At 34.8% G+C, this 144,179-nt stretch overlaps 1 protein-coding gene across 1 annotated transcript; it reads left to right on the top strand.

Moving 5' to 3' along the window:
* The first annotated feature begins 49,362 nt into the window (after positions 1-49,362).
* On the top strand, positions 49,363-123,255 carry NSF (AAA-type ATPase family protein). Its single transcript, XM_089787603.1, has 21 exons — positions 49,363-49,770; positions 52,813-52,908; positions 53,085-53,169; positions 53,251-53,301; positions 55,098-55,268; positions 55,427-55,581; positions 55,717-55,825; positions 58,782-58,881; positions 59,138-59,193; positions 59,945-60,010; positions 60,206-60,288; positions 60,408-60,541; positions 90,101-90,311; positions 90,529-90,660; positions 121,204-121,264; positions 121,364-121,423; positions 121,531-121,589; positions 121,796-121,883; positions 122,021-122,143; positions 122,390-122,455; positions 122,630-123,255. The coding sequence occupies exons 1-21, from the start codon at positions 49,571-49,573 to the stop codon at positions 122,783-122,785; spliced, it is 2,262 nt and encodes a 753-aa protein (XP_089643729.1). The 5' UTR covers positions 49,363-49,570; the 3' UTR covers positions 122,786-123,255.
* Positions 123,256-144,179: the final 20,924 nt, after the last annotated feature.

The raw sequence follows: 144,179 nt of genomic DNA, 5'->3' as shown, positions 1-144,179 counted from the left end.
CTCTAGTAGTAAGAACAAGAAAGGATCCAAGATGTTGGTTAGAGGAGTCGATTAGAAGGCACCAAACTTCAAGTTCAATGATTGCGAAAATGCTTGATCCAACTGAAGCTCAATCATAGATTCCACCAAAGGTACTACTAGTTTATGATATTCGCTCACATTTTTGTTGTTTGATTCAAGATATTGGAACCCTAGGGATGGATGAAACTCTAGAAAAATTATGTGTGAATGGTGTGTTGAAACCCGAGCATCAATACTTGGAGATTAAGCATTTAACCCACATTCCACATATGCCCCAAGACTTCTTGATAAAATAGATAAGGTTCATAGCCTGTGGTTGAAGTAGCCTATTTTAATAATGAAGAAAATGATTCATCGAATCATAGTACTCCTAATGTTGACCAAGGCTAAAACTAACAAAACCCTTAAGTTAGGTAGAACTAGAAAGCAAACTTCTTTCCGAATGGGATGGAAGAAGTGTGAAGATTAATTTTGTAACTGACATGGAGCTAAAATTTGGAATCCATGTGATAGTACATAAAATCTATAGCTCTAGTTGTCTCAACAATGTATCATGTGAGGCAGTTGATCTGGCTCTCAAGGTGGTGAAGAACAACATGTCCTTTGACCTTTACAAGCTTATGTTAAACCAATTCAACAAAAACATGGAGAGCATCAGGACTTCAAAGAATAACCTGTGTAAGTTTGGTTCACCCTCAACCTATTTATTCTTCTTTGTGCAAAAGTTTTTTTCCCTCAAAAGGTTCAGTCATATGGAGAAAAGGTGTACCAATAATGTACCAGATCAATGAGTATATAGCAGAGATGGGTGAAAATTATTTCAGTATCATCGATAATTATTTAGATTCATTCAAAGAAAAGATGAATAATATATTTAGAATTCCCAATAAACTTGTAGAAGATTGCAAGGATAATTATTATATTATGGTATACTGTGACAAGGTATACATTCAAGCTGTCAAACCTAGAGTGGTGTGGGTTAAATCTCTAAGCTATGAGGTTAACATTGATGACACCGAGGACAGCATTGAGGCACTATTGAATGAACTTGTGGATCCCAAGGTTAAATATTTTGGTACATATGATGAAGCCAAAGCCAAAATAGAACTTGAAATAAAGCTTCCTCAAGCATTCAGTAAAGGAAAGAAGAGGATAGAAAAACTGAGGCAAGCAAGTTCTACTCCCCTACTGACAGAAGGTAAAGGAGATGATGTTAGAGAAGATGATGCAAAAGATGAGGTAGAAGAAACTAAAATAGAAGAAGAAGAGCCAATCAAGAAGAAAGGTAAGGTTATCATAACTAGACCTACCAAGTCATCTACTACAGTATTAACTCGAGAAGAGCATCCAGATCAAGAAAGAAGGTAAAATTAGGTGAAGAAGAAGCAAATGATGTTATTTTCAAACAACCTTCACCTTCATTTAAATGGAAGCTAAAAGAGATTGATTCAGGAGCTGCCATGGCAAACTTTAAATTATTGAGATGTGAGACTGGGAATGCAGAAGAGAAGAAGCAAGTTGAAGACATGATTATGTCCAAGTTAGGTAAATGGAAATATTCACCTAATTAACTTGTGTAGAAAATTCCCAATGAACTGATGGAAAGAATCAAACCTAGATGGGAGCACGCAAAGAAGACTGCAAAGGATATATTTAAACAGACTTCGAGGCAACTCATGCAGAGTCTTAATGATAAGAAGTGAAAGAATCCATCAAGAAGAAAGAAGAAAAAATCACTCTAAAATTCAACACTTGCTTGATATTGGTTGATGACATAGAACATGTTGTGAAGACTACCACTACTACTTGGAGGAATATCTACAATCTTCATCAGAACAGTGATTTTGTTATTCATGTCAGTGATAAAGATGATGATAAAGATGATAAGGAAGAAAAGTAAAATGATGATGAAGAAGAAATAGATGATGTTAATCAGGATGATGAGGAGCAGGAACAAGAAGCTACTGAGGAGAATCTCCCTAAGATCCAAAGTATTGAGGAAACTGACCATAAGAAGATTGCAATAGCAGTTATAGCCTCATTTCCTCATTCTCCGAGCAAAGCTTTAAAGCCATCAAGCTCACACAAAGCTTATACAAAGTTGGTTGTGGCAACCACTACAATTCCATGTACCAAACCAATATTTGCACCTATTCAGTTAAGTACTAAATTAACTGAAGTAAACAGTACTTCATCTACTGAGCAGTTAGTACTTCCTCCTTCATCAAATTTGGCTATATAGAAACTAGATATTTCTTTAGTCAGTGCAATATCTACTTTTTTTGCTAGCCCTTCTATTTCTACTGTTGTTACAATCCCCAGTATACATATAGTTAGTACAAAGATAATTGAGAGCAAGCCTTGTACCAAGGTTTCTAGCAAGGTAAAATATAAAGAAGAAGACATTGATCTTGATGAGGATATAGTTATCCTAAATTGGGATATCTCTACTCTGAATCCCAATCAAGTGCACATAGTAGGTGAGCTATTACAAAAGAAAGCTAAGCAACAAAGGCTTATAGAGGAGAAAAATAGAGAAAACCAAGTGCTAGAAGATGCAAAGAACATACTGTTGAGCTATCATTTTGCACAATGCTTAATGACAAAATCCTTTCGAACTCCTCCCTTGAAAAGTTAATCTAGGATTAACTCCAAGGTTCCAAGTGATCTTGCAACCTACTAGAATTCGCTTCATTGAAGATAAATGTATTTGTTCATAGGGAGGCCTTTTCTAGTTCAAACAACTCAAATAAGATGTAGAATCTACTTGCTATTTCAAAAGAATAAAACACACAAAAATAAATATATTTTTGTATTTTTGTATTTTTAATGACTACAATCTAATAATGCAACTATATGAATTCCTCAATTAACCAAGTTTTTGTAAAATCAAATAATGCAGATAGGGTAACAATAAGTTTAAGCAAATAACTTGAAAAAACAAATTCCTAATGGACATAAACTACGAAAATGACATGTCTGCGAATTAAGCCTTTGAAAAGATCGGTAGGTAACCAATGAAAATGGGAGAAGCACTTCCTTAATTCCATTGATGCAAGCGTCAATGGGAATTCAGTAACCATAAGATGTTTCACTTTTCATGAAATCGCAAGGCCTTGGAAAGTACGCTCATGTGAGACAAAAAGCTATGCAGGAACAATATAGATGATCTCTTCTCGAACTAAGTATGTTAGTGGAATTTGTAGAATCATAGCAAACACTAGAATTAAAAGATTGCACAATTAGAACAATGCAATAAAACTATTGGCTCAATTAAATTCCATGAACATAAATCCACAAAATATAACACACTTAGGCAAGAATCACTAGACTCCAAATGTGAGCACCAATAACATATATTATTGCATCAAAATGATGGTAGCCTAGAATACATATTACATTCCTCAATTTATAAGAAATATTCTCCTCAATTTGTTGCGAGTGAGAGATATCTTTATGTAAACATATGCTTCTAAACTAATAAAACAAATCTATTAATGTACAAACTGACTCTCTACCTGGTGCTTAATAGGACTCCATCCATATTTATATCATTAAATGGATGCATGAGCCTTTACATGTCTTAAAACAAAGAAAGCATGAGAAAATTAGAAGAAGAAAGCCTTTATATGATGTAGGAGTGTCTAGAGGTGCAAAAAATAGAAGCTCCCTCTTCACTAGGTGTCTGTAGGAGTTAAACTGCCGTCATAATGCATTTTTGATGCATGGAAAGCTCTAAATTTAGAATTGGCAATTAATTGTCAACGCACCTCTAACTTCTTTAAAAACTTCTAGTGCACCTCTAAAAAAAGTGCACCTTAGAAGTAGTGCACTTGCACACCTAGCGCATCTAGCACACCTGCACACCTTGGAAGCAGGTTCAAAAAAATGCAAAATTTTCACCAAGTGTCAAAACTAAAATTCCAGCTTCTAGGTTTTGTTCCCCTTCATACTAGAGCTATGCCTGGGTTTTTTCTCTTGAATTTCTCAATAATCTCAGTGACTTGAGTTGCATCTGGAAAATATAAAGCTTCATATTTGTCCTTCACTTTCTGCCTATAGTTGCCCATCTCGATGCGAATAAAATCTCCTAATATCACATCCAAGTCTAATAATGCTTATTTAGTTTTGAATGCTTGTCTAATATCATCATCATTAGAAGCTTCTTCAAAGTCTTCTGAAACTATTCAACAACTACTTCTGTCGTCATCAATTTTTCCCTTGCATCATCCGCAAAAATATCTAAGCATGCATCACAATAATGCTTCTCTACCTCCAAAATTTTCTCTTGGGTTTGATCCTTGAGCTTATGAATCTTCACATGTAATGTCTCCATTACTTTATTGACATCTACAATGTTCTCTATCCAATCATGAATTTTATCTAACTCTTCTGCTGTGTATACCTCCATGAACAATCTGATACCTTTGGCCTTTGATCAACTTTAATACTTGCAAATCCTTGCCCCAAGTATGTACTTCATCCATCAAACCAAAATCCTAATTCTAAATGACCACTAGCTTAGCTGCATTATCCTGCATATGGTGTAGCAACTTATGATTTCCCTATATAATCTGCACACCTTTCTCTTCAAAACTTTCTCAGCATTGCTGACAAGCTCTCAAAAAAGAATCAAGTTGCACTGTCTCTCTATCCCTTTTCTCTAGTGTTGCATTCAAAGTCTCTTTGGGATTTTTAGGATCTAAGGGACCAACAACTTCATTTAGATATCCTTTTAGGATCTCATTATATTTCTGAGGTGTTATTAATTCTGTGTCATCTTGTTCTAAGTACCTAAACACTTCTTTAATCCCAATTGTCACCATCAACTTAGTAGTGTCCAATGTGGGTTTCCCGAGCATAACCTCCTTGATTTGATAATCCTTCGGATTTAATTCTTCAACATCTATATATGGAGGAGAGATAGCAACATGAGCAAATAAATACCGATTTTGATTACTCATAATGAAGGCCAATGCTCGTGCATCTTTTGGTGGTGACTCAAGTTTTTTGAGAACTTCAATCAATTCTCTCATATCCTCCTCCTCAATGGAGTCTTATGGCCTCTTGTTTCTAATCACCTCTTTCCTCAACCATCTTGGAACATGTTCCTTTGGAGATTTTCCTTTTGAAGATGGAGTTTGCTCTGCTATGCTCTTCCCCTTATCACTCCTCTCTGGAGTCTTCTCCTTTTGTGAGAAATTCATATGGGGAGTTTCTGTGTGTTGGGAAGTCTACTAAGGGTACTCACATATTTTCCCTTCCTCTAACACTTCATTGGCGGGTATTTTTTGTGGCTCTTCCTCTTGTTCCACTTGGACTTGTTCTTCTTCATTTCTTGGAGGGAGAGAAGTAGCAGAACCTTTATCCACATAAAATATAATCTAATTTAGTGATGGTGGAGCTACTTCAGGTCCTTGTGGCTCAGGTGGAAACTAACTCCAATCCTCTTGTTGAGGTTGATTAGTTGGAGTATCTCTTATTTTGTCTCCCACTATTTAGTGCCAACTGGCATAAAATCAAAATCTGACATTTGAAAGACATCAATCCCTTTGCCCTTCTGCTCATTAATCCATTGTTGTAGTTCATCTTATGATGTAGTAGATGGAATAGGTTGCTCAGGAATAGATGGTGGTGTAATTATGGAGCTTCTTCTCCATTCCAACTCTGTAGCTCTGGCAAGATGAGTCCTCTGATTCAAAGGAAGGTTATCTTCTTTGTCCTCATCATCCATTTCTTCCTCTCCTTCTAAGATAACTCGTGGGATTGATGGGAAAGGAATAACTCTCCTAATCACCTTTTGTTTCCTCTTGACCAAAGTCTTAATTTTTCTTCTCTTAGGAGTAGATGGGGAGGCTTGTACCTTAGGTGGAGACGCTTCTTGTACTTATGTTTCAGCTTCTCCTTTCCCTTGCTCAGCTGGTGGCACTTGAGGATTATCCTAGGTTTGTGTAGCTTCAACATTCTTTGACCCTTGTATATTTTCTGCCCCTGGTTATAGAGGTGCTTGAGTTCATTCCTCTTCTGGTTCGACTTGTTGGGGAGAAGTTATCTTCCTCTTGCCTTTACCTTTCTAAGCCCTATAATATCCAACTTCTTTATCAAGTTGGTGCACTGTTTCTAGCCTCGCTGGGGACTGAGCTATAAAAGTGGGTACTATTACCTTATCTCCTCAACCTCTTGCTAGGTGGGCTATAGAGTGAAATACTACCATTTCAGGAATTGGATTCAATTTGAAAGGTCTCTTGATCCAAGCCTTGGTTGGTTTGATGACATGCCTAGCCCTATGATTAATATATGAGCTTTCTGCCTTATCAATCTCAACATTCATAATAGTTCAATCACCAATCTTGTCTCTATTGAACAATGGATCAATGACATCCTCAATATCCTATTGTGTAATCTTCAAAGGAATCTTTATCTTCAAGGCATTGCTCACCAGATAGAGAGTCATCCTACAATAATCCCTTATATGAAGATTATAGTCATATACTATGTTCATCTAGTGGTCCTTAATTGCTTCTTCATGTTGAAATGTCTTGCCAGCCAAATACTACACCCTTCCAATGTTATCAAAATAAGGGCAAGGAGAGTTATATTCCTCCAAGGGATACTAATCCCACTTAGGCTCAAAAGATGGAATATATTGTCCCCAAACTACACTAAATGGTCCTATAGTAATAGGTCATACCCAAGTTATTTTATATTGCTTCCTTACTCTATCATAGGCAGACAAGAGTTGTGAAGCGATCTCCAACAATATAAGTCTATCACTTGAATACCTAGGGAGCTTCTTGGGATTGATTGCCATACCCACTACCCTCAAATAAGTGAGTATTTGATATTGGATGTAGTAGGCTCTAACTTCTAAAATCTTTGCCACTACCTCCTCTAACATCCTCTTTGCATAATCCCCTTCAATGAACCAGATAATTGCAAATATAAAAGCATCATTCACTATCATGTATTCCTTGTTGTGCCCGGGAAGCTTTTCCTTCACCAACTAGGGATATACTATATATGGCCATGCATTTTCATCTTGCATGCTTCCCTTTTTGAAGAGCCCCAAATAATCTGTCACCCTTGCAGCTAACAAGTACACCAAATATGATGTCATGTAAAACTTACGGTTATTCTTAACTGTCACCAACTGTTCATCTAAGTTCTCACTAAGAATAGAAGCCCAATCAATTGGCATCTTTGATGTCTTGATAGCCTTAATAAAGTGCACCATCTATATGTTGAGGTGTCCCAATGCTGGCAACCCCATGACTCTACTCAAGAGTATTATAGAATACCCAATATCTTCTTTCATGTAACCTCTCGTCATGTCCACTTTGCCTACTTTACACCCTAGAGGACTCTTCTCAATGAGCTATAAAGAGTGGATGATTTTGGATGCTTCCTCTACATGTTCCCTGTATCATCTTTCTACTTGGTGATAGGTTAATCTAATGAACTGATCTGCTCTTAGAAGATGGAACACCTTCTCTATGTTCTTAGGTTAGAGATCTGGGATGATCTCTCTAGTTATACTCTTCACGACCCTTTCTTCAGAAACATAGTTTTCTACTAGTGCCATAATCAATTTTGAAGATTATACCAATACTAGATGTGATGTTGTGTTGACTAGTCCCAATTGGATCAGAGAAAATATCAATGGGGACCTCTTTATAGACTTGTTGCATAACACCGGGAACACATTCTAGTATGTATAACCAAGTTTAGTATCCCGGATCTCTGAATAATCATTTTGGAAATGTGACTTTGTTAGAACACCTTGAAACTTGAACACCATTGGTGTCAAGACCATCTTTGTAGCAAGGGAGGATGGTAAAGAAGCCATTGAATCTACACAAAAATTAAATTTATTAGTTTAGAGTTGAAGAAAAATCAATTAATACCAACCTTAATAATGATACAAAAAAAACTAGAAAACCCTAAATGTTAAAAAACATTTTAAAAAACCAAAAGTTAACCCTGACATGTAATAAAGGGTGCACCTGGCGCACTTGGAGGTGCGCTAGGTGCGCCTACCTTGAAAAAATTAGGGTGTGCATGTAGCACACCTCTGAGGTATGCCAAGTGCACACCTTGATATTAAGATAAGTTATAAGAAGAGTGCACATTTGGCACACCTTTTGGGGTGTACCAAATGTGCACCCTTTAGCCCTCTAAAGGATGTTTACTTTTATAAAGGCACACAGCAACGCACCTTTATTAGGTGTTTATGTCTTAAGTTTTTAAAAGTTTTTTAGGATTTTTAAAGAAATAGGTGCACAACAACACATCAAGATAGGTGCGTTATTGCACACCTACTTTTGGTGTTTAAAATTTTATGTCATGCATGGTGAGTGGGGAAGGATGGGTGGAGATGTGCACCTCAAAAGGTGTAGTGATGTGGGTAAACAAAGCAAGAGGGAGAGAATAAGGTAAGGAGGGTGGTCTAGGGTTTTATAGACCCAGGACCCAACATACCCCTTAGTATGCACAACTACGTTGTTGTGCATTACTAAGGGGAAATGCCTTCCTTGAGTGTTTTGGCGCACTAGTGAACCTGGTGAGGTGTGCTAGGTGCACCATTTTTTCTTGCAAAAAGTGACTTACCCCCTCAAATGTTGATTTTCAAAATCTAGCTTTTTAAATCGAGACCTAGATTAACCAAAGACACTAGGAAAAACCCTAGAAAAGACTCAGACCCCATACTAGGGATCTAGAAAACTAAAAATATAAGGTAGAGGGTCCCCATTTCTAAGCAAAATAGGGTGTGTGTTGTGAAACCATGACACATACTTATAGATGCACTTAGTACCAAGGTTGATACTACTCAACCTATTTTGGATCAGTTAGTAGAAGTTGTTTAGAAATTTAGTGAAGATCTGAATGGGCAAGAATAGTTGTTGCAAAGAGCAGAGAAGAAATTTGAAAACAAAGTATTGGAGCTAGTTGCATAGAAAATTGCAATATATCAAGTAGACTTGTCTACCATTCTCGACTCATTGGAAACCTCTGCCAATAATGTTACTTCATTATTTAGTAAGTTATGTGATACATCTATCTTTACTCAGGAAATCAGAGATAAACTCTCCAAGATAGATGATGACTTGAAGGCAAGTGCACACCAGTTGTCACTTGACCTGAGCTACAGTTCTACTCATTACTCAAAAATTAGATTTCTAAATGATATGCAAGTAGAATTATTAAGGAAAGAAGCCACAATCAGGGTCATGCTTGTAGACATTCAAGGCATGATTCTTTTCAACATGGATGCATTGTAGAAACACATTGCACATGCCAAAACTCTTATCCATGAAAATAACTTCTCCATAGCTGATCACACGATGGAGTTATCAATAGAAGTGCAGATTGCATTGCATACAACTAAGGTGTTACAAGAAAATTGAGACAAGACGATGTCACTAATTTTAAAGGTGCATTCTAACTTCTTGTCATATTTTGGCATCACCGTGTAGCATACACCTTTGGTATTTGTGTCAAAAGGGGGAGAATATGTGAAGATGCAATAAAGGGGAAGAAGATGAGAAGAGAAAATGTAATATAAGAGACATGAGATATATTTATATATCAAGTAAAATATGATGTATATATGTGTGGGGAAGCATGATCATAATATTATACATATATATGTATAGATGATTAGAAAACATCTCTTACAAAAGCAATTTTGAAAAATCTCAAAAATAGAGTATGTTATCAAGTTGAAGACATAGGATGGAGACTAAAGATTGTTTTTGAGCTTAAATTTTTTTTAGAATTCAATTTTGATAAGTTTTTTTGTCAATAATCCAAAGGGGGTGATTATTGACATTACAGTAAAGTTTGTTTAATAGTCTCACACACACACACACACTTAATCAAATGGTTAGCAACTACCGATCTTATCTTGTAGTTTATAGTGTTAACCAAGTAATTCAGGCTCTATTGAGTTCTATAGTTATTACTAAGTTCCAGAAATAGTATTCAGTTTGCACCAAGCAGTATCTACGAAGTTGCTGATTATCAGTGTAAAGTGAGCTTCATAGTGTTTACCAATTTTTTGAGTGCAAACTAATTTCTCCAATATTTACTAAGTTCATAGCACCAGTGATGTAAATCTAGTGTTGACTGAGCCAGGATGTGCCAACCAAGTAATTTAGTTTATACCAAGCTTGCAGTAATAGTGTTGAACAAGCTTTGCAATATCAACCAAGTTATTTAGTTTATATGTCGAGTTTCATAGTATTCATTGAGTCAATAGTGCAGACTGAGTTTAGACTACTTGGAAGTGATTAGTATGAACCAAGCTTCTACATCTATCGAGTTCATGATGATTTTGAGTAGTGACAATGGTTGCCAAGTATCTGAACATCACTGAGTTTGTCTTCAAAACTCGAGTACCATTAGTTGGGCTGACTTTGTGTATTTTTGTAAAATTTGTATTGCAGCCAACTTTGATGAATTGTAATTTGGATTAGTATATATGTAATGTATTGTATCACATCCAAAATATATGAAGAAAAAATAAAAAGAAGTAATAGAAGAAGTAAGAAGTAAGAAGGCTACAAGCAGTATAAAGAGTAGCAAAGATTTATCTATCACAATAAGGTGATCATTACCTACAAAAGAATCTCATTCAAAAAATCAAAGTTGTTGATCAAAGATCAGCCACTGGTTCATCCTAACAGGTGGAATAGTTAAATCCTTTCACAAGGTAGACTTAACAGTCTTTTGTAAATCTTTTTACTAAGTGCATACTTCATTTTATGTTTTATAAATCCTTTTACAAGGTGGATCTAGTAGTCCTTATTGCTCCTAATAGGGAAAATCATCAGAAGTGATCATTGTAAGCCTTAACAGGCCAACTTTACACTATAGTACTAAAGCTTGTGGGTATCATCCCCACCCCAAATTTACTTTCTATTTGGAAGGTTTCTAGGTCATCATATTGTGTGTCAAAGTGTTATGAACCTTTTAATGTTTTTATGCATGCAATTAGATTAGAATACCTATAAAGGATTAATTGGTGAAATAAGAATAAGTTTTTTTGGTTCCTGATTCACCCCTCCCCTCTTAGAAACCTAGCCTGTCTTATACTTCCAACACATAGTCATGGGACAATTTCCATCCTCTAGAAGTCATGTGTTGGAAATATTGATCCTTGTCTTGTTCTAATGCCTCAAGCACGAGTCTTTGAAGACAACATTTTTTTTGGAACCTAATAAGGTCTTCACTAGTCACAATAGTGTCTACTTCAATCCCATGTTGTGAAGGTTCAACATGAGATCTTGGAGTCCTTGGAGGGGTAATATTGTCATTGTTTCCAAAGCTTGCATGGTTTGCAAAGGGATTGCTATAGGTAGCATTAGCATTTTGATTCTCAAAAGTCTATGTGTGATGATTCCCAAAGCCATGGGCATTGTTATTGTGAGCATCATTTTCATCATAAATGTGTGCAGTCACTTTAGAAGTTATTTGTCTTACTTGTTCATCTTGTTAAGCTTTCTTTCCTCTCTCCTATATGAAAATAAGTTATCTAAGCGATGATTTCTCTCTTCTAAAATTCATGATGAAAGACACATTGGTTTTGCAAGTAAAGATTCCTCTCACATATAAAAGTATACCCCTTTTATTATATTTTTTAAAATAGGAAATGCTTTTTATGTGCAGACTTAGGATAAGTGGGATTTGAAGATTTTTATTTAATTAAAAGGGAGAAAGTTCTTTCAATTAAATTAAAAACTTAGGATAAAGTGGTCAAACCATAGGTTATAATCAAATAAAATAGAAAAGTGATGATTTGATAAAGAATAAACAATAGATAAATTAAGAAAAAACACTAGGAAGGGGGCTCATGGTCTACATGACCATTTTTGAGTGATTACAATATCAACTTGTTTTCCAATTTGTGTACCCTTAAGAATACTACACAATGCATATCTCGTTACATTATATTAGGATTAGAGTTATATAAACATGTATCTACCATGAGAAGTCATCTTCAAAATATGAAAATCGATTCTTTCACATTGTAAATAATAATGATCATTTCAAAATAAACTTTAAACACAATGTACTCTGTATCTTTTTAAGTATTACGTAACTATATTTTACTATTTATGTAACCTTTGTACTCCATTTTGATACAAAAGTTAGTATATATAAACACACCTTGCTACACCTTTCCTTTATCTTGGAATTTGTACAAATTGTAAAGAAGAGCAAGAGCTATGTTACAGCTAGAGTCCCTCCCATATGGAAAAATAGAAGATTTCCAAAAGTTGAAATTATGTCTAATCAAATCTATTGTATGCTCAAATAGAAGATTAGATCTATGATGAAGATGCAGAGAAGCATACAAGCATCAAAGAGAAAGATGAAACAATGATAAACATATTAGGACTTAGCTCTCCAAATGTTGCTCCACATTGTTCCTTCTTGATCATTCCTTGGAGATTTGTGTTCAAACTCAACAAATAAAGGATAGAAAATCTCATCACACGAGGCCATGCCAAATTATCTAAGATCTAAGTGAATATTAAGGAGGATAATGTTGTCATTGAAACAAGTAGTAATTTTGGAAGGTTGGGAATTGGATTTGGGTCATTATTTTCACTGAAGACATTACGAAGAGTCTCTTCATTAATTATGTTAGATTAAGGTATGATGATATAATTTTGGGGCATAATTTATCTAAATAGAATAATTAAGGATAAAAGATACTACTAATAACCACACAATCTTTACCAAAATGCAATGACCTACTCTAGAGGGAACATGACCCATCATATGAGAATTAGAACATACATCTGCAATAATTAAATATGGCTTATTGTAGTAATTTGACCACCCACCAAAAAATAATTTAGTAAACTCAAGTTTTCATGAACAAACATAACACTAGTAGCTATATATATATATATAACGACCCAAATACCCACACAAATCTTTTATAACGACTAAGTTTTTCAAGCTACCATTTAGTTGTAATTGAAATCTAATTGTAGTCTATCCGTGATTGATTTTAGAATCTAATTGTGTTATCTCTCAATGGTGATATACTAATTCCTTAAATTCTCCTTTTAAAACTTCTTAACTTACTAACTCAAACTATTTATTCTAGTTGTTTATATTTTAGCTTATTTTATATTGTTGTTCTAGTTAATTTGTGGTAACCATCTCAAGATTACTTTTTTCTATTGCTTCACATTGGTTGGTCATGAATATAAAAACTATTAGTTCCAAAATATTTCATTAATATTTGAAATATTGTAACAAAATATATAAAAATTAAGTAAAATAGTATTAAAATATACAACAAACAAAAAAAGGCTAATATACAACTTAGAAATTAAAAAAATATTTCTTCTTTGTTATTTAAAATCTTATTAATTAATATTAAAAACTTCTTACAAATGTTAATAACCATAGTGTTAAATTTAGAACTATTTTTCTAAGATTAGGTAGAAACTTTTTATTTATAAATTTCATATAATAAGTTTTGTAATAGACAATATGAACTATGAGGATAATACTACTTATTTTTAAAATATTACGTATATATTTAAATAATAAATATCCAGATATAAAAAATAGTAAGAAAATTAAAATAACTTAAAAAAATTCCCCACTTTCTATTTTTTAATTAGGACAAAGACTTGTTATACACATGTTTGTTTGTTTATTATTAAAGCATAATTTTAATTTGGCATATCATTGTCATAAAAATGTATCTATTTAATGAATTCAACATAAAGTTTCAATTTTTTGACAATTGAATGTTATATTTAAAATATCTAAATATAGTATTACTTTCTAATCTTTTTATATTTATATATTTTTTATTTATAATTTAAAAAATAAATTTAAATTATATTTAAATGACTGCATATTTTTATTTCTTATTTTGTTTAAATGAACATATATTCAATAACTACAATATTTTTTAGATATTAATAATTAAATATATAATTATTAATAATTAAAATATTAAATTAAATTATTATTTTTGGATAGGTGTAATGTCCCTATTTTTGGTAGGTCTACATAGTTGATGGAGTTATCTCATCATAGCGACCCTCGTGAGATGACAGGGTGTTTTGGGGGTCCTAACTATAGATTTACTATTTTGAGTAGGTCAATTTTTGACAATTACTAATTCTGACAATGCAATGGGCGGCTTCAGCAATTGGTCATCACCTATGGTAAATTAAGTTAATAATTGCATGAGCTCTTATTTATTATTAAGTCGTATTATTATAATTGTTGGAATTACAAGTGGGAATAAAGTAAACTTCTGGAGGGGTGAATGAGGAGTTTAAACTTGAACCTATAAAACTGTCACCATTCATACATCATATGCATTAACATACTAAAATAATATGTAAAACATATGCATCAATCATGTAAACATGTAATCAAACACACACATAACACCAAATATGATTACCTAGAAACCCTCCAAGTGAGAAGGTAAAACTGGAATGGGGATGACACCCACAAATCTTTACTATTGTAGCAGTAAAGTGTAGCTAATTAAAGTTACAATGGTTTGACCATGAATCATGGTCTGCCCTATGAAAGGCCTACCCTATTAAAGGCTTACAAAGACTGTTAAGTCCCACCTTGTTAGAGGATTTCAACACCCTGTTAGAAGTGTGCCTAATTAGAGGACTTTAACTTACAATTAAGTAAGCACCCTATTGAAGGATTTAATACAACCTGTTAGGACTACTCTATTAAGAGATTTAGCTTAAATCACTTGTTAGAATGTCTCAGCGTAGATCTTGCGATTGGCACTTACTTTCCTGATAATAGATCACCTCTGCACAATTTATAATTGATCCTTCACGATCTGATGTATCGACGTTGAACCCTTCTCTATCCTTTATTCTTCTCTAATTGATTCTACAATACACTATTATTTCTAAGTCACCTTGAATGTTCTACAAACTTATCTTGTTCACTCCTTCAATTCTGTCTGTCACCCCTTGTTACACCATAAAAAGTTTAGGGCTTCGTCCTCCTTAAGAAGACTCTGGTGACTTAGGGTTAGGTATGAATCTATGGTTGAGATTCATCCATATTGTCACTTAAACCTTCCTATTTTCTAATTGACTACATACACTTACATAGGGAATTCAAATATAGATTTGTCCTAATCTCCAAGAGATCAAAATCTATCCTTAAGTCAACTTAGAAATGGTTTACATAGTTGTTTGTGCAATTACAAATAAATATGTCAAAACTATGTCACTCGACATATGAAGTCACTGATGTTCAGCATGCACTATATTTCTACTTTTGACTTGGCACATGCATTACTCAGCACCACTATTTACCTAACATTTGAATCACTCAGCATGGTCTATCTGCTCGGCACCTGACTGATTTGGCACATGAGTGACTTGAGACTCATTGCAACTCAGCATGGTCTCATATTTACATGTTGTTCTTGGCATGTATTACTAGTTCGACATGAACAGAGTAAATGTCTGAAGTGTGTTGACACTCACTTGTCAAAACCAATCTGATCTGAGATCAACAATCTCCCCCAAGGATTTAATACAGCCTGTTAAGATTGCTCTGTTAAGAGATTTAACTGAAATCACCTGTTAGAATGTCTCAACATAGATCATATGATTGGCACTTGCTTTCCTGATAATGGATCACCTCTGCACAATCTATGATTGATCCTTCATGATCTGATGTATCAATGTTGTATCCTTCTCTATACATTGTTCTTGTCTAACTGATTCTACAATACACTCTTATTTCTAAGTCACCTTGAATGTTCTGCAAATTTATCTTGTTTGCTCCTTCAATTTTGTCTTTCTCCCTTGTTATACCATAAAAAGTTTAGGACTTCATCCTCCTTAAGAAGACTCTAGTGACTTAGGGTTAGGTATGAATCTACGGCTGAGATTCATCCATATTGCCACTTAAACCTTCCTATTTTCTGATTGGTTGCATGCAATTACATAGGGAATTCAAATATAGATTCATCCTTATCTCCAAAAGATCAAAATCTATCCTTAAGTCAGCTTAGAAGTGGTTTACATGGTTGTTTGTGCAATTACAAATAAATATGTCAAAACTATGTCACACAACATATGAAGTCACTGATGCTTGGCATGCACTGTATTTCTACTTCTGACTCAGCACTTGTTAATCTCAGATTGGTTTTGACAATTGAGTGTCAACACACTCACATTTAATATATTTACTAAATTCATGTTGAGCTAGAAATATATGCCGAATATAATATGTATAGATACCAAGTTGCAATGAGTGTTGAGTCACTCATGTGCTAAGAAAGTTCAAGTGCCGAGTGAACAATAGATATCGAGTAAGTTCAAGTGCCAAGTGAATAGTTGATGCCAAGCAAGTTCAAGTGTCGAGTCAAATAGAATTACAGTAAGTGTTGAGTAACACAGAATGGACCTAGTTGTTGATAATGGCACAAACAACTATGTAAACCATTTTATGCTGACTTATGGATAGATCTCGAAGCTTAGAAGATAAGATCAAAGCTATTTGGTTTTCCTATGCAATCAACATGCAAGCAATTAGAAAATTGGAATGGTTAAGTGACAAAAAGGATGAATATCAGCCATAGATTCATACCTAACCCTAAGTCACAAAAATCTTTATAAGGAAGATGAAGTCCCATAATTTAGTAGGTGTTGAGATTGATGCGAGTGAAGAATAGACGGGAGAAAAGGGGTGAATTGATTTAAATGTATTCAAGGTGACTTTAAAGAAGGAAAAAATTGCAGAATAGAAGATAAATGATACAATATTTTCATATTAGATTAGAAAGGATCAATATGAATAGAATCGAGATCTAAAATTAGCAATACAAGATTGTAAGTTGTCAGATCAAAACATTATACTATTACTTTATAACAACTATATCAACAAGACAAAATCCTTTGGACTAAGGTTGACTTAACAGTCATTAAGAAATCCTTTAACAAGGTGACATTCCAAGTGAATGTTCAGAAGTCCTTTAACCGAGCACACTTCTAATAGGGTGTTAAAAATCCTTTAACAAGGTAGGATCTAACAGTCCTTTGTAAGCCTTTAACAGGGTAGACCTTTCACAGGGAAGATCATGAGAATGGTCAACACTTTGTAACCTTAACAAGTTACATTTTATTGCTATAGTAGTAAAAAGTTGTCAGTGTCATCCCCACCCTAGTTTTACCTTCTCATTTAGAGGGTTTATGGGTAATCATATTTGGTGTCAAGTGTTTGTGTGGATGCATTTACTTTACATGTTGTTTCATTGTGCCAATGCATGTATTGTTTGAAGTTAAAAGTTTTATTGGTTAAAGATTAGGACTTCTAATTCACCCCCCAGAAGTGTATGTTTCCCATTTGTAATTCCAATAATTGGTATCAGAGCTAAGTTCTCATTAGGTGAAGCCTTACAACTTAGAGAAAAGATCTTGGAAAAGATCATAGAGAATCAAGGAATTGAGATCCAACTCATTTTGCATTCACTAGATGAAGCTAGAGAAGAATTCAGGAAATTCTTAAAGAGAAGAAAGGAGATTGCCATTGCAGAAAATACACATAATACAAAGAAATTAACACCACCAAGTTCTTTGCTAGTGGAGAATTAAATGAGTTTGATGCAACAATAGAAGATCTAATGGAGAAGAACAAAGCTGAGGTAGAAGAGATCAGAAATCTCAAGATTAAGCAAGAATCACAAGCTATTGTGCTATGTGAAGTGACTGAACAAAAGAAGAGAGCCATTGAAGAAAAGGTCATGATAGAAGAAGACAAGAGACACCTAGCCAATAGACTGGAAGAGAAGTCAACTGAGCTTGCCAGAATCTCCAACATGCAATTGGATACCCTAAGCCAAATGATGAATGCTCGTTATGAGTTGAATGTCAAAGACATTGAGATCACCACACTGAAGCTGCAGAATGAACAACTGCAAAGTGATTTGAGAGAGAGAGAGAGAGAGAGAGAGAGAGAGAGAGAGAGAGAGAGAGAGAGAGAGAGAGAGAGAGAGAGAGTTGAAAGTTGAATGAAGCCATAAAGTACTTTATAAAACTATTGAAATCTCCAAGATCCAACAATGATACATCAGGACTAGGCTATACCAACACTGAAGAAGGGGAATCATCCAAGACTGCTAAAGAAATGAATGACAAATGTAAGAACTCCAAACCCACTTGTCATTTTTGTGGTAAGAAAGGACATACTACTAATTTGTGCAGGAGCAAGAATGTAAATCAACATGACAAACTTAAAAACATGGGTCACTATCATAAGTGCAAAAAGCAAGGTCATCAGGTACATGAATGCAAGACAGGAACCATGCATGCACCAAGATTTGAAGGTATTGCTACAACTGTCAAAAGTATGGACATAGAGCCTTCAAGTACAGATCTAAGCCCATGTGGTCACCAAACAAACTAGCAAAGTCAAGAAGTCATGGACACTTCTATAATTGGGACTACAACACTAGGCAAAGCTATCACCATTGTTAAGAGTATGGACACATCCCTGAGAATTGCATAAGAACACACTTTAGTGATAACTACAATAGATGGTTGAGTCAAGCCACATGCTTTAGTTGTTTGAAAACTGGTCATATCAGCAAGCATTGTCCAACAAGGTCAAAGGCACCCAATTCTAAGCTCAACAAAGGAAAAGGAAAAGTAGATGTTGAACACATTAGAGGAGAGATGAACAAGACATGGAAGAAAAGAGATGGAAGTAGCACATCAAATGGAGGGATCACTTCACCTAATAGGTCAAGTGGTCACAGCTCATCAAACTAAGAAAAAGGAGGTATGTGGAACTGATATTTAAATGCTTTATTATACATCAATTCCATGATAAGTTAGTACTGAAAAGGATAAATTAGCATAAATAAAAGATGCAAGTAAACAAGGAAAATCCAAGTTTTCTCATAACTGCCAAGTGTAAAAAGTCCTCTTCAGATGCTAAGTAAATGCTAGTATGTGCCAAGTTGTCAGCCAAAGCCTATTGGAGCTGAGTGAGTAGTGACTGTCAAGTAAAGATAAGATTAATAGTTGTCGAGTGAAGGAAAATCTCTATGGATGCCGAGTAAAACAGAAATTGTATTAGAGCCAAGTTTACAGTTATACATGCACCATGCAATAAATGCAATGTTTTGAGAGGTATAAGGTCAATTTTTGCCCTTTTTTCATCATTTCAAATTTAGAGCACGAGTGAACAGAGCGAAGAAGTGATCTATGAACCAATTCAAAATATTTGCAAGGATCACAACAAAGATCAAGCGTCAGTTTGTCAATTTTAAAGGTATTCTTTGTGTGCCGAGTTACGAAGTTTCATTTTGATAAAACCCTAGTTCACAAAATGGCCTCTAGTTCAAAAAATGTGAAGGACAAAGAGAATTTTGAGGTCCAATTGGTTAGTAATGAAGTTAAACAACCTAATTTCAAGGCAATACCAAAGATTGCTTACAAGCAAGACCCTTCAAGCACATTGTCTATGATTTTGCCTAAGGTCCTAATGGTGCAAGACGTAAGGAAATGCTATAACTACAAGGTAGGAGGTATTGGAGACATGGAAATACATCAGGCGTATGAAAAATTATGTAAAAATGGGGTATTAAAGGAAGAATTCAAAATTGTGGAAAGAAAGGGCTTAACCCATGCCCTAGAATTCCCCACCGTATTCAAGATAGAGTGGATCAAAATAGTTCTTAGTAGAATACATGATGGATGCCTATGGTTAGAGGGTGGACCCATCAAAATCACATAGAAAATTGTACATAGGGTTACTGGTTACCCAACCCTAGATCAGCCCAAGACCCTAAGGACCCACTCTAAAGAGGTGATTGAGAAAAACACGAGGGCGAAATGGAACAAGCATGGAATGACCATTGAAACTGTCACAGACCCTCTTCTTGACTTTTCCATTGGGGTCATTTCACATAAATTCTATCAGTCACGCAAACTTAATAGTATTCCATGCATAGCAGTAGATGTGAGCTACAAGATTATTAAGAAAGGTCACACTTATGATCTTGCAGAACTTCAAATGCTACAGATAATGGAGAACCTAGGAGCAATAAGAAAGTCTAAAAGTGCTCAATGCAAATTTGGTTCAATATTGACATTGACTACTCTTACATTCATGTTGCAGTGCCTACAGTCAAATGGTTAAGGCCTCTAGGATATGAAATTAATATTGATGAAGCATCAACGGCTATCACCACACTTCTTGTAGAAGAAATAGACAAAAGTGCAAAAAAATTTGCTAACTATGATGTTGTAAAATCTAAGGTTGAAATGGAACTAAAAACAACCTCAACTTTGAAAAGGAAAGATAAAATGGTGAGGAAGCTAAAAGCTAGGTCCAGAGAAGGTGCTAGAGACAATGATGAAGATGATGATGAAGAAGAATATGAAGAGGAAGAAGAGGTACAAGGACAAGAACCTCTTGCTTTAACCCAAGGCATGGGTGAAGATCAGGAAGAAGAAGGTGCCAAGGAAGAAGAAGCTGAGGAAGCACTAGCCAAACTAGAACCAAAGAAAATAAAGGCTAAGACACAACCTACTGCACAACCAAAGGGAAAAAAAATTGCAATACCAAGCTCAACAAAGCCTATAGCTCTAGCAACAAGAGCCAGTACAAGGGCAACCACTCAAAAAGCCAAAGAGCAGGCAAGGGAGAAGAAAAAGGCTACTGAATAGAAAGGTCCTATGCATTGCACAACTAGAGACTGATGATGAGAAGATAGAGTCAAAAGACTCAAGTCAGTTTAGAGTGATAAGTCATGCTCCAAAATTTGATCTTGAAAACATTTGTAATAATGTTAAGGATAATGCAGATTTAATAGGATTTAGAAACATTGATTTTTGAAAATTTGGTAGAGAAAACCAAAATATTATAGAAGAATTAGTATATACCATGATGGAAAGATTCAAGAACACTCCTATTGAATTGGATAATACAATGTCTAAGGAATTATATACAATTGTTGAGAATAAGTGGCATTACTACCTAAAACTGGAGAAAGAAATAAGGGAATCAACCCTAGGACAAGTGATGCCAGATTTGACAAGGGGGCAAATCACCAAGGCAAATAAGAAACATGGCAATAAATTTACACCAAAATATAGGGCATTCAACATTTTGCAAAACAACATCGAGGATGTTGTCAAGAAATCCACTCAAATGTGGAAGTTATTATATGGATTAACAACTATTAAAGAAGGAGAAGAGGATCCCTTTGAGGGAAGGAATAATGGAGAAGAAGAGGATGATGAAAAGGAAGAAGAAAAAGAAAAAGAAAAGGAAAATACAACTATGGAGGAAGCACAACAGAAGAAGGATGAAATGGCAACAACTGATGAGCAACAAACAAAACAAAGTGTGCAAGACACACAACTGCCAACATTAAGCCCTTCACATGACACAAACACACTTGCAAACACCATAACAGTGAAAGATGTTCCTGATAGCTTAGCTCAGAACATTAATCCATTAACTACAGAAGATCTAAAGAAGATCTGTGACCAATCCATACTGCAAGCTAGATTGTGTGATAATCCTGTATTGGTCAGTGTGGATGAACTACAAAAAGTAGTAGCTGACATTACCAGGGATAAGGTGAACACACATGAACCACCTTCTGCCATCCCTATAGCTACTAGTGGTCAACCTTTAGTGGAAACATCAAATGATACATCTGCAAAGGTTGACACTACAGTAAAATTGTCATGGTTGAACAACAGACACAGACTACAGAGGTAAAGGAGCCTACAAATGAACAAGTAGGATAGACACATGTTTCTATACCTGATGCACAAATTCAAGGTACAACTCAAATAATTGTGATTGATCAAGGTAGATTTGATGAAGACAAGGACATACCAAAGGAGAAGGAGCAAGAAGCCATACAAACATTGGTAAATTTACCAACAACTGGCACTCCTACCAAAGTCCTTCAGAAGCCGAGCGCTGATGCAATATCACTTCAATTTTTTGCACCAAGCTCGAGCTCATCAAAGGTTGTAAAGGTACTTCACTATGTTGATGCACTTTTAGATGAAGAAATAGTGATACCAAAATATGACTATGCAACCATGACCTTAGAACATATAAATATAATGCAAGAGGCATTGGAGAGAAAGAAGAATCAAGAAATACTCAGGAAAGAGTATAAACCAAGACAAGCACTACATGAGATCAAAGACATCTTTTTAGATTCCTTTAGCTTGCAAACACCTGATGAATCTAAGCCCATATTAGAACAACTATTAGAAATTGTGGAACATGTGACTAACAAAGACCAGGATACAGATGTTAAACTCATGGAATGGTTTGAAAATAAAATTCAAGGAAAAGTTAATGAGAAGATATCAAGTGAAATAGCACTATCACAAGTGAAATTGGCTAGAAAAATTGAAAAAGTGAAGAAGGTACTTGAGAATATATTCTCATTGTACACAAAATTTTGTGATCCCACACTCTTCACACAAGAAACGAGCCATATGATTATGACTCTAGAAAGAAACCCTACGATATCAAGCATGCAGTTGCCACAAAACCCAGCTCAAAGTGAGAAGCATTTCCATATAGTGCTTCATACATAAAAGGAACTAGTTGTGTTAATAGCATAAGAGGCTAACATAAGAGCCAAGTTGCTTAATATTCAAGCTTCCCTTACCCCACACATGGACATACTCAAAAAGAACTAGCCTATGTTGAAACAGTATTAAAGAAATATCCTAATCTTTCAACTTTGGATGGCCTAGTTCACCTTGCAGCAGAGACAACCATCCACATCAAATCCTTAGATGTTGCAATAGACAACTAGGATGCTGCTCTAAAGATTATAATGGAATTTAACAAGAATTTTTTGGACAAGTACACAATCATTGTATAGACCCTTTGACATAAGTGTCAAAAAGAGGGAGAAAAATATGTAAGGGGGAGAAAAAATATGAAAGGGGGAGATAAATATGAGAGAGGGAGATAACCCAAAAAGGGAAGAGAAAACAAAGGGGGATCAAATAGAAAAGAGAGTAAAAACAAAGTATATCAGATATATAAAGAGTATCAGTATTTCTGAAGACAAAGAGTATCAACAAGAGACAAATATACTCACAAGAGCAGAGATTTTGGATACAAAAAGGCACATAAACTCAGGGGGAGTTACAAAATTTTGAGGCATATAGTCTATTATAGAATTTTGAAACATTTTGAAGTTTTGTATATATGTCAAACTGTAAATATATTATACTCGAGAAAATTAATTTTTTTATGTATAGTTAAGTGTTTTTGACACTCATGTCAAAGGGGGAGATTGTTGATCTTAGATTGGTTTTCACAATTCAGTGTCAACACATTTAAGATATTTACTAAGTTCATGCCAAGCTAGTGATATATGCCAAGTATAATATGTATAGATGCTGAGTTTCAATGAGTGTCGAGTCACTCATGTGTCAAGCAATTTCAAGTGTCGAGTGAACAATAGATGTCGAGCAAGTTCAAGTGCCAAGTGAACCATTGATGCCAAGCAAGTTCAAGTACTGAGTCAAACAAAATTACAGTAAGTGTCGAGCATTAGTATTATCAAGTGATGAGTAACATAGAATGGACCTAGTTGTTTGTAATGGCACAAACAACTATGTAAACCATTTTTATGCAAACTTATGGATAGATCTCAAAGATTAGAAGATAAGAATGGATCTATTTGGTTTTCCTATGTAATCAACATACAACTAATTAAAAAAATTGGAATGATTAATCGACAAATAGGATGAATCTCAATCGTAGATTCATACCTAACCCTAAGTCACAAAAGTCTTTATAAGGAAGACAAAGTTTGCTAATTCAGTAGGTATTGAGATTGATGCGAGCGAAGAATAGAAGGAAGAAAAGGGGTGAATTTATTTAAAGGAATTCAAGGTGACTTAGAAGAAGGAAAGAATTTCATAATCAGTTTGCAAAATAGAGGATTAGCGATACAACATTTTCATATCAGATCAGAAAGGATCAAGATGGACTGAATCGACATCTGAAATCAACAATACAAGATTGTAAGTTGTCAAATCAAAACATTTTACTATTACTTTCTAACAATTGTATCAACAGGATGAAATCCTTTGGACTAAGGTTGACTTAACAGTCATTAAGAATTCCTTTAACAGGGTGACATTCCAAGTGAATGTTCAGAAGTCTTTTAATCAGGCACACTTCTAACAGAGTGTTAAAAACCCTTTAATAGGGTAGGATCTAACAGTCCTTTGTAAGCCTTTAAAAGGGAAGGCCTTTCACAGGGCAGATCATGAGAATGGTCAACACTTTGTAACCTTAACAAGTTACATTTTATTACTGCAGTAGTAAAAAGTTGTGGGTGTCATTCCCACCCCAATTGAGGGTTTCTAGGTAATCATATTTGGTGTCAAGTGTTTGTGTGGATGCATTTACTTTACATGTTATTTCATTATGTCAATGCATGTATTGTTTGCAGTTAAATGTTTTATTGGTTAAATATTAGGACTTCTGATTCATCCCTCCACCTCTCAGAAGTGTATGTTTCCCATTTGTAATTCCAACAACACTTGCATTACTTGGCATCCAATGTTTACTTGACACTTGAATCACTTACCATGGTCTATCTGTTTAGCACTTGAGTTACTTGACACTCATTGCAACTTGGCATGGTCTCATATTTACATGTTGTGCTCGACGTGTATTACTAGTTTGACATGAATTGAGTAAATGTCTTAAGTGTGTTGACACTCATTTGTTAAAACCAATATGAGATCAACAATAATAATGTTTATATTATAATAATAATGACATTAAGTGAAATTTCTAAAAAGTGTGTTTGAAAGTTTCTAGGGTTGAGTTCTTTTGGGAAACTTCCATAATTTTTGAAGTGGAGTTTTTAAGGAAACTTTGGCCCAATAAAAGATTATAAATGAGAGCTCATTTCATGGGGAAAAGCACACTTGAAAATATAGTTGTTTTTGTGCCTTTGTGGCTTTATCCTGAGTCTAAATTGTGAACCCTTGCTGAAGTATAAGGGTCTTTGAGTTTTTAATGTTTGAAGTTAGTGCTAAAGTATAGTGGTTTCACTAGTCAAATCTCCTATTTGTCATTATTTGTGTCTGGGAGATTGACATTGTAATTCTAAGATTCATTATTGACAGTTGTACTGAGGTAAACAATTATCAGAATTCTCCAATTATATTCCCCGTGGCTAGGAGAATCTATTAGTAATTTATTCCTGAAGTATGGAGATGTATGTTTCTTGTTGAAAATCTACATTGGAGGTCGAACTAATATTAGGAAGTCTGCAAATTGTCTGAATACTAGCCGCCAAGGTTGAAACATATGCAAATTTCATTAAAGGGGTTGGACAATAGCAACATCTATTCCTAGATATTGCTCTTAGCCCTATGTTGAAGTGAGATGATTGATTAGAAGTCAACATATCATTTATTGGAGCCTGCCTCACAACTAGCAACCCAAACCAAGGGGTTTGAGAGACATGTCATTGCTCTAACTCCCTTGCTTGGCATTTTCATACAACAATCAACATTTCTATGAGCAAGTAAAGGTCAATTTTCTTCTACGGCTAGGCTTGGCATTGAGGAGCCATCATGAATAATAAGGAAACACTTGGTATCATGGCTTAACAAACTGAATTTATAGTCCAAGTGCCATTTTAATAATATGTAATTTTGATTTATGATTTCCCAAAATAAAGTGTTAATGAAGTTTGTCTAGTTATTGTCTGATTTTAATATTGTCATTTCAATTTCCTTAAAATTCTTGGTTTATATTTGCATAGAAAATAAAGAAAAATTAGAAAACTATTAATAGTGAAAAGATAATAAATTGTGCATCAATATTCGAGTTGGGAGCCAGTTCAGTTCTTTTAGACTTAGGAAAAAGCCACACAGGCACAAAAGCAAATATATTTTCAACCGTCCTTTTCCCCATGAAATGAGGTCTCATTTATAATCTTTCATTGGCCCAAAGTTTCCTAAAAAAATCCACTTCAAAAATTGTGGAATTTTCCCAAAAGAACTCAACACTAGAAACTTTCCAACACACTTTATAAAAATATCACTTAATGTCATTATTATAATAATATAAACTTTAAGATCTATTAGATTTCCACAATCCATGAGAATGAGATATGCTTTCTGATTTGATTGTGTAGAGTTTTTTATCATCAACGTTTCGGATCATACTACATGATCCATCATCAGGATGCAGGAGAAGAACACAAAATGATAAATTGCAAATCTAGCACACCACAAAAAATAACAAAGGTGGAGGGGGGCTGAGGAGAGAGAAAAGAAGGTACAAGGGTGACAAGACCGGACACCAACCTGAACAAGAAACAAATAAATACCAGCTTATAAACAAATTTAATAAAATAAAATAATAATATTAATAACAAATAATTAATAATTAAACAATAAAAATAATAGGACAATAAAACAATAAAAAGAAGAAGACCATAAAGAATTGAATGTCTACAAAAAATAAAAACAACACGAGTATATTAATGAAATCTAAAAATATGAACTTATGTAGATAAGAGTTATACAAAATAAAAATGCAAAATACAAAATAAACAAACTAAATAAATTAATTAATTAAATAAAAATGTGTATCTATATAAATAGAAAGACTCACACACAAGAAAAAATAAAAATAAATAAATACATAAATAAAGAAACTAACAAAAAGAAAGAAAAAGAAAATAGAGAAAGATAAATAAATAAACTAAAATAAATATTATATATATATATATATATATATATATATATATATATATATATATATATATATATATATATATATATATATATATATATATATATATATATATATATATATATATATATATATATATATATATATATATATATATATATATATATAATGAAACCTATGAAAACAGGAGTTATTAAAATAAACATACAAAATACAAAATAAATTAATTAATTAATTAAATAAAAATGTGAATCTATATAAATAGAATTTTTTTAAAAAAAAGATAAATAATTTTTTTAAAAAAAAGGAATAAGAGAGAAAGATAAATAAATAAACTAAAATAAACGATTAAATATATATATATATATACATATATATATTAAAATCAAATAAATAATAATAATAAAATAATGATAATAGTAATAATAATTAAAAACAAAAGAGAGGAATAGTAATAATATAGAAATAGAGACAAGCACAAAGAAATTAAAACCCAACATAAAAATAAATAAATTAAAAAATAGATAAAAAAGACGAGAGTGAAACTACACACAAGAAGAGCCTGAAAAAGCAGAAACGCCCACAAGAGAATACAAAAACAAACATAAATTGACCGCTTATATATACTTGTATATATGTATAAATGCACATATATATGTATATGTAAGATGTTATCCAAACTCAAATAATTCAAAATTGAAAAATAAATAAAAAGAAAGAAAGAAAGAAAGAAATAACAAAATGATAATAATAATAATATTATTATACAAGAAAAGGAAAATAATGGACAAAAAAGCGAGGAGAGAGTACAAGAAAAGGTAATGGGAAGACGTGAGAGCCATGAAGAAAACGCACACCGAGCTAAGAGCTATGGGGGGGGGGGGGGGGGGGGGACAAATCCTAAGATGCGAAGAGAGAAGAGAGAGGACTAGCACAACAAAAAGAAGGAGACAGGGGGGGGGGGGGCGACCACGAACCAACTGTAGTTGTTCCCTCTTTTAGGGTTTCTCTCCCCCCTCTCCAACCTCTTGCTACCCCTCTTGTGGCTCGAGTTCTCTTCTCCCTCTCCCTCGTTGCTTGGTTGGTTCGTGGTCGCGACCCCCCCCCCCCCCCCCTTTTTGTTGTGCTAGTCCTCTCTCTTCTCTCTTTGTATCTTAGGCTTTATTCCCCCCCGCCCCCCCCATAGCTCTTAGCTTGATGTGCTTTTCTTCATGGCTCTCACGTCTTCCCGTTACCCTTTCTTGTACTCTCTCCTCGCTTTTTTGTCCATTATTTTCCTTTTCCTGTATATTATTATTATTATTATCATTTTGTTATTTATTTATTTATTTATATTTATTTTTCAATTTCGAGTTATTTGAGTTTGGATAACGTCTTACATATACATATATATGTGCATTTATACATACATACAAGTATATATAAGTGGTCAGTTTATGTTTGTTTTTGTGTTCTCTCGTGGGTGTTTCTGCTTTTTAGGCTCTTCTTGTGTGTAGTTTCATTCTTGTCTTTTTTGTCTATTTGTTTATTTATTTATTTTTATGTTGGGTTTTCATTTCTTTATGCTTGTCTCTATTTCTATATTATTACTATTCCTCTCTTTTGTTTATTATTATTACTATTATCATTATTTTATTATAATTATTATTATTTATTTGATTTGATTTTAATATATATATGTATATGTATAATCCTTTATTTTAGTTTATTTATTTATCTTTCTCTCTTATTCTTTTAAAAAAATATTTATTTATTTATTTATCTATTTATTTATTTATTTATTTTATTTATATAGATTCACATTTTTATGTAATTTATTAATTAATTTATCAATTAATTTATTTAGTTTGTTTATTTTGTATTTTGTATGTTTATTTTTATAACTCTTGTTTTCATAGGTTTCATTAAGTGTGTGTGTCTGTGTCTATATATATGTATATATATATACATATATATATATATGTATATATATATACATATATACATATATACATATATATATATATATATACATATATATACATATATACATATACATATATACATATATATATATATACATATATATATATATACATATATATATATACATATATATATATATATACATATACATATATATATATATACATATATACATATACATATATATACATATATATACATATATACATATACATATATATACATATGTATATATATATATATCTATATATGTATATGTATATATGTATATATATGTATATGTATATATGTATATATATGTATATGTATATATGTATATATATATATATATTCGTTTATTTTAGTTTATTTATTTATCTTTCTCTCTTTTTCTTTTTCTTTCTTTTTGTTAGTTTCTTTATTTATGTATTTATTTATTTTTATTTTTTCTTGCATGTGAGTCTTTCTATTTATATAGATACACATTTGTATTTAATTAATTAATTAATTTATTAATTTATTTAGTTTGTTTATTTTGTATTTTGTATTTTTATTTTTTATAACTCTTATCTACATAAGTTCCTATTTTTAGATTTCATTAATAGACTCGTGTTATTTTTATTTTTTGTAGACATTCAATTCTTTATGGTTTTCTTCTTTTTATTGTTTTATTGTCCTATTATTTTTATTGTTTAATTATTTATTATTTGTTATTAATATTATTATTTTATTTTATTAAATTTGTTTATAAGCTGGTATTTATCTGTTTCTTGTTCAGGTTGGTGTCTGGTCTTGTCACTCTTGTACCTTCTTTTCTCTCTACTCAACCCCTCCCCATTTGTTATTTTTTGTGGTGTGCTAGATCTGCAATCTATCATTTTGTGTTCTTCTCCTACATCCTGATGATGGATCATGTAGTATGATCTAAAATATTGATGATAAAAAACTCTACACAATCAAATCCAGAAAGCATATCTCAATATAAACTTTATTATAATGATGCAATTTAATAATAAATAAGAGGTCATGCAATTATTAACTTAATTTATCACAGGTGACAACCAACTATCGAAGCCACCCATAACACTACCAAAATTAGCAACTTCCAAAAATTGACCTCTAAAAATAATAAATATATAGATGGGAACCCCAAACCACCCTGTTATCTCAAGAGGGTTGCTATGATGAGATAACTCCATCAATTGTGTAGACCTACCAAAAATGGGGACTTTACAATAGGTATGTTGAAAATATAAGGTAGGCTAGGTTACTAAGAGGGGAGGGGTGAATCAGGAAACAGTAAAACTTTAACTCAATTCACCAATTAATCCTTCATATATTGTTCTAATATAATTGCATGCATGAAAGAATGAAAGGAATAAAACATTCATAACACTTTGATACAAGATATGGTGACCTAGAAATATTCCAAATAGAAAGTAAAACTAGTTTGGGAATGATACCCACAAGGTTTAGTATTGCAGTCAATTTACCACTTCTAGTGATCTACTCTATTAAGAGAAATAAGGATTGTTAGGTCCACCTTGTTAAAGGATTTACAAACATACAATGAAGTATGCACTCTATTAGGAGATTTAGCAAAAGACTATTATTCCACCTAGTTAAAGGATTTGACTGATACACCTGCTAGGATGAATTAATGGCTGATCTCTGATTTGCAACTTTGATTTTCTGAATGACATTCCTTAAATTGCAATGATCACCTAACTGTAATAGATAAGTCTCTATTATACCATATACGGCTTGTAGCCTTCTTCAACTCGCACTCATATGCTTCTTATTCATTACTTAATTATTTACTTAAATTGGATATGATATAATAAATTACATATATATACCAATCCTCTTGATTACATTCTGGAGTCAGCTACAATACCAAATTCATCTTAATTCACAAAGTAGGCCCATTTTTGTAAGTTGGGTTCAAAAGATAAACTCAACGATGTTCTAACACTTGGCAAACACTGTCAACACTCAACATACTCTGGCACTCAGTTGACATGAAAGCTTGGTCCATACTGATCACTTTAAGTAGCATGAACTCGATCAACACTACATGACTCGGTCAACATTGAGAAACACGATAGATACTGAATCACTTGGTTGACATTGCATGACTCGATCAATACTAAATTCACTTTGTTTAACATTGTGAGCTTGACAGACATTGATGTACTTGGTTAACACTACAAAGCTTGGTTAACATTAAGATCTTCATCACTTCTACTAGATAGCTTGGTAGACATTGATACGCTCAGGTGATACTATAAATTGTCTCAGATGCTCGATAGACACTGTGAAACTTGGCATGAACTGCAATCTAACTCTTTAGCTCAGTAGCAAATGAAACATTTGATTAATATTGCTAAACGAATGATAAGCTTTGTAGCAACTGTGGAGCTCAGTAGCAATGTAACCAACTAAGTGTTAAGTCACTAATAGACAAATCGACCTTAATGTCAACAATCTCCCCCTTTGGCATTAGTGATAAAAATAATTATCATACCAAAAATCTGAATTCTCAAAATTACAAGTCAAAACCTTCCTTTATCAACATTTTGTGTCTTAAATTCCATTTTGACATATTGCTATTGTAGCTCAGTACATTACTTTGTTTTTAAAAATTTTTAAAATTGTTTTTGTAAACATATTTTTTGCTTATCTTTACATCTACTTCATATTACTACTCCCCCATACATATATCTCTCCCCTATACATATATCTGGAGTATGATAATCTTCTTTGTATAGATAATTTTCTTCTCCCCTTTATCAATAATATTCTCCCCTTTTTGACGTAAATGCCAAAGGTGAAAAATATTTACAAGTTGATACCAAAATGTAACAAGAAATTAGTGTGTACCTTCAAAATGATTGTCATGGTCTTGTCCCAATTCTCTTGCAATACCTTGGATGCATGCAAGTCTATCTATACCTTTGTTGACAGTTCCATCATATGGTCAGCTATGGAGAAGTTACTATCATGGATGAGTGTTTTTGCATGTGAAATGTGTTTTTGTAGTGCATCCATGTTTGGAAGAACCATGCCTTGAATTTTTGCAAGTGTAGCCCTAATTTTGGCTTCTTCCCTCAACAAATCTACTTGTAGATCTGTTAAGTATCTGATCTTTGTAAAGTGTGTAGAGATGCAACTAGGATCAAGTGACAGATGATGTGCACTTGCCTTTATATCCTCATCTATCTTGGATAGTTTATCCTTGATTTCCTTTGTAAAGATAGATGTGTCACTCAACTTGACAAATAAAGAAACTACATTATTTATAGATATTTCCAGTGTAGCAATAATAGTAGACAATTCTACTTCATCAATAGCAATCTTCTATGCTACTTGCTTCAAAACTTTATTTTCAAAATCTCTCTCTACTCTCTGCAATAGTTTTCCTTGTCCATTCAGTTCTTCATTGTACTTGTGGACAATAACTGATCCAGAATAGGTTGTTTCTCATTAATATCAATGCTCAGAACATCTACAAATATGCTCTTGATATCCTCAAGGACTTGATTTTTCTTTTCCCTCTCTTCTCTAAGATTCTGTTGCTTAGCTTTCTTCTTCCAAAGTTCTCCAAGGATATCCATTTGATCGGGTGTCAAATTAGAAAGATCCCAATTTGGTATTACAATATCTTTGTCTAGATCAATCTCATCCTTAAAGGTTTGACCCTTATCCTTAGGAAAAATAATTTCTTTTCCCTTATTCAAAATTTTAGTACTTGTTTGAGACTGTGTCTCAACTGTCATTACACTAGCCATGGTGGAAACAATAGTTGAAAAAGTAGGAATAACAACAAATATACTAAGAGTAGAAATAACATTAACAACATAAATACCTTGTTGTTGCTCAATCAAGCCTGATGTTGGAAAGACTTGCTGCTTGGCAGATGAAGTGTTAGACACTTTAATCATTGAAACACTTAGTAGAGTAATCCCAGAGATTTGTTGGGTGATAGGTGGTCTAGTTGTAACCACAACCAACTGAGTAGAAACCTTCTCTGAGCCTGATTACACTAAGGCTTTTCTTGGAGAATGAGGAAAGGAAGTCATAACTTCTGGTGCAATATTTTCTGCATCAAATTCCTCAATACTTTGAATTTCTAGAAGACTTCCTCCAATGGCTTCTTGTTCTTCTTCCTCATCAACATCATCAAGATCTACATTGTCTATTTCATCATCTCTGATTTCTACTTCCTCTTCCAAATCATCTTCTTCAACATCTTTGTCATCTACTTGCATAACATGGTCACTAGGCTTGTACAACCCATATATATTTTTCCATGTGGTATTATTGGATTCACCATAGATTTAATGTCCTTTAGCAATATTAGACATGTTGAATTTAGGTGTAAGCTTCTGCTCATTCTTTTTCAATGATTCCTTCACCTCTTTTTCACTGAGACTCGACATAAGTTGTCTCAAGGTTTGTTCACTGATGTCTTTAGCAACTTTCAATGCATTATCCCATTAAGGTTTGACTACTTTCAGAATTACATTAGGAACTTGTTGTGTTAACTCATCAGGTGAGTACTTCCACTTACCTAATTCTGCCACTAGGGCATCCTCAATTTGTTTTTTCTCCTCTTGACTCCTAGTTTCATACTTAAGAGACTTATAATATGTCATACATGCTCCCAATTCTAATTTATTCAATTTTTCTTGAAGGGTAGGGGCATACCTTTGAAATATAATTTGTTCAACTTCATCTTCTTCACCCAACTTTAGTTTCCTCTTAGATTGGTAGATGTTGTGAACACAACAGGGGAAGACTTTACAAGTTTGGTTATTATAACCTTTCATTTCTTCTTGGGAGGTTCCTCTTCCTTAGGTTCTGCTTCCTCTCATTCTCCTCTTCATCTTCATCTTCATCTTCATCTTCAACTAAGTCATCTCCCTTACCTTTAGTAAGCATGAGAGGAGAGCTTGATTTCTTAGTGTTCTTCATTATTTTCTCTATCCTTTTTCTTCCTTTGTTTACTGCCTGGGGTAACATAATCTCAAGCTCAATTCTAGCCTTAGCATCTTCATATGTTCCAAAATATGTTGTCTTACGATCCACATGCTCATTCAATAAAACTTTAATGATGTCCTTGGTATCATCTATGTTAACCTTATATTCTAGAGGTTTAACCAATGCCACTCTAGGTCTGACTGCTTGAATATAAACCTTATCACAATCAACCAAAAAACAAATATCTTGCTCATAATCTTCTACTAGTTTCCTTGGTATCCTATATCTACTTTGCATTTTCTCCTTGAATGTCTCAAAATAATTATCCATAATACTGTCAAAGTTTTCTCCCATCTCTGCTATAAATTCATTATTTTGATAAAATATTATAGTATCTTTCTTCCATACTACAGTTCCTTTTGAAGGGAAATTTTTTTGAATATAGAATAATAAACATGTCAAGAGAGAACCAAACTTATGCAGAATGTTCTTTGATACTCAGATGTTATCCATGTTCTTGCTCAATTGATTTAGCAGCAACTCAACAAGGTCAAAGAATAAATTGTTCTTTACCACCTTGTCCTCCAGGACAAATGCTTCATATTATATGCTATTCAATCAACTTGATCTATAGATTTTGTGTGCTATCACATGGATGCCAATCTTCAATTCCATGTCAATTACTCCACTTAGTTTCATGTCTCTTTCATCCCATTTGGCAAGAGTTTATTTTTCCAATTCAACCCAACCTAGGGTTTTGTGGTCTTTGCTTTTGCTCAACATGGGCAATCCAGTAATCCCATGTATCATCTTCTTGGTTATCAAAATAGGGTGATTCAACCATACCTTCATATTATGAACATGACTCAAGATGAATCTGATCTATTTTACTTGGAATTCCCTTGGCATATGTAAAATATGCATCAAACCCTTTGTCTCCAAATGTTTGTGCTTGGGTTTTAAAGAACTGTCCACACAAAGTTCATTGAATGCCACATTCATCTCTAGGGTTTGAAACTCTTGAACAACACAATGATAAAATGATTGAATGTCATGAACAAGGAGTACCTTGTGTGGAACTCAGGATTGTGCTTCAACAGGGTCAAGGGCCTTTCCAATTGTTGGACACAATTTGAACAAGGAAGACTTACAATTAGCTCCATGAACCAACATCTCATAACCTTTCTTAATCTTGCTGCTAGAAGATGCCATCGCTCGGTAGGGTTTCGAACATGCGAGAACAACATCTACTTAAATCAATTAGGGTCTCTGAATTTTCTCTTTGCTCTATGCTTTGAAAATTCACGATGAAATAATACATTTGATTTCCTTCTTTTAATGAATTTAAGTTTTCATGATCGCCATTAATTCTTCACACACATATTCACTCGATGATAGGCTATCCTCCACTCAGTTTGGTCTTTATTGCTCAAAAGATAACTTCAACTCAATAAGGTCTGCTAACTCGGTAGGAACTACCAACATAAATAGAACTTTGAACTTGGCAAGGTTACCATCGCTTGGTCTAAACTTAGTACTTGGTAGAGTCACCAAGTCAGCTTCTACATCTAGAAAAAGATTTGCAACCTGACCTTGCTCGGTAAGGTCTTGTGACCCGACCTTGCTTGGTAAGGTCTTGAACTTCCATCATCACTCGGTGATCCTCGTGCATCTTAAATGTTCGTATGGATCTTTCTGCTTGCTAATGGGAACTGATGCAAGATGACTTCTTCTGAATCATAGTTCTAGTGATCTCCATAAGGAACTAAGTTGAAATGGTTGAGTCGCCCAACTCATTGCCTTGGGTGTTAACAACTTCATGACTTGGCTTGCATTCTCTGAGGATTTCTACACCCATTGTTGCCTCATTTTATTTTTTTGATGTTGTTAAATTTGGCTTTCTTTCCATCTTCAATTCTTCCTTGGTTCATACAATTCTTGGCAAGATGTCCAAGTTTTGTACAAATAAAACATCTCTTTGTAGTGTCTCTTTTCCTCATGTGATGTTTTACACAATTTGCTCCAATGCACCCAAACTCACCACAGTAGTGACATCTACACCATGTGTTGTAATCCCAACCAAATATTGCTTTCACAATTTGTTCTGCTTGGTTCCATTTCTTTGTTTTGCACTTTGAAGATTTGTGTCCTTATTTGTTGTAATTTGACACTTTCCTTCAAACTTAGGTTTATCTATGCATTCACTTGCTCTATGATCATGCTTATTGCAATTGTAACACTTTCCATTGAATTTTTCTTTACCATTACTCCAACACTTATTTGATGTATGACCTATCTTACCAAAATGATTGCAAGTTGGTCTTTTGTTCTTTTGAGCTCCTTGCTAAGATGATTCACCTTCATCTGTATGTCCTAATATGGATTTTCCTTTGTGTCTATATTGACTTTGTTCATTCAATTGATTCATGATTTCTTGAGATTTCATCATTCTCTCATTGGTTTGCTTTTCCATGCTGAGATGATTTTGTAATCTTTCATTCTCTATCCTCAGATTGATAAGCTCTTGATTTGCATCATTGAGTTGATCAATAAATTCTGTTTGTTGAAGGAATAGTTGTCGAATTTCATTGTCCTTTTCTTCTATCTCTTCTTTGGCTTTGTTCGTTTGTTCCATGACTTCACACATTCTAACTGATTAGATTTCTTGCTCTATTTTAAGCTTTTGGACTTCTTCTTGAAGGATGAGATTCTTCTCAAGTAGGTCTTTGATTGTCGTATCTGTTTCATCTGAATTTCTTTCTAGACATAAGTCATCAATTGTTTTTTCAATGTAGAGATTGTCATCATTTTGTGCTGCAAGATCTTTCCTTCTTTGCAAGGATTGAGAGAGTTAATCCTTTGCTTTCTTGAGTTGTCCAATACCAATTCCAAATCCAACTTTTCATTCTCAATAGCCTTTTCTAGGCTATATACCTCAATTGCCTCTGATCTTGTCTTAAGCTATTAAACTTCTGATGTGAGAACTAGGAGCTCTGATACCAATTGTTGGAAATATATGGTAGGCTAGGTTACTAAGAGGGTAGGGGTGAATCAGGAACCAAGAAAACTTTAACTCACTTCACCAATTAATCCTTCATATATTATTCTGATCTAATTTCATCCATGAAAGAATAAAAGCAATAAATTATTCATAACACTTTGACACAATATATGGTGACCCAGAAACCTTCCAAATAAAAATAAAACTGGGGTAAGAATGATACCCACAGGCTTTAGTACTGTACTAAAAAGTTATCTTGTTAAGGTTTACAATTGACCACTTCTGGTGATCTGCCTTGTTGAAAGAAATAATTACTAATAGGTCCACCTTGTTAAAGGATTTACAAACAGACAGTGAAGTATGCATTATGTTAAGAGATTTAGCAAAAGAATGTTAAGTCCAACTAGTTAAAGGATTTGACTAATGCACCTGCTAGGATGAATCGGTGGTTGATCTCTGATCTGTAGCTTTGATTTGTCAAATGAGATTCCTTGAACTACAATGATCACCTTACTGTGATAGATAAGTCTTTGTTATACCATATACTGCTTGTAACCTTCTTCAACTCACACTCATCTTCTTTTTATTCATTACTTAATTACTTACTTACATTGGATACGATATAATACATTACATATATATACCAATCCAATTGATTACATTCTAGAGTCAGCTACAATACCAAATTCATCTTAATTCACAAAGTTGACCCATTGTTGTAACTTCGATTGAAAAGACAAACTCGGTAATGTTCTAACACTCGACAAACATTATCAACACTTGACATACTCTAGCACTCGGTTGACATTGAAGCTCGGTCCATACTGATCACTTTGAGTACCATGAACTTGATCATTACTGTATGACTCAGTAAACACTGACACTACATGACTTGGTCAACACTGAATTCAGTTTGTTAACATTGTGAGCTTAATAGACACCGATATACTTGGTTAACACTATAGAGCTTAGCTAACATTAAGATCTTCATCACTTCTACTAGATAGATCAATAGACTCTGCTATGTTCGGGCATACTATAAATTGTCTCAGATGCTTGGTACATGCTATGAAGCTTGGCAAAATTGCAATCTAACTCTTTAGCTCAGTAGCAATTGAAACACTTAATTAATACTGCTAGATGAATGATAAGCTTGGTAGAAATGTAACCAACTAACTAAGTGTTAGTCACTAATAGACCAATTGACCTTAATGTCAATAAGGTAATGGAGCAGAGCTCCCACATGAGAAGCTCACAATTTATTGTGTTGTAGACTCTTGTCTTGAAATATTAAATTATTGATATCAACAAAATTTTAGAAAAAAAATATAAAAAATTCTCAATAAACTAAATTAATATAATAATTTAATAAGAATTAAAAATCTTTAAAATATTTTTATATACTTTTCAAATTAGTTACATGTTAATATTTATGTTTAAAAAATCAATTTACTTTTAGGAATCCCAACTTCCATGACTCTCTATGGACCTAAATTAGCCAAAAGGGCCCTAATCCAAGAATAATACACATATTTTAGAAAATTATTTTTTTCTCTCATCGAATAAAACACATATTTTAGAAAAAAAAATTTCTATCACTCAATGTCGACCCTCATAAATGCCCCTCCATAAACCAAGATTAAACATTAGCAAAAATAATTCTCTTAGGCTCGTGGTGATGGTTAAGACATTTTTTTCTATAAAATTTAATAGGAAAATTAAATAAACCCAAAAATATTGAATCGATGTAACTCCCCGCTTGAGAACCTAAGAGAAATAAACCTAACATGTTACAATGTTTTCTGAACTTTAAAAAAGAAGAAGGTTTGAACAACATCAAGATAACATTAATGCGAAAGCAATATAATCATGCACATCAAATACACATGCAATTATAGATACAATTTCAATTCCTCAAGGGTTCCTTTACGTTGAGTCATGTTTAATAATTTAAAATTAATTAGTTTAAGTTTCAAGTACAATGTCACATGATCATAAAGAAATAACAGATACATCATCACATAAGCAAAGCAAAGTATAACTAATACAATGAAAGTACATCCAATTAATAACATTCACTGCACATGTCAAAGGGTATGTGCGAATAGATACAATACATTAGAATACACGATAGCATTATTACATCATCTAAAAAGAAGTCTCTAAGATAAGAAATAAGAATGATAAAGGTACATCTTCTGCAATGAACATCCAACAGCTGGCAAAGTGAGGGGAACCCAAATGGTAAGAAGACACTACCTCCCGACCGCGTGGTTACCTAGTCAAGCTTCCACTCCCACCATGCAGGGAAGATAATGAATGATCCTCATATGGCTAATCAAACATAAAACGTTCCTAGGCAAGGAATTCCTAATAGCCAAACTACCTCAAAGGTAACACATACTACTCAAAAAGATAAAATAATCCAAAAGTAAGAACACTCAAACCAATACCAATACCTCATAACCAAACATCATACATGAACAAAGTATAAATCGAATACCAATATCATAAGATAAAGTCAATGAAAGATAATCACCTCAAGTCAAAAGCCACATGTTAAAAGTACATCATCCATGAATCACCAATCATCATCAATGAAAGTAAATAACCACAATAAACACATCCAACAATAAGTACACCACTAGAGGTACACAAAATCTACAGAGGAGACTCAAGCTACATACTAGGGAGTGTCATCACATGGTCAAACTACTTGAGTTACCGTGGACTGATCTATCAATAGACCTCGGACCCTCAAGCATTGAGTTACCTTGGACTAGTTACTCTAAACCTCGAACCCTCAACATGACACATGCGGAACCAGAAATCCCTCTCAAGAAGATGAGGCAACCAGTTATACTATCATCCCATTCCCTTCCTTAGTCTATACAAGCACTCAAGGCATGGGTGGATCAAATATCTCTAACTTATCTTTTTAGTGTGTTTTCCCCCCCAAAATATTAGTTACTAGATTATCACTTATTACATAACTTACAATATTGTTTAATCCAATTAAAAATATTAAATTAATAAAATTAATACAATATATTAATCCTTATTATTCATCTATTAATTATACATCAATTTAATATGTATTACTAAAATTTATTAATAAAATTAATAATTAATAATTTTAATTAATTATAATTCATTTAATAACATTGATAGTTAATCATTTAAACTAAATACAATTTAAATTTAATAATACTAATATTTAATAAAGTATATTAAATATAATTTAATTTTAATAAACTTAATAATTAAAAATTATAATTTAAAAAAACTTTAATTCATTTTTTTATTAAACAAATAAACTCAAAACCCCCCCTCCAATAAATTCCAATTTTAAAAAAAAAAAATTTAATTTATAAAAAATCATTTTTAGACAATTCCCCCTCCATGATCACATTAAAAATGTATATATATATATATGTATATATATATATATATATATATATATACATATACATATACATATATATATATATACATATATATATATATATATATACATATACATATATATATATATATACATATATATATATATATATATATATATATATATATATATATATATATATATGTATATGTATATATATATATATGTATATGTATATATATATATATATGTATATGTATATATATATATATATATATATATGATTGAAATTTTAGTCTAATAGGAAAGATAAGTTGAACCATTCAGATTTTCAATCTAGGATTTCCATTTCCAAAATCAAACCCTTTCCAAATTTAAATTTCTCACTTCCATTTTAATTCAAACCCAAATCTTGATTTAATACTAATTTCTTTCAAATGTAGAACAAGGTTTCCTAGATAGTTGTTTCAATCCGGATTCACAGATGAAATCGAAGAGCAAAAGATTTAGAACAAAGGGTGGCAAGATTCATACAACAAAATTTGAGAAACAATTTTCAACAAGCACGAAGAAGACAGAGATCCAAAAGTATTTCTACAATGGTTCACAAACCCTACCTTGATCTAATGCTAACAATTTGGTGAAACCCTTGCTAGTCCAAACCCTTCAAAGCTTCCAAAGATTTCTTTGTTCCCCTTCCAAAAGTGTGTTCCTTCAAACCTATGTGTGTAATAATGACCCGAAAACCCTCTAATATAAACTTTAATTACCTTTTAGAGTTTCTATCTCCACAACTCTAGAATTATAATTATTTTATTTTATTATTTCCTTCATGCACAATTAGTTTACTTTTGAATTAAAATATTATTTTATTATTCCTTTCATGAATGTCAAATGAATTATTATATCAATTTATTTAATTTTCCACTTGACTCCTCTTTTATTTAATTTATTAACTTTTAAATCTCATGCACGCATCATGTGAACTTAAATCTTTTCATAAATTAATATATTTTCACTTCTTAATTTGTTTTTGAACGTTTAATTTGATAAATATTTATTAACTTAAATAACAATAATATTTAACATTTATTTAAAAATGAACTCTAAATATATTATTATTAAATTAAATAAATATTATCACGTTCTAAATTTATTCTTATAACTTTTATCTTCGAATTTAATTCTTTTTATTTAATTAATTTCTCAATTAGTTAAATATTAAAATGTCATAATAATTTTTTATTAAATTAAATCATTAATTTAATCTTTTAATTAGACATAATTAATAGAAAATTCATCAAAGAGTCATAAAACAACATACACACAAAAGACTCACGGGTTTTAAAAAAGGTAGACAATCTATTACGAGTCCTCCTTGCAGGACAAGTATTTTAGGCTATGGCTAGGATTGGACCTGATCATTATCTTCCCATTCTCACCATTTGAGTATTTGTAATTGGGCACACTCATCCTGGCAATTTAGGGAAGTCGATGCCCAGTACCTGCATCCTGCATAAAAGACGAGCATGTACATGTATATAATATATATCTAAACTAAACAAGCAATGGCGGGGAGTGGTTCATCATGTAGATCCCGACTAGTAGGTGACTACGACTCCCTCCCTTAGCCACATCAAACACATCAAACAGAAAGATAAAATAAACACACACACACCATACACATGCAAGTGTGGGGTAAGTATCATAAAAATCACAAGTCTAACATCAAATGCGTACATATAATAATACATCTCTATCAATACAAACATAATCATCATTAAAGACATCACGTTAGCATTGTTATGAAAGAAACCACATTTACTAATTAGGAATCATCGAGACATCATTAACAACACATGAAATGAAATCAACTAAGCAATTATAATTGATATATTTGTAATCCAAGTAATGAAATAATATCATAATATTGTAAATCCAGTATCTCTAAAACTAAACAATGCATAGAATCGGCCTAAGAGAATTTGACAATCAGAACATAAAAGCAAACTACAGGTGGGCATTACAATCGATGCCCGTTAATGGGACTTTAAGGATTAATCCTCGAAAAAGGAAGGAAAGATGTTTTTGGCAGTCATCAAAGGAAGGCTGAATCAAAATTAATTTTGATGGGGTTGCTTGAGGTAACTTGAGCATATCTAGATGTAGATGTATTGCACAAGATCATGGAGGCAATGTTATCCCTTTTCTTGCAGAAAGACTAAGGGATGGGACTACTAATGTGGTAGACTGTGAAGTAGCAAAAGAGGCCATTTTGTTAGGAGTTAAGTTGGGCATCAAGTGATTGCACTTGGAAGGAGACTCAGAAATTATCATCAATGGGATCAAAAAAAGGCAAACTGGAGTCTTGGCATCTGGACAAACACATTAACTAGATTAAGTGCCTTTTAATGGAATTTGAGGACTCCAGAGTTTCCCATGTCTACAAAGAGACAAATGTGGTGGCTAAAAAATTGGTCAACCTTGGAGTGAATGTCCCCTTTGGGGAACATAATGATTTTTTTGAAGATTTTGGTTTTCTCAAACTTGATTGAAGATGGTGTGTCTTTAGTGGCATCATGTCCATCCACCTCCTTTTAAAGGAGCAATTTATAATTATTAACCCCCGATCAAGGACACTTATGAACAAGTGCTCCAATATGCATGACAAAGGATCCACATGTAGGAGGTTTTTGGAATGTGTTCTTCCAGATCCTTTGTGGGAGCATTTTTAAGCAAGAGAAGGGCCTCATTTTCTGCAAGCATTTGAGCAGAGATTTCTAAAATAGAGACCAATTTCACCTTGGAGTCAGATAATCAAATGCATGTTAATGAAGGATAATTATTGGTGCGGTGCCTGAAGAACATCCTCCTCATTACGGACTAGGATTTCATAAGTTGTGTTACGGAGATTCTTGACCTGGAGTACTTGGATTCATATTGGAGAAGGAGGATCAATCTAGACCTAATCTTACTCTTTGTTGCTCTAGCTTTGCTCATTGGTGAGATAAAAGAGGAGGTTTGATGGGTCATAGCTATGTGCATTGACCCACAGTGGCTCTTGGGAGTTGACGAAATCATTGATAAGGCTGAGCTGAGGAAAGGATTGGATAAGGGGTAGGAACCTTGGGGACAGGTTGGAGGAGTAGACTCTTCATTACAACCTCTAGTTATGTGGTCGATTGCAAATCCCCATGAGGTGCATGTACTGAAAGAGGCTAAAGGATGATGGAAACTAGTTAATTTTATGTAGGAAAAGATTTAGGTCTTGGAGGAAGGGAAATAGGGTTTTATGAAGACCACTCCATGCAAGAGTGTGAAGCCATTAGGTGAATCGTTGCATTACCAGTTGGGTAAAGCAAGATGGGAGGTTGGTGGGGCATCGACAAGAGCTGGGATGTGGGTTGACGTGTCACTCATGGGGGAGGCAGAAACAAGTGGCTTTGACAGACAACAATGCTCGATGGAGGACAATCGCTTCATCCCAAACTTCACCAAGGAGGAAGTTGCAAACTGGTTTAAGGTTTGAATGGAATTGACAAGGTAGTTTATGGTATGTATGGTGGCTCTATCAGTTTTTTGTTTGTTCAATGTAAGGGTCAGGTGTAGTTTGAAGGTGTTAATGCATTTTTCAATTAGGACACATTTAACTTTTTGTTGTTAATGGGGGTTAAATTGAGGGGTTGTTATAGTGTCCTCTTCATACCATGACACTATTGTAAGAATCATCATTTGAAATTAATACAATATGAAATGTTGCATATAAAAAAAAAACATTTGAATCGACCAATCATAAATATGAGAAAAAATCTATAAATTAGATATAAAAAAAAATGGTTGTGAACTATAGAATAAAGCCAAGTATATTTATTCAGTGGGTTGTAGAGGCACAATTAATTACTTTTTGGTTAAAGCATTCTGACTTTAGCAAGTAAACCGACAATTTATTTTTTTCCATCTACTATGAAGATAGATAGATAGATAGATTTTTAACGTCCATGAGGCTAAGAATAGCCTATGGGACAACCTTCTGACTAAACCAATTTTAGTAATTTAGATCCTTTTTTGTGCAAGCTAATGATGAGCCCCCCTAACTTCTCATTGAATAAGTTGTACCAAGAGCTTCAAAATATAATATCCATAAATTTGAACTTGATGTCCTTGTACGCATCACATTCTAACACAAAGGGTTGTTCTGTTTCCACCTTTCTAGAGTTGCAAAATGTGTAAATTCTCTCTTCCCAATACTCTTTTGGCCTCTTCCATTGACTGGTCTCACATCAGAGTTGATGAGAGTTGGTTCTGAGCTATGCAATGAGACTTTTAGCTCTCCAAGAAATGTTGGACCCTATGTATGACTTTTGGAGTTGGTCACATTTGGGGTTGAACTCGTTGATATAATAAGATTTTTTCCTTCCAAATCCATGACCCCAAATTTTCTTATAAAATTTCTCCCTAACAAAGAGCTTTATTTCTTTATTATTAGTGGGACACATATTGAAATGGATATTCCATTTACACATCCACTTGATGTTTTATTGCATCCATGTCTTTTAATGTTTGCACATTGTATCATTAAAGACCATTTTAGGCCATCTATCTTCACACATTTTTTCAATTCTGTTTAGGTAGCTAATGAGATGAACCATATCAATTGTCTCAATAGGTGCATCCCCCACTTTGCTTAACATAATATCATATGAGATGATGTTCTTGATTTTAAACTTGTTTGTGATCCAACGCTTCTGAATCCTCTCAATTTGTTTCCACTGTAAGGCTGAAGTGCTACTGGCCCATATTTCACATCCATAAAGAACAATTGGTAACACAAGAAGACCAAACAAAGTTTGACTAGTTTTATGATGCCAAACCTCTTCCTCCCGACACCTATTTTGAAGCACATAAAATATCTTCCACCCACCCAATAATCTTTTCTTTCTATAACCTTCCCAAATTAGATTTTTGTTGAAGTCTATTCCAAGGTATATATTTTTTGCAACCTCCTCAAGTATGTTGCCTTCAAAATAGAACTTACGTTGATGTTGTTCTCTATTTTTTGAAAAAATCATGATTTTAGTCTTGTTGATATTGACTTGCATCCCTACCATTTTGCAAAAGTCTTAAAGAGAAAGTAGATGTTCTTGTAAACCACAAGCATATTTCACAACCAAAATGAGATCGTCTACATAAAGGATCAACCTTATTAAAAGTTCACCTAATTGGATACCCTTGCCATTTTGCATGTCTAACCATTCCTCAAGTTTGTCAATATATAGACCAAACAAAATGGGAGATAATGGATAGCACTGTAAGACCCCTGTAGCACTCCTAAAACACTCTGAAATGCCATACGACGTTCTAATTTTGACTTTTACCTCTTCATACATTCTATAAATAGCAGCTCTGAGATTCATAGGGATCCCCAATTTTTCCATCCTGAGCCAAATCTTGTCCCTAGAGACAGTGTCAAAAGCCCTTTTAAAATCAACAAAGCAACAAAACACCTCGCCCTTTCTTTCCCACACTTTTTTGATGATATGACTCAAGGTGATATAATGATCAATTATTGAGTGCTTTGGCCTAAAACCAACTTGCCCTTTTGCTCATTTATAATTTTCCTTAGCCCATTTGTTGATTCTATTTTCTAGCATGCTAACAAAAAGTTTTACAAGCAGGGGGTTGATCATCATGGTTTTGTAATTGGAGGGATTATTAAAATCACCTCTTTTGAAAAGGGGTATAGCAAGGCTAATCGTCCAATCTCTAGGAAATTCGCGTTGGCTAATATTATTGAATATTTCTATAATGTGTAGTGCAATAGTTTTCATGTCCCACTTAAAATACTCTACTTGAGGTTCAACCAAGTCTTTTGCCTTACCTACACCTCACTTCTTAATTCTCAACTCAACCTCTTGCAAAGTGAAAAGATTTGTCTTGTTGTTGATCAAGGGTTGCAGATCTACCTCAACCTCTTTTTCATAAAGTTTCTTAGCATACTTGAACCATTGATTGGCTGTAATAATATTTTAAGTTTCTTTCTTTCTTGGTTGTAATTATCTCCAAAAAAGTTTGGGGTTATTTTTACCAAGAGATAGTAGCTCTTCTCTCCTTGTGAACATAAAGTTAGTTTTTTTCTTCTTTAGGATATGCTTGTACACTTTAATGTTGAGGCTTGTTTTGTTAGACTCTCTTAGCTTTCTCCTGGCTAATTTGCAACCTTTATCAAACCACGCATTGGCTAGAAAATAGTTTGTTTCAAATTTTCTTTGTTTTAATATTTTGCACTTAGAAATAGCCATGTGAATGAGATTTGCTAATACATGGCTATTAACATCATGTTCATGCATGTCCTTGCTCTTATATATTCTCTCAAGTGTGGTTCTAAAGATGTCACTATTTTCTGGAGTCAAAATAATTCTACCCTGTGACAAAGATTGTTGAGGACATTGGCCTTTTGCCCTAAGCTACCAATTCTTTGCCCCCAACAATTTTATGTGCAGCAGTTTATGATTTGATTTAAGTTCCCATTTGTGTTCCCCAATCATAGCTTCCGCAATTTTATCATATAAGTTGTGTGAGCATAATGCATAATCAATGACACTTGCATCATTGTAGGTGTTGCAAGTGAAATTGCCTGATTTTGCCCATCTAGTCACACCATCACTAATAATTAAATCAAAAGAACCACATAAGATGATTAATTCTTCCCCAAAATGATTGTAACCTTTAGCATCATTTAATATTCTTTCATACTAGTGTTTACTCTTTTCTGTGAGCCAAATAGGAGTATCATTTGCTTTGTCATTGAAAATTCTAGCTTGACCATTTGTTGTTCTAGTATTGAAATCTCCAACAAGAATAACATTTCTCCACTTTGAAAATATAGTAACATCTTTCTTTAGAGCTGCATAAGGCTCTTTGTGATCTAAACCACACTTCTTATATATTTTGGAGACTTGTGGAGCAAAGTAATATGCTGCGATCCTAAGAAGAATGTTATTTTCCTTGATTTTAAACCATATGAACTGCTTGTTAGTATCTTCCCTTTCTAGATGGATGACACAACCTTCCTTTTCTTTTACAAGAACCATTGTGCCTCCATGCCCCTTAACATTACTCACTACCTCAGTCCACATTGCTACCTTCCAAATTGCCTTCAAATAATGAAGTATTGCATCCCTCATGTCCATGTGTTTCCACTAGACAAATAATGTCATTGCCTTCTACAATAGAATCCAACCCAGGCCCACACCTCCAAGGATAACCCTTACAATTCCAACAAACTATACTTAGAGAGGCATGGGATGAACTTTATTGCTATTTATTTTGATGTGGTGTACTTGAAGTTGGGTTTCTATCCCTCGACATGAATGCTAGTCTTGATGCATAGTTGTTTAGTGAGGAGTTTTCTACTAATTCTTTGCTGCCCACTTGTTGTTTTAGATTGGAAGAGTGGCCATATTGAGCAACAATTGCCTTTCCCTTGAACAACCACACTCTTTTGCCTTCATCTCTAGCTACTTTGATTTTTGCTACTTCCACCTTTCTTTCTTTCTACTGTCTCAAAGTTATGTCCTCCTCTAAAAAGAAACAAGAACCCATCAAGAGTTGTTTTTTGCGTAAAAGATTATGTTGTCATGAATATTAGGCATAACCACTTTAGCGGGCCTATCTCTCTTGTCAGATATCTTTCCAACTCTCCAAGCTTGATAGATTTGACCTTGCCAAAGTGACACTTCTATTAAGAATCCTCTCATTAACTCCAGAGTGTGTTCCCATTCACCATAGTCTTTTACTCCTTTGATGACTATATTAGGTGCCTTGATTTGTCTTTCCTTGACTTCCTTATCATGTGCACTATTCATGTGGTTATTTGCTTCTGAATCCATTCGAGCCAGATATTTGTTGTTTTTATCCCATGTATTGGTAACATTTGAGAAACTATTTTTGCCTTCTTCAACCTCCTTGTTTCTCACCAAACTATTATGATATAACAACTTCTCCTTGCTATGAGATGTCTCAGTATCTGCTATAGCTTTGTTTGCTGTCTATTTGCTCTAGTTTTGTTTGCTGCCAATGTATCTGTTGTATCTTATGTGTCTTTGTTTGCTACCAATGAAACTTTCAAACTTTTCCATTCTTCTTTCATTTTTTTTCCATTCATCCTTCATGTTCTGCCATTCAAGTGTACCAACCAAGAGTGTTTCTTGTAACACTAACACTTGGTCTTTTAGAACATTGTTAATGTTCATTAGAGACTTATTTGCTGCCATCAAAACATGTATTTTGAGGTCTCTCTCTTGCATTTTGACATCTAAACGTTAAGTCTCTCCTTGGCCATCAATAGTTCTTGCACATATAGATCCGGGCACCAAATGAGAGGAGTTGATGTAGGGTTGTACATAATAGGCTCCACAAAATTACTGCTACCACACAATAGATTAATATCACCTATATGAGAAGTAGCATGTTTTTTACAACTCCTTTTTTCACTTATCCCCTACTTGACCACCTTCTGACACTATTGTTTTTTCCTTTCTCGTGACCATTTCATGTGGGCCAGTCTCCGTTTTAGAATCCCTTTAAATTATTTGACATTGACTCAAATATATTTTCTTATGTTGCCTAGTGAGGCAATTTTTACTTGCCCTAGATGGTTGGTTTCAATGTGGACAGGGATGTTGTGACCATTTTTTGTTAGCAATAATGTTTGTTGTTCCCTTTCATGTTTTTCCATTGTAAATTTATCCATTGTAGAAGATGAACCAAAAGAGACAAAAGCAAAGACAAGGAATGAGCAAAGAAAAGAGAGATGACACCTCGAAACTTCCTAAAACAACCAAAAAGTGTATTAAAAAGAATTTCAGTAAAATCTGTCACTGCAGTTAACTGTCTCTCTTCTTTGAAAGGTTGGAGTGTGGGACCTGCACGCACATCCTTATTTTAAAAAGGCTGAAAAGCAAGGTCATGTCTATGCCAACATCGAAACGACAATTTTAAAAGAAATTTTAATTTGAAATATAATTTTTAAATAATTTTTAATTTCATCAAAATGACAAATTTTAAATAAATTTTAATTTAAGATACAATTTTAAAATAATTTTTAATTTAATTTTTAAAAACGGTAAAATACGGATGCCGGCATAGACATTGCCGAAAAGCAGGGCCCTTGGTGCTCTTTTGAAAGGTGAATGTTTGTTTACTTTCATGACTTCTAGATGTTTAGGATATCTATATACATATGAGATGCACCTCTCTTCCGTTCGAATGTGCAGGAAATGTTTTCAAAGTTGAATAGTTCCGTTTCTGCATTCTTAGTCCGGAAGCAAACGTGGCAAATAAGTTCCATGTACTGATCTACACCGGTGAAGATCGACCTCGAACAGCAGTGCATTTCAACATTCCGAACCCTCACAGTCTTTAAGCAGGGCATAACTATCTTGAAATTAATTTGTAGAGTGTTTAGAGGAGCCATGGCTGGATATGGCAGATCGGCGTTCAATGCCAAGGAATCGGGAGGCGAAATTTTAATGATCGTGACGAACACTCCTTCAACTGATTTAGCCCTCACGAATTGTGCTTATTGCTCGTTAGCTGATTACAAAAAGTTTTATGTCCAACCTCTCCGTCAGGCCTTGGCATCTTTTGGAACCTCCATGGTTCTCACCTTGCAATATCCTTTAAATTTCGATACAATTTTTGCAAAATCTGTTTTTAATTTTAAGGTATTTTTGTTTTTCGAGTGGAGTATCACTGTCGGATATTGTAGATCAATGCAAGTAGTGATTATATGTAGTTATTAAGATCAAATTTCTTTGGTCGAATTAATCTCCGCTCCCATCTTTTGTCTCCACTAGGTGATTTCAATAGAGAACTTCAATCCTCGCCTTTTGTTCGTTGCATAGTTTGATTTAGTAGTCCCATTTGTACAAGCTATGAAGTTGACTATATCCGCACATAAATTAGGGGCGCTTGATATCTTTAAATGGATTGCTTTTGTAAATTCGAATTCGAATTTTATGTTTACAGTATTTTTTAGATACATATGACTGCTCGTATGATCCGTAATGGCTAAGCACAGAGAGAGGCTTTTGTTGTCCACTTTCAAGCTGTTTAGGATCATTGAACAAAATTCTTGGATGAAATCTTGTATAAATTTTTATTTCCGGAATAATATTTCACTACAAAATGATTTTAGTAGAGGGAGAAATCTATTATCTCCGAGATAAAAGACGCATTTCTTTTAGTTTTGAGGCCTTTGTAGGAAGACTTTGATCGTAAAGATACGTATTACTTGCAATTATGAGGTTCTTGTATCTATAATCAAACATTCTGCTGCCCATACTTCTTGATCTCTACGAAAGACTTTCCCCATCCTCTTAGCTGAAACCATCATGGGTTCTCCGCTAGAAAGGCCATTTAGTACCATCTTATTCCCTTGAACTTGTACGCTAATGTTAACTCTGTTCATATTTGCCAAGCGAGTCCAACAATTGGACTCTTAATACCAACTCTGTATCACCCATGCAGATAACACAGGAATCATCTGTCATATTGTATTCCCCTAAAGTCAACTCTATTTGTTGAATCTTTTTTTGTTACGAGGAAGAGTTCTTCTTCTTGCAACTGTAAGATTAAACCCCTCAAAATCTTGTCTTCAACCCGTTCTAGTCACTAGCCCCTCCTCAATGTAATTGTGAGTAGCTCTGATATCAATAAGAACTGTCACCTTTTGTCCTTGCAAGGCCTCTCTAATATGAAAGTTATTATATCTAGGTGCCTGTGATAGTGCTGCAAGTGTACCTGTTGGCCGCTCCCCTTCTTGGTGCTCATGCTCAACCTCTATTTCTCTGGCTTAGGCTCCTCATTCTCTATATCTTCATCGAAGACTGCCTCTATATATTGTGTTTGTCCTTTCCCTAAACACCTATGTCCTGGCTGCAATGGATCTCTGCGGGTGAAACTTAGCTTCTTCCTCCGGAGTTTGTTCTTAGACATCTCTATTTGGTTTAGCTTAGGAGTTAATATCTTGGAAGGTGGTGTGCTCTTTTGTAAAGGTCTCTTTTGCTAAAGAGGAGATACTTTCTTGGAATATAATCTATCCTTAGACACCAAATCGTCCAAGTTTAGAGCTCTCTTGATGTTTTCTTGGAATGAGCTTGGATCAAATGCCTTTATGTGATGTCCCTTTTTTGGGATTGCCATAATTTTCCCCTAGAATCACAAATTATATTAAAATAAGAATTGCGAATTAGTTAGATATATAACTTTACCACTTAAAATGTCTTTTAACAAGGCAAACCCTGATTTAGGTTTTGTAATCACCCAATAAGGAACAAGTGCACACATACACACTCAAACTTGAGCTTTATAATTTGATAATACAAAAAGTAATACAATCCCAACCTAGGGATTAGGGAACAATATAATACATATTTAGGTTTATGAAAGAAACATACATTGCCTTGAGCTTTATAATTTGATAATACAAAGAGTAATACTATCCCAACCTAGGGATTAGGGAATAATATAATACATATTTAGGTTTATGAAAGAAACATACTTATATCACTTAGCTTCCATGATCTTAACCATATTGAGGAATGAGATAGAAAGACATAATCAGATGCCCTCATTGTCTCTACCCTAGGCTCAAGAGCGGAAACTTTGGCTCCCTTGGCCCTATGCTTCATGGGGTTGGTGTACCTAGCATAACCTTATTACACTGTTCCCTTCCACCACTCTATCTTATTCACCGCATATGGTTAAAGATCCTTTCCTTGGCCATTGCAAATTACAATAACTCTCCAATATGCGATGGTGGAAGGATTACAATAGGGTGCCCTCAAGTCAACCCTAGGCCCAAGAGCGAAAACTTTGTCTTTATGCAGTTGGCATGCATGGTGAGGCCTCATCGTTGCCCATTATTGCAATTACTTTTCATCTATATGGATTGTCATTTGCAAATAGTGTCTTTGTACGATGTAGCCTATGCCCATTCCACCGTAGGCCTTATCCTTGTCTACCTTGGCATCATGATTTGTGTAGTTGGCATGTGTGGTGAGGCCTCACCTTTGCCCATTACTTTCCATCCATATGGATTGCCCTTCACAAATAGTGTCTTTGTATGATGTAGTCCATGCCCATTCCACTGTAGGCCTTATCATCCCTTGCTTTGTATGGTTCAGCCCATGTCCATTCCAGTGCAAGACTTATCCCTTCCTTTGTATGACATAGCATGGCCCATTCCACTGTGGGACTTACCTATCTTGTGAGGTACTAATACCACTTTTTAAGTTTGCACACATACACAAGTTCACATTGATCACATAAGTATAAATGTGAATTTTTGAAGTATATAAGTTATCCTAAAATTATATAGAAGGTATAGGTTATTTATTATCATAATGTTGACTATCCTGTTCATGTTGGAGATTGTTGGTGGTATCTCCCTTAAGTGGACTATGAGGTTGCTCCCTTGAAGTGGCATATTATTATCAAGTATTTACATCATATTTCATATTATATTCTTCTATCATGGAGGTTATTTCATAACAACTTAGCTTAATTTTTTTATTCTTAGTACATCAAAAAGATCATTAGCTTTTGGAATGACATGAAGTATATAATTGCTTAAATATCGTCATCTTTTTTGGGTTCTCTTGAAGATTTTCCACTTATGGTCTTAAGATTATTAAACTTAACAAAATGACACATCTCATGAAAGTATCAAGGATGGGGAAATTGCTTTAAATGCTATTCAGCGACGACATGCAAGAGTTTCTACCCGTGATACTATTTCAGTGTGTAGGTAGGCATTTCCTGATCATCCTTTTCCTTTCTAGTTTCATCATCTCATTTTACTAGCCATTGTTTTGTGGCCTTGGAATTTATTTGACTGAATGTTGGCTATTTTTAGTTTTATTTGACAATATGGATCATCAACATATGATGTATGCATGAATCTGAGCTTTGAAGCTATTTCAGGTTTGTTCCGCCAGAAAAAAACTTCAAGCTTGTCTTGTTAACAATTGAACTGGAGTTTGTCAAGTCCAGGGGCAAAAATGAACAGGTATGAAGTTTACTTATTATGCTAGAAGTTTTCATTGTGCAATTTTGATTCCTAACGATGCAGATTTTTGTGGCTTCACAGCTTGATGCCATTGTCCTCGGCGAGCAGCTTCATAAAAGATTTCGGAGTCAGGTATCTTCTTTTTATGCTCCATAGTAAGATGCTTTCATATTTAGAGCATGTCGTTACTGTCATGTTGATTTTGGTTGCACATCTTGTTAACATTTTTTTTATGAAAATCAATTTGTTTACTATTTTGAAATTGAAATGATTGTAACATCTCAATCAAATTGAATTATTCTTTAAGATGATCATTGTGCAAAGTTGCTGATATCAGTGTGGTACCTATAACTCTTCTTAGGCTTGTGGCTGTGGATAATAATCCAATATAAGAATTTGTGGTTTGGAAAATAAATCCATGTCTTATTTCCCTTCTAGAGAGTGTTGAGGAGAGGAAGTATCGATGCAGAAAAATATCTCACTATGATTCCTTTACATGTAATTCTTAGAAGCACCAATGCCATTTGATTAATATATTTACTTCTGAAATAATCAATATTTGAGACGGGATGCTCAATACATTACCTTTGGTTTGGACAACCTCCGGCTTCATATGCCATATCTACATTCGCTATTCTTGCCTACTAAATTTCAGTTCTATCTTATTCACGTGGTCATCTACTTCTAGCGAAAGTTTGCAATTCCGTGTAAACCTTTTCCTACCTTACCAACTAAATCTTTGCACATTATGTATTTAATAAGCATTATTTTCCTATACTGATTCTTACAGACCTTTGAGTTGTCCTTTTTGTTTTGAACAGATGGCCTTGTGGTCATCTACTTCTAGCGAAAGTTTGCAATTTCGTGTAAACCTTTTCCTCTCTTACCAACTAAATCTTTGCACATTATGTATTTAATAAGCATTATTTTCCTATACTGATTCTTACAGACCTTTGAGTTGTCTTTTTTGTTTTGAACAGATGGCCTTATTATTAAGTTATCTTTGCATTTTGAATAATTTTTCTTGGTGGCATATGATTGACTTTATTGTCCCTTTTCTTTGTTACAAATATAGGGATTTGGTTTTGCAGGGGGTTTCTTGAAATAGCCCAGCTAGGGTATTATATTTGAAATACAGTCAACTTAAAACATTTTAATAAAAAAAGATCAAACAAGCCTGGAACAAATTTCTTTTCACAAATAAATCAGAACGTTACAAATTAAATTAGATATGCATAAACTGTCAATTAGAGAAGTAAGGTATTGAAAACATTTTTTATTTGATTCTTATTGGACAGTTGAGGAATATCGAAATCTGGTGTCAAACCCTTTATTTATTGTTCATATCAGCTATGCTTGAACGAATACCTTTGAAACCCTTACAAATACTTCTGAAACCCTTAACAATGGTGGACTGTGATTCTGAACTGAAATCCACTTCCATTGCTATATGGTACCTACACTGCTGTAGCGTGCATGCAGCAACAAAAACTGTTTTCTTGGGGTAGCGTACAAGGCTTGATGGTCAGTGTTTGTGTCCTTAGCATAGGGTTCTGGTGGAAGACCAAGACATATAATCATAATGAAAAAAAGTGCGCAATCATTTCAACCCTTCAACCCTAACATTGGTGCTCCAAAAGTTTACTTAGCAATAATAATAGGGAAAAGAATACCCCTCAACACTAATCTAATTCGATTTGGCCCCAAGCCATGACTGAAAATCAGGAAGCCACTTAAGTGAATTCGTCCCCACTACTTATTGAAGCAAAAGACTTTTCAAACTCAGAAAAAATGGCTAAGTATGGAGAAGAAACACACTACAGCCTTATTAGGAGATTTAAGAACTGCCGTTAGAGAAAGGACATGACATTTCTTTAATCTTTATTTTCATCTGTTGAATGGGCTCATCTATACACTCAGAACTGCAGGTTTTCACAGTGGGTCAGAGGGCTTCATTTGAGTATTGTGGAACAAATTACATTTTTACTGTGAATAACATTGCGGTGGAAGGCCTCGAAGAGTCTGAAAATGTAGAAAGGGGGATGCTATCAGAAGAAACATATTTTGTATTTGAAGCACCTCCAAATTCTGGCATAAAGGTACTGAGATCTTCCCTTCAATTTTCACTGTATATGGGTCTTGCCAACTACTTATGACTTCTGGTTGTTTCTTATTTAAGATTTTATGTTGGTGATGGTTAAGCTCAACATTTATTATTATTTTTTGATAAATGGTCTGGGAAATTGAAAATTTGCAGATAATCAATCAACGTGAAGCTGCAAGCAGCAATCTCTTCAGACACAAGGATTTTAACCTTCAAAAATTGGGGATTGGTGGCCTAAGTGAGCAATTCACAGACATATTTCGAAGAGCATTTGCCTCTAGGGTGTTCCCCCCACATGTTACAAACAAGTATGTTTTTATGTTCTCTCTTAACTGCTGTCATGTGAAGTCCTTTTTTCCTCCAAAGTCTCATACTAAAATGTAGCCACTATGGGACATGGCTAAATATCTTGGTAATACCTTCAAATTATTTTCATTTTGTAGGTTGGGTATCAAACATGTGAAAGGAATGCTACTTTTTGGACCTCCTGGAACAGGAAAGACTCTTATTGCTCGCCAAATAGGAAAGATGCTTAATGGTCGTGAACCAAAGGTTTGACATTATTGCCATGTTCTTGCAAGGAATCATAGCATATGTTTGAGCTTTTCTTGTTGGTGAAAATTATAATCCTACTGTTGTCAATGGAAAAAAAACATTATTTTCCATTGCATGGATTCCCTTCTGATCAGATTGGCAAATGGATTAAATCATTGGGTTACATCTTCCTTGACTCTTAATAGTTAGACATAAGATTCCTTTCTATTCCAATTGCTTATTTTTTGAGATGTGCAATCTATTCCTCACATCAGTTTGGATTTTGCTTTAAATTGGTGCATAAAGTGTGTTGAACATTGATGGCTGATTTCTTTTTAGATATATCTCTTACTATTAATAGAATATAATATAACAGATAAATGTAACATATGCAGCCCACTTTAGTAAAAGTTATCAGGAAGGCAAAATGCTGAAAAGTTTTTTGATCCAAGTTGTACTCAGAGGTATCCAAATATTCAAGGGGCCAGTACCATTACAATAGAAGTGTAAAACATAAGTAGTGGTCTATTGGGTCATTTTGATACCTTCTGACATTTTTTCAAATCCACATCAAGATGGATCTGTGCTAGTTCTCTTTACATGGAATATAAAAATCTATGCAGCTGATATTCACGTCAAATCGTTTGTCAAACAATAATCATTGGCCTGAGAAACTAACTGCTTTGAAATCTTTCCTCCTTAAATCAAGGTAGCAGCAGTTCTGGGACCTGAAATTGTTTTGTAAGACTTCCATGAAAAATGTGAGAAGCTTGTAATGATGTGATTCATAAACCCATGACCATCACCATCGGTGGATACTGTTTACTTTTACTGTTCTACAGAACATTCACCCTTCTTTGGAGTTTTAGCTTGATAGAATCATGATCCTAGAATTTAAAAATACTGATTAACTCATACATGCCAATCATAAAGGACAAAGTTCAGAAGTGATGGAAATAATAATAAAACGTGAATATGAAAAGGCCATAACTTTAAATGTTAGTTGCAGTCTGGGTCTATCTTTTTCCATTGTCAAAGAACTAGCAATGCATTTGCACATATTCTGTTTCATTACTTTGGTTGATAGACAGTTCCATTCCTTCATATTTCCTCATCCAACTTGTGGCTATCCTTCCTTCTCTTATTTCCTTTCTCATTCAAAAGTATGCAAGTGCAATGAGGTGGACAGATCAGTCTGTTAGCTAACAACATATCAACTTTAGTTGTCAGGGTTGCAGAAAGAGTTATGCAGAACACATTCTCTCAGGATGTAACATGATACAGGAGATAATACAAAGTTAATTCTATACAATAAATTTAATAAAATTGTGATGTTAATTGATTCAAATTTCAATATTTTACCAACATAGTTCTGCATATTTTCAGAATCTTTTTGTTATTCTAAATGTTAGAAAAAGAAAAATATTTTAGTGAAGTTGCCTTTTAAAGGAATGGTTGATGAATAGTTGCATTACATACCTCTACATGATACTGCAGTAAGCCTTCAAATATTATTCTGTATGAGGTGATTGATTAAAACTTCTAGAGTTCCTGTTATCCATTTGCCCTTTGCAATAAGTGTGTGTCAAAATGAACCTGTTGTTGAATAAAACTATGTTGTTGTTCTTATGGGTATCATTTGAAGGGAATTTAGTCATTGAGTTTTCTGCTTGTTTGCTCTTTCATTTTCTTCGCCTGTTTACAATTTACACTCTTTTTCTTTCATTTATACAACATAAATTTTTTATTAAATGTTGTGTACCTGCACTTTTCTTTTTTCTATTTTAGCATCTGGTAGAAAGAAAACTTCGCTAGGCATTCCAGTATGCTAGAGCTGCAGCATCACATATCTGAGTATTTATTTCACCACATTTATGTATGAGATATTCATGTTTTCTTGTACACTAAGTTGGTGATCATGGCTTTGAATTTGGGAAACCAATGAAACCACTTTTTGGAGTGCACACTATTGGATAAAGTCTTATTTACTGATTGTGTTTTTTACTTCCTAGTCAATTTAAAATTACTGATTTGAGAATTTGCTATCTCAGATATACTAAGGTTCTTCACCATGAAAAGTCCAAGAAATATATGCTACCATGATTTGATGATTTCAGTAAAGCCTCAGCATTATAAAGGCCTATTCAGGCTGCAATTTAAAATCAGATATGACCAGCCCATACCATGCCCAGCCCATACCAGCTACAAATCTTATGGCCTTTTGTGTTCTTTTTTCCCTTGCACTTTCTTTTTCTGTTAAATTTTAGGAAAATGAAATGTAATATTAAACCCTCCAGCACAAAAAAATTTCTGTTAATGATGGCCAAGATGAATCTAGTAAGAAGGCAATTGTTCCCCTTACCCTTATGCTTCTTTTCCTACTTTCTTCTCCATCTGATGATAGCCTTTGAGTATGTACATAAAAATGACAGTGTTTTAGAGGTATTGCTATTACAGTTTGTGCGGCTGCTGCTTTAAATGTGTATGCTGCTCTGTTTTTTATGTTCTGAAAAATTGTCCTTGTATGTGAAGTCTTGGGTTCTGGTGTGTTACCTGCTGCATTTCTCTTAAAAGGCATTAATTATTGGCTTCATCTTATTAAAAATAACAAACTTTTTACTCTTTATGTCCTTTTAAAATGTCCAATGCATTAGTATCATGGATTTAAAAAAAAAATTAATGGTCTTGGCAGGGTCCCCAAAAGGGGTTATGTTTTTAATATCATTATATTAAGTACATATGATCTAATAATGTATGGAAATTCTAGTTTTAGTCTAAAATATATGTATTTTATGATCTATACATATTGGGTGTAAGGATGCACCCAAAAAGTATCCAACTCCAAGTTTTATATTTGCATCCACATACCCAAACCTGAACTGGTAATGTATCCTTTTTGTTAAACATAATGGTTCATTCTAGATGCATAGTTTTCAACAAATTTTGATTTTGTTTGTTGCTCATTCATTATCAGATTGTAAATGGACCTGAAGTCTTAAGCAAGTATGTGGGAGAAACTGAGAAAAATGTTCGTGATCTCTTTGCTGATGCAGAGAACGACCAAAGGACTCGTGGTATGTTTTCAAGTGTGGATGTATTGCACTTGTTTTATTTTTCCCCATTGTACCAATATCAGCATCCTTTTATCAATCTTATTGAATGAAATGCTTCAATTCTCTGTATCCATCCTGCGTTGCATCTACGTGTGTGGAGAATCCGATTCTGTTACTATGCTTGTGCTATATTTCATATGCTTATGTGTTTACAATTTTTTCAGACAGTCTTTATTTACATTTCGTTTTCTAATTTCGATCAGATCATATTTTTCAGGTGACCAAAGTGACTTGCATGTTATAATTTTTGATGAAATTGATGCTATTTGCAAGGTAATTGATCTTTTCCTATCTTTATTCATTAGATGGTAAAATTCATTTGTTTTCTTTTTATGTAAAAGGATGTGTTTCATTAAGTATAGATTGTTATTTACTTATATGGCAAAAATGTGCATGATTGTGACACTCTACATGTATTTACAAATGCAAATAGTTATACCTAATCAGCCAGAGTGAGGTGATTGACCAGTATACATCATGGTGTAGTAATTGTAGGATTTTATTAATGTTGGTAAATAAGGATGACATTTCCCCTAATTTTCAAATTGTTTGAGGAATTTTGCATTGAGGAAAACGTTAACAAATGGTTTTATGGTTATGGTCAGTAGTCAATAACATTTCAACATGAACAGATGGAATAAGAATGCTTTTAAGTTTCTTGGTAATTATGCAGTGCTGTAGTTTATTATGAATATGGACAAGTCTTTTCAATTTTGTAATAAATTCTTTCTTGTTTTTTAAGGTTATTCCTCACAGAATGATACCATGCAAATTTTATGAACATTTTACAGCTTCTCTTCCTTTTTTAATACCCAACTATTCTGTAATTATGGTACTATGAAGGATAGTTGTGTATGATGTGAATATAATATCTGGATTCAGCTGTGTTTTATTGTTTTTCTATTTCCTAATTGTCCAGATTGCGAGTCATCATGTACTATGGCCAAAATCTGCTAATATTTCATAGAGATGTGTATTTGTAATGATTGACATTTATTGATTTGTGACTAATTTCTTGTGACAGACTAGAGGATCAACAAGGGATGGAACTGGAGTACATGATGGGATTGTGAATCAACTCCTAACAAAGGTGTCTTTTTGCTAAAAAATAATATGTAGCTATTGTCAGATTCTTTTTTTTTGATCAGCTATTATCAGATTCTTGGGTGGGCTTCTAATTGAATAATTGTCATTATTGTTCCTTTTCCTAGTTTGTTGCGTCTGTCTGCATTTTCTATTGACCAGCTTATTCCCTCTGTAATCGGGACGTCTTATTTGGTTTCAGATAGATGGTGTTGAGGCTTTGAACAATGTTTTACTCATAGGAATGACCAACAGGAAGGACCTCATTGATGAGGCTCTTCTCAGGTGAAAACTTTGTTTTGCTATATAGATGAGGTGGATGAAGACTGATCAAAATTAGCATTTGATTAAAATTATTTTGAAATTTGGTCCGGAAGTCTCATACCTGATTAAAATTATTGTAGGCCGGGTCGTCTAGAAATACAAATTGAGATTGGCCTTCCTGATGAAAATGGCCGTCTGCAAATTTTTCAAATACACACTAACAAAATGAAAGAGCATTCTTTTCTTTCTGCTGATGTGAATCTTGAAGAGCTCGGTGAGTAGAAGGTTGTTCTGCTCTTACATTCTAGCAAGCTTTCAAGTTTCTATGCTTTTGAAATTCAATAAGAATTTCATCTATGCTAATTATATTTCTTGTCTGCTTTTATTTTAATGTCTATGAGTTTTGTTGCCAACATCTTAATTTAAACTATTGGAAATGGATATGCTAATTTCAGGTGATCATTTTTGACATGGAAAAGTATAGCTTCTCTTTTTTTGCTGTCGTGAAATATGCTATTTTTTCTCCTGAGTTTTAGAATATAAGGAGAAGTAGTTAAATATTAGGGATGGGGGGGGGGGGGGGGGGGCGGCTTTGAACCATATTAGAAAAAATCTTTCTGTGAAAACAAAAGACAAACCAAAAATTTATGATTTATTGAAAATGGGTAAAAATAGGGAAACAATTGGATTTGTAAAAAAATAAATAAAAAAATGCTGAAAAAGAGACAAAAACTACTTGTTTTTGAAGTTTTAAGGCATTTCCATGGTATAGATATATAGAGAGCAAATGAAATAAAGAGTTTAGAGCATAAATTTTCTAAAATAGGGAGTTTAGCCCATGAATTGTTACTAAATGATTCCTTGGTGATTTCTAAATGAAGTTGATAAACTTATTGCTAAGTTAACAATAAAGTAGTTCATTTAATGATATGTGGTTAAACTTCTAGTCTTGTTGTATGATGTGAGGATGGCAAAATATTTCTAACAACACTGCATACTAAATTATTAATATCAAAAGAATGTTTAATCATAGAGACTGTGCTATGGGGTTGCCGTTGCACCAAAACACTGATCTATCAATGCCCGATACAACCATTCAACTTATAGTACATAGGAGGCGGTTAATCCCTTGTCACAAATCTTGGGGGGAGTGCTGAATAAATTTCCAACAATCGCCCCTCAGCGTTACCCGAGGGTTTGAGGATTCGAACCTGTGACCAAGCTTTGATACCACTTGTTAGAGTGGGGTTGCCATTGCACCAAAAGACTGATCTATCAATGCCCAATATAGCCACTCAACTTATGGTACACAGGAGGCGGTTAAGCCCTTGTCATGTATCATGAGGGGAGCGCTGAATAAATTTCCAACAATAATGAACTCTGAAAACTTTGAAAATTTAGTATTAATGCTTTGGCAATCATCTTTTGGCATAGATTGTGTAATAATTTCTTAATAACAGTCTAATCTAGAATTTAAAGCAAAAGCATTCAGTATGGATTGTGAAATCTGATAGCATGAAACTTTGCTTAGCTAGACCTCAAAACAACCACAATAAACATGTTGCATCCTAGTGGGATAAAAGAAAAGAATTTTATACTGCAAAGTATTCAAGTAGGAAAATTCAAAGAATATATCATCCAAATAAAAATTTACATAATAGATAAAAGAGAAACCATTTCTCATAATAGGTAGAGTCAAATTGTCATGGCCTGCCACAGTGGAGATGGAAGCCCTATTTCACAGTCAGATCACAACCTTTGTCCATTCAAACTTAGGAGTGACTCAATCAACCAAGTCGTTTAAGGTTTAAATAGATAACACTAACAATGATTAGCAGAACAAAGAAATGGAAATGATAAAGATGGCCAATTAAGCCCAGATAAATAAATAATATTAGCAAGAGGCCAACTAGGATGATACAATAAATATCAGCTGGCTTAAAATGATCATTATAAAGGCCAACCATGAAGATAACAATCTGCAAATTATTAAGAGGTAGTAATTAACTTGAATAGATGTGTCCCTTGCCTAGTGAAGGGGGGTGTCTCCTCATTAAGAGATATAAGAGGAAAAAGGAAGACCTTGAGGGAGGGCATTGATTAAGAGCAGATATAAAGGAAAATAAGATATAAGAGCAGATGAATGCAATCAGCAGCACATATAGGAACAGATCAATCCAATTAGCAGGACATATAAGAGCAGATAAACCTAATCAATCAGTGATAACCTTGATCAATTGAGGATGATAAAGAACACAAAGGCACTTTACATGACATCCTACTTGGTCTACATGTTGGCCATGGTATTCAAATATGCAGGATTGACAAGCTTGGTATGATGTGGAATTGCAATAGGGGAATTCCTCATGTACAAATGCTACCCAAAATTGCACCTTCATAACAACAATCATTTCAAGTCTTTTAATGATGCATTTTCCATGAGGATTATAAGGGAACTACAGGAGGTGCCACATGTGAGACTATCTGAGGAAGCCAAGCAGTTGATTAAGAAGCACAGGTCATGGTACATCCAATATTCCGAATTCAGTTGCATTCGAGTGTTGTCCTAAGAAGACCCCAAGATATCCTACCAACAAGATGGTAATCATGGAAGTGGCAAGACAACTACTTGCCTATGAGAACAAAAGGACATATAAGAGCATATTGACCCAATCAGCAGACATATGATCAAATATAAGGAGTGATTAAAGTAATGGTGACAATCTAATGAGCAGGGATAAGGGTTAAGGCAGCATTGATAGAATAATGAGAAGAGATAAAGAGGAAGGCAGTGGTGAATGCAATGAAGCATAGACAGTAATTAAGGGCAGTGATTTATATGCTTAATGTGCAATCAATATGGAAAAGCAATGACGATAATGAAAAATAGGTTACTAACAAGGGATACACCTGTTCAAAGAGTTATCTCCGTTGAAGGAGATGCCCCTCTTCAAAGAGGTAAAGATATATAAAGGAGAAGACTTCCTTGGACAGAGGTATTGAACCAAGGATCACAAGCACTGATCCCTAAGAGCAGATCAGATCAGCATACATCAGCAATCAGGCACATAGGTGGATCAGACCAGAGATTACTATTCATTTCAGGCTATACTATTTGCACTTGGGCCTAGGGTATAGGGTTGATTATATATGGATTCCTCACTAGGTACACCCTCCCAAATGGATGGCAAGGGTGACATGAAGCCAAGAAGAATGGTATCTGCTCTTTGGCTGAGGGTAGAGGGTTGATGGACTATAGATTTCTCACTAGGCACACCCCCTCATAGATTTCAAGGGCCACATGAGGCCAAGAGATGGTATCTGCTCTTGGACCTAGGGTAGATGTTGATGGGCTATGGATTCCTCAGGAGGTACAACTCCTCATATGGATTGCAAGGGCCACATGAGGCGATAAGGGATGATATCCGCTCTTGGGTCAACGGTAGAGGGTTGATTGGCTACGGATTCTCACTAACAACCCCTCATAAGTATGGCGAGGGTCACATGAGGCCAAGAGGGGTGGCATCTGCTCTTGGGCTTAGGGTAGAGGATGATTAAGCGACCCTAATATGCTCCTTATCCTAGGTCTTCTATTGTTGAACTCCATTAATAAATTAAAAATGTCTTATCATTAAATCAATGTTCCTAACACTAACTGAAAAGATCTATTTTGTGGATTATGTTCCAGTGATTTTCTAACATGCTGCAGGATCTCAGTTACTAACTCTATTCCACTTCTTGTTCTATTTGAAATTTGTGATTTAGGGCGAAAACTAGGGCATTTACGAAAGGGGACATTACATAAATGGGTATGAATTTCCCATATTCAAAATTTCTAGGTGCAAAAGCAAGTCAAACTGAAAGCTTTGCTAAACAAAATCTTCAAATATATTAAGTGTGAAAATTTTGGAGTCATAATTATTGGACATCTTAGTGCAGTACTGGGTTGCATGTAAACACCATGCTGATTATTTTAAGCAGCCAAGGGCTTTTGTACTACAATATGAGAGAGCAACAGTGTTACAAAGATAAATATTATCTGCACATAACATTATTTATTCACTGTTAGTAAGAAGATTGTAAAAAAAAATGAAATTTGAGCATTGTCATGTTCATCAAGCAAAACAGTGATATGATAGAGAGCCTAACTTTGTATTTAATTTATATGCCATTTAGCTGAGAATATGGATCATCTTTTTGGAGAACTCATTAAATGTTTTTTAGACCAAATAACCAACCAAAGAAGTGGACAGAAAATAAATCATGATAATGTAGACATAAAACACAAAATACACACAATGAGATAAAATATTATCAAAGAATATAGACCATTCACTTGTCATAACAGTAAAATACTCTCTTGAATGGAAGCATCACCAAAATAGATTTAACATTTTTTATTCTGTTGATTTAAATTTAAAGATTTTTGTGATGTACACATTGATTATCATATTTGAGATTCAATGTAGATAAGAAGTAGACACAAAGTTTAACCATGTGTGACAGTGCATTGATGGTTTCAACAGAAATTCTAGCATTTGAGTATAGATAAAATCTGACCATGACACAGTAGACAGTCTGACAGTTTCAACAGAAATTCTAGCATTTGAGTATAGATAAAATTTAACCATGATACAGTAGACAGATCATAAAGTGTGAACAATGAGATATAATATTCGAATATTGACCATTCACTTGTCTTAGCATTTAAATGCTATCCCTTTGGACGGAAGCCCAAGCACAATAAATTTAACTTTTTATATATTTATTTTAATTTAAATTGAAAGTTCCTTGTGATGTGCACATTGAATTCTTATTTTTATTTTTTGGAAAATTTGTTGGCTGGAGCCAAGATTTTATTATATTGTTCAAAATAAAATGCAAATACAACTCCATTCAGTGAGAGTACTAGTAGGAAAGTACGAAGTTAAGAAAATCTCCAGTCTTGCCCGGGACTTATTCAGTCCAGATTATTAGATTACAAATTACAAATCCTGTTCCTATATATGCAAGTCGGAAGCTAAAGAGGATCAATGATCCTCTTATTACATATCTTTTAGATAGACAGTTACATTTACAATTCTTGCCTTCTGCAGGAGGAACTTTATCTATCACTATTACATAGGGCATATCTAGATCAGTTGGATAGGCTTACAAAATTTGTCAAGGAATCACAACCTACTCCACCTCATGTGGCTACCCTTGAATCTAAGAGCATGACAAACAACTTAGTCACTATTCCATTCTTAGTTCCAAGAAAGATCGAGCCTTTCTACCTTTCCTTGCTGATCAATGGTTTCAAGCTAAGCAACTATGTCATAGATTCTAGCACCTACGATAATGTCATGTTGGCGAAGGTTGTAGATACTTTGGGGTTATTCTTGACTAAATACTTTGGTAATTGCCATTCCACGTAGAATAAGCAAGTACCCTTGAAAGGAAAAATCAAAGATGCTCAGTTTGCCTTAATGTCCTTCCCGGACAAAAAGATCAAAATAACCGTCTTGTTTGTAGTTGTACCCGCTTTTTACATGTTGCATGCCTGTAATTTCTATAAGGATGTGGGTGGTGAATTCATCATGGACATGATTGAACCCCGAATACTTGTTAAAGGTGTTATGCAAAAGCTGCATCCTGAGAGGGAAACAAAGTATGTGGTGGTCAAATCCAATGATCCACATGCTCAAATTCTCTTTGAGTTAGTTGGAATGTGTAATTACTACCTCCATGCTAATGAAGTATCAAAATTTGTTAAAGACTGGACAAGTAGCTCTGAAAGTTCCTCCATACTTTCAAGTGCCGAAAGGTTTGCTAATGCTACTTAAGATAAAGAGGAGGTTGTTATTCCAGGTTAATTGCTAGTCACAGTTGAAGAAAGAATTGTTCTTGAAGAAGATTCTATGGATCTTCTTGAAGAAGAAATTGTTTTAGAAGGTGGTTCTATGGATGCCCTCGAAGGAAAAACTATTCTTATGGATTTTGAAGCAAGTACAAGCAACTCCAATGAAGTTTAGACCATGGAATTCGATGGAAGTTATGCTTCCACGGCAACTGGTGTGGGAATTGTGCTGATTTCACCTTAATGGGAGTTTTCCCTTATTCATACAAGTTGCAATTTCCTAATACCAATAGCACGACTTAATATGAGGCCTTGATATTGGCATTGAACATGGTGCAGATTAAAGAAATTTAGAACCTGCTTGTTAAAGGAGATGTTGAGTTGGTGGTATGTCAAGTCAAGGGTAAGTATCAAGCCAAAAATGATTGACTTTGACATTACCGTGATTTAGTTTGGGATTTCATTAAGATTTTTGATGCTTTCAATATCTCAGTAATTCCTAGAGAGCTAAACAATAGGATCCACTTACCGTTTTAGTTACTTTGCTCTTTCCTCACCAAGACTTCATGGATGACATATACGAGATACAATTGGTTCACCGACCAAGTGTCTTACATAATTGTGAACATTGGCAAGTGTTCAATGATGATACCTAGATAATTAATTTCCTTGAAAGGAAAGTTTTGATGATCAATACTTTGAAGGAGGCAAATTTTTTCCAAATGAGGTTATCTCTGATGAAGATTTGAATACTGGCCAAGAAGTTATTCAATTGAAAGGAATCAAGGTCCTCAAGGGTCTAATTCCCTTAGAAAAGCTATTTGACAAGCACGACAAATATGTCAAAGAGTAGCGGAAGACGAGGACTAGTTCTTAGGGACAATATGAAAAATACAACATTGGGATTGAAGAGGATTCTAAACTGGTTAACATCGGTAACTGGTGGACTAATGACGAGAAGGAGGAATTCATAACATTGCTTATTGAATACAAGGATTTTCTGGCTTACTCCTATGAAGATTTGAAGTCTTTTTGTCCCAAGGAGGTCCAACCTTACATTCCTCTGAAGTTTGGCGCAATTCTTGTTCATCAAAAGCAGAGGTAGTACCATCCAAAGATGACGAGAACCATTCTTTTCGAAGTTCAAAAGATGTTGGAGGTAGGTATTATCATTCCTATCCATCATTCATCATGGGTAGATAGCATAGTTTGTGTACGAAAGAAGAATAGCGAAATTTGCATGTGTGGATTTCCACAATCTGAATTTGTTATCCCTTAAGGATAACTATCCACTGCTAACCATGGATTAGGTTCTACAAAGTGTCATTGGTTCAAAGATGCTATATATGCTGAACGACTTTTTGGGCTACAATTGAGTTGAGGTCCGGAAAGATGATCAGTATAAGACTGTGTTTACTACCCCATGAGGCACATTTGCATACCGTAGGATGCCTTTCGGTCCCATCAATGCTGGAGCAACATTGCAGCAAGCAATATATTTTGCTTTCAAAGGTCTCATCAATGAAAGCATTGTTGTGTATCTAGATGACTTGACTGTTTTTTGCAAAACACGTCAAGATCATCTCTATCATGTCTGACAAGTCTTGGAGCGATGTAGAAAACATGGTTTATCATTAAATACCAAGAAATCAATTTTTGGTGATGGAAGGAAAATTGGGACACATCATGACCAAGAAGGGTATTAAAATTAATCTAGGTAGGGTGTAGACAATTCAAAGCTTATCTTTGCCATTAAACAAGATACACTTCACTCTTTCTTTCTTCAGAAAGGTGAATTCCTTAAGAGGATTTGTGCCTGATTTTGTCGAAAAGGCTCATAACATCGTTTATATGATGAGAGGAAAAGATACCTTTCACTGGAGTTAAGAAGGGAGGACAACATTTAAAGAAATTAAAGATATGATAGCACATGCACCCATGCTAGTTTGCCTTGATTACATAAAAATCTTCATCATATGCTTATGAGCATATGATGTTTGCTTTTTTGATGCAAAAAATGATGAAGGTATTGAATCACCCATTTCATTCATGAGTTTCCCTATAAAGGCTCATGAGTTGAAATACAGTTAGATGGAGAAGCATGCTTATGTTGTCAAAGTAGTGAAGTATTTCAAGTTCTACATCCCAAACTCGCATGTCATAGCTTTAGTTCCAGATACTAGTGTCAAGACCATTTTGATGCAAGAATTTGGTACAAAGAGAGGAATATAGATTTGCCAATATCCAAGAATATGGTATGAAGATAAGACCTACCAAACTGGTTCGTGGTAAGGGACTTTGTCAGCTCATGGCTGAAAATGTATTTTCACAAGTGGTGAATGAAAATTCCTCTTCTCTTCCTACCATTCTATTTGTGAGTACCACGGATGAGTGGTATTCCGGTATGGCTAATTATTTGACTTATGGTGAATGCTCCCCACATTTTTCATACAAAGAAAAAAGAACTCTCAAGTTAAAGGTTGTTGATTTCATTCTCTGGGAGAATTGGCTTTGCAAGCAGGAAATTGATGGAACTTTTCTACATTGTGTGGATAAAGTCTTACAAGTTCGGATTTTGGAATGTTTCCATAATCAAGCATGTGGAGTACATTTCTTAGCGCATGTTACTTCTCACAAGATCCTGAGAGCCTAGTACTATTAGCCCACACTATTCAATGATGCTCATCAATGGGTAAGGAAATGCAAATTATGCCAACAATTTGTAGGAAAACAAAAGATTGTTGCTCTGCCATTGAAGCTAGTAGTGATTAAGGAACCATTCTAGCAATGGGGAATTGATTCTATTGGTATCATCAATCCGCCTTCAAGCAAAGGCCACACATACATCCTAGCAACAATGGATTACTTCACTAAATGGTTGGAAGCAATCCCTGCCAAGAATTCAATGTTAGAGGTAATTGGTGACTTCTTGAAGCATAACATCATTTCACGTTTTGATGTTCCAAACAAGATTGTTGCAGATAATGCAGCTGTTTTCTCTTCCAAGGAAGTAATTGAATTTTTTTTTAATCACCAGATTTCATTGGCACATGCTTCATACTATTACCCACAAGGTAATGGTCAAGCAAAATCAAGTAACAAGAATATTGTGACTATCATCAAGAAGCTTGTGGAAGCAAATCAAAGAACTCGGCACAAGGTGTTGTTCGATGCTTTGTGGGCTAACTAGATTACTCGTACGCGAGCTATTGGGATGTGATTCTTTTAGTTTCTGTGTAGGATCGATGTTGAGATTCCTATAACTTTAGAGCTTCCTGCTCTCAAGTTGATTTAGTCAATTGAATATGAAACTTATTCAAGCTTATTGGATAAGTGTATCATGTTTCTTCAGCAGCTAGAGAAACAACGAAAAGAAGTGGTGGATTGACTTTCTACTCATCAACAACATTCCAAGGTTCTCTTTGATAAGAAAACCAAATACAAAGAATTCTGTTGATGTCAGTTTTGTACCACTAAATAACATATAGTGATTGAATACTTGTAATGGAATATCAAACACTGAATCCCTCTCTTAAAAAGTAAATACTCATGAAGACATGAGAAAAACTCCAATGTTCCTTGCACTTGTGGATACTAACTCAGTTATATCGATGTAATTTGTTGGTTAATCATGTAGGCAGCCTTACATTGTTCATTCAAGGATTGTCGGGCTGTTGTTGTGGTGGTGATGATGGTTTTGTATGAGTGCCAAATAATGTCGATGGAGGGTGAGTGTTCGAATGACCTATGCCTTCCTAACCTTCCTCTTCAAAACTCCAACTACTCAACTACTTGCTGTTCTACTCCTATTATGAATGGAAAGATTAGCAAATGGACGGGGATCGAATTTGATGAAAGCTTACCAGTGGCTCTACCTCCATAGATGCAATGATTCAAGGGAAAAAGACTAGATTACCACGTAAGGCTTCCTAACAAGCCGCTAGGATGCTAGTGGCCTAGTTTATAGATCCTTATCAAACATTCACTAATATCACCATACAACTATCCATCTATTCTTACTCTTACTTAACAAGTTTTTTGAAATAAAATCTAGTTTAGTAACTTCAATGAAATCTAATTTTAAGTATTGGAAATAGAAACCATGCAATAACACCAAATGTTCTTGATCACCATGCAAGTCACAACAATGATAAAGAGAAGCAATTTTGGCATTATCTTAGGAACAATTTTCTTCAATCCTTTACAAATGAGAGCAAATGGCCTTAAATAGAGGCCTAAAATTACAACCAACGGTAGAGATTAAGAGGCAAAATCAACGATCCAGATTGGATCCTAGAAACCCTAATTAGGGTTGCCACCCCATTGGCCAATGAGAAGATGCCAACTCATCAATGGACCAATGAAAAAAAGGAAAATTGGCAACCAATGAGAAGGCACCAAAATGGTAGCCAATCAGAATTAGACACCTATCCTACCCAATAAGGAGAAATTGTCACTTGGGCTTATATCAAATGATCTTCTAATATAAATCTACCCTTTTCTTTCTTTTTTTTAGCCAAGGCAATGAACTTGACTAGCATGTCGTTGACTTCCTTCATGAGAGGGCAAAGCATATGCTTCATCTTGAGCTTAGCTGAATGCATCATGTTGCTTGCTGCTTGTAGTGTCTTCTCATGATCCTTCTCATATTCTTTCGCATATCCGATAAAAGCATTGAGGAAGGCAAGGGTGCCCAAATGTTTCTTCTTGATGGCAACCTTCCCCAACTCATCTAATCTTGATCCAAACTTTGTCTCATTGACGTTCTCCTCTTTGATATCTTTAAAATCAAGTGCAACCTCAACATAACTCATCATGGTTGAAATGGAAGTGTCTACGCTTGGACTGTGCTGTGCAATCTCATGCCGTATCTCCTCAAGTATCTTCAATTTGATGGTCAAGGCAACAAACCAAGACTCCATCGTACTCATTCCTCCTTCTACCAACTTGGTTTTCTCCAAATATTTCTTCGATAGCTCGATAAATGTCTAAAGCCTGGGAATGGGTATGTACTTGATTGGAAGGAAATCCTTCCACTCCACTTCAAACGTTCTAAATTTATCTCTAACAGCCACTAATGACTTGAATGTCAAGATAAAGGAAGGCAAGAAATTTCACCCATCTTGGATTGTAGCATGGATCCAGTCCTTAACTTCGGGCAACTGAGCTGATATCTCTTCTATGTTGCTCCCGCTGTCTTGAGGAAGGGTTGCCTGGTGCAACTATTGGATAGGCTGGTAATCTCTCCAATACTTGTTCTCGACCTCTAACTTTATAATCCTTTTATTTGCCTTCCTCAACCTTTCTCTGATTGAAACCATGCCTTCTTGGATCTCCACACATTCCATGTCATCTGTGATTCTTCCCAAGTTATGCTCAATTATCTCATATTCCTGAGCTACAATCTCATCCAATGCCTTGCTAACCGTTGGTATAGCAATTTGAACTTTTCGGTGACCGTCATCATCACTCCTGATTACCTTTGCCACTGTTTCTGCTATTTGCTTTTTGTTCGTGCTATCACCCTTTTCCGTTAACCCTTGGATGTCTTCAACTGTTTGGGCAGTCACCACCTCGCCTCTTAGCATAAGCATTTGTCTTAACCATAGTGGTGCAGTGCATCTCCCCAAATCTGGATTGGGTTCGACCAACAAAGCATCACCAATGGCTTTGAGCGCCTAACTTATTTCCTCAATATCAATTGGCCTATCCTCTTCTTCACTAGTGACTGTCATTTCATCTCCATGTTGGCTCTCTGAGAGAGGAGAGTACTTGGTACTGTTGCTGTAGCCACATGATTTCGAATTAGAGCTCACATCTACCTCGGCCCCTTATCCACTTGTATTATCCTCTTGGCTTCTAGCCTCAATATGCTCTCTCTTGACGATGCTGCATTCTGTCTCTTTGCTGGAGGTTCTTGATGTTCTTTACTTTTTTCAACCTCCAGGTTTCTCTTCTTGCTCTTAACTGCTCTTTGTTGCTGGCTACTGCCTTCACCTTTCTGTCCGACTGACTCCGTTGAACCTTCCCTTGATTTTATTTTCTCATAAGTAAGGCGTACCTTTCGACTTTGTAACTGCGTTAACTTCTCATTGTACCACGACTTAATGTGTAGATCAACTGTCCTTGTAACTATCTCTAAGGATGGATTCTGATAATCGTCCCAATCCACTGGATTCAACTCTATTCCATCCACTGTATCATAACCTTCTCTTAGCACATTTTCATCATCTTCCAGTTGATTGGAAATATCAAAGGCCTCTCCATCTGATTGCCCTCATCATGCCCACTGATAATCTTGAGAAAGCTAGCGTCCTCACATGAAAGTCATCCTATGCATTGCCCCAAAAATCTTCTATAGTAGGAACATGTTTAAATGTATTTCCGTGAGATGCCTTGATAAGACCGTTAGGATCTAATCCTTGCCTTGCTCTATACGATCCTAGATGATACCATTCCAACTCTTCTCTGCAACTGCAAAGGCGACATGATTGGGGCAAGTATCATCGCCTATTCTGAATGAGAAGGTGATCCCTGTCTCACCCTTAAGTTTCATCATTTTGTCATAATGCTCAAGTTGCCTAGCCAACTCCATCAAAACTATCTTGTTGGGTGGGTACTTTGGAAGTCTCTTGGGACAAACTATACTTCCTGCTACTCTAATGTATGTAAATTGTGAAAATTGGATGAACCAACTCCCACACTTCTTAACTTTTACTTTTGCTTCCAATGAGAGCCTCTTAGCAGGTGTCCCTTGTAATATCCTTACCATCTTCATGGTAAAGGCGTCACAAAACATCTTATAATCTTTGGTATTGTGCAAATGAAGCTATCGATAGCACTCATGCACCAAACATTGCCCCGACCCATTGCCAATCACTCCTAAGGCCTTAAGTTTAGGATTTTCATATAGTCTCGCAATCAGATAGAAAAGATAGGACCCCATATAGAATTGCTTTTAATTTTGCACTGTCCTAAGTTGCAACTCTAAATTTTCACTTATAATTTTGGCCCAATCAAACTTTCTCTTTCCATTTTCAATTTCATCAATAAAATATTACATCCAGTTCTCAAATTGCATACTTTGCGCTGCGCCCATGATCTGGCTAAGGAGCACAATAAGATCGCTGTACTCTGATTTGAAATCTGACATGGTGAGCCTTGATGACTGGGTAACTCCTTTCTTTCCTTCGTGTAACCAATTCTGCTTTAAATGAATGAAATAAGCCTCCTGATTTTCCTGAAATAACTTAGCTGCTTGATCCATCATTACCATTGTCATGCTTTTATACCGGGGAATATTAAATGCTTCTTCGATCACTTGTTCGCCGATGTTGGCTAACACTTTGTTCCCTTCATAAAAAATGATGGATTTGGTAACAATATCAAACCGGGATGCACATTCCATTACCAATTCTGGACAAGGCAAGGTAGGAGGGAAGGCCGCCACGTGTACAATTCCGCTCTTGTAAATTTTCTTCGCCATGGGGGGTTGCTCTTGCTTCAATCTATCTTTCAATTGTACCACGTTCACTGTACCGATATTGGTATCACTTATTTGCCTCACTTTCGAAAAAAAGGTGGTTTCAGGCATCATGTCTTTCTTGTCTTTTTTGGTATTCGTTCCCTTTGGGTTCTTGTTTGCACTAACATCTACCATTCTAAACACTTATTTCTATCCCGTCGTTCTAAATGATATGGACTACACTTATCAATCTCCAATCTTCTTTCTATCAATGGAATCTAGCTTATTTTTGCCTCTCCAAGTCTTATCTCTACACTTATTGATCTCCAATCTTCAACCTAGGGGTGGGACTACCACTTATTTCTGCCTCTTCATTACCTTAGGATGGATTACACTTATATCTCCCAACTTCATAACCTAGGGTGGTCTAGCTTATTTCTACCTCTCCAAGTGCCCTATCATGAAATCTACACTTATATCTCCCAACTTCAGCCTATCATTGGAATGATGAAGTGGTGGATGATGAGTGCAAGAAGAATATAAGGAAAACAAACCAAGCAAGAACAAAGAATAGAATCCGCCTTTAAAACCAATCTTCTCCTCTAAAAATGAATAGAACTTTACCTTAGATCCGCGTTTACCAATAACCGGGCCTTCTTCAAATTCGGATCAGATTTCGGAAATTTCAATCCTCCTAGCAAATAATGATGCCCTAGCAAAAATCAGAATTTTGACTACCTTGTAATTGCCCACATTTTCCAATAATCAGACCTTTTATCACATAGCCTCCTCACCAAATAAATTCACCTAAATTTGGAAGGAGAAATCGCAGCCCTTGGAGGAAAATTAGACCTCAAAAAAAAATTGTCCAAGCTGGAAAAAATTCAGATCTGCTCCAAAATTTGACCTAGGGTAGAACTTTGCCCAAGTAAGAAGAAGAAAATGCCGCCAAGCAATGCAAAAATCGCCCAAATATGAAAGTTGCTCCTCTAGAAGAAAATCGCTCACCCACGGAGGAGGAAGAAGAAAGAATGAGGAAATAAGAGGGGGGAGGGGGGGAAGCCCCTCTTACACCAAATTTTCTTGCCTACTTACTTGGAGGGAAGACAAAATTAAATTAGCCCCTTAATTAATGGCCCAAATTTAAATGCAATGTTAACATTACTTAGCCCATGGTGAAATTGGCTTATTTAATTGCTAGTTTTGATCAAAAGTTGCAAAATAGAAACAAGGTAAGCCTAGAAGATGTCAAAATTTGCGTTTAATAACATTTTGGCAATTAAAATATCATTAAAATTGAATTTAGCAAGCTAAAATCAATCTTCAATTCCAATTTACTAATTTCTTTTAACATTTAAAAATCTTCCAGGCAATATTTCAAACAATTTAATGCGATTTTGCAATTTAACCCAATTTCAATTTTGCAATGCAATTATAATAATAATAATTTTTTATTTTTTACAAAATTAATCCTTTTCCTAGCAACTAAAAATTCAAACTCCAATTCCAATTTCACCATAAAAAATTTCTTTTTCATTGAAAAAATTCAAGATTTTTTGAAATGACCAAATTTTATCCTGCCAAGTACTATTTTAACCATTGAAAAAATGTCGTCCTTTGAATTTTGTTTAGCCTAAGGATAAAATTACATGTTCCGAAAAAAATTAAGTTCCGCACCAGGTGAAAAAAAACCAAATCAAATCACATCCCTCCTGGCCTGAAGGTGTGTCCAAGGTGTAAAATTTTCAAATCGAAAACCTTTGGACAACTCTGAATTTTTTTTTTTTTGCCAAGGCAATCAAAAAAGGGGGTCCCCAAAACTTTTGGGGCGATGATGTGAAAACCACACAACAAATTCCAATTTGGGAATCTTTTTCTACTTTGGGACAAAAGGCGAGAACAAAAAATAATGCACGACAAATTTGACTAAAAAATAATGCACGACAAATTTGACTCTCTTTGGCAAGGCCCTCTCACAATTCACCAGATTATAGGTGAAAACAATTTCTTGCTTGCATACTGTGATGAAAATCCAATGCCATTTCCATGTAGTGGATTGCATCTGAAACATTACTTCTAGTGATTATCAAATTAATACCCCTTGTATATAGTTTACATGTGTTTTGGTTGTAGGATTTTTGTTTCTAGTTTTGTTTTTGTCGCCTTACTCTACAACCCCATAAAGTAGATGAAGGCATTTAGAGAACTAGATTCTATGCCACTATTTGTTTTCAAGAACAAACGAATGGCATTCCCCAGATAAGGCTAGTTGTTGTCTTTCATTTTGTCTTTAGAACATGTAGGTAACAATGCGAAACTTTTCCAATAGAGTTTCACGTTTCTCTCAGATAATTCATCATTTAATTAGCCAAGATTGATCAACCAATTGTTCCCAACTAATATAATGAGTCCTTTTATTAAAGGCTATTATCAAGTCTTTTTTCGTATTTTTAGTTTGTTAGCCTATAATTGATTGAAGCCTTCAAAGTCCCTTTTTGCATTTTCAAGTGTTTGTTTAGATTGTTTTAATCTTTATCTTTTGGTTTCCTTCAATTTGTTTCTTTTGGTTTTCCCTTCAATTTGATATCTCTTGAGGCTCAATCAAAGTTATTAGTCCAAAGATATCAAGGTTTTAGTGTCTAAAAGGTGGGTTCTCTAAGTCCAATTGCATATTTAAAATATTGATGTTATATTTTAATGTTGAGTTGCACTTTTTGAAAAATATATCTTGAAATGACTTTATGTTATTGTTTTAAGTTACTTTATTACTTTAATTTATCACTTAACGGATTTAAGTGCTGTAATGCACTTTATGTTATAATTTGATGTTGAGTTGCTTTTTGATTTTTCACTTAAGTGACTTTATGAACTATATAGTCTAATTTAATGTTGAGATTTACTTTAATGTTTTATTTTAAAACAGTTAAGTGAAATGTTACTTTTTGAATATATTTACACATAATATGTAAATTATATAGTGTAAATATTGTATTAGACCCATATAAGTGATATTTGCTCAATAATGAATTAGACACGTGCTAAATAGAAAACTTAAGTAATGCAACTCTATTACATGTCTTTTTTGAAAAATGTTACATGCAGATGCATCTAGAGAACCCGATTTTCTTCTTACATGCAAATGCAAGTGACCAAAACATGCAACTTCCACCCAAGAGTGCGATTTTGGCTTGGACGCCCAAATGCATTTAAAGTCAAAACATATTCTAAAAGCATGCATTGGCATCTCTAGAGTGAGATTTTGCTCCGAGTACAAACATTGGACTTAGGCGAACAAAAGCATATTTTAAAACATGTCAAGAGGTCCCAAGACCCTGATTCTACACCAAATGCATGATTGTTGACTTTTAAAAACTTGCATTTGCACTTGGAGAGTGTAATTTTGGTTTGAGACACATCCAAATGCCCTCCAAGGTCAAGTTTTTCCACTTGAAGACCAACAATACCTAAATGCATGTTGCATTTTTAAAACATGCAAATGCACTTGGAAAGTGCGATTGCCCCTTCCACCTAGAAATGTGACATGCCATTGTATCTTGGAGTGCATTTTTGCTCTTCAAGGAAAAAACATTGGCCATTTAAAACTTGCATTTCCATCCCAAGACCCTGATTTTCATGGAAGACATGGATTTTAGCCAAAAATGTTACACGTATTTGCCCTTGTAGAGTGTGATTTGCATTGCAAGACCTAAAAAGATGCATTTCCTATGCATTTGGCTTCATGCGTTTGCATCTTAAGACCCCGATTTGCCATTATGCAAAGAGGTGTTTCATGCATTAGGTGTTTGAGACCACAATTTGCCTCTCAAAGGTAAAAGTACCCATGTATTAGGGCCTTCCAAATCTGATTTGGCAAGAAATGTTTGACGGGGACTTGCAACCACATTTGCTCAATACTTGCAAATGGGTTTGCCCTTGAAGACCACGATTTGAACCCAACTGTGAATTTTTCAAAGATCTTGGGTTATCATATGCAAACACACTTGGAGGACTCGATTTTGGAGAAGACAAGTTCATTATAATCTCTCTTTCTTCCATATTTTCCTCATTGATCTCCAAGTAAGTGTGAGGGTTCAATTCTGCTTGCATTTCTTGCTTGTTCCGCTAATTTGCTCATTCTTTGGTTCATTGCTATCCATTTATTCATGAGGTCATTTGCCAACAATCCTCACAACCTGTAGTCATCAGCTCACAAACAACTCAGGTGAATCAGAGGAATGAGGCAACAAATGCTTGGTTCAAGGAGGTTATCTCAGAGGGAGTTCAATCGATTAAAAATGCGCTCAAAGTCCTTGATTGTATTAGAGGTGTTAAAGAAAGGCTCCATGATATGATCACTTCTTTCAATCAAGAGACCTATACCTTGAAAGAAGTTTTGGGCACTTGGGAACAAATTGCAAAGGGTGATTTGGATGTCTTGATGACATACAACATCATTCCATCCTTGGATATGCTCTATGGATATCAAGGACTCATAGGTCACAAGGCATAGTTGATGGAAAAGCTTTTGACAAAGATATAGGGAGCCCTAGAAAGTTGCAAGGCTGTGGAAATAGAGATCATTGGCAATCTGAGATAGATGGGATGCAAGGTTCTCATAGAGGATGATAACTTGTTCACCGAAAAAAAAATGACTTAAGAGTTCAATGATAAAGTTAATGCTGAATTTGATTTAGAAGATTTTGGAGGGCATAGGATGGAAAAGTTTGCCACATATAAGTTTGCGACAAAGCACTTGTGGGATTTCATTGCGTAAAACTACCAAGTTGTAAAAACAAGACATGCCAATGCAGTTAGGGTTGAAGCAATTTCACAGACAATGAAGATTCCAAATCTTCCCATGCTTCATGATTGTATTGACATGTATAAGGCGTTTGTTTATAATCTTTAGGATTGATTCAACTTTCTCCATCTTTTTCTTTTAGTTTTTAGCATTTTCATGCTTTGTAGATGCAAAAGATAGATTAAATGTAATCACAAGTGCATGTAATTTGATTACAAGAACCTTCAGTAGATGTAATCCAATAAATCTTATCTCCTAGTTATATTGAGTTAAGGTGGTTGAGTTGCTCCCACTTTTTCCTCCTTTCTCTCACGTCTTTTCCTATATAAGGAGTGCCCCCCTCATTGTAAATCTCATCTTTTAATATTTGCAAGAGAGCTCTTCCAAACTTGTGCAAGCATAACTGTGATTGTGTAGTACAAATTTGAAAGAAAAGTGAATAGGAAGAAGCAGCTGGATTCCAAGCTTTGACTAGAAACAATTGTGATAGAATGAATTGGACGTTGTGACTGCAATTTGTTTCTATTATTTTTTGTTCATGTTATTATTGTGTGTTTAAATAGAGCATAGTGAATCTAAGAAGCAATTGGAGCCGAAGATGCGATTGGGAGAAATTGTGGTAGCATACAGACTATAAGATGTGATTGTAGCTTATATTACTATCTCAAATTCATGCAAATAGTTAGAAATTATTTACTTTTGAAAGTCTGTGTGCCTTAATGGTAAAGAGTTTTCTTACATAATAAATGAAAATAGATTGATCTAAGTTGTTACATTCTCAATCAGCTTGTGGGTTGGTGTTTGGTATCGGTATCATTTGTCCCAATTCCTAGATAAAAGTGTACTTTAGAGGTTCTTCATGCCCATTACCCGCTTCGCAAGTAAGTGGATTCTTTCATGAAACAAGAGGAATGAATATTAATAACACCCTTCAAAAATCTCTAACTTCTTGCTTGTCTTGAGTTGATTGAAGGAACAGTGAGAAGGGGGATTCTTCTCTTCAAGGTAGGAGGGACTTAGTCTCAGACACTGTGGCTGGTCTACCTGTTTTGTGACTGAATTTGCATAAATTATCGGTTGCAAAATATCCACCCAATAGTATTGAGACCTAAGGACAAAAATGCTATTTGTACAAGGTGGATTTTCAATAATAAGCTGAATGAGAATGGAGAAGTAATGAGGAACAAAGCAAGACTAGTTTGCAAAGGATATGCTCAGGAAGAAGGTATTGAGTATGGTGAGACATTTGCCTTGATAAGGTTGTAGCTTCTGTCGGATTGATTTTTACATGAGATACCTTGTTGATGGTAAATCATATTTAGAATAAATATCTTATATATAATATATATTATATATGTAATATAATATGTACTATATATATTATACATTTTATATTATTATATAATAATATAATAATATATTACGTATATGGTTAACATATTAATATTCATATATGCTTAGGATGAGTTACATATATGGTTATTTATATTACTATTATATTAATATGTTAACTAGTGATGTTTAACTGTAGAGACATGTCTCTTCATGAGACATTTCTTCTCTTATATTTATAAGCCTTCAGTTGCATTTGGAACACAATCAATACAATGGCAATTGTTATTACATTTGCAGCGATCTTGGAAATTAACATGGTATCAAAGCTAGACTGCAGTTGTATAAAATAGAAAGAGAATGACCAAGAAGAAGGAAATGAGATCTCAACCAAATGTCTCTACTATTGCAGATCAAGTTGCCAATGTCTAGTGAGCGATGGGGAATTAAAGATCAACAACCAATGAAGACAACTGACCAAGGAACCTTATGCAAGTTACAATAAACAATGAAGAAGGAAAAGAATCAAAGTAGACCAAGTCAGACACATAGTGAAGATACAAATTTTATACATTATGGATGTGCAATTCTAAAGGCATTAGTAATATATTGTATTAAGGGAATTCACATGCAACGCTGAAGAAATATCTTTGAACTTATTGAAGTGCAAAAGAAAAGCATACGAATCTATGCTAGTGTTATAATAAGAAGTCGGTTCTTGAATTAATGTTTAATTGGTGTATTATGCTTGCCGCAAAGACAAATTAGGCGAACATTTCCTTATTTACAGACCATGACTCTCACAACAATACTATCTCGAGCCAGGCCATACTATCTTTGATGTACGCAAAATGGCTAGCTGATATAGAGAGATCCTTGATTTTATGGGAAAGTATGCACATAAAGGCTATCAGATAGAATGCAGAGATTTATAAAGATCGAAGAGAAATATACGAGAAAACATAATATTAAAGGAGAAATCAGTAGGGGTCAAATTTGACATGGCAGGGAGAAATAATACCACCTAACCTTGCAATGCGGCCACGTCGGTTCTCAAATGGAGAGTAAAGAAAGGAATTACAAATGAACTACGAATGAAGGCATATAATAAGGGTGAAGGATAGTATGATAATTATAATACCTAATGATAACTAGACCACGAAGAGAATCACATTACAATTAATAAAGTGATATCAGATCGCGGGATAAAAGTGGAGTGTAAATAAAATAAAGTATATATGTTGCTTTGGGAGCCACAAGCGGATTTGGTGTCCGATTCTATGACCATGTGAATGACATTTAAATATATTTTGTGACATCGCTAAAGCTTAGGAAGGTATGTCAAAGGATATAGTATGAGGTATGCCTTATTATCATTTGTGGTAGAAGTAAAGATTATTTCAAACAATAGATATATGTTATTATCTAATTAATACTATATTGATATTTTGTGGAGACTATTTATAATGGGTCAAGATAACGAGAGATTAATATGGGAATAATTGAGAGATTAATCATGGAAGAGAAATTATTGCTCATGTGAAGAGACTTTGTTTGGTGAAACCGGTCATTCCACCTTGACGTAGACCTCGTTCCCCTCTATTTTAATCTTCATTGATATAAAACGATAACCCTAGCATCTTTCACAGAGTGGGAACTATTAAATAAGGGGGATATATGATATGGATAATACTTAATTATACCTTATTGCTATGGAAAATCATTTGAACATATTTTGTCACTAAGATTCTTAAAAAGATGGAGTGGAGAAAACTATTGATCCAATTCAATGTGTACAAAAAAAGTTGCGGTCTAGGGTTCCACGACATATAAGTGTGTCAAAGTACATACTCTTTCATCTATAAGTTTAGATTATGAACTAATTTGAGGAATAACTCTATAATATTTGAGAGGTACAAGTTACGTGTTGGATCAATGAAGACCAATCATCGTGGGATGAATTAAAGAATGTAAAACATCAAAATCCAATATATAAAAAGAGCACATTAAATATTGTGATCAAAACAATAATTTGATGATGGAGAGGAGACTGTGGGTAAATCCCATGAAAGTGCGACAGAGACAATTAAGAGATCGCGGACCCATTGGTGGGGGTCATTAGTAGCAATATAGCCAATAGATCAAATGCGAAATCCTAAAATGGCATCGGTTGAAGGCAAGGAGAAAGGAACAACAATTCCTATATGATAATTCCAAGTTTTGGTGTCTATGATGTTTAGATAGAAAGTATTGAGCATTACTTGTGCACGTGAACAACATACGAATAATAATTTATAAAGGAAGAGTGTATCTTACGTGGATACCATCTTATATGGCAACAAAGTATTTGTTCCCCGATCACATACCCTCGAAATATAAGATGGAAGCTGGATAATATGAGAAACAAAATTTTGAAATTAATACGAGAAAAATATTCTTGTTATGAAATTAATAATGCATAAGGTGATATTTGTCATGAGATCAAATTGAGACCCAACATAAAGAGTCTCTCGAGCAATGATGTAGAAAAATCATAGAAATCCGATAACTCTCATTGTGAAATAGGATGAAAATGGAGTGTCAAAATGTGATTTTGTTCTTTCCCTTGATTCCAAATGATGATTCTTTGCAAAGAACAAAAAAAAAGTTTTCCATAATTGAATATGATGCAAAATTGTTTGACAATATAAAAGTGGCAACTTCTGATTCCGGTGGGGAAATGATAAACAATGTTCTATTCTCACTTGAACCATCTTTAAAGGGAAGATATTCCATTCATGTGCAAATAAGTATTTGTTGTCTTTGAGTATTACATTTATCTACTCTTTGTATTGTCTCTTAAATTTTATTTCTATATGAATTGTAAAAATTCATTTGCCTTGATCTTTTTTGTTATGGTTGAGGAAATTCTTGCAAGAAAAGAATGTTGGTACTTTACACATGCTACCAAATATTGGACAGACAAGAGTTCATTAGTCATTTGATGATCAGGATAAAGTGAGGAACTTGAAATGAATATTATAATGATTGAGATTATGAGTATGACACTTCTTCGAAGTCTTCAAAGGCAAAACAGGAGCTTAGAATATTAATACTTAGAGGGAGTCTAAAAATACATGTGTGTGACTGCATGATTTTGATGAGCCTACTCTTGAGTGCACCATGAGGAAGTATTGACTTATCACTAGAAAATCAAAAGATGATATAAGATTCAGAGTGAGTTTGATAGGTATCCTTGGGTGAAGAGAGTTTCTGACAAAGTAACCATAGGACATGACTTCCCAGGATCATTGTTCAGAAGGAGAAACTTTGAGATGCAATCCTTTGTAGATGATATCTTCTCTATGAGGAGAAGTTCTAAGTGAAATTCCTTGTAATATGCTCTCCTCTATAAGAGAGAAGTCTAAGGTGAAAGTCCTTGTTCCACCCTCTAGTAGTAGCTATGGTGGTTCATGGTGGATATCATGTAAGTTACTACATGATTCTGTTATAATATGTAATTAAAGGTGACGATCTTTCATTGACATATATAAACAGGAAGTAACCATTATAAGATGATGATCTTATAAATGGTAGACCTATTATCGTGACAGATTTCATTAAATTGTTTTTCCACAGTGCTGGAAGTCATGATAACGAAAAGACAAAAGGTAACCATTGTAAGGTGGTGATCTTATAAATGGTCGACTTGTTATCATGGTTCGTTGGGCCGAATTTTGTTGGACACTATGATAATCAACTTGTTATGGTTCTTTGGACCGGATCTTGCCGGACACTATGACATGGTTACTACTATAGGCCACACTTAAGATGGTGTTTTAAAGCTATGAAAATTGCTTCAATTGTGTGTTATGAAAGGTGAGAAATTTTGCCTCAGTGAAATGAATATCATACTGAAATGATATCTCTTCATATTCTTGAGAGCATAATGTGTTCTATAAATTCTCTCTAGCTAAGAGGGAGTGTTTAAGGTTGTAGCTTCTGTCGGATTGATTCTTACATTAGATACTTTGTTGATGGTAAATCATCTTCAAAATAAATATCTTATATATAAAATATATATTATATATGTAATATAATATATATTATATATATTATACATTATATATTAGTATATAATAATATAATAATATATTACATATATGGTTAACATATTAATATTCATATATGCTTAAGATGAGTTACATATATGGTTATTTATATTACTATTATATTAATATGTTAACTAGTGATGTTTAACCGTAGAGACATGTCCCCTCCTCTCATATTTATAAGCTTTCATTTGTATTTGGAACACAATCAATACAATAATTATTACATTTGCAGTGATCCTAGAAATTAATGTCCCTGTTGCTAGTTTGGAAGGTGTAAGAATCCTATTTGCATATGCAACATATAAAGGTTTCAGAGTATATATAATGGATATAAAGTCTGCATTTTTTGAATCCATTATTGGAAGAAGTGTACATTGAACAATCAGAAGGATTCGTTGACAAAAGCAAGAAAAACATATTATGCAAACTTCACAAGGCACTATATGGTTTGAAACATGCACCCCAAGCATGATATGAAAGACTCTACTCATATCTAATGAGAATAAGTTTCATTAGAACTAGTGAAAACAATAATTTGTACTTGACAAGTGAGTGTGAAGATGAGGTATTATTAGCTGAAATCTTTGTTGATGATCTCATATTTGGAGGAAATGAGCTAATGTGTAGATCATTTGCTGATGAAATGAGAAAGGAATTTGAAATGTCACTTATTGGAGAGATAAAATTCTTCATTGGATTACAAGTTCAACAAGTTAAGGATGGGATATACATAGCACAATCAAAGTACATCAAAGAGATCCTGAATTTTCTTGGGATGGGAGACTCAAGACTGATTGGAACACCGATGATCACTGGATGCTAATTGTCAAAGGAAGATGACTCTACCGAGGTAAATGAGACCTTGTATAAATCAATGATCGTAAGCTACAATATGTTGTTCATAGTAGACTAGACATTGTACATGTTATTGTGGCAAGATTTTCTTCTAATTCTAAAGGATGCATTTGTTTGCAGTGAAGAGGATCTTTAGATATCTGAAAGGAATTGAGGACCATGGTTTATGGTACATAAAGAATGAAGATTTTGAATTAAAAGTATATACTAATGCTGATTGGGTAGGTAATGTGGATGACATGATAAGTACAAGTGGAGGAGCTTTCTTCTTAGGAGAAAGATTAGTGACATGGATAAGCAAAAGCAAAGTTGCATTTCACAGTTAGCTGCTGAGGCAGAGTATGTTCCTACTGCAATCAGTTGTTCTAACACTGTGTGGATCAAACAACTACTTGAAGGAATACAAGAAGTGTTCCTATGACAATCTATTGTGATAATACCAGTGGTATAAACATTTCAAAGAACTTGGTGATGCATTCTAAGATAAAACATATATTAATCAAGTATCGCTATATAAGAGAACAAGTACAAGAGAAACAAGTTAAGTTGGAATATGTGAAATCCATGGACCAGATTGCTGATATATTCACAAAGTTAAGTACTTGAGAGGTAAACTAGGGCTCCTATGTAATGTTCATTACAGAAAGGTGCAGTTTGCATCAATTCATGCTTTACCGGACTATCTATCTATGAGTTTATTCGGATGTTCATTCTTTAGGAGCAGCTTATAGTTGTGAAGAAGCTAAAGGAGTGAGGAAACATAAGTAATCAATGCAAGCAAGTTACAAGGTATCACTACAAAGAAAATTAGTTTAAGTTATGTAGGTACTTTTGAAATTGCTGCCAAAGGTGGAGAGAATGAAGAAAGGGTTGGGGGGGGGGGGAATTGATAAAGAGGGAAAGAATGAAGGAATCGAGAAAAGTTTAAGGAAGAAGGAGAACAGTAATCAAAGGGGGAGAACTTATGGTAAAGAAGACTAAGAATGCCAGAAAAGAGAAAGGAATGTAAACTGAGCAGGACAATGAAGGCTACAGAACATAATACAATTGATGAAGATTATTGGTATCGAATGGTATATTTTCAGATGTATTGCCATCAATGCCAAAAGGGGAGATTGTTACCATAACTGATACTACTATCCCAACTGATGCTGATGCTGATGATGAACAAGGTTTGATAACAAAGCAATGAATGGTATGTAGAAGAATTAGATGAGTTGTTATATTGTCATTGATGTCAAGCCTATTGACGTACTGATTTATTTAAGTTGCCAAATCATCTAAAGGATGTGGCGTTGAGTAAATAAATGGTTGGTAAAGATAGAAGTTGAAATGAAGAAGTGATGTTAAGTGTATGAGCATAATTGGGCAACTGATGAATCAATCTTTGGCAAGGTAATATTGATTTGATTGTTTTACATGATTTGATGAAATGCTAGAATGATGTACAAGTCAATTATATTGGTCGGTAATAAAGGAATGAAGTTGTGAAGTGAAAAGACAAGGAATCATTGTGTTACCAAGCTAGAAATGGTGGTTGGTAAGCAAAGAATTTGTTTGGTTGAAGTTAATTGAAAATGTGTTAGTAAAATAAGGATGTGATGAAACATAGTGTTGCCATGCACATAGTGTTAACCAAGTAAATAATTTTAAACGAGGAGATGAGGTTGTTCGATGAGACAAGAACACAGGTTGGTAGAGAAGAACAATTTTGGAAAAGTTGATTGAAGGATGACATCTAGCGATGATTTGGACTAATCTAAAATTTTCTATGTGAGGAACAAAGTCAGTCAGTGAAATCAATGAATGGAAAGGGTTAGGTAAAGGTAAATGGTGAAGATTTAATGGTTAGTTCGTGATCCAAAAAAAGTTCAAGTTTCAAGGTGAGATCCAACTAGCACGATCCATAAAACATTTTTTGAGCGAAAGATTCAATCAATGTGAGTTGAGATTTGATAAGTGGTTGGATTAATTCAAGAAAACCCTAATGAATGAGATTATGCGGCAAAACATTGCCTATATAAAGGATGAACAAGAAGTTTGAAGTTGCTGATAGCGAAGAAGATATAGAAGGGTCATTGAGCAGAATAGAGTTGAATGGAAGTGCGAATCTAGAAAAGGAAAGTGATGAGATGAATTGTGTGGGTTGTTCAGTCAGCAAGGAAGAGTATGAAGAAGAGCAAAGAGTACAAAGGATATCTGAACAGGCAGAGGTATTAAACAGTCCTATTCATAAATCCTTTGTAAGGTGGCATTCTAACAAATGTCCTAAATCCTCTAACAAGGCCATTTATTGAAGGGTGGGTGACATATCTAGTAGATCTTTGGTGAAATCCTCGTAACAGAGTCACATCTAAAAAATGTGTTTGTAACCTTTAACAAGGTTGACTCTTAACCGAGCTCACTTCATAAGAGTGAATTTCTTTGTGGGTGACTATTCCCGCAGTGGTTTTTACCCAGATTGGGTTTGCACATTAAAATACTATTGTCAAACTATGATCGAATGTTTTGCGTGTTATTTTCTGATTTATGTATGCATATTGCTATTGATACTACTGTGGTCGTTCAAATGGTGCTGTTGGTTGGTTGAATGTTGTTGAATGATTAGATTTGATTATTAAGATAATTTCTGAAAGGTTTAACGGTGAAATTTGTTAAAGGACCTAAGGTAACTGATTCACCCTCCCTTCTTAGTTATCCAATAGGTTTTGATTTCTATAAGATTATTTTTGTCAACCCAATCTCTGAAGTCATATGCAGCTGTAGATAGTCTCGTAGATCCTCCCCACTTTATCTTGGGATCAAGGATGGCATTGAAATCGCCTCTTACTATGCAAATCTGCTTTATTATACTATTTAGAAACTGTTTTATTTCCCTCGAAACTTCTCGTTTTTTCTTGATTCAGAGAAGGACCTTCACAATGATTAACTTGTATTGAAGGTTGTTCCTAATGCTTTTGACATGCCCACTGATCCAATTCTTTTTTTCTGTAGATGACTGAAAATGCACCATTTCTAGGATCCCATATGATCCCTAAGCCTCCTAATGCCCCTTCTGCATGGGCTTCAACCACCTCCCATATTCCAAACTTTCTTTTGAGAGCCCCCACCTCATCTACGGATTGTTTAGTTTCTTGGATCAAGCATATATCAGGTTTTGTAATAGAAAGGCAGCATTTAAGAATTCGCTGCTTGTTAGGGACATTCGGTCCCCTAACATTCCAAGTATTGACCTTCATGGCACCTTGGGAAGTAACTTTCTCTTTCCTGCATTGAATTGTGTGGTAATTTTGGTTTGATCTTGTGCCTGATCATCTATTACTCTACTCTAAGCTCAGAAAGTGACTGACTTCCTCTTTTTTTATGAGTATCCTTGCTGAAAACTGTTAGGACAAGACCAAGCCTGTTTTTCTCATCTACTCCCTATTCCCCAGTTCAGTTTGATGGTTTTCCTAAGCCTGCACTTCCAAAATCTTGGAGATTAGTTTTCTTTTTCCTTGTTGACCTCTTCTTCTACTATTTTATTTAATACCTATCCTCGAATCTCATTGCTAACTTCTTCCAAATCATTGTAGTTAATTTTGTTCATAACACACCATTGTTCTGCCAGGGTTGATCCTGACTCTCTTGATACTGTCACATTATTATCTATGGTTGATTAACATCATGGTTTTCTTCCAATGACAACTTCCCTTGTTCTAGATCAGTTTGCTTATCGAGATCGAGCATGCTTTGCTCATACCTTTCTTCAACTGCCTCCCAAAATATTCCTAACTCTGCCTGAGTGGATACTTTCTCACTATTTTGGGGGATGGCTTTCTCGCTGAGATCCCTATTCTGGATATCATGGCTAGATAGAAGTTCTTGAGATGTCTTGGGCTGAGATGATACTAAATTTGGGGACTGATTACAATCTTCTGGGCTATGAGTAGATATAGAAAGAGATGAATCCATACTCAGGGTTTGACCTTGCATGTGATTTCCCTTACCCAAATTTTCCACAATAAATCCTCCGGTGTTCTCATTAAGTATGATATGAACCTGTGGGTGAGGGGTAGAGATCCTCGATCGGGGGAGGTTGGAGGTCTTTTGGTTCACCTTGCCCAGCTCCAGATTGTCCTAAATCTGCTTCCTCTGGAAACCAATTTTTCAATCTTCCTGGTTTTCTTTTCCTTGACTTCACCATTTCCCAGTCTGTTTTGGCCCAGTTCGGTGGAGGGGGCGACCGGCCTCTGCTACCCCAAGCAGAGTGACATTCATGATGAAAACCATTTGTCATATTCTGATTTAGTTGAACATTCCTATATCTGTACTTTCGCTGACTTTGCATGCTTCCCTGATTTTTCATAGCTTCCATTTTCCTTGTGCACAGAATGGATTTTGCACACATTGTAAATTTTATTATACAATTTTTTAATCTATTTGTATGTTTTGGTTGAATTATTGCAAGTATTATTTTAATGCTGTGATGTTATAGAATGTTTTTGGAACAGTGCTGCAGCAAAACATTGCCTACCTTTGACTCAAACGGACTGCTTCTTAACCCCCTGCAAATTAACAACTAGTTGTGCTTCTTATTCGTGTCTCGACAACCTCCCATTTATAGTTGCGACCTTAAAATATTGTACAACTGCGCTATTCATAAAATATTTTGTCATTTCACAGGTTTCAAGAGTTTCACAAGTTAGCAGGATATTGATTAAGGTATCAGATACAATTTAAAAGTGATTTAAATGTAGAAAAATGTTGAAACTTGCAGGTGATAATTTTTAAGAAAAAATGATTTTTTTTGTGGGGAAAATCACCTGTCTCTACTTTGATAAACAATTGTGGATAAGTGTGGATTTTGGCGAATAAAGGTGTAAGAGGAAGACAAATATAAGATAAGATTTTCAGTTTTTGCCAATAGATGAATGGTGGCCGCAGAGAGGCATGTATTGTTTTAGGCCAGACCCCTTTAAGTGCATTAGAGCTATCCATATTTGTTGATTTGTATTTTCAACCTTTGCTCATTCATCGTAGGTTCTGATGCTTAAAAAACTAGGGCTGGAGCTTATAGTTTTCCAGTAAGCTTATGGAAACAACTCTGATATTCAATATACTTTTTTGAATATTGTAAAAATGACATACCTTCATTAGCAAATGAAGTAGAATAAAATACTTGAGATTTATGTAAATTAATCTATTTCTAGATCACATCAAGTTAAATCCAATATTCCTTTCAGTGAATTGAAAGTTAATATGATGACACATTAATAAATAAATGTTGAGGGCAAATTGGTAAGCTTGTAGACCTAAAGGACCACAAAGGACCTTTGGTCATGGGAATTATATTATGTGTTTTTTAAATATTGTTGTCCTAATAATGTTTGAATTCCTTTTACACATCATACTTTTGAAAAGTGAGTGCACTTGTTGATGCCTTAAAATATTGTTCATATATGCAGCTGCACGGACAAAGAATTTCAGTGGAGCTGAAATTGAAGGCGTCGTCAAAAGTGCAGTGTCGTTTGCCTTGAACAGGCAGATTAGCCTTGATGATCTTACCAAACCTTTGGATGAAGAGAGCATAAAGGTTACTATGGATGATTTCTTAAATGCACTGCAAGAAATAAAGCCAGCATTTGGAGCAGCTACAGATAATCTTGAGCGATGCAGGTAAGTCCATTCTAGATTAAGTGTTAATAGAAATGGATAATACTCTTAGTTATATTTGCAAAAGATATATACTTCCAATCATTGTAGTTAGAGAAAACATACAAGAATAAACACTTATCTTTTCCTTGTGTACTCGGTTCTTATAATCTTGCTTGTCAATTTTCCAAACATAACTTCATATCTTGTCTAACTACTAGCAACTATTTTGAGCGTGTAGATTGAATGGAATGGTTGAATGTGGTGAAAGACACAAACGGATATATGAAAGGGTGATGTTATTAGTGGAACAAGTTAAGTGGAGCAAAGGAAGTCCTCTGACAACTTGTCTTCTTGAAGGGCCATCGGGCAGGTATTTATTACTACTGGTTTAGGTAGAATTGAGATTTTTCATCTGATACTGATAATGAAACCACGAAATAATTTGGGTTGTTAATCTTAGATAACATTGATAATTTTCTCAACATCTATTGTGAAAAGTTTCATGGCCCACCTATATAGAACAAGAAAATAATCTTAATTTTAAGGGTAGAGAAAAATTTGATATAATTTAGAAACTAAAATTGGTATTAAAATTATCATTAGGCTTAAAAGTAGACCACATTTTAGTTGTTCAAAATGCTTAAAAAGCATTTCTTTGGACGTGGGCGAATTTTCTTTAATGTTGTTAATTCTTCAATATGTTGCAGAAGAGGGCAGGTATTCAAAAACCAGATGCTTTGACCTTTATGTAGCATATTGATATAATAGATAATACAGTAGAAAGTAGCAGACCATGCAAAATAGCAAAAGATAATAGGGAACTAGCTGCCAAAATTGACTGTTTAGCATTTGATAAGTATATTTACTAGGAGGAGGATAAGAGTTGGCTTGATAAGACCAAGCACATGCAACTTAACTTCAACTGAAATGCAAAATATACCTCATATTAACTTCTTCGATAACTAAGCTAAGTGTATATGTGGGTATTCACATGGTAGTGATAATTACAATGATATCTTCATACAAGTGATTTTCATCATGTTATCCCTATTTAGACAATATTGTTGTCAATTTCAACAGATGATTCATTACCATCTCATAACCGACAAGATGAGGTTAGAGAAGATGGAACCTGGTGGAGTATGGAATGCATACAAGCCACAAACAATGATATATAACTTTCAAATACGTGGATTTGAGATGTTAAAGATTGAGATATCTTGGAATGGAAATGTGTTGACAACTTGACATATTTGTAAGAACAAGAAGACAAATTATCATCACCTCTGTTCACTGGCCATTCCCAAACAGCCCTCTAAAGTTTTTAGATCCATAAACCATAAACCCTTTAACTTAAAGCTTTGGACTGTAAGAGTCTGATCTTCCTTTCTAGCCCATTCAAAGAGGTTATGACTTTCTTCCAGGCCTTGCCGTTATGATTCCAAACCAAAACTTTAAATGAAACTGACCAAATTTGCAAAGGACTATTTTTTTTACACCCTAAAGCAAAAAGGATAGTGATCAGGGCAAAATTTCCAGTAAAAATAGGAAAATGGATGCTAATTGGTATCGCAAGCATGGAACCCCTCCAAAGATTTCGTTCATGGAGGAACAACTATGGTCCTTGAAAGAAAGGGTTTAAATTTGCTGATTCATGGGTTCAAGAAAATTTGGAAACTACCAATTGGCAGAAAATTGTTGATGCCTAGGTGCATTTCATAATAGTATAGTCTTAACAAGAAAAGTATTGTAACTTCTAAGGAACCATGATTGAAGAGGAAATTAGATTTTTTCATGATGCATTGAGCTTTGGCTACCAACCCAATCAAAGATCTACTTGCAATATTTTCTAGTTGGGATCATTTTTCCTTACCTCCTGTTGATACCTAAAATTGCCTTTTAAGGTAAACATCCTATGGGAAGTTTAATGAATGCGGAACCTTATGCTATTTCATTAAGTGACTTTCACACAGAGAGAAAAAGAAAGAAGTGTGCTTAAAACAATAAAAGGTGATTCACCAAGTTTTTAAAACACTTCAAAATGCATAGGCTATTCCACAAAATGAGGTAACAAGGCAACCTTTAAGCAATTACTCTAGGGACAGTCACAGATATTCAAAACCCCCTAAAATATAGACATAGAACAAATCATACAATGGTAATCACAAAATAGAGAACCTAAAGCATAATCTACTCTGTAAAAACCAAAGTTGCAAATGCTTAAGTCAATAAAACAACACAAAACTTATTGAACAATGAATCTTAAGAAAACCAAAGGGCTAAAAGCATGGTTGACTATGTTGTATTGATTCAAATGCACAAAATATAACTTCAGGCTTGCAATCAGTAGCTTTTCATAAAAGTGAATGTTTCCTTTCAAATTAAAATGACTTGAAAATAGATACTAATTAGGAAGTTATGGCCTAAAAGCCCTATGTTGATGTTTGGTAGCTCGAGTTGGATAAACTATGAGACTAAAGTGCAGATATATAAATACATATTATATATATGTGTGAGATATAATATATATCTATATATTAATTAAGTAATGTATTATTATGTGAGATATTATTATTTGTTATTATATTAATATCTAATTATTGAATAGACATATCCCTTCATGGGACATGTCTCTTCATAGGTATTTGCTCATTATAAAATAGAAGCTGCTGCCATTTGTAACACACATACCAATCCGGTAGTGCTTAGTACATTTGCACTGATCCTCCAAAACCAATGTGGTATCAGAGCGGGTTCACCTTCTACATCTGTGACGTTTCTGAAATGTTCTTCCAATGTTCAATACTCCATTTCATGCAGATAATATGGGAGGCTTCACGCTAAGCACATGAAGAAACTGGGATTCCAATATCATCTAAGATTAATGTTAGCAACAAGTGGCCGCACTATTAGGTTAGCATTCATAGCATTGATTGGCATGCTAGAGATCTTGGAGTCAACATCTACACTCGCGGTAATAATCTCTACACTAGTAATACACAAGGAAAGTAGCAATCCCACTTAGGGACAGCACATTACCTTCTCTATCTACTGCAGCTTGCAAGAACATAATGAAATCAAATTCATAAAAGACAGTTGTATACAATGATCCATTTATCGGGTAATATGAGATGTGATAGTATGACGACCGCTACACGAAACATCTACTCATGTCAGTGAAATTGATTATGCTCGATTAATAGATGTCTGGAAATTATCAAATAGGAGAGATGTCGATGAATTTTTTCAATGTGTTATACAAGGATGATCATCATTAATAAGTAGAAGATTATATTGTTTGACTGTCTAAGGAGTCACTCAATGAATGCAAGATCATTATTAAAGTTATTGTGGGGCAAATAAGGTTTTGAATAAACATGTATGTTCTTCAAGAACAAAATGCTCAATATTGTAAGATTTTGAATAAAGCCTTTTTGGTATGCATGAATCGTGTGATCTGTGAGAAATCAGGAGTTGTGGGACATTAAAGGTGTGAGTGTGTGTTGTCATTGTGATGTTTCCAATGTGGAATGGTATTTGACGTGGAGATTGAGATTTGATGTGCATACAACAACAAATAAACTTGACGGGCTGCTCTTAGGCATTTGATTTGTTGCGCTAATACAAAGCTATAATCAGTTTGAGTTCTTGAGAAATTGCATAATAAGTTGTTCACTTTCTTGATTGGTTATCAATGAACCCATTTGCGTAAAAGAAACATTAGTTATATTGACATTAAGAACATATATGATATTTGATCTCTGTTTCCTCCAGTTATTATTAATAAATTATCAATTCCTGTAAAGATGGTGATATATATGCTAGACTTTTGTAATGACTCAATACATGTCACACAATGATACTTGGGCCTCTACATGGTTGTGTAATCATTGACGACACAATGAATGGTGTATACATAAAAATCTTCTAATGGTCAACGATGTGGAAGGAAGCAATCTATTTAGCATAGTGCAACTACAATAGAAATAGTTAGGTATAGAAGTATTTAAATGAAGGCCGGGTCATACCTTGTTAGAAAATCACTTGACTCGCCCAAGTTAATATGAGATGATGAGATGTGTTAGTAAAGGTGAATGAATTGTTCATGAGAAGAGGTGATCGTGAAGCCAATAAACATGTTATGAGTGACTTCATAATAAGTCAAAGGCCAACATTTGGAAGAGACAACATTCATACACTAATTAGTAGCCCCTGATTGACTTTAAATTACCACACACATTAATTACAGTACAACAGATGTTATTAATATGTCTGCTTTAGACTTTAATGAGTTCGTCAGTTGGAAGTGTTCCATGGAAACAATTGTATTCTAAGTAAGAGCTTTGACTTCTTCGCATACATTGGAGGACAACTCTACCTTGCATATATCTATGGACGCACCACTGTAAAGACCGTGATGAGGGTTACAAAAGACGCGACTCTTGTCAGAATAGAGGGGTCTTGAACCAACGACGTCGTGAAGGTCATTCTCAACATTTTGGGAATATTGATGAGGCACCTACAAATTATTGTCGAGGATGAGCTCTATGCTTTTGCCAAGCATTTATCGCCGTTCTTTAAAATTGATGAAAAGAGCATTGAAAGTTTTATCAAGCATCTTCTTTGCCTGTGATCGGATATCATAATAGACATATCGATTGAAAAGGTACAAGTGGGATCCACCTACCAAGTTGGTGCAAGAGAAGGTTAAGCATGATGTAAGGGACCCATTTCCATGGAAGAGGATAATAAAAGGAGGAGAGCCAAGGGATATGAGGTAGAGGAAAAAGAATTGCCACCATGGATTATTTGATCTGCAGGGCGGCAATATAGCAATTGATTTATATATGCCCCAATGAGATATTAAAAAGAAAGTAACATTGGAGGTATGATTATATATTTTTCACTTTACATTATGTTTAAGAGTATTAAATATGATGAACTCTCATTTAGTATATGAACATTTCATTTATTTATTTAATAATTGATATTTAAAAGAAAAGATATTAGTAGATGATAATTCATTTGAAAAGACTATTAAAATTTCTTATGAAGGGATGACCATAGGCTTTGAGTGCCTATATAAGAGATGGGTACTTTCCTATTTGGCTGACACGATGGAGTTAAATGCAAATCTTAGTGTCAGTATGAGAGATGGGTATTGTTACTCATTTGGCCAACACTACTTAAAGAAATTATCACTAGATACAAAAGGTGAAGCTAAGAATAAAATTAATTCATCATGAATTAAGTAGAAAATCAAATTTCTAATGTTCTTATAGATAAATATAATAATATTATTACTGAGAATAATTATTAAGTGGTTTTTATTACAATAAGAGCTTTTTGCCTTGATTTTTTCCTCTAAGAATGTTCTTGCAAGAAAATGAGGATTCATATCAGGTTGAGAGGGAGTCTGATGCTCCATTAGAAGCATCATTGGATGAAGAGCTCAAAAGATTGATGTTCAAAGGGAGTTTGACACATTTGTTTGAAGGAGCGGATAGAGGATATGTTTTAGTTGATATTTGAAGATCTTGATCATATCATTATTAAAGGGAGTTTTGACTTCATGAAAACTTTTGGTATCATGTGTCTGACTGCATGAATTAATGAGCCTACCCATTGTGTACATCATGAGGAAGTGACGACTTCCAAATGATTATTAATTGTATTTGCAAAAGTTATTGGAAGGTGACGAACTTAGAATATGTAAATGTTGAGATATACATTTAATGTAAATGTTGAAACCAATCATGATGAACTATATCTTGTAAATCAACAACTAAGTGATAGATGTCATTCACTTAATGGTTTGAATTGTTTGTATAGAAATATAATAGGTATTTGGTGAATAACATATGTTGATATTGTGCAGGCCATTACCTTATTGAGTACTTGGTGAATATCATGTGTTGATATAAATACTAATGATATCAGATGTGATATCAAACCTTATTGAGTACTTGATGAATATCATGTGTTGATATTCTAGAGACCAATACTCATGATATTAGATGTGATATCAAAACTTGTTGAGTAATTGGTGAATGTCATATGTTGATGCTCTGTAGGCCATTACTCAGAGTGTTTGGTGAATATCATAAGTTGATATTCCGTAGGCCAATACTCATGATATCAAAATGTTACATCATATGTTGATATTTTGGAGGCCAATATTCATGATATCAAAATGGTGGATATCTTCTGATCAAAGACATCCTTAAAATTTACCATTTCTAATATTACCAATGGTGTAATATTTGTCTTGTGTTTATCCTCCCTAGCTAAGAGGGAGTGTTGATGTTTGGTAGCTCTAGTTGGATAAACTATGAGACATAAGTGCAAATATATAAATATATATTATATATGTGTGAGATATAATACATATCTACATATTAACTAAATAATGTATTATTATGTGAGATTATTATTTGTTATTATATTAATATCTAATTATCAAATAGACACATGGGAAATGTCTCTTCATAGCCTTTGTTCATTATAAATTAGAGGTTACTGCCATTTGGAACACACATACCAATCTGACAGTTCTTAGTACATTTGCAATTATCCTCCAAAACCAACAACCTAAGAGAAAGTAGATTGGATAGTGTGGCATGTGTTCTTATCTACAAGATCTAAGAAGTTGAGATCTCCATTGCTGGCTCCAAAAACCAATAGCTAGTCATTGATTGGTTAACAAAATGGATCCTCCATCATTACGCTTAACTATCACGTCCTTTGCAATTTTCGTGGCAGTTTTTCTAGGAACTGCACCAAATACTGGAGGAAACAAGCTCGTGGAGCTAGACGCGTGGAAACATTCGATTGCAAGTACAAGAATAACTCATGGCACATGGGCGTTGAGCTTCTATCGAAAAAAGTTGAATCTCCTAGAGCTCGCACAAGACGCCCACATCTATCGCCTTTAGGAAAAGTTTGGCCAACCATCAAAAACATCTCGGATGCAAGGAAAGAGACTTGCAATACTTTGGCATTAATGTTGTTCTCAAACAAAAGCCAAAGCTTCACAAACTCTTGTGAGACATCCAAGGTACACCCTTGGAAAGCATTGGGACCCACAAGAAAAAAGAACTCGGCTAGCAAAAAGAAGGGACATGCAAGAGGCAGTGAGCTTGGAAGAAACCATGATTTTGACATTTTATTACCCCAACTTTGGAGGGTCAAAATCTTTCACCCCAACTTCGGAGGGTCATAACTTTCTGCTTGCTACTTGAAACTCGTAATGGCATATATCGTTGGAAAGGTTTTTAGGATCATAACTTCCACAAGGAATTTACTAGGGTTGGGAATGTTAGTCCCGCTAGGAATTTTTAAAGCACTAACAGGATGCTCCAGTGCTAGTGGAAACCTTAGGTTGCGAATATTCTATGAACTAGGCATCATTATGATTGTCATCTGTTTGCTGAAACAATTGTTGTTTAATTAATAGTTCAGTATTTGGAAATTGTTTAATTAGTCCACTAAACCATAGGAACATAACATTGAGCATCTTCAACAATGGCTACCTTAGCTTCCCCAGTCTTCCCTCTGAGAACATCATTTGCCTGATTTTTATAGTTCCAAGCCGTGTGACTCATTTTTTTTTGTCAATAATAGCATTTTGTCATCCTTTCGTTCTTATCTGATCTTCTACACCTTGTGTATGATTCTACTTCAATAAGAGGATCATCTTTTGTATCTCCTCTAGTAATTCTTTTCTCTTAACTTGAAGAGTTGATATTATATCTTCTAAACTTCTAGAAGAAACTTGACCAAGAATAAAGATGACATTGCTGAACTTTGAAGATAAATTGTTTAATAAAATGGCTTTAGCATCCTCATCATACATTGGAGCATGTCTTCTACTTGTCAAAGAAGAGATCTTAGCTTTGTTCATGGGGCTTGACATAGTGACTCTCTTAGTCATCTTGAACTTGAAATGCTTAAGCTTTAGAGAAAATTTAGCACTAATTGCATTTACTCTTTAACTGTGCTAAAATTTTCCCAATTTTTTTTTGAAGGTTTTGTTAGATCTATATGATGCATCTTAGAATCTTAAAGGGCAGGACCATTAATAGCTCTGGCTTTATCATCTCTACTTTACCTTTCTAGTATTTACTAGCATTTGTGAGAAGTTTCTCATTTACATTTATGATTTCCCATAAGATTTTGTGCATTAGTTGCATTTGAATTTTTACTTTCCAAGTGTGAAACAGAAGCCAGAGTATTCTATTTAATAGAATTTTCATTTTCAGATAGAAGCCCCTAATAATAAAATTGAAAAATTTCAAGCCTTCATATCTCTTTGCTGAAATTTATACAAACTTTTTGACCTTGGTTTGCATTAAATCATGATAGGAAATACTTACGTTGGGTCTTAAATTGGTTCACACAAACTATGTTTAAAAACAAACTATGGGCATTGATTCACATCCAAGTTGGCACTGCAGGAAATTTAAAAAATGGCCATAGCCGTAGCTTTCAAACTTTTGCCAGATGTGCAAAAAAGAAACGAGAAAAAACCTGGCACAGTTTTACGCATAAAACTGCAATAGTTTTGGAGGAAAGTTTTATGGAGCTTAATTCTTTTTAATAAACCTTCACACAATTTGTTGAAGATCCAATTTCAAAATTTTTACCCAAAAAAACTGTGATTTGTAGAGTAAGGAAAGAAATCACAAACAACAGATGTATCTTTCTAGCAGATAAAGTGGGGAGTTTTTGGAAAATATCTGTCTGCGATTTATAGTGGAAACCTCATGTACTCTTTCTTTAACCCTTGCAATTTTGACATACAGATTCTTGCAATTTTTAATTTGTAAGCCTTTTTAGGGTTGCAAGCAGAAAGCAAAAAATCTCCAAAAAAACCTTGATTAAACCCAATTTCTTGTGAATCCTAGATATTAGAAACGTTCTCATTGAATCCAATTTTGAAAGATTAGCTCACAGATGGTTTTACTATGGCATGATAAGTCAAGGGCATGACTGAATAGCCAACTTGGAAGATTTCAGCCAAATATTGGTAGAAAGGTAAGGAGGGATCCAAAAGCTCATTTAAGGGAGTAACACAGTTGAAGAAAGAGGATAAAGTGGAAGACCATGTAGCAGAATCTTAGAGGCTTGCAGTGATGATTCCTGATGTGTTGGAGAGAGCTTATAGTCTTATTTGTGGAAGGCCTAGCCGAACCCCCTAAAGGTATACAGTAAGGCCATTTGCTCAAGCTCATTGCAAAAAGCTATTAAAAGATGTTTAAATTTCGAAGATTCAGTGACCAAGGACAACTTTAGATCCAAGCCTATATAGTCAAGAAAACCTTTTCCGAAGAGCATGCTATCTCTTAAAGAGCTTCCTCCTAAGCCAAACCAAGTGGAGTTGTCTAATAATGAACTGCAAAGGAAAACACTATTCTTCACATGTGGAGAACTGTGACAACTAGGGCGTAGGTGTTGCGAAAGTAAAAATACACTATACAGAGGTAGTCTTTGACGAGTTCACAAAAATATGTGGGAAGGTGTGGAAGCTGAACATCCAAATCTGAAGTTGATTGAGGACAAGCAACACCTGGAAGGGTGAACTGTGATGTCCCCAGTAAGGAGTTGAGTCAGCTCTTCTATTTTGCCAATAGTTTTAATTAAATATTTAATATATTATTAATAGAAATTATGAATAATTGCAATTATTAAATAAATTTACCAAAACAGCCATAGAGGCCAACTTGCATAGTGTTAGTAAATATTTTTTCTAAAATGGCTTTATCAACCAACTTGCACGATGTATAACAGTTTATCTTTGAGGCTGACCTGTGGATGAACAAGTAATTAATACAGGTCTATTGGTTGGATAAGGCATCAATGAATTTTATGTTGCAAAGCATTCTACAAATCCTGCTATTGGTGGGGTGAAAATCCTACTCACTCTTATAGGTGGACCGTGGGACGACACCCCTACCTATTGACTTCCAACATTTTGTTACTGCTTTTTCTTTTCATTCTGGGTGACATATTTTATAGGACCTAAAGTGATAAGGAGACCAACACAAGGTTAATATTCACCGAGGTTCAGGATCTGCGATATCAGTTAGAATCAGGTATTCCTTGGAGAGCGACGGATCTGAGTTGCATGAGGAATCACTATATGTTGATGGGATGCACCACTTGCAAGGTGCTCTGTCCATAATTGGCCCTCCCCTGAGAATTCAGATGTGTATCCATAAGGGCTTGTAAGCAAATTATGATCTGATAAAATGTTTAGAATTGAATTTGCGTTGGTCTATGAATTAAGTGTGTTCAAGGATCCGAGAATAGTTAATGTCAATCTGCAACCTTATTCGATTCTGTTTTTGACAACTTTAAACAACTAGATCAGAAATACCGTTGAAGGCAATTACGGTTCTATATCTGCAACTTTGAAAAACAATTTCTGCAATCTCTGTTATTTATCTGTGCATACAAATGTGTAAATTTGAATTGGGATATTGCAGCCTGATGTTTATATATAACCTACTATTTCTCCAAGATGTCCAGTTTCTATGACTTAAAATCTTGGTCATTGTGATTTTGTATGCTTATTCAGATATATGCATATTTGTCCTACCCTGTATTTTGTGTCTATCTTCTACTTCTTTTTTGTATGAGGCAGTACTTAGAATAATTTGAAGATCTGGTTTTATAGAAAATCTTTTGAGTTTGACTTGGTTTTGTACATACAATCTTTTGAAGTGCATAATTTATGCCCATTTGACCATACTTCTTATGAGAAACGCTACTCTACTGTTGTAGAAGAAAACCTCTTATATGGACAATTGATGGGCTAAACTCTTATTTATTTGCTCTCTAATATCTGTATGCTATGAAATTACCTTAAATTTAGAAAACAAGTAATTATTACTTCTTTTTCAACATATTTTAATGTTGATTTTTGAATTTTCTTTTTCCCATTGAAATCCAGATATTTTCACCAGAAGTTTTTTGTTTCTATGATTCCAAATACATGCACTGTTTGTGGTTTTCAAATCAAATAAGTTACAATGTTGAATCAAATCATTAAAATCTAGAGGATTTTGTCTTATGTATTACAATAATAGATAAGACGTCTATTATTAGTTAATGGTTATCTTGTAAATATCTTTAGCTTTAGTTTGCTTTCGTTTTTTGCTTTCTCTGGAATAGAATGTTTCTATTCTTTACGATCGTTTCCTAAGGAAACATCATCTCTTCCTTTTGTATAAATTGACCTTTCGGTCTCTGTTATTAATAAGCAAGTATTTACCAATTACCTTGTAATATGGTATCAGAGCTAAATACTTAAATTTTTTCGGAAAAATTTATAATTTCTTTTTGAAATTATTTGTTTAAATTTTTCCAAAATTATTTCAGCTAATTTCTCCAAAACCCACCTAGGGTTTTTCTGCTTGGAGAAATTCCCGAATTACGGGTCTGCAAATCGCGTGGAAATCGTGGCCATTTTTTGAAGACTCGCATTTTTGGGGTGAAAATCTGCATGTTTCTGTATCAAATCTTCATGCTCTTAGCCGTCTCAGTCTGTCATCGTGCTTTGGGAAGCAGATTCGACCATTTTTCATCAAGAAATCTGAAGTTTTTTCAAGCTTTTTTCAGCTAGGGCCGTTTTTTTTCGAAACCCTAATTTTTGGGGTCGAAAATTTTTTTTGTTTGCAGATTCTTGGTGGGTTTTTCGAGAGCTCAACTGGGTTGTCGTCCGTTTTTTCTGGGTGCCTCGATTTTTGTGCCTCAATTTTCGAGCCAGCGGATTCAGAAAACGACAGCAGATTCCTTTTGGGTTTTTCGAGCTCTCTTTTGGGTCATTCTCTGATTTTTTTGGGTCTTCCGTATTTTTGCCTCGAAGAACGTGCCTTCACAGATTTTCATAGATTTTCATTGAAAAACGTGCCATGGCATCTCTGACAAATATTCTGCTCGAGCATAATTCCAAATTCAATGGTCGCAATTATGGAACTTGGAAGCAGCGCATCATCGCAATCTTCGAATATCGAAACACCGATCAACTTGTTCTGGGTGTTAAGCAGCGTCCGACTTCTCCGGGTCCTGATCAAGATACATGGGATCTGAACAATCGAGAGGCACTAATGCTTCTCAAACTCTCCGTAGCTGATGACCAGCTTTCTTAGATTCCATCCGGCAAGACAGCGGCCGAAATTTGGACACATCTAAAAGGTCTTCATGAGACTTCCGACAAGAGCAGAGCCTTCTTTCTGAAAAACACTCTGTTTTCTATTGTCATGGATGAGCGCACCTCGCTCCAGGCACACCTGAATCGGGTTCAGGAAATCCGTGATCAGTTACTTGCCATCGGTCGCAAGATGGAGGAAGAGGATATTGTGGTAATCACTCTTCGGAGTTTACCAAATTCCTATGAGCATTTTATCGAGACTCTCAACATCACATCTACTGGTGTTGGTCTAAAGTTCACTGATCTCTGCACCCTGCTACTTCAGCAAGATCGGTGGAAACAACAGTTCTGTAGCAGCTCCAGTTCCACCTCCACTGAGCAAGCCTTTGCTGCGAAATCCTTTCAGAAGGATAAGGGCAAGTTTCAGCAACCATCTCAGCAGAAGTCTTCTGCTCCAGCATCCGATGGTACCAAAAAGAAGAACATTCAATGCAACTATTGCCACAAGTATGGTCACATGAAGGTTGCATGTCGGAAATGCTTAGCTGCCCAGTCTAAGCAATCAGGTTCGCAACCCAAAGCGAACAATGCAGAGCACACTGAGCAGGTGGAATCTGCCTTTTATGCCTTCATGGCTAAAAGACCTGCAGATCATGTACAGTCATCTGCCTGGTACATTGATTCAGGGGCCTCTCGACATTTCACTCACCGCAGAGACTGGTTTACTGACTACCAGCCTTATTCAGATTCTGTTATCTTTGGTGGTGGAGAAGAGTACACGGTTGTTGGTAAAGGCAACATTCAAATTCAGTCTGTTGGGAGGAAGCTCATATTCCTTGATGTGTACTACGTTCCAGGGATGGAACTAAATCTACTCTCAGTCAGTCAGTTGCTGCGACATTCTCCACACTTGGCAGTCACCTTCAGTTCACATCAGTGCACCATCACTGATCGGGCGACTAAGTCTACTATTGCAGTTGGTCTTGAGGATCATGGTCTTTTCAGACTTACTGATTCTGGTGATTCTCAGGACTTAGCTATGGCTGCTCGGCGATCTTCCATCAACTCACTTTGGCATCAGCGATATGGGCACTTAAATGTGCATTATCTCTCACAACTTGCTCGGGATGAGCTTGTTCTTGGTTTGCCAGAGATTCAAACCCAACACCTTGGAGTTGGTGACGCATGTCAGGCTGGGAAGCAACATCGCACACCTTTCCCCAGTGGCGATTCTTGGCGAGCTTCTCAAGTACTTCAGCTTGTTCATGCTGATATTTGCGGCCCTATGGCCACTCCTTCTGTTCTTGGGTACAAGTATTTTCTGTTGTTTGTAGATGATTTCAGTAGAAAAATGTGGGTGTATTTCCTTAAAAAGAAATCTGATGCATTTATTGTATTTCAGAAGTTTAAACCCTTAGTTGAAAAAGAGTCTGGGAAATCTATTATTACTCTTAGATCAGACAATGGGGGGGAATTTTGTTCTAATGTTTTCTCCAGCTTCTTGGATACACATGGCATCCAACGCCAGTTCACCACACCCCACACGCCACAACAGAACAGTGTAGTTGAACGTCGGAACAGGACAATCACCGAGATGGCTCGTTCCATGCTCGAACACAGACATGTTCCGAAGCGTTTTTGGGCAGAAGCAGTTAACACTGCAGTTTATCTGTTGAACCGGTCACCCACAGTGGCGGTCAAAGGTAAAACTCTGGAAGAGGCCTGGTCAGGTCGCAAGCCCAGAATCAGTCACCTGAAGGTTTTTGGCTCTCTTGCTTTTGTTTGGATCCCTGATGCTTCACGCACCAAGTTGGATGCCAAGAGTCAGAAACTGATGCTTGCTGGATATAACAGTCTTCACAAAGTCTACCGCCTTATTGATGTTGAGACATCTCGTCTCATATACAGCCGCGATGTAGTTTTTGATGAGCAGCGAGGACCATTCATGCCTGTTTCTCCTGTTCCTGATCCAGCAGACCAGCCTATGCAGGTTCATGATTTGGAAGTTCGGCTTCCATTAGGTCCACCTGATGGGAGGGCTCCAGTAGCTCCTACAGCTCCAGTCCTGCCAGTTATACCTGTACAGCCACCTCCGGCTTCTCCTGCAGGATCACCTCGTTTTGAAGATGCTTCACCTGAGTTTGATCCAAATTCTTCTGATCAGGATCCTGCTGATCAAGCATCTCCTAGTACTACTGTTGGTCATTCTCCTCTCCGGCCTAAGTGGTGGGCTAAGACACTTGCTGATCTTCATGATGATGAGCTCATTGATGGGAGAACTACTCGAAAAAAGAGCAAAACTATAGATTCTGTTAACTTTGCTCTTATGGCCAACATTCACAGTGTGTTTGAACCTCAAACATATTCCGAGGCTAAAGAAATTCCAGAGTGGGAACAGGCTATGCAATCTGAACACCAGAGCCTGCTGAAGAACAACACTTGGGTCCTTTTTGATCTTCCCCCAGGGAAGAAACCCATTAGCTGCAAATGGGTCTACAAAATCAAATACAAATCAGATGGTACTTTGGATAAGTACAAAGCTCGTTTAGTGGCAAAGGGCTTTTCTCAGCGTCAAGGCATTGATTATGAGGAGACCTTTGCTCCTACTGCAAAGATGAGCACCATCAGATTAGTCCTAGCCATGGCAGCACAGTTTGGCTGGAAGGTCCATCAGATGGACGTAAAGAGTGCTTTCCTGAATGGTGATCTCCATGAAGAGGTCTACATGACGCAGCCTCCTGGTTTCAAGGTTGCTGGTAAAGAACATCAGGTTCTCAGATTGGTAAAAGCTCTCTATGGTTTGAAGCAGGCCCCTCGGGCATGGTACATCAAGATTGATACGTACCTCAGTGATCAAGGCTTCAAGAGGAGTTCTTCAGACTCAAATCTGTACATCAAGACTACTGACAGTGACATCATCCTTCTGATTATCTATGTGGATGATCTGATCATCACTGGCAGTTCGGCATCTTTGATTCAGGGAATCAAACAACACTTATGCCAGTCTTTTGATATGACTGACCTTGGGCTCATGCATTATTGCTTAGGTGTTGAAGTTTGGCAACAGTGTTCTGGTATATTCATCTCTCAGTCCAAATATGCTAGAGCCTTGTTAGACAAATTCCGAATGCAGGATTGCAAACCTGCATCTACACTTATGGAGAAAGGTCTCAAGTTATCAGCCAAGTCTGATTCTCCTTCCGTTGATGATACTACGTATAGGCAACTAGTAGGCAGCCTCATCTACCTATCTACTACTAGGCCTGATATCAGCTTCGCAGTCAGCTATATTTCACGCTTTATGACAGCTCCTAAGGCTGATCATTGGATGGCAGCAAAGCGTGTGCTTCGTTATGTGAAAGGCACTTTTGATTATGGACTTCTGTATTCTCGGAGTTCTAATCCTAAACTCAGTGGGTTCACAGATTCAGATTGGGCAGGTTCTATTGATGATAAAAAGTCAACATCTGGATATGTGTTCAGTTTGGGATCCGGTGCAGTCACATGGACCAGCAAGAAGCAACAGGTAGTTTCTCTCTCTTCTATAGAGGCTGAATATAGAGGGATTGTTAAGGCAGGATGTGAAGCTGTCTGGCTTCGTCGGATGCTTGGGGATATGTAGATGTCACCAGCAGGACCGACTACTCTGTTTGTTGATAACGAAGGCGTTATCAAGTTAGCACGGAATCCAGTCTTCCATGAACGAACCAAGCATGTGGATGTTCATTGTCATTACATACGACAGCTGGTTGAAGACGGGACTATAGATCTGCAGTATGTTCCTACCTCAGATCAGACTGCAGACATTCTCACCAAGCCTCTTGGTCCTGATAAGTTTGTCAAATTCAGAGGACAGCTTGGTGTGTTAGATAGATTAACCATTAAGGGAGGGTATTACAATAATAGATAAGACGTCTATTATTAGTTAATGGTTATCTTGTAAATATCTTTAGCTTTAGTTTGCTTTCGTTTTTTGCTTTCTCTGGAATAGAATGTTTCTATTCTTTACGATCGTTTCCTAAGGAAACATCATCTCTTCCTTTTGTATAAATTGACCTTTCGGTCTCTGTTATTAATAAGCAAGTATTTACCAATTACCTTGTAATATTATGGTATGCTCCTCAATGTCTATAACTCCAAATCTAGAATGTATCAAGTCCCCTCCTAGAAAAAAACAGTATGTTCCCCTGAGTTTCCGGGACAGGGATAGCAGGGGACAACAGGATGGATTTCTGGGACGGCAAATTGTTTTGCCGATTTGGGGGGGGGGGAAGGGGACGGCTATATAAATATAGGGAAATTTTAAAATATACTCTGAAATTTGCAAATATACATGTCATTCATATAAAACTAAGCACAAAGCATTTCATTCAAACATTAAAGAACCTTAACACACACAATTTGAATTCCATCTAGGACATAATAACCGATTCAATATTCAATATGTATTAAAAACTAACTCTAGTCTATTATGCATTCATAAGACAGTGTCAATTGTCAATATGTGAACAAAGATATAAGTTTAGCAGTGAACAATATCATAGAAATCTGAAATTTGTCTTAAAAGCCAGTCTGGACTCTGATACTAAGACTTGTTCCCCATTATCAGGCTTCACAATGCATGTTTGAGGTAATATTTAGCAAATTGTGCATTGATTTCTAAGTTTTTGACATGTTGCAGGTCTGTCCTCATAAAAATCAGATCTGATCTGATTGGGAGAAGAATGCAGGGTTAAGACTATATTAGAGAAAAATACAGGTTTATGCACTGGTAATGGGGTCTGATCTGTGCATTGGGGAGTTCACGTAATTCAATTTAATCATGATTTTGATGTCCAAACAATTTGATTGCACCTATTTACACATATGCCGTCAGATAATTTTGCAGATTTCATGACTTTCAAAATTCTGATTTTTTAAAGTGTGTAGCAGCAGAGGGACTATATTATGCTCTAAAATTAGGTTTTCACATTTATTTTTTAATTTTTTATGTGCTTTAACATTGGGGATGGCCGACCGCCCCAGTATGCTCAAGGGATGTCTGTGACGTCCCCAGCTGTACCTAGGATGGCGGTCCGCCCCCCATTTTTCCCTGTGACATCCCCCTGTTTCTAGGACAACTCACTCATTTTTTGGCATTTTCGGGACGGCTGGGGGATGTTCCATATCCGTCCCCATGTCCCGGGGACACCCTTATTTCCAAAACTCTTTTTTTGGGAAGGGACGCATCCCTGGGGAATGTAGAAAAAACACACTCTTTAAGGACATGAATTTGACTCTCAACCTTATGTCATACTCTGAATTTCTGATAAGCAAGTTCTGGCCTCGAGAATTGGAAAAGTAGATTATAATTTGCTTAAAGAATGGTCCGATAAAGAATCCATTTCAATTTTACCTGAACTTTTTTGTTGTATATATTTTTATATGGTGAAATGCTTATTATTGTGTCATCTATCTTGCTTAACTAGCAAAGTGATCATAGACAAATCTTGCTGATTACCTAATAAATGCTTTGAAGGGGACAACTGGATAAAGGCAGAAATGCTAAGATTGTATTAAAATTATGGACAGCAGTTTATGGTGACCTTGTTGCATTTGATGTCACTTTCGCTTCCACCCACCTTGTTTTGTTTTAAGTGTTGTATTAACCTTTGATTTTCTTTGAGAACCTATTGGATCTCAACCGTCGCTTAGACAGAGGATTCTTGGAACAAGGTTATCTATCTTTTTAACGTTTGTCTTCAGGCCTCACTTTGATTTTTCACTTTTCAGCTTCACCAAAGGTATTTTGGGTTTATGAAAATCTTCTACCTAACAATAAAATCTTTGTATGACCATGAAAAAGCAATAAATCCAAAAGACTTTTCCTGCCTCTTAGGCCTTTGTTATACAGGAATCTTTAACTGGCTGGTACCTCAGCACCTTCGAAAACAATATTCACTACTTATTTTTGAAGTTGGTAGTACCAGACAAACTCAGAGAATATTTGTTCTTAGAATGTTTCAGGTCAACCTCTAGGGAAAATGCCAAGTTTTATCAAATGCTTTTAACAGTTTTTCTATAGTGATCTTAGATTTTCTTCCATCGTTGGTTTCATATTAGTCCTTTGTTACACAAACTTTCACATCTAATACTAAGTTACCAGATTCTCTCTTGGACCTAGGAATTCCTGGTTCAATTCTTTCAAAAGTCTGGTCCTTGTCAAATTCTGTCAAAGACTCAAAAGTCTTCCACAGAGATCAAATTTTGTTGGGAATTCTCTCAAAGGAACCTTGGTAGAATTTAGATGACTTTTGAGCAACTTTGGATTTTAGTGTAGGAACCCGGCAGAATTTCGACACCTTTTTGTTTACTTTTTCAAAAAGTTCTTAATGGCAAATTAGACTCAGAATTAGACTTGATCAAGCACATGATCATACTCAAATTAGTAATTGCATTTAATTTGAATTAAACGTTACTTGAGAAGAATCAGGATGAATAAAACTGTCACACATCTATTATGGGATGTATGTAATACACCTTAATTTGTGCATATAGGCTGACATGTATAGAAAATTATGGATTGAAAAAAATCTTAAGAGACCTTTACTATGGTTAAATCTGGATCCAAAGTCTGCTTTCTTGGCTTCCTCCAATCCGATCCAAAGTTGCTTTCTTTGAATCATCGAGTATCATAGTTAATGTGTGAAGCTTACAATATGGCACAATCACAACATTGGCCTTAAACGAGCCTAGAGCATTACTTTGTGTACTTCTAATTTGTAACAGCAGAATGATGATGATTTGCTTGATGGTTTTTGATGATATTTGGTTGTGATGGCTGATTATTAAAGTTGACATTATTATTTTGAACTGAAACATTGATATGGTGGCGTATTTTGCTATGTTGCTTTAAATTAGCATAGTGGTGTATGAACTAATTTGCTGCTGCATATTTGTACACACACACACGAACCCCAAATGAATTTGAACTGAACCACCCAAAAAATTGAACGAATTTTGAACCCAAATCCGAACCTGAATCCGAACTGGCATCTTAAGATTCTAATAGCAACAGGAGAATTTGGGTCTTTCAACACTTTCTGCAGATAATGTAATGGACTTCTTATTTATTTAAAAAAAATAAAAAAATAGGATTTTGTGTTCTTTTTTTTTGGTCGGTAATAAAGATATTTTATTAATAAACTAAGTAGATTTACATAGAAAGGGCCACATAAAAACAAAGCCTCACCAAACCCTTATCCTAACACCTATACCCCTTTTACAATCTTCTTTACTAAACTCCATTGACAATCTTCTTTACTAAACATAGATTCTTAAACCTTCTGACCATGATCTATGAGGGTCTTACGTACACAAAATAATATTCCAGACTTTACTAACCATTGAAATCCATCACCATTAACCAAACCCTCGTTTCACCTTGAAACAAATTGCATTATCACTGCAGATTTTGGAGAAGCAAATTTGCCTTGTTCGCGCCATTCTTAATTTTATCCAACACTTGGGTTCCATCCTTTACTTGTTACTTTCCTTACTCACTCCCTTCACAAAAACCTTCTTAGCTTATCAGAGGTAGTTCATGGTTGTCGTCTTGTTCTTCATTTCCTTTGTCATCTACGCTTGTTTTGTTTCTTCATCCATTTTTTTCTTTACTGAATGCTTCACATACCAAAATTTAGCGTCGGCCATCTTGGAAATCAATAAGCCAGTTTCTAATGATGCAAAAAGAAAAATTTCAGTCATTTTTCTTTCGCTATTACACCCTCAACAGAAAGACCACCTTCACCACCATTCGTCTTTTATGGTGACCCGCTGTGTGACGACGTCGAGGATGAGAAACAATGAAATCCTCTGACCCTCCTTCTTGCCCTCTCTTGGAACGAACAAATTTCCTCCACCATCTTTAGCCACTCTACCCTAAATTTTTCCTTGTAAGCTTCCTTTTTAACATTATTTGGCCACTAGAGGAAACCAAATTTCCCTATTTCCTCCCCCTCTGCTTCATCTTCAAAACATTCACTATAATTGAAACCCATCCCCAGCCAGACCCACCCTAACAAAGAGTCCACACCCACTATCAAGTCTTTTGGAGACAACGATGTCATTACCCACTTGACCTTCTCTTCCGTGAAGGCCAACTCCAAACCCCACGCCATAATCATCACAACAATATCCACATTAATCTTCTGGTGATGGGTCGAATTGTGAAAGAACTCCTCTACAGTATCCTTCACTACCTCCATCACTTTTGGCATTGGGCAAAGAAGCAACAGGTGAAGGCGATGGTTTTGGATGGGGCCATAAAGCGCTTTCTGCTATTGAGCTGTTCAAAATGTAAAGGCAGCCTCCTTTTTTCAAAAGTTTTGCACATTTATGATTAATACCTTTACCCCTGCCATTTTTTATAACAAACTCGCCCACCAACTTGCTCAAATCGCACACTTTGATTTGACACCTCAATCTATCACACATCACCTTTCTGTCCTTTCAAGTTAAAACATCACTTTTAATAAAGAGACTCATCCATTACAAATTTTTAATAACTCCTCATCATTTCAAAAGTCTGACATTCCACCTCGGTGTCACCTTTCATTTATTTCATAGTTGCTTCACTTTCTTTGCAATGATTCTAAAAGGAAATATTACCTTTTAGAGAAATCAATTAAACAACTCTTCCCAACGGCTACTCCATTCAAAACACCCTTTTCCTAACTCCAAAGAATTTGCCGCCCATTTTGAAAGTTGATCAGCTTCTCCATTCGACTCTCTAAAAACATGACATATTTTGAAATTTTGCAGAGTTTCTAGCTCCTTATTTAAACCTATCAAATTTTTTTCTACATGCCACGCAGAGATGTGATTTCCTCTAATTGCCTCCACCACCACCATCGAATCCCCTTCCAAATTCACTTTAAGACCTCCCAATCTCTTTGCACATTGAATTGCTAATAAAGCTACCTAGAACTCAGCTTTATTTTTAGTCCCATCTGGTAATTGATTTGCCCCATAGGCCAAAGTTTCTCCATTTTGATCCCGAACTATAAAACCAGCCCCTGATCTACCAGGATTTCCCAATGCAGCCCCATCAAAATTAGCCTTAATCCATCCCTCCTCCGGTGCTGTCCATACTGAATTTAATCTCTGTCCTTTCGATTTATCCTTTCTTAAAACTCCAGCTTGTCTAATTTTGATCCTTGGCCATTCTTTTTGAATTGCTCTATCATCTTTAGTGAAGACTCATTTCCTTTGTTCCTTTCTAAACACATCAACACTTACCACTTCTTCTATTGAATGGTCATTCCTACTTAAGAGTTACCAAAATCTATTGAAAAATCTTCCTATTTCTTTCCTTCCACACCTCCCAAATTACAATAGATGGACTTACCATCCACACACTTTCAAGCATGTTTGTCTTTCTCACCTGTTGCCATGGTGAGAAGAAATCCACTATAGAATTTCTCCAGGGTCCCTGCTAGCCTAGCTTAACTTGCACATGTCTCCAACATTCCACTACTACTTCACAATGTAAAAGTAGATGATCCACTGGTTCTTCCTCCCCCAGACACGACACACATTGCGACGGGCCCTGAAATCCTAACCTTTTCCTTATCTCCCCTATCAGGATACAACCTTGAATGCTAACCATGTAAAAGCCCCTGCTTTTGGCAAAATATCCTTATGCCAGCATAAGTCCCCAACTTCAAAACCAACTTCCATCCTTTGTGATAATAAGTCATAACCTAACTTAACAGAATACTCACCCGAAGATGAAGCACACCATCTAATCTCGTCATTTCTTTCTACCAAGAAGATTTTTCTCTTAGAAAACACACCTTGTAAATATTGTTGTTGTTGAGGGGATAGACCTTCCAACCTCCTATCTTTCCAAACCCAATTTTTTCCCAACAAACCTTTTTGACTCTATCATATAGTCTCTGACCTTACATCCCCATAAATTACACAATCTTTGTTTAAGCTCCCTATCCTGACAGTCATCATTAAGATCCTCTATCCATTCCAAGAATCCTCCCAAAAATACTTGACACCCATCAATAACCTTCCATGAAATGTGGTCAGTGATAACATGTCTATAGGAGATAACAAAGTTCCAAATAGCTGAACCTTTTAAAGGGTTTTGAACTATTAGGATCCTTGTCCCATCAGTAGAATCCGGATATTTGGCTCTTAAAATCTTAGTCCATAACTGTTTTGAATTTGTAAACAATTGCCACACCAATTTTGCTCCTAAAGCCATATTCATTTGATTCCAGTCTCTTAGGCCTGCTCCAAAATTTTTAGGCTCACAAATCTTATCCCATCTTAACAAAGGGATCCTATCACTTTCCCCTATTCCACTCCAAAAAAACCTTTCACATTTGTTTTTCTACATTGGTAATCACCTTCTTTGGAATATTAAGACACATCATTGAAAAATGGGAACAACAAACACCGCCGATTTTAACATCAGAATTCTCCCTGTCGAGGATAGCCACTTTCCTTTCCATCTCTCCATCTTCTTAAAGCACTTCTCTACTAGACTTTTCTAATCCTCCCCTTTATTTCTTCCTTGAAACAACGTGATCCCTAGATATCTACTTGGAAGCAAACCCTGTTTGATGTTTAAACTTCTGCTTATTGACAATTTTTTACTAACAGGGGTGTTAAAAGAAGATCTCTGATTTTTGCTAGTTAATCTTCTGTCCAGATACTTTACCATAAAGTTCTAAAGTCCTCTTTATAATTTTGGCTTCTCCCTCTGAAGCATCCCCAACAAGGAATTTATCATCTACATACAGAAGTTGTGAAACAACATCCACTCCATTTGCTACCTTAACTCCTTTCCACTGCCCTTCATCTCTTTTAACTTCAATCAGCCTTCCCGACACCTCAGCTAAAATGATAAAAAGAAAAGGGGATAATGGGTCTCCTTGTCTTAGACCTTTCTCCATTTCAAAAAAACCTTGGGGACTTCCATTAATAAAAACAAAGAACCTTGCTGAACCAATACCAAAGTAACGAGAATCGGAATCGGATTAGAATCGGCAAGGCTGAATCGTGAATCAGCGATGAATTGGCAAATTTGAAAAAACCCTTTAAATTTAGAGATTTTAACAATTTAAAACTCATTTCATGCACCCTTTATTGAATATAACTTAAACACACTATAACATCATCAAACAGAGGTTAAAACTTAACATACATAAACATGGAACATAAAATCCATCACATACGTAACTATGTTATGTAAAATACTAAAATGTAAATTGTAGGCTAGCTGAAGTAAATAGAAATCATATGATCATAATGATTCAAATCATAGAATGTATGTAAGATGAAGATCCATAAGACATCAAATCATAAATGTATGTAAGAATCTAAGATGAAGATCCATGAAACATATGTCTATCAGTATCAATATTTGTAAACAAAATGAAAAAACAAGGTTCCAGCTCAAGCCTCATCATCATCCTCAAGCTTGGCCGTAGCCTCAGCCTCAGCCTCAGAGTATCCAGTTTGCCTACTAGAAAGGCGTCCAAGGTAGGTCCTAGAGGACCGCCGAGCCATATCCCCCGCATGTAAGATGGGCTCACGAACAACATCGCTACAACCTGTGTTTGTGCGTGCGTGTGTGTGTCTACCAGTGCCTAAACATGCTCTAGCTACCTCCTTTGCCATGGCCACAACCTCAGCCTCTATATGCACCTGGTCAACCCACGCACGGTCTTCTTCAGTGAAGATTGGATCCACAGCCTCTGTGAGCCACTTTGATTTTGGATCAATCTCTTCCAAAATGATCGGAGAGGAGTAAACGCCTAAAATCTGTTTGATTCTAAGACGAAGGTTGTAATGAACAAAGACAAGATCATTCAACCTCTGCATAGTCAACCTATTTCTCCTCTTTGAGTGGATGTGCTCGAACATGGACCAATTGCGCTCTCATCTAGAAGCGCTGCTTGGCTGACTCAGAATACAAATGGCGATTTTTTGAAGTTTTGGGGTTGTGGGCCCAAACATTTGCCACCATCTATCTGAAATAAGGGAAAACAAATATAATTAGTCTCATTTACAACTTTAAAATTACATAATCAACAATTAAAATTTAAAATGCACAACTTATAAGTCATAAACTTTAGATTCATGAATATATTATTTAATTTTTACCTGGCTGTATTGTTGCCCGAGCATCTATGGCCATCTTGCCAGAGAAAAGTGGCCCTTCTTTATTATTGAACTTGTTGAGCTCAATGATTGCAGTTGCGCTATCCTCGTCACTACTCAACCTCTAGATCACTGTATATAAGCCGGTGAGAACCTCCTCATCCGCCTTGAAGCCAGGACGGAAATGAAATGCCAGATTCAAAAGTAAGCTGTTGCATGGATGGGTCGGCGGAGCTAATTCTGCCATCTCCTATCAATGATATCCCAAATAGGGGCATACTTCTCCTGCACTCTTGCATATAGGGCTCTAATGGTCTCCTTGGCCCTATCTATGCCCTCATATATGTAGTTCATATAGAGCTTCTCCCCATCAGCGGTTCGTAGGAGAGATACAAGGGGCTCAGTGACCTACATATAAAATAAAACTAAAATTTGAGTGAAAACTTAAATATAAAATAATATAATTTAAAAGTAAAACTAAATAATTAAACAATTAAATATTAAATATTAAATACTAAATAGCAAATTGTAAAATACTAAATGTTAAATTGCAATAAATTTACCTTAAGGATTTCTCTAGTAGGTTTCCAAAACCATCATCATCAAATATGCAATTCACCACATCTACCCCTATAGTGGTCGCAACATGGGAAGAGGAAATCCACTCCCACCCAACAAACATGCTCCTCAAATCATCCCTTGATGTCAACAAGGACTGCAGTGTGATGAAATTTGAGGCTCGTGATGCGTGGACGAGCTAACTCCTTGCCTCCTGTGTACTTCCTCATTGTGCTAAGGACACATGAATGATTGTAAATGAACTTGCATATATTTTTTGCCCTTTCGACGCATGACTTGACCCACTCAAGTTTGCCAATTTCCTCCAACATGAGGTCAATGCAGTGTGCTGCACAAAGGGACCAAAATATGGTGGGGTGCCTCTCCATCAACAGTTTACCCACAACAATTTTAAGTTAATTAGAAATTCAAACATGTTAGAATTTATGAAACTTAGAATTAGAAAATGTTCAAAATTCAAATACATTTATTTTCAAAACTTGAAAAGTTAAAAGTTTACCTGTAGCAACATAACTTGCTGCAGTATCTGTCACCACCTGCACCACATGTTGTTCCCCCACCTCTGCTATGACTTCCTCAATAACCTCACATAAGTATGTGGCATTTTTTATGTGAGTGGAAGCATCAATGGATTTGAGAGACATGGTATTTCTTACAAAACAACGAATTATAATGGATCATCAACAAATTAGCAATGAACAAATCAAAATTTGAAATATTCAATCACGATTCACAATTCTGTATGTAGGAAGGTAGAATGATCAATCACCTCCACATAATACAAGAAAATTGAGGAGTGTTCTATTCCTCCTATCTGTCCAACCATCAGTCATGATGGTGCAACCCTTTTCAATCCACTCTTTTCGGTTCTTCTCAAGCTCAACCCTCATATCCTCTACCATATCATCCAAGAGGTATCCACTCAATTCAGCCTCAATTGGGGCTTTAAGCCCCAAACCACAAATAGCAACTACATCTATCATGTTTTGCCAATAAGGAGCCCTGTCACAAATAGATAATGATTAGAAATTTAGATGTCAAAGACTCAAATCATTATGTAAGCTTGTAAAGCGAATCTATGATTAGTCAATGAATCATAAAACAAGGAGATATAATTAAAGTTTTACTTTTAGTTTTAAGTTTAACCTTAAAGAAAATAAAGAAAAAAGAATCAATTACCTAGCTGCAACAAATGGAGTGTTGCAAAAGTACCAAAATTTGCAAATCTCTTTTCTGGCAGCATCATGAATCTCATTTTTTAAACCCATGCCCTCAAGCATGGGTTGGGAGCCAGGAGTAGTGCGGGGCACAAAGTAACTATCCATTCTGTTTTTCCGCACTCTAGGTTGCAATAGGTTGGAGTTGGACCATTTTAGTATAAGACCGACTAGCACTAGCACTCGCATGAGCACTAGAACTAGGACGAAAAAGAGGCTTGGAAGAACCCTCTCCAACACAACCTACATATGTGGAAGCTGATGCAGATGTAGATGCGGCTACGGGAGCATGGGAGCCAATAACCCTTAACCCTTAAAGTTGCATTTTCTTATTCAATTTGTCTTGTTCAATTTTTTCTAATGCCACTAAACAAGTGCATTTTTCCTCAACAGTTTGTTGAGTGCAAATTGTAACGTCATGTCCAGGTATAGCAGCAATGTGTTATTTCAATCTATAAATACTTCCACAATTTATTTCTTTACAAAACATAAATTCTGTTTGAAATTTGGTTCTTCTAGGAAACTCTTTGTTATATTTCTAATATTCATCTTTTTTACCCATTGCGGAAAATGAAAGCAAAGGGCTGCTGCAATAAAAAAATTCATGTAAAATATCAAAGTTTGAAACTAATAAACAAAAGCTACAAAACAACAAACCTAGTTTGCAATTTAGCAAAACTGAAAAACATTCAAGATTTGGAAATGAAAACTAAAAAAATTAAACAAAAAATGTATAATACACTGACATGTAAAAAAAAATCAGCACTTACCTCTTGCAAATGAGTTGAGGAGTGTTGATATTGACTCCTTAATGCTTCCAATGCAATTTATGGCCTCCCCAGATGGACTTCTGATCTCTTTGGTGCTCTTCCTTCTTGCCGGTTGGAATCCTGTGGTTTTTCTTTTCTCTTCTTCTCTCTCACTTTTCCTCTCTTCTACTCATGCTTAACAATTAAAAGGCCCTTTAGGGTTAAAACAAAGAGGAAAGGCTAAAAAGAAAATAATAAAAAATATGTTTTTAAAAAATAAAATTCAATGCAACTTTATGGGCTGCCATGGCTGATTCAGTGGATTTTTGGCATGAATCGCTTGAATCGATGATTCATGCCAAAAAATCACCTTTGCTGATTCACAAGGTATAAAAAATTGGCTAGGTTGAATCGAATCGCCGAATCGGCAATTTAGGCAATTTTCGAAACTATGACCAATACAACCATTCACCCAACTGATCCACCTTGAATTAGAACCAAATTTTGCCAAGGCTTTCGATAGAAAATCTCTATTAACTTCATCATAAGCTCTCTCTCTCTCTCTCTCTCTCTCTCTCTCTTTATTAAGATTTTTGATTCTAATAGAGTGGATCATTTCATGACCTATTATGACACGTTCAAATATGGATCTTCCTGGAGCAAAAATTGCTTTGTTCCATGGAAATCATAGAGCTTAACACCTGCTTTAGTCTATTTGCTATGACTTTTGAAATAATTTTGTGAAGAGTATTACATAAAGAGAGAGGACAAAACTCCCCAAAGATCCTGCATGCATCCTTCTTTGGCACCAATGCTATGAAGGTGTTGTTTAAGTCTTTCAACATAAACCCACCTAGCCTTGATTCCTCAACTACTTCCCAAATATCATGCTCCAAATAGTCTGAAAAAACCCTGAAAAACCCCCTTGTAAAACCATCAGGCCTAGGACTTTTATCCTTTCCTAAAGCCCTTAAAGAACACTCCATTTCTTCCTTTGTCACTTTTGCAAACATCCTATTCTGGTTTTTTGTTACACAATTTGAAATGCACTCTAAAATTTCAGCCTCTTTCTCCCTCTCATTTTCCTCCAACGTACCTCTATTTTGGAAAAAGGAGACAACCTCCTGCTTTCACATCTCTAGATCCTTCACCAAAGCACCTTCCGAATTTACAATGGAGAAAATCCTGTTATGAGCCCTTGTAACTTTAATTGAATTATGGAAGAATTTTGTGTTTCTATCACCTTCATTCAGCCATGTCTCTCTAGATTTCTATCTCTAGAACACTCCCTCTCTTGAGAAAATCTCTTCATATTTCTTTTTTAATTTTTTCTCTTCTACAAAATCCTCCTTTCCCATACCTTGCAAAATCACTCTATCATTTAATTCCTTTAAAGAGAGTTCTAACTCCACTTTCTTGCCTAAAATATTTTGGAAAGATTCCCTATTCTAGACCTTCAACCTCTCCTTTATGGATTGTAACTTTTTAAAAACAACAAAGGCCTTATTCCCTGAAAAAATAGGAGCATTTCTCCGCCAATGCACTATCAATTCTTTAAAACCATTCGCCCGTAACTACATTGCTTCAAATTTGAAGGGGCATCGATCCGGGAAGGATTCTTCTTGTATTCTTAGCTCTATTGGGAAGTGGTCCGAACCATGTATAGGCAAAATTTCTGCCTCTACCATCCATTCAACCTTAGTCCAGTCACCCCCCAACAGATATCTATCCAGTTTTTCTGCAATATTTACAAACCTAGTCTCCTGTTAGTCCATGTGAACTCTCCTTGTTTAAAGGGGATATGCACTAGACCATTTTTTGTCACAAAGGATGAGAAATCCTCCTGATTTACCAATCTCCAACCTCTTCCTCCCCTTTCTCCTCCGGGTAGAGAATAGCATTAAAATCACCTCCCAACATAGTTATCTCATCTTGAATAGCCTCCATTACACTTATTAGAGATTTCCACAGTTCTCATTTGTCCCTACTTTGCATAGGACCATAAACATTAATCACATTGAATTCCACTTCTAGCTGTTTAGATCTTAACTTTAACCATTGCCAATTGTTTTCTTGTTGCATTACAACAGCATTAACCGAGTCCTCATTTCATAACACACTTACACCCCCAGAAGCTCCTACTACATCCTTCCTTTTAATCTTTGTTTCTTGCAAGAGGACAACATTCGGTCTTGCTTGATCAAGGCCTCTCTTGATCAAACTAACTTTGTCAGGGACATTGCAGCCCCTGATATTCTAGGATAGGAGCTTCATCCTCTTCGGGAAGGGGTCTTTCCCCTTCTTGTCTTTAGTTTACTTTGATCTCTTGCACTTCCAGCTCTCTGGATTATTGCATTTATAGTTCGTCTCCCCTTTATTTGATTTTCCCCCACCTGAATTTTATGATTCTTTCTTTCAGTTTGAGATAGTGTTCTCTTTTCTTTTAGAGCAATTTCATCGACCGTCCCTAAGAAATCCTCCTCATTTGTCCATCCTCCTTATCCAAATCTTCCTCCTCCGAAATCTCTTCCATGCAGGATTCTCTAGTAGAACAACCCTTCAAATTTCTTACAGCGGAAATCTCTTTATCTTTAAAACATTCTCCATCACACCCTACTCCATCCTCTTCTAAAAACACCCTGTTGTCTTCTTCCTCAAAAAAGACAAAAATCCTCCTTCATTCCATCCCCCTTCTTCACCCTCACATTCCTCCATTCCTTGAACCTGATCTACCTTCCTGATTAACGACCTGAGAATTGATCCTACTTTGTGAAGAGCTTTCATCACAAGCTCTTTCCCCTTTTGTCCACAGATATTCAGATTCTTTTCTATCCCTTTCTGCTCTAGAAATTTGGACCTGTCTTTCTACCTCCATAGGATCCTGTTGACCCTCTATCTCACTTACAGTTTTCCTCCCTTCTTGATAGTCCCCTACCTCTATCACAACACCCCCACCCCTTTCAAAATCTCTTTCTTGCAAGTTATTCTCATTTGCTTTCAGAATCAAAACACTTTCCATATCAGCTGCCATAACTAGAGTCTCTCTCCTTTAGCCTTTGTTCCACCTTCCTGACCCCAAACATCTCTATCGCCCTGTTCAATAGACTCTCCTCTGCCTTTCCTTTCAGGTGCCCCACCTGCCCACTTTTTTCAGAATCATGGTCTTCACTAAGGCAATGCTCACACACCATTAACTCTTCCTCTATTGACAGAGGTTGTCTCCATACCCCAGCCTCTGAATAGAGTTCAATCATCTCCTTCCATGAGCTTTGCTCTATTACAACCTTATCTACTGTGCATCTTTCCTGCACTGGTTCCCTTATCCTCTGTTGTTCCTGGTTTTCCACTACTAGTGGCCTCCGCATGTGTTGAGCAATCTTGCTAAAATCTACTTTACCTACCAGGTTATAAGAGGTAAAATGCTCTATTGGGTGACCTGTGTTTCCATTATTTCTGATCCTCCCAGTCCCATCTTGTCCCTCCCTACAAACACTTTGTCCCACCCTTTCACCATTTTTCCCAACTTTTCTCCATTGAGTCATCTGTTGGCCCTGCCTTCCTCCCATCTGCCATCTGCCATTTCTTTGGCCCTAGTAGGTCAACCCCTCATAGCTTCGGAAAGGCTCAAATCTGCCCTGTTGCAGATTTTTCCTTCCACTATCTCTGTATCTTCCACAATTCCAGCCGTTAAACCCTAAGCCCCAGCATTCCTGTATCTTGCTCAAAAAAATAGGATTTTGTTTTCTTTCTAACAAAGGTCTCTTAAATTATTTTTATTTGGTCTTAACATTTGATTAGACATGTTTTAAGGTGAATACATATTGCATTACTTATTTTATTTTTTCTATATGGTCCCACTAGCTGGTGACACATATTCTAAAGTAACTATGTTTTGCATTGCGAAGTATGGTTTGTTTTATATGCCTAATTTTGCTTAAGTAGTTTTTCTGATAGAGCCATTTAGCTACATATTGTCTTTCTTGCTTCGCAAGGCAAATTGGATGAACAGCACTTCCTTGTAGGAAACTAATTTAGGCATTTTCTTTGTGCAGTGGTAAAACAGCCATGGCAGCAACAGTTGGCATTGACAGTGACTTTCCTTTTGTGAAAGTAGTAAGTGCCTTGCAGTTTAATTATTTCAAGGATTTTGTTTGTCCACATGTTTGTAGAACTAGACAATTATTGATTTTGACTGTTGTTCTGCATGTACAGGTATCAGCAGAAACAATGATTGGCCTCAGTGAGAGTAGTAAATGTGCAGTTATAGTAAAGGTTAGAATAATGAAAATAACTGTGTTATGAATAAACTCTTCAAACAGTTCGTTCGATTCACCTTAAGCTGCAAGTGCTCACATGTGAGTTTTTTTGAAACATAATAGGTTTTTGAGGATGCTTACAAGTCTCCATTAAGTATTGTTATTCTTGATGACATTGAACGGTATGCTTTGTACTTCTTTCTGGAGTCAAATTTCTATTTGAGAATTTGTTAGAATTTTCAAAATAATTTATTTTTAGTCAATTTTCCGAACTTCATTGTATACCTCAGGTTTTGCATTAAAAAATTGATACTTGCTAGACAGTTTACTTATCAAATACAATTTTTCTTTTCTTATATGTGCTCTACATTTCTTCTCCCATTTCCAGATTACTAGAGTTTGTAGTAATTGGACCCCGATTTTCAAATTTGATCTCCCAGACATTGTTGGTTCTTCTGAAAAAAGTACCTCCTAAGGTACTCTATTCCAAACCTCTTAATATGTTTTTATTCTACTTGGACTTATGTGGTAAGCAGTTGTTTAACATGCACTTGGGTTCTGTGGAATAGTTATAGCCATGGGTTACTTATTTTTCTTTTTAAAATTCTTACAGGGAAGGAATCTCTTGGTTATAGGAACAACAAGTGAGGCACATGTCCTTGATTCTCTAGGGCTACGCAAGGCTTTTGGTGTCACTTTTCATGTGCCAACATTAAGGCGTGCAGATACACAGAAGGTAATAGATAAATTATTGTATACTAAGGATGAAGTTTTAGTCAGATTTGTCTGTGATGAATATAAATTCCATGGGAGCTATTGGAAAGCTGTAACTTCTTATCATCTAAGATCATGTTATGCTAGGATTAAGCTTTGTGTCAAAAACAATTTTAGGGTAGTTGTTGGGTCAAAATTTGAGGTGAAAGTTACAGCACTTGTTAATTTCATGCATCATTTTGACTTTATTTTCTGACATTCTCTACAGGTCCTACAACATTTATCCATGTTTTCCGTAGATGATCTCAGTGCAGCAGTTGATGCTATTGATGAGGTATGTTTATGACAGGAAAGCTTATGCCTACGAGCATTATAAGCCATCCCTATCAGATTCATTCTCAAATTTCCTTTTTAAACATATCACGGTGTTGTGTTATTTGAATCATCTGTCTACATCTGAAACTCTTTTCTGGCCTGAATACCTGATCTAAAACAATTTCTTTTGCAGATACCAATCAAGAAACTGTTTATGTTAATAGAGATGGCTGCACAAGGCAAAGCGGGAAACAGTGCTGAAGCTATCTACTCTGGAAAGGAAAAAATAGACATCACTCATTTCTTTGACTGCCTTGGTTATCTCACTGGGAGCGACGATTTAGATTAGTTTAGAATGCACTCAAATTTGTTATTGTTTTACCTCCACAGATATGTTTCAGAAGATTTTGATGCTTGTTGGTTTCCATATCTGATGTTGCACAGAATCCCACTTAGCACTTGAAAGGAACGTTTCTTACCTGTAAATCTGCGGAAGCTATTTGTTCACTGCTATCATTCAATTTCCTATGATGCCAGTTCTCTTATATCTTCTGTTCAATGAAATTTTCATCAATCGTTTTGGCGGTTTGCAGTTTGTGGGGCTTCTTCATCATCGGTTAGTTGATATGTGCTTTTCAGCAACAAAATGATGAATTGTTTGATTCCTTTTGTTGATAGGAATACAAGTGATATGATATGTAAAACATGATACAAATCGTTTAAAAATTATGCATTTTCTTGTCAACATTTTTCCTCAAGAAAGAAATGTAAATGCTTATTATTTTTGATGAAGATAAAGTGCAAGTATATTATTGGATATACACGCTACCAATTCTACTGGATTGTTAAAGAGTTAAATATAAAAAATGATTTATGTTCTTGTATGCACATCTTTTTTCTTCTGGGTTATTTGACCAAATTGGGTGGCAATCAAAAGGAAGTTGCATGATATGGAGTTACGGGCACTGTTACGAAACAGGGGCAGTTAATTGAGTTAGGCTGCCAATAGATATACCTATTGTAGGTTTCAGGGTGTTTACACCAAATCGAATACAAGTATTGATCTATATCATTACATCTTTCAGATAAAAGATTCGAATGCATATCCAATGTCAAATTGGTAAAAACAATCATTATTGCAAATGGTTCCAAAGGTAATGAATCATGGTGCAGGTATTGTTAATGAAAAGTATCAGGTGCAGATCTAATGAATATAAAACAGCCTTAAGTATTTTTTTGATCAACTCTAAAATACTTACATTTAAAACTATTAGTATTTTCAATTTAGACTGGCCATGATGCTGCAGGTCAACAAGGGGCTAGGCTCGTTTTACTTGAGAGAGTGCTTCAGACACCACTTCTAGGATATCAAGTCTCCCTGGTTAGACCTACTGTCCTTTATGACTCGGCTGATTGGGCTTCGGTGGAGAGGGTTCAGACTCTTCTTCTTTGGTGCCTCATCCGTTGGTAGCTGGCTGCTACTACAAATATTATCTTGGTTGTGTTCGGTGCTCATCCCTTCAAACTTTGCACAACCTTTGATTTGGTTTGGCTACTTCACAGACTCAGGGGCTTTGTGGACTCTATTGATGACATATACCGTTATTCCCACTCAGCTTATTGTTCCTCAGCTTCGATTGCAGCTTTAGACTCTATTGGTCTCCTCAGCTCCATGGGTATCAATGTTGACCACCTCCCTCCCTTTTAGTTTCCCTGGACGCTCTCGCTAATCTCCTACCTCTTGAGTCAGAGTTGAATGAGATTACTAGGATGGACATCTAGAGGAGGTTTATTCATGTGACTTGGGTCGACCTGTTGAGGGGCCTCTACTTGCATTGTTAGAAATAGATAATAATGAGAGGGGGGTGAGGGTGAATTAGTATTCTACAAACTTTTTCCCACAATTGGATATTGTTAATTACTTTATAACTTGCATATGAAAGTAAACCAACAATACTGAACAGTAAATATAACTATGCACAGAGAGAACTCATAACATCATTATTTGTTAACTAGGGGAAATCCTGGTGGGGATGATACCCACAAGATGATCCACTAAACAAAAGAACCATGTTAGGGATATTGACCCTGTTAGGAGTCTATGAAGTACAAATAGTGTCTTGAGTTCTTGTTAGAGGACTAGGTCTTGTTAAAAGCCTCAACCTTGTTAGGAGTTGCTTCAACTTTGTTAGGAGTTGGTAGTGCAATTACAATGAGCTCACTCCCTTAACATACAATATACAATTAAGTTTCTTCACAAGAATAGATATACATACGATACCATCTTACTACTGTATCCCACACTTGCTCTAATCATACCTTAGATTTCGCATCACACAGTTCACATATCACTTAAGCTTTCTTCACCATGGTTTGCATCACATTCACACTTCACTCTGCACAAGATATGATCTTTACTTATATCTCACAAATTAACAAAACTCTGCTTAGTCGGCCTTGATGCTTTGACATGCTTGATCAAATATAAAATAACTTTGGGTAAGCATCTAGGATGTCGGCCCCACATGATTAAGTAATTATTTTGTTTCCAAAATGATTCCTTAAGCCCTACACTTCAATTTATTGGCATGCTTTGTTTTGCTTTGTTAATTACTTGTGCTGGTAATCCTTATGTAACTTATGCCGTATTGTCCGTACCAATCTGTGCACTGACATATGTCATCATGAAATTGTCATCTATCACTCCTCAATTGCACATGAGCTAACTCAAAGTCTGTCATTTGTACATACCATATCTGCCTATGTATTGCTGCAAACTGTCTAACACTCAGACAATTTTCTAACTCTGATTACATCATGAAATACCAAAATGGATATGTTGCCATAAATGACAACACTCATATATCTCCTAGCCATATTGCCAACATGCATATGGCCTTCTATGTAGAGCACTATATTGACTTTTAGGATGGTATTATTGTTTGACCTTACTACTACTCCTGACGGTGGCCCCATGCCTTATGTATCTAGTTAGGCTCTTTTAGAGTTGACCCTCACTGGCTTCGAATCTGGACAGATCACCAAACCAGCTAAGATGAGCAGTTTTGTTGGTGTTGTGACATGGGTGTGGCTGAGATTGAGATTCATTTTCTACTCTATTATGAGATTCGAGGGAGGTTCCGTTGCCTATTCAGAGACTATATGTCCTTGTCCTCCTTTAGGTATGATGATCAATGATGCCTTGCACTCTATCCCTAGGAGGCCTTTTGTCTTCGGGATCTTACTCTTCAGGAGTTTTCTCCATTTGGATTTGTGTCCCTTCATCAACCTATCACTTCCTTCTTCACTCTAGTTACTTCTATAGGAACCAAGCAGTTTGGGACTCCATCTATTGCTACTCACATCAAATTGGTGAGACAGGGTAGAGATCACCATCAATGACAACTACCCTCCTCTCTTTGGTGATAGGTTTAAAGTTATTTGCACACATATAGTTATCCTTTGACCTTGAGCTACTTTTTGATGACTATGAACCACTAGTTTTGCGGTTTCAGAGTCTTGTATAGGGTTGTTTCTCTTTGTTTTCTTTTTTCTCTGTTGGTTTCCTCGTTTTTAGACACTGTGGTTGTCCTATTGCTTTTTGGCCTCCATTTGTACTTCTAGTCCCTTAGACATTAATATCGTATCTTAAACCATTAAATATCAATATTTAACATTGATCCTATTGTAGAGTAAATCACCTTGATATTTTTTTAAAATCAAGTTGATGAGGTGCTAGAAGGAATGATTTGTGTAATAGTGAGGTTAGTGAAAGAAGACTATTCTAGTGATAATTGACTAGAATTATGGCCCGCTCTGCTTCAAAATCCTACGACTTTTGCAACCTTCATTTTTGCTCCAAAGTTTTTGATTTGCATAGTGGAGATTAAACAAGTGTTAAAGTGCATTATCACAAAACAAAATATGCTCTGAAGATGTCTAACCTGTTTGATGCCCTAAGCCTAAATTAGAAGGCAGAGAGCTCGATTCCAATCCAATAACAGATCTTGTTTGCATTTCCTGTGCTTTTCACCTAAATTCTGCAAAAAATGCAATTCCATTTTCAGCTTTATCTCACAATCATGAATGGGAAAAACCTATATCAAGACCAAACAAGCATGATGAACTTCCTTGTGCAAAACCATCATCAAATCCCATCAAGCCCTATTTCCACAAAATGAAGTATGCTAATGCTAAATATTCTATCCAGGCACCATCTGTAGTCGATGATGCCCATGTTACGGTTCTAAAAAAACACATCATCCTAGCCCTTCACAACTATCATTCACTGTCTTGCATCAATTCGAAGAAAAGCAATACAAAAAGTAATGAATGGACCATGGTTACTTGCCATTGAAACATAACACATCCTACCAACATCAAGTCTCGATCTTCCATTTGGAACACTCCACTTCGCCCTACACAAGCTCCTCCACCTTCGTTGGCCAAATCTTGCTATGGTAAAAGTTCACATAGGCTCGGTTCAAATCCAAGTTGTATTAAAGGTAGTGCTGGGGAAAAATTAGATAGATGACCCTTTCAAGAGCAATAAGAGTCATTCCCTACAACCTTGAAGAGGAGTGAAGTAGGCAACGTTTACATTTTGTCTCATAGACAACATGCTAAATTGTTGAATGTAGGTAAAAAACATAAGCTAAAATAACCATACAGAAAGGTAAGCAATACAGCTAGGATAAAGCCCCCAAATAATGGTATGCTGGAAGGATATCCCAATGCTCAGAGAATAATAGGAGTAAATGACCCCTCAACACCTCTCTTCGCCAACAACAAAAATTGTGAAAATATTCTAATTATTAGTGATAAAGATAGTGAGAGTAGATGTTTTGAATGTCAAGATATATGGCTTTTTGCTTACTGGAAAGACTTGGAAACAAAGAATCCAAATTTGTCAAAATGGCCAAACTTTTGCACGAAACATTGAAGTATATCTTCTTTCCAATAGATTAGTATATATTCATTCTAAATAAAAAATAACTAGAGATCAGCTTATTTCTAGCTTTGTCCATTTTTACGAAAGATATTAAGTTTATTAAATGGACCCCAAAATTTAGTGAACACAATGCTTAAAAATTATGTATACCTATTGGGGTAGCAATAAAAACATTGCCAACAGAACTTATACATATCCAAATATTAAAACATATTGGTTTTTTTTTTGGCTATAGGAGCCTTCATTGGTACTAAAGCTAATGATAAAAATTCAAATGATATTAAGCTCCTAATTAATATGGAACCAAATTTGCACAAATTCAACCCAATTAAAATCATAACAAACAGAGCAATCTACAATCATCTACTTAAGGTATGAAGGGCACATCCACGATATAATCATATTAAATTCCACCAAGTTTTTTAAGATACTTAAGTATTATGAAAGAAACTCCAATTTAAAATATGTTTTTCAATCACTAAAAGAAATAAGAACCAAATAAGGGATCAATCTGAAGTAGACATTGAGCAACAAATTAGAGTACCATCAGGAACAACAAGTGAGAGGAAATAAAGGAAGGGGAAATAATAGAGGAAGGATGGAATACGTCATTCAAAACCCTATGTTGTTCAAATAAACAAACAAATGAGGAAAGAGAATGTCAAGAGATTAGGGCACAACCAAACAACATAGGCAATTCATCACAGGAGAACATAAATAAGGGAAATAATTTTGGGGTTGAGGAAAATATTATCAGATTACAACAATGTAAAATATATGTGAAGCAAAATCTATTCATAGAAGATATCAAAGAAAATGTGATGGTATATAGAAGGTTAACCCATGACTTGCTTTTAATCCAAAGTGATTTAAGTGACCAATGAACCCTCTGAGACAAAATACACAGAGAGCACCTTTAGAAACCCAATCAAACTGGGGTCCAAGAAAATCGTTTAGAGCAGAACAGTAAGAACACTGGAAACAACACATCTCCACCACTAAAATCTATTTATGGTTAGAAGCAATCATACATAGAAAACAAATTTATATCAACTCACAAGAAAGACTAATGGAGGAGCCATATATTAGACAAGTGAATCTTAACAAACGGTAAGAAACTAATAACCCAATAGGAGGTAACACAAATAATTCAAAGGAAGAGATAGAGTAGATCATAACAAAATCAAGCAATATGGAAATTGAGCCAAAACAAAATAAAGAAGGTATGATAAGCACGGGTGCATTCAATCCACAAGATAAAATTAGAGTAGAGAATGCAAAAAATGAAATTGCAGCTAATTTGGAGGAAAATAATAGGCAGAGTAGAGATAAGAATGAAAACATTTCATTGATTTCTAATAGTAGTAGAGTGGATACACCAAAAGAAAATATAAAATCGTTAGAGAAACAAATCAACCCAACAACTTAGGAAATAGAAAGACGGTCAGATAATGCAACAACAAATTCAAAAAAGGAAAAATAGGAAAATAATCAGACGCTATACAAGTTATAGAAAACATCAAGAGGAGGCAGACATCCCCTCGAAGAAGAAAATATGTTTGGTAATCAACAAGGAATAGAAGGGCGAAAGGAGAAAAAGTTTAATTCTAATCTCGAAAAAGAGTGAAATTAGAACAAACAATATTCAAAATCAATTAATAGAAGTTGAGAAAACAATATTGAACAAAGTAAGTATAGTGGATCAACCTGAATCTCCTATACCTTTGGATGAAATTGACTTTGATGAAGAAGACTTCCATGAGGATCTCAACGCCAAAAAATAAAGTAAAGAAGTGATGAAGGAAAAAATATGGCTTATTGAAAGAATCATGGAAATGAATAAGGACGAATTTGAAGATGAAAATTTAGAGGATAATATAGAAACCACTATTTAAAAGATACCAAGGAAAATAGTGAATCAATATTGCATAAAAACATAGTCTTAGGCACCCTCGAGAAATGGGGGAAGATAAACAATCAAATATAGTAACAATAAAAGAGTATAAGAATGCAAAAGAAAAGGAAATAATATCTAATTCACCTTGCCAAGAGAAAAATGAAGGTGATTGTAGATATATTCCTATTGAGGCGAAGACATTTCTAAGGGAATCTAAATAGATAAATCAAGAAGAAATACTTGATAAATGGGGCTTGGATAATCTGGATAGGAATAAAACATGAAAATTATGAAATTGGGAGGAGTTCAGGATCCACAAATTACAAGAACTTCAACAAGATATAGATAAAATAAATGGAGTAAATAATCAAATTAAGAAACAATAGACAAAGATACAGACGAGGATGATAGAAGAATTAACAACAAAATTATGAAAGAATTAGAAAAAAATAAAATTAGATAAAGAGGAAGATGAGTCTATTGCTACAAGTTTGCAAAACACTATTAAAAATCTAGAACACCTTGGTATTGTAGCAAATTTGCAAGGCTTAGAATATCCAAAATGTGGAAAACAAAGCAAAAAAAGAGGAATAAAATTCTTTGCTGAACTTAAAGCAGCTACAAGTCTGATTGGTAACTAGAAAAAGATTAATGATCTCCTGAATGTAGGGAAGGGGAAGTTCCTTCCCATGAAGCCATAAAGCTAACACCATGGAATGTTAGGGGCTTAAATGCCCCCAACAAAAAATGTTTACTCAACCACAATTTAACATTATTTGAATTAGATATAGTATTAACAAAAGAATCAAAACTTAACGAAGAAGAAGGATACAAATTTAGAAGAAAATGAAGTTCTTGGAAAACAAAATTAGTTGACTCAATAGGGGCCTAATGTGGGATTAGTATAATATGAGACCTAAGGAGGGTAGATTTTATTCCTCTTGTGCCCAATAATAATTGGATGGGGAGAGTAAAAAGCTTCAAAAGTGAAACTCAATTCCTACTTATTAATGTGTATGGGCCAACACCAACAATGAATAAGAAATAAATTTGGAATGAGATTAGAAATTATTTAGAGTTAAATCCACAAGAAAGTGTTTTCATTAGGGGAGATTTTAATGCAATCTTAGATTTAGGAGAAAAAGTAGGTGGATCCACGACCATTTACTAGGTTATGTTAGTTTTTAAAGCATGGTTTGCAAAAGATAACCTTATTGACATTCCAACATCCAACATGGTCTTCACATGGAATAATAGGCAAGATGGCTTTTTTAATATAGTAGAAAGATTGGACAGATTTATATTTAAAGGATTTTTTTTTTAATCATCCTTTCAAGACAACTGCTCCCTAATGCAATATTTGATCACTATCTGGTTAAACTCTAAATAGGTGAATCACAAAAACCATCAAAAAATTCATTTAAGTGTGAAAAAATGTGGTTTCTAGAAAACCAATTTCTTAATAATATATATATCAATGGTGGCATGAAGAAAAACTTGAAAGATCAAGGATGTTTTGTTTCATAGCCAGATTGAAATCATAAAAAGTAAAAATAAATAAATGCAATAAAGATTATTTTTAATAGCATATTTAAAGAAAAAATAGAGAATGGAAAAACCTAAAAGAATAAATCATTAGGGTAGGAATGGATAATGAAAAATATATCAAAGAATAAAATTTCTAGCTAAACAAGAAAATCTCCTAGCAAAAGAAGAAATATTTTTCAAACAAAAATCAAGAGAAACATGGTTGTTAGGAGATAGAAATACAATTTTTTTTCATAATAGTACGATTAATAAGAGAAATATTAATAAAATAACAAAAGTCAAGGACAGTTCAAGACGGGTAATTGAAAATCCATATGAGATAGCAGAAACCTTTGTGGATTATTATACAGACCTCCTTAGTAATTTTGAATCATCAAATTTAATAGCTCATAATAAGATGTTAGCCTCTATCCCAAAAATAATAACTATAGAAAATAATAAGAACTTAAATAAGCAATTTACCAAAGCAGAAATTAAAGATGCCTTTTTCAACTAAACCCTGATAAATCTTCAGGCCCTGATGGCTTTCAAGCCTTTTTATTTCAAAATTTTTGGGATATTTTGGGAGATGACCTTTGGAAGGCTATTGAGGCAACTAGGAACTCCAGATCCCTTCTAACTAAAATTAACAGTACATTCTTAACTTTAATTCCAAAGAAAATTGAACATATGGATCCAAAAAACTTCAGGCCCATAGCCTTATGTATTACAATCTACAAAATACTCTCAAAAGTGTTAGAAAAATGAGGGGAGCAAGGTGGGGGGGGGGGGGGGGGGGGTGTGAATCAATTATCTTCAATTCTCTCCAATTCTCTCACAATCCCTTCAACATTTCATCACCATCAAAGCAACATAAACATTACCAACTTCACATTTCACATAAATTTTCAATCATATTTCTTTCAACTTCATCACCTCTCAAACAACATCACACTGAAATCATCTACTTTGAACCAACCTAAAATTTCCATTTTCTCCTCCTTATAGATTTCTCAACACTTCTAGATTCTTTCATCGTTTGCTGCTTAATCAGAATTGTCAATCTTAGGTTTACAACTAAATTTCTTGATACATTGAATTTAGACATATAGAAGACATAGATTTACATAGAACATTGTGTCCATCCTTCTTCAACTTCCTTCGTCAGATCCTTGTTGATTTTCCTCCAGCTTTGATCCTCCAACAAACTTTGACTCTTGCAATAGACCTTCTCGAACATTTCAAATTCTATCATAAGTCGGCCCCATATTCCAATATCTCAATCTTGTTCACCTAGTTGTCACTCAGTAAGCATTACATTTACTCAGGAAACAAAATACTTGGTTAACATTGACTTTCTTGGGCAACACCGCATTCTTCATTCCTCTTTACTATTGCTCAGACAATATTGTTGTCACTTAGTGAATACAATCTCCATTCATTAATCTAGTGACTTGGTTAAGCTTGTGATCTTCAACATATTACAATAATACATGATGGTAAAACAATCAAACCAATATTACATAATCATTGTCCAACTTATTCAAGTACCCATTGAATACCTTACACATAAACTCTATCTTCATCATACTTTTTTCAAATCCTCTTCATCAATCAAATGATATGGTACTTTCCTGAGTTAGCATAATGTCTAGTCAATTAAGTCTTTGATATCAATGACAATATAACAATTGATATGACTCTTTTACATACATTAATAACATCATCAATTACAATATCAGTTGGGCTAATAATCTCCCCCTTTGGCATCGATGTAAATACAAAACATAAGATTTTATATTACAAAACATCACATAAGATAATCAAATGTATGTATTGACAATCAACACAACCTTGCAATTCCGGTTCTTTAAACTGTTACTCATTCTGTATCTTTAGCAGCAACAAAACTTCAACATCTTCAACATGACTCCCCCTTTAAAAATGATCTATTATTCAAGTTCAGTTGTTAGTTTTTTTTCATTTAATTATTATCTTTATTCAACATATTCTTTCAGGTTTAGTCTTTTGTCTTCTTCATTTGATTATTCTCTTTATTCAACATATTCTCCCACTTTCAATATATTCTTGATTATCTCCCCATTTGACAACAATGCCAAAGGTCATTATAAAATTTGATATGAAACTTATAAAAACCTTGTAATTACCTTTGTACCTTTCATGTACAGATTACATTAAATTCATCATAGTTAACTTCACAACGTTAGAAATTCTTCTAAAGTGTGAAAACTTCTGCATCAACCCTATAAATTTTATTAATTCATTCATGAATTGATGCAACATGTAGGTTTACTTAGTGAATTTTGGATAAGGGTAGGACCCCTAGCTTACCTCTTAGATACTCAAAAGTATCCTTTCGCAATGACTTGATGAATATCTCCGTAGACTTTACATAGTGAAGCCTCACTTGTTTTTCTTAAACTTGCTCCCTCAAGTGATGCTACTTGATAGAAATGTGCTTTTTCTTTGCTTGCACTATATATATATATATATATATATATATATATATATATATATATATATATATATATAACACAGTAAATAGTAACAGACTTGGTTTCTTCTTGCATTCCTTCCAATAGGTATATGATCCACACAATATTTAAACAATTGATTACAATCACCATATCAATAATAAGAGATATGACTAATCAATGAAGAAGTTAGTTCCTAAATGATGCAATTAAAGTGAAAGAAGTTATTGTGAATATAAACAGGAGATGGTTTTGAGAGGAAAACCCATTATAGCCAAGTGCAACATAAATGAAGACATTTTATTATCTTTCCAAATTGGGAAACACATAAAAATACATATGGGCATTGATTATGGAAGAAAGAAGATCATGAGATATATATCAGATATTCATAGGACAAACTCACACCAGACTAGATTTATATATTCATAAATAGAGAGGAAAATATCGAAGGTCAAGAACTAGGAAGACTCATTGATGATCTCACCTACTACTAGAGTTAGAAGATCACTGGAATAAAATTACTATTTTGATTCAAGGAGATAACAAATAGATGAATGATAACATATTCTTAATCAAACTATATGTTAAATAATAAAAGAGTGGGGATTCTACATTGTGGTAGTGATAATAACCAATGTTTCATTCCCACGAATCGACTTTAGAGAGGAGATTTTCCATTCTCAAATAAACTAAGAAGGCATTTTATGATTTGATGTCTATCAATCTTCATGTGTAGATAATTAATTCTCATCCTTAAGTATTACATGTATCTACTCATTGTAATCTCTCTCTTATTTGTAATTCTATACATGTATTAGAAGGCTATTTCTCTTGATCTTTTCCTTTGTCTCTAGGGACATTCTTGTGAGAACATAAGTTTGGTACTTTATACATGCTACCAAATACTATGCAGACTTAATCTTATGATAGTATCTCCAAAGATTCTTTTAAATCTAGAACTCATTAATTATCTGTTGATTAGGCTAGATAAAATGAGACTCTTGAAGCAAATATCTTTAATGGTTAAGATTATGAGTATCCTTCTATATAAAGAGGGAGTTTGTCACTTCAGTAGAGCCAGCCTTGTACAAGGAGGTTAGAAGGTTGATATCAGATTCAAAGGGAGTTTGGAATTCTATCATAATCAACCTTGAATAGAAAAAGTCAACATATTGAGAGGGAGGAGTTTGATGTGAAATTCCTTGTAATGCATTCTTCTTTGGGAGAGAGAAGTTTGAGGTGAAAACCCTTGTTCCACCCTCTAGGAGTACCTATGGTGTGTCCACCCTCTAACTTGTTTCATGATGGATATCATGTGAGTTACTACATAACTCTCTTGGAAAAAATCATGAGAGGGGATGATCTTTCATCGATGTTTGTGTTGTGAGGTTGTTATTGTAAGTTGGCAATTTTAACAATGGCTTGAACTGTTATCATGATGGATACTACATTAAGTTGTTGTCCTAGAATGGGTCAAAGATCATGATAAAAAATGTATCATGATAGAATAGATTAAGTTGTTGTCCCATAATGTGTTAGAGATCATGATACTTGTCATGACAGACTACATTAAGTTGTGGTCCTTGAAATCATGACTGTTATTGAATAGACTACATTCAATTGTTGTCCTAGAGTGTGTCAAAGATCGGATAATACATATCCTTCTAGGATATTACTTTAAATTATTGAGATTATGATTATTATATGATAAACTACATTCAGTTGTTATCCCAGAGTGTGCTGAAGATTAGATAAAATATATCCTTCTAGGATATTACTTTAAGTTTCTTAGATTATGATTATTATTTGATAGACTACATTCAATTGTTGTCTCAAAGTGTACCAAAGATTAGATAACACATATCCTTTCTAAGATATTATTTTAAGTTTATGAGGTTATGATTTTTATGATAGACTACATTCAGTTGTTGTCCCAAAGTGTACCATAGATCAAATAACACATATCCTTCTAGAATATAACATACTCTCTTAGTAGGCATCATGATCTTGATGCCAATGCACATAGCAATATAATATCAATATGTTGAAGATCATATGATTGATATTCGTTGTTGAATCATACTTCCATTGTTATCAAAATATAAAATCTATATTTGTTGGATATATGTTGATGTATTTAAAATATGTCATTCCAAGAATATCATAATGAGATGATACCTCTCTATATACTTGAGAGAATAATTTGTTCTATAATAATCCTCCCTAGCTAAGAGGGTGTGTTAATATTGTCTAAATTTTTATTAACTAATAAACCATGGAGACGTGCCTCTTCATGAGACATGTCTCCTCTACACATATTTATCTACATTCAAATCTTTATTTGGAACACACTAAAATAATGACAATGTTATTACATTAGCAGAAAATGATCTTGAAATTAACACTTTTATACAATAAATTGTTCCTCTTAAGGTTGGAAATGAGGAAAAATTGTCTTCGCATGGTTATGTAAAGGAGAAGATGATGATAAATAATTAAAACATAATGGAATATTAGCTAAAAAATATGGAAAAGGCAAAAGCCATATTGGAAAGAATGATAAGGGTTTATTTGAACCTATACAAGTTGAATTTAGAAATCCAAAGGATAGAATAGGTATAGGCTTCAAAATGTAGTGATATTCCATCGTAGAGTTAAGACAAATGCACATGTTCCTAAGAATCATGGTGAATAATTGGAAGAGAAAGACACATTTCTGTGTCCTATTCTAGTGGAAATCTCTCATTTTCTTAATGACAATATATAACATCATCCAAAAGTAATCACACCTAAAGATATAGTGAATATGAACATGACGCTTCAAATGTAGAGTTGCAATGAAACAATTATCTAATATCCAAACAAACAACCTTGAGTATTAAGGAGATCTATATAGACCTCAACACTTTGAAAGACATGAAGCTAAAACATCAAAACAACAAGATACACTAGAAATACTTGATCAATAATACGTAGCAAAACAAGCCAAAGGAACAAAAACTGCAAGTGATCAAGAATAGGTAGTAGAACAAGATGAAGGACCAAGAAAATGCAAGTAATCAATAAAATGAATGATCTCAAGAGAATAGTGAAGAAGACGAAGAATGGGTAGTTATGACTGTAGATGAATATTTTGATTTTTCTCCTAAAATTCAAACAAATTCCCATGGATATGAGTTTGACTCACTATTTGAAGAAGCTACTAATAAAGATGTAGATGTTGTACACATTATGCATGCCAACTCGAGGTAGGTGAAGGGTCTAGTGCTAGATTAGATGAGTTAGTTTTCAACAATATTAATGTATTATCTACTGATAAGTTAGAACTTCTAATAGTATTAAATTAATCTTGAAATTGACTTATTAATCTTGAAATTGAAATTGACAATAGATTCCTTATCCCTCATGTATCCAAGCTCATTGAATGGATCTCCAATGCTCAATATACTAAAGTACCTATCTATTAGAATGGTTATGCCTTAGTCTATTATCTAAACATCATTGAATCCATAAAATCTTCCATCAATGAACAAAGCATGAATATGACAAAAGTGGACATAAAATATCTCAGTCTAAAAAATAAAAAGAAAGAGAACAAAAAATCATGGAGGAAACCACATTATGGTGGTGTCATAACCAAAAATACTAAAAATAAAAGATGTATATGAAGGTGAAAACCTCCTAGATGTACCTTACGATGAGATGCTTGATGTCCTACTGTGTTACTTCTAAGAGAAATCATCAATGCTAATAGAACTAACACACCCAATAAATATGAGAACATGGGAGACACCACATACCATAAATATAGCTCAATCACTACCAAAGGAAGAAAAGAAAGAACTAACACATTTTTAAAGAGAAGAAGTCATATTTTGCATGGATATACTCAAATATGTGAGGTTTAGACCTAGATATTATCATGCATCATTTATCTATTGTATCAAGAATCAAATCTATGTAATAGAAGATAGGAAAGATGCATCCTCATATGCCATTGCTAGTAAAAGTTGAGATATCTCTTAAAATCATAATTCATAGAGCTACAAACTATGCTAAATGGATTTCTAATATTGTGATAGTATGAAAAATAGACAAATCAATCAGTGTTTGTATAGATTTAGAGACTAGAATAAGGCATGCTTAAAAGATGACTGTCCACTCCAAAACATTTATATGATAGTGGACATGATTGTTTGTTATGAGATGTACTCTTTGATAGAAGGATTTTAGAGATACAATCAGATAAATATATTACAAGAAGATCAAGAAAATATAGCTTTTACTTGTTCTTAGGGAACATTTTGTTAGAATGCCATATATTTTTTCTTAAAAATTCTGGAGCTAAATTTCAAAGTGCTTGATGACATTATTTCATGATATGGTACAAAAAAACATGGAGTATTATGTGGATGACACTCATGATAAATCCATATGACAGAGGAAACATATGGAAGATCTAGGCTTGATTGTTGATTGCATGGAATATTTCAAACTAAGGTTAAATCTTAAGAAGTGTGCATTTAGAGTTGCATTAAAAAACATTCTAGGTTATATTATATCAACTAAAGGGATTGAGGTAGATCTAGCAAAGGTTTAATATATCATGAAAATGCAACCTCCAAAAAGCATAATATAGATGAGATGACTCTAAGGAAGACCACTATTTATCAAATGGTTCATCTCTAAACTAGTAAAGAAATCACAATTGTTCACCAAAACACTCAAGAAAGGGGTCACCTACAAATAGAACAAAGAGTGTGAGAAGATCTTAAGTTGGATAAAAGAGAATATTTCAAATCCACCAATGTTGATTTCTCATATCTAGAGGAGACCATTCATCCTATACATCTCATCCATGGCTACATCACTAGGGACATTCTTAACACAATAGGATGAGAATAAGAAAGAACATGCTATATACTATATCAATAGAACTTTGGTCTCTTATGATATGAATTACACAATCATTGATATGTCTTTCTTGGTTATTTTATTTGCTTCAAAAAACTTGAGACACTACATGCTTTCTCATTATATCAAACTTTTTGCAATTGATCATTTGAAATATCTTTTGAATAAAGCAACACTGATAGGAAAGTTAGGTAAATGAGTCATTATCCTTAGTGAATTTGATATTGAATATGTTGACCAAAAATCTATTAAGGGATAAATTATTACTCATCAATTATATTTGGCACCACTACATGATGATCTATCTTTGAACATTTAATTTCTAGACGATTCTAAAATACATCTCAAACTACATACATGAATGACATTCTTTGACAATTCTTTTACACAAGGATCTATTGCTAGAACTCTGTTTATTACACTTCAACAATACTCACTTTCCAAGGCATACAAGATACTTTTTCCTTGTATCAACAATATTGTAAAATATGAAACCTTGGTTAGTTGTATTAAAATAGCCATTTAATGGAAGGTGTACAAGAAACACATCTATGCAGACTCATTGTTGGTTAACAATCAAGTAAATGATGTCTATCAAACAAAAGATGAAAAATTACTTCCTTATTTAAGATGATGGTAGATGATATGAAAAATTACTTTCTCTAAATTAATTTCCAGAAAATTCCTCAAGAAGACAACAAAGTGTCAAATGCCTTGGAAACCCTTTCCTTGGTGCTATACGTACAAGATAATGAATTATATTATGAATTCTTCGTGGAGTGCACTTCTTAGATATTCAAGATGGGATTTTTGTACACCTTGAGCACTTACATAGATACTGGACACATGCCTTGCAAATCTCCCTTGGTTCCTTCTAGGTGGGCTAGCACAAACTTTGGATCCAGGTCGATCACCATATTGCTATAGAGGATCGAGTGTGTAGACTTTGTACCTTAGTAGAGGCAAAATCTGAGATCCATTTCCTTTTCTGATGCCCCATATACTATGAGATTAGAGGGAGATTTTATTTTCTATTTAGAGATTGCAAATCCCTCTCAGATTTTTTCAGGTACATAGATCAGCTTTGCATTGCGCTCTATCTCCACGAGTCCTTACAACTTTGTGACCATACTTTGCAACTATTATTTCCTAGGAGTTAGACCCAGGTACAACTTATTACGACCTTCTTTCCCTTAGCTTTGGCTTGTGGTGTGAAGTGACCGTACAGTTTCCCTAACACGGGCCATTCTAGATCTGTGAGACCCTGTAGGGAATCTCCTCACCAACAAAACTCTTCTCATAGCACTCAACTTCATCATAGGGCCTGTAGTAGCCGCATATATCAATTGTTGTTGGATTTTTTCCCTGTGAGGATAGATTCCTATTCTTTTCCGTGATGTCTCCTACTTTCTTCTTCTTTTGTTGTACTTGTTCTTTTTCAGACACTGTTTGGTGCTTCATTTGTCTGCTTTCTTCTTTGTGTAAGTTTCTAGTCCCATAGACCCACATTGTGGTCTTTTGTTGGAAATTAATAAAATTATCTTATCTTATCTATAAACCATTATTCTCAAGAATACCCATGATGAAGAGTATCTCAAGAGGCAACCTAACTATCTATCTATGATGTACATGAGTGCAATAATAGTGTGGTGGCTCTCAAATGAACATAGTTAGGCAACTCTTGGAAGGTGTACCATAGAATGAGAGATTTAAATGGGTAGATGCAAGAGTACGAATACTAAATAATCAAGTATGCAATGTAAATGCAAATAAATCTAGTAGAAATACATAATCTAAGCTAACAAAGAGTTACAAAAATCTCTAATTAGACTAGGTGAGCTAAGCTATTGCATTAAGGAAATCTAGCGAAGAATGAAAATAAAGAAAAAGTGAGTGCAAATATGCTAAAGAGTGAGCAAGGGAAATTTTAAAAAAATAATAGAGTGCAAGCATAAGGTATGAGAGAGTGTGGAGAGAGCCTCTTTCTAAAAAGAAATGGATGGAAGAGTCTAAGCGGCAAAATCAAGGGTGGAAAATGAGTCCCATGTTGAATTTGTGCACAAGAATCTCAACTAAGAAAGATCAACGGTGGTGTTTAAGAGTAAAAAGATTTGTGGAAGATAATTAAAGTTATTTTAAAACAAAGATTCCTCTCACATAGAACAATGTGCATTCAAGTGTAGACAAGAATGCTTAAAAAAAAAAAATTTAAAATAGGAAAATGTCTTTTCATATGTACACTTAGGAATAAAGGGACTTTGGGGATTTTATTTAATTAAATAAGATTTAGGATAAGGTGGTCAAACCATAGGTTATAATTGAATAATTAGTAAATTGAGGATTTGATAAAAAATAGTGAATGATAAATATGTAGAAATCCATAGAAAGGGGGCTCATAGTCTAGAGGACCATTTTTAGGTGATTTCATTTCCCCCTCTTTGAATAACGTGTGAGAGATATAGGAACACATTATGTCAAAGCATGATGATGTTAAGATTGTAATTAAAGATGAGATAAATCAGAATCTATAATGACAAGATGAGCACTAATAAGTCTAAGACAAATAGTCAAGTTGAGATGAATCAAAACCCATAGTGATGAGATGAGAACTAACCATCAAACTAAATCAAGAACAAGTAGATAAGTTAAGTCAAGATGAATTAGGACCCATAATGATAAGATGAATTCTAACAAGTCCAAAGCAAATTGATGTAGTAGAATCAATATGTAGAATTACAAATGTAATATTCTTGCCCCCTCGAGATCAAAATCAAAATGAAGTAGACAATATGAAAAAATGAGATATATTTGATCAAATTGAGATAAGATAAGGCCCATGAATATAGTTAAGAGATTAAGAACAAATATTGATCATTAGGTGTTGATAATATGCTCCAATTTGACTAAGTTTGACCAAGAAAGATAAAACATAAGAGTCAGGTCAAAGCAAAAAGAATCATGATGAAATGAGGATGAAAGATAGAGATAAATGATGATAAGAAATATGGAAATGATATAGGAGGAAAAAAATATTTCCTCATAAAGATATAAATATTAAGCCTCATAAGGGTCAATCAACTCTAAATAGAAGAATAAAATTTAAATTAGGTAAGGGTCCAATTTTTATAGAAATCCAAAGTGATAAAAAATTATATCAAAAATAGGCCAGAACGATATGTTTGTCTCTCATGTATGTGTAGCTCTATGATGTGATATGGACTTGTGACTTGAATGTTTAGCACTTGGATAGATTATATGATGATGAGATTAACCCCTTGTGGTGATAGGAAAATAAGAAAGGGATGAGATGAAGGATCAAAAGAAGATAAAGACATGATTGAGAAGATGAAAGAGAATGAATGTGGTGACTGATACATCCATGAAAGATAAAGAAGACTCTCTCAATACTCAAGTGCAAAACTAAGCCAGAATGCAAACTATTATAAATGCAAATTGAAATTGTAAGGGTTATATAATAAAGTCCTAGCTTTTATCATTGAGCCTTATTAGGAACATTTTAAGATCATATAATTATTACTAGTGCAAACTATGTGGATATGAATATGATATATATTTGATAGGAGTGTGGGACTCCAACCTATGAATCAAAGACATAAATGTTGAGATGATGATGTAGTTAGATTCCCTAGGTTTTGTGTAGCAAGATTATGTTTACACCAAGACACAAAATGTCAAGATATCCATAAGCACAATCTTGTGAGAGAAAACACAATGAAGAAAAAAGGACATGACTTTTAAGATCCTAAGTGTCAAGGGGGTCAAGCAATATTCTCAAGACACCTAAGATCTAAAAAGTAAACTTGCAGATAGAAACGAAAGGAACACATGCCCCATGCCCCCTATCCTCTAGTTCAATGACATCCTCGAGGGACTAAGGAGGGCACATGCAATGAAGAAATCAACATAAATAACACTTAAAGAGAATAATTCAAGAAAGTCTCAAGAATTTTATTTCAAGTGTTTGTGGGAAAAATTCAAGTTTTAGTCTTTCTAGGACTCATGTGTATAAGTGAAAAATATTGCGACATCCTAGACGGAAGACATAAACACTCATTGCCAAGGGAAGTGTCGAAAAAAACTATTTTAGAGAGCTTCCAAAGAAATGTCAACACAATCAAGAGACCCGATAAGTTGTACAATTTGTGACCCCTATATCTAGATAAGATCAATTGCAAACTAGGAAAGACAAATATATGAGATGGATTAGTTCAATGTGCAAAGTAGTATGCTAATAGAAATAAGTGTGAGGGTCTCAAGAAGTGCTTGTTACTAGGTTTTCACCACTTGGTAGTGTAATACCCCAAAATTGGCTCATTGCCATTATACCAATTCTGGTCTATTTGGATCAATTCTAAGACCTATTCTGATAGGCAATTCTCATTTCGGTACTCGCTACTTGACTTCATTGTCAGATGCAGGAAACCCTAATCTGCATTCATCATACTCATTATTTAATCCCTATAGTATGCACTCATATTAGCCACGTTAAACCTATTTAATTTCAATTTAATTTAATCTAAAGTATTCATACTTTATTAAATTAAATTATCTCCTAAGGCTAATGTACTACGGAATTAAATTTATTTAATTTAATAAATATGCCTATTTTAATTAATTAAATGAAATTATTTAATTAAATAGAAAAGCTATTTCTAATTAATTAAGAAAAGTTATTTAATTGAATAGGAAGCCATTCCTAATTAATTAAATGAAGTTATTTAATTAAATAAGAAAAGTGTCTCTAATTAATTAAATAAAATTATTTAATTAAATAGAAAAGGTATTTATGAGAGCATATCTCATTTTATTAAATTAAATATTGTTTTTAATTCTTCTCTTCAGTTCAAAAATGGAAATTCCTAGATAATTGCTGATCAAATTAGAAGTGACCCAGATCACTTGCTTTCACACTAAAGTCTATCTGAGCTGACTGACTCTTACACTCAGATCTGAGTTAGTTAACTCCCTTTAATTTGGGAATCTTCCACCTTAATTGAACCTCATCTTCAACCCTGACCATTGATTGAAATTGATCTCAACCATTGACGGATTCCAGGAAAATCTATTTAAGAGACCCTCATTTCTTCATTTTGAGAGGATGAATTGGATTGCTATCGAAGTGCTGTTGAAATCCATACTCACATTTGCTCACATTTTGCATATATTTGCATCCTTAGTTTAATTTCATTTAGTATAATATGCATATGATTAATCTAGTTTCCTTTACTTGTTCTTAGATTAAATGCATATCTCATCATAGATTACGTTGCATTCTCACATAGATTAGTTGCATATCAAATCCTTCGTTCTTAGAGGGTCTGGTTGCCTACACCTTGATTCTAAGGATATTAATAGGAAAAATCCCTTTAGATAGGAGGCAACAGGTTGGCTTGCAGGATAAATCTTGGGTGAACAATCTCATGTTCATTCTAGGATGAATCCACATACAATGACCATGTTGAAGTGTGTGTGTTAAATAGAGGCCACATTAATGCGCATACAGGTAGGATTTTTTTAGGACTTTTTATTATTTTTTTTGTATTTTTGAGATGTTTGATTTTTTTTGGTGACAGTCAAAGTGTCTATTGGCTTGGTTTTCACTAAGATGATTAGTTTTTCAGGAACATATTTGATATTTTTTGGATTTTCCCAAGATCATAAAGTATGTACAAAGCTCCAAGTAGCTATAGCATTGGGCATAGAACTTCTTGAGATGCAGTATATTGATAGGCTTGGCGAGCTACTCTCCCTCAGGTGAGGAAAGATGATAAGCACTAAATCCAATAATAGTAGTGATAATACAAGGACCTAACTAGTTGGGTTCAAATTTTCCTTTCTGAGCTCTATTTTGTTGATTCTTTGGATTCTCTCTAAGGACTAAGGTTACCAATTTGGAACTCCATAGGATGAACCTTCTTATTATATCTAGTAGACA

The sequence above is a fragment of the Cupressus sempervirens genome, chromosome 1, assembly GCF_028749045.1.
Source record: "Cupressus sempervirens isolate cs-2001-9-10 chromosome 1, ASM2874904v1, whole genome shotgun sequence".
Taxonomy (NCBI): Eukaryota; Viridiplantae; Streptophyta; class Pinopsida; order Cupressales; family Cupressaceae; genus Cupressus; species Cupressus sempervirens.
The sequence above is the reverse complement of the archived record's forward strand: the minus strand, read 5'-3'. Positions and strand labels throughout refer to the sequence as shown.

What these genes read in the sequence shown, in the direction of transcription:
- NSF (XM_089787603.1), top strand. Translation starts at nt 49,571, where the DNA reads ATGGCTGGATATGGCAGATCGGCGTTCAATGCCAAGGAATCGGGAGGC. An exon ending in GATACTATTTCAGTGTGTAG is followed by an intron (nt 52,909 to 53,084) that starts GTAGGCATTTCC and finishes AAGCTATTTCAG; the next exon opens with GTTTGTTCCGCCAGAAAAAA. An exon ending in TGAAAAAAGTACCTCCTAAG is followed by an intron (nt 121,884 to 122,020) that starts GTACTCTATTCC and finishes AAATTCTTACAG; the next exon opens with GGAAGGAATCTCTTGGTTAT.